Source organism: Choloepus didactylus, chromosome 2 (genome assembly GCF_015220235.1).
Source record: "Choloepus didactylus isolate mChoDid1 chromosome 2, mChoDid1.pri, whole genome shotgun sequence".
Classification (NCBI taxonomy): domain Eukaryota; kingdom Metazoa; phylum Chordata; class Mammalia; order Pilosa; family Megalonychidae; genus Choloepus; species Choloepus didactylus.
In genome coordinates this window covers 95,338,117-95,482,295 of record NC_051308.1, presented here as the reverse complement: position 1 = coordinate 95,482,295, position 144,179 = coordinate 95,338,117, and the positions used below count along the sequence as shown (strand labels likewise).

General features: G+C 40.7%; 1 protein-coding gene and 1 long non-coding RNA gene across 3 annotated transcripts; one reads left to right on the top strand and one right to left on the bottom strand.

Annotated features, from left to right (window-relative positions):
- Positions 1-48,497: 48,497 nt before the first annotated feature.
- LOC119526378 lies at positions 48,498-115,543 on the bottom strand. Of its 2 annotated transcripts, none has more exons than XR_005215170.1 (4): positions 113,137-115,543; positions 65,190-65,293; positions 50,846-50,955; positions 48,498-48,591 (listed from the first exon to the last, which is right to left on the bottom strand). It is a non-coding gene; the product is annotated as an uncharacterized LOC119526378 (long non-coding RNA). The 2 variants fall into 2 exon arrangements; XR_005215169.1 differs by lacking the exon at positions 48,498-48,591 and adding an exon at positions 48,875-49,598.
- Positions 115,544-117,466: 1,923 nt separating this feature from the next.
- Positions 117,467-143,260, top strand: ATP1B1 (ATPase Na+/K+ transporting subunit beta 1). Its single transcript, XM_037825408.1, has 6 exons — positions 117,467-118,048; positions 122,513-122,641; positions 136,073-136,228; positions 137,946-138,130; positions 140,720-140,800; positions 141,829-143,260. The coding sequence occupies exons 1-6, from the start codon at positions 117,952-117,954 to the stop codon at positions 142,090-142,092; spliced, it is 912 nt and encodes a 303-aa protein (XP_037681336.1). The 5' UTR covers positions 117,467-117,951; the 3' UTR covers positions 142,093-143,260.
- The last annotated feature ends 919 nt before the right edge of the window (positions 143,261-144,179 follow it).

Here is a 144,179-nt window from a genome sequence, read left to right as displayed (position 1 = left end):
TCTGGCAGCATTGCAAAAAAAAAAAAAAGAAAGAAAATAATAGACATCAGAGTTCTTAAAAGTTCTGGCTAATCCTCTCCCAGGAATTTCTCACTGGTCTCCACAGTCATGTTGCTTTGCCTCTATCTAAGCCTCTTTAAACTCTTTCAATCTCCCTGATTGCATTGACCATGAATTGTGTTAACTTCTTACACACAGATGTTTAGCTATCCTCCCTAATGTAGTCTAGGAGGTTATTTTACAAGACAAAAGTCTATCTGCTCCAGAGAAGTATTTCACTGCTCAGCCAGGAGGCAAGAGTGGCTACCATCAGTTATGATTTCTAACAACATTGTTTATATTCTGTTGCACCAGATTTGAGAACTCAATATTTTCACTGAGAAAATTTCTTTCATTGAGTTCTAATTCCAGTAAAATCTGACATCCAACAACTGTACCTTCAGAAATTTGTATCAGTTGCTATTCTATACCTTGAAACTTCTTTGATAACTGATTTTCAAAAGAATGACTCCAAAAGACTGCTACATCCTGAGGTGACTCATTTTGGCAGGTTTATAGAGTCAATTCTTAGTACATTTTGACAGGAGAAAGGTATGGGAGGGTGTCTTTTGGGGAAGGATACATCAATAGCCTTCCAAACACTCTCCCCTTTACCCCTTTCCCCCTTGCAATCCATTTTCCAAAGAGCAGCTGAAATGATCATTTAAAAATGCAAATCAGATCATGTCATTCACTTACTTAAAATCCCTCTACGGTTTACCAGTTACTATGAGTCAGTCTCCCAGTTACTACTCTCCAGCTACAAAGGCTTCTCAGTTCCTCAAACATGCCACACCTGTCCCACATCATCACATTTGCCATCACCTACCCCCATCTCCAATGGCTGGAATAGAATTGCCCCTGTTCTTGGCATAGCTCTATCCTCACCCTTTGATCTTGGCTTGAGTGTCACCTCCACAGGAAGACATTCTCTGACCACCCTATCCACAGTAACTGCTCCTTGCATTCTCTATCCTGGCCCCATTTCCCCCCTTATCACCTGCCACAGTCTGTGATTATTTTATTTATTGTGTGCTTACTTGTTTCTTTTCTGCCTATTCCACTAAATCAGGGGTTGGCAAACATCTTTTTTAAAGGGCCAGATAGTAAATATTTTAAGTTTGCAGCCGTGAAGTCTCTGTGGTAACTATTCCAGTCTGTCCCTATCGCATGAAAGCAGCCATAGACAAAACATAAACAAATTAGTGTGGCTGTGTTTCAATAAACCTTTACTTATGGACATTAAAATTTGTTTCATATAAATTTCACATCATGAAATATTATTCTTCTGATTTTTATTACATTTTAAATTATAAAAATTATTCTTAGCTTGCAGGTCACAGAAAAAACACAAGGAGGGCTGGGTTTGACCAGTGAGCCATAGTTTGCCAAATTCTGCATTAGATTGTAAACTCCATGACAGCAAGAATAAGGACTACTTTGTTCATCATTGAACCTCTAATGCATAGCACAATACTTGGCACATAATAGGTGTTCAAGAAATATATATTAAATGAAAGAGGCAATGATGTCAAATTCGAAGCAAAAGACTTGTGAATTTATAGGAAGGCCAAGGGAAAACAAAGATAATAGTAAACATCTGATACAAAAAAAAAAATCCTTTGGGCAAAAATTGAATATAGAAAAAAACAAAACAAAACTTATGTCTTTCAACAGGTTTAACTGTGGTACGTCCATGTCATGGAATACTATGCAGTAATAAAAGCTATAGATACATGCAAAAAATATTGAATATAGGACACTAAATATTGTGCCAAACTACCCATGCCTAAATGCCTGCTCTCCTAGGAAACAACCCATGCCTCCTTCAATAATACATGAATCCAACAGATTCTAAAGAGAATTCAGCATACATCAGGCCCTATGAAGTTTAGGTACATATGATAGAATGTGGTGGGGTTTATTATGTTTATGGTTTGGAGACTTGGAAATATTTAATTAGTGATGGGAGGAGCTGTTGGTATATATAATCCATTGGGTTCTCTAAGATTTAGGTAGCCTGGATTATATGAGGAAAAAACTTGGAATCCAGCCATTAAATGACAACAATTTAAGTTGATTTAGAAAGTTAAATTATTGATTCAAAGATGTGAATAATTTAAGATCTGTTTTCCAAAGATGACTGTACCAATTTTTAATTTAAACAACAGTGAGTATAGTCTTATCAGTGCTACTCGGCAGCATATATATGTGTTAGTAGGGGTGCATGTTTCATCTGACTAATTTAATAGGCTAAAAAATATTAATTTCTGATACTTAGACTGCCTGTGGTTGAAGTTTTCTTCAAATTTTTATCATTGTCTATCTTTTCATTGTGCATTGACCTATCCTTTTATTGTGGCTTCTCCTGTTAATTTGCATTGGGATTTTACATTTGTCATATTTTTTAAGAACTTTTAATTTTCCAACCTCATGCTATGATGGAGGGATTTCTCTTAAAGGATTTTTCAACTTGAAGCCCATTGGATCTGGGGATAAAAATGAGGGGGAGTAGATTGGTGTCTGAAATTGCCCAGAAAAAAAAAATTATGTATTTTTTCAATCGTCTTTACCTGAAACTGGGATCCCCTTCAATTATAAATGTAGGTAATTAACCATATTAATACTAGCAGTCCCTGTGACTTTGCCAGCAATAGAAATCAAAGATGCTTGCATATCACATTACATATCTTGATATATGACTTATGCACATAATTACCTAGAAATTAGAGTAGTTATTAGACCTGATGTTGGATCACAATGTTTAGTGAGCAAGTCAATAAGGACATATTTTACTATACCACAAAATTTCAAAATTATTTGTATAACTGAATTTCAGTATAATTGGTTTCTTTTGTAATTCTGGGCATTTTATTGAATGAAATTTAAATCATTAGTCTGAGAAAGTATCCACAGTTTTCACCAGACTGCCAGCATGGTCCATGGCATAAAAATCAATTAATTAACTTAATTATTCCCAAATTAAATTGCTCCTAAACTGGTGCAAACTTGAAAGTTAAGAGAAGCATGTTAATTATGATTCCCCTAAAACCTAAACAATATTTTTGTAAAGATTATCCCAATTTACCTTTTCTTTTCTTTCTTTTTGAATTCAGAAGCTTTTAATTTTGAATTAGTCAAATCAATTAATCTTTTCCTTTGTAATTCCAGCCACTGCATTTAAGTTAAGAAAATCCTTCTTCATGTCAAATAAACAATCCCCTATATTTTCTTAAAATGTAATTTTTAACTTAAAACTTTAATCTGAAATTTATGTTATTATATGCTATGAGATGATTTTCTCAATAGATATTTTTTTCAAATTTCAAAACATGAAAAATTTATCAAATGATTATTTGTGATAATTTTTCTCTCTGGATTCAACTTTATTCTCTAAAATATCATTTAGCAAAAGCTTACAGAGGTTTCAAAAAGAGATGCTAGCAAACATCGTGATGATAAAGCCCGCAATGATAAATTTGAATGTGGTTTAAGGATAAATGTTAGGTTGTATCTATGTTACTAGAATAAAAATAAAAAAAAAAAAAAACCTAAGGAATTGTACAACAGTGAACCCCAAGTTAAACCATAGACTATAGCTAATAGTACAATTATAAAAATGTGCTCTCATCAAATTGTAACAACTGTACAACACCAATGCAAGGTGTTGATAATAGGGTGGTATATGAGAATTCTGTATTTTATGCATAATTTTTCTGTTAACGCTCAACTTCTCTAATAAAAAATAAACTAAAAATAAATATTGCAAAAAAAATGAATCAATGACTCAGATGTAAAAGATAAAACTATAAAACTCTTAGAAGAAAAAATAAGGGAAAATCTTCAGGACCTTGTATTAGACAATAGATTCTTGGATTTTACTCTAAGAGCACAAACAGCAAAAGAATGAAAATTGATAAGATGGACTTCAGTTTTAGAGTATTTGGCAAGGGTTTAATAGCCAAAATATATAAGACTCATATAAATCCACAACAAAAGAGAAACAACCCAAATAAGCAATGTGCAAGGGACTTGAATAGACATTTCCCTAAAGAAGATACACAGATGGCTAATAAACACAGGAAAAAATGCTCAACATCATTAGCCATTAGGGAAATGCAAATCAAAACCACAATGAGATACCACTTCACACCTATGATGATGACTATTATTTAAAAAACAGAAAAGAGCAGTACTGGCAAGGATATGGCAACAGAGGAACCCCTATATATTATAGGTGGGAATGTAAAATGGTACAGCCACTGTGGAAAACAGTTGGTACTTCCTCAGAAAGTTAAATATAGAATTACCATATGAATCAGCAATCCCACCTTTGGGTATATACCCAAAAGAATTGAAAGCAGGAATTCAAAGAGATACTTGTACACCAATGTTAATACAAGCATTATTCACAATAGCCAAAAAGTGGAAGCAACCCAAACACCCATCAACAGATGAATGGATAAACAAAATGTTGTATATACATATAATGTAATATTATTAAGCCATAAAAATGAATGAATTTCTGATAAATGTTACAATATGAATGAACCTTAATAGCCAGGTGCAAAAGGACAAATATTTTATGATTCCATTTATATGAAATACCTAGAATATGCAAATTCATAGAGACAGAAAATTAATCACAAGTTACCAGGGACCAGGATGCAGGAGTAATGGGGAGTTATTACTTAATGAGTATAGAGATTTGGTTTGGGGTGTTGAAAAACTTTGGTTCTGGATGGTGGAGATGGTAGCACAGCACTGTGAATGTAATTAATACAAATGAACTGTATACTTGGAAGTGGTTAAAATGAGAAATTTTATGTTTTGAATATGTTACCAAAATAAAACTTAAGAAAAAATATCTATAGATAGTGTTCTCAAAAGAATACCACTAGCATTTTGGGGAGTGTTCCGGTTTGCTAATGCTGCCATTATGCAAAATACCAGAAACAGATTGGCTTTTATAAAAGGGATTTATTTGGTTACAGATTTACAGTTCTAAGGCCATAGAGTGTCCACACTAAGGCATCAACAAGAGGATACCTTCAATGAAGAATGGCTGCTGGTGTCCGGAATACCTCTGTCAGCTGGGAAGGCACGTGGCTGGCATCTGCTGGTCCTTTGCTCCTGGGTTGTGTTTCAAAATGGCTTTCTCAAAATCTCTCTGGGCATCTGTCTTAGCTCCTTCATCTCAACTCCTCTGCATCCTTATTTCTTTCTTTCAGGGCATTTCTCTCTCAGCATCTGGGGGTCCTCTCTTTGCTTCTCTAGGGCAAACTCTGGGCTTCATCTCTTAGCTTAGCATCTCCAAACCTCCTTCTATCTGTATCTCCAAGCATCTCCAAGCATCAGCAAGCCTCTGTGTAAGCTGTTGAGTTCTCTTAAGTACTCCAGTGAACCAATCAAGACCCACCCTGAATTGGTGGGGTCCACACTTCCATGGAAATAATTCAGAGTTATCACTCACAGTTGGGTGAGTCACATTTCCATGGAAACACTCAATCAAAAGGCTCCACCCTAAGATTGGGTTAAAAGATCATGGCTCTTCTGGGATCCATAATAGCTTCAAACCAGCATGGGGAGACTCTAATAAACATATAATTTAATTTGGGGAAAAATGAAAACTTCACAGCATTGGCTTCTCAGAAGCATAATATGTATCCTCATTTAATCAAGTCTTCTTTTATTCCTTTGCAATTTTACTTACATGTTTCCCTAATCTTTCTAGCTATGGTTGTTCTTATGTATGTTGCATTGGTCTTGCTACTTCCAGTATTCTTCTCAATTACGACCTCAGGTATAATTTCAAATATATGACATAATAGAAAGAAAGAGAAATAAATAAACATACAACCAACCGCCTCTTAATATGTCAATGGCTGCCTTGTGGAGTGGAACAATCTCTGTGGTAGGCAGACTGGTAAGACCATGACCTTGGCAAAGGGGTCCATAAACCAAAGGTGATTCAGACCAGATGCCTTTGATGGACAATTTAGTTAATCTCTTCCCTCCTCAACTGCAGTGACTAAGGCTTGGTGTAACTGCCCTGGGCAGGGAAGCAGTAATTAAGAGGAATGGTCAGATCGCATTAGTTAGGGTCCACAAATATCACTGATACCGAAGGAAAGAAAGAAAACTGAGGTTTCCACATCAGATGAACTTGACTCCAGGTACCGTCAAGGTGAGTGTGCTGAAGTGAGAGAGTTATAGGTAATACTAGAGCTAAGTTCGTCGGGGACACACTTCACAAACCATTAATACTTGTTCATGGTATAACAGGTGGGAAGGCAAAGAATCATCCAGTCAGAATTGGAGAGAGGGGAGAGGAATAAACGTGGACTCAGGTCTTCAGGCAGAATCTGGCGTTCTTTGAGAGGCTCTTTACCAACAGGAGTCTGCAGCTCACACTGGCCTTTCATCAGATTGCCTCCACAGAACCCATATTGGAGGACAAACAGTGGAGGCAGTTACTGATACTTTGCTTTGGCCCTTCATGCCTCATGGGACCTACATGTGAGGAGCTTACTGTGATGGCCAGCAAGTTGGCCCTGAACTGGCCAACTTATCCTTGTACCATCTGTCAAGTATCTGAAAAGAAACCAGAGTCAGGGTCTCCCATTGCTTATCCAGCACCACAACCCTGGAATTCCTAGCACCATACCTCTCCCTGCAGGCACAGGCCTGCTCAGAACCCCACACAGGCCCTGTGGCATGGGCCTCTGTCTTCAAGAGATTCATAAACTGAGAATGACCAAAATATCTGCTGCCACAACTTCTGTCAGAGTCCCAGCTTGGCTTTTCCCCATCGTCTTTCTCTATTTCTGTCCTCTAGCCCCTGGCTTGCTTGTCTCTGGGAACAAGGCCAGACCCAGTCACTGAAATTCATGACTACTTTGTACTCTGTGTTAATCAAATGACCTCCTTTCACCACCTTCGGCTTCTTTTCATCTACTTATTTTTTCTGTTTGCATTTTGTTTCTGTCATCCCATTTTTTCTTTATTTTTTTAGAGTTCTCCTTGTGCATGTCTCCAAGCTGAGAATGACCTCTGAGTCTGGGAAATGCACTGCTAGAATGCATTAAAGAATGCAGAACATTCCTTAAAGTAAATTCAGGGCAGTAACCCAAGATCTTTGCAAAAGGGACCCCCAAAGAAGAGCAAATGTTGCCCTCTTTGGGTTTCCCCAGTTACCAATTATGTATATCCCACCAGGAGGTGGGGAAAGATGGAAGGTCTTTCTGAATGGATTTCCTGATTGAGTTAGCTTTTGTCTGGAGGATGCAACTCTTGGAGTGTTTGTGCTTCTGCTATGGATGTTATGGTGGTTGCTGATGTCCCACTCTTCTCCCACTCATCTCTCAATGCTTAAATGCTGGTGCCTACTGTAGACTGTTTGCATGCCTCCTCCAACCCATCCCACCCTTGCAAATGGAAAGACCACAACAGAGTACACTCAGTGGTACATACAATTTGAATTATTTTTCCCAAAGTGGAACTCCCATCCCCATGTCAGCACTCCCAACAAGTCTCAGACTCAACACAATGGTGTGCTAACTTCTCTCACTAGTCCTGGGATCCTCTGGCTTTGACACCCAGCCCTGATCCCTCACACACATAGCTTTCCTCAGTCCCTGCCAGTAATTGTTGAACCTCAGATGTTGCTATCGACCTCTCCATTCAACCATTAAGCAGCCTTATTCATTCCAGCTCACCTCAGTTAAGTAAGGCTAATAGGAAATCAACTCTCCTCCATCCAAGCTAGGATTTTGAAGAAGGCATCTAGTCCTTTAGTAACATCCACAGGTGACAGGGTCTTGTAACAGAGCATCAACATGAAGACATGTCTTTTCCCTCAGGGGCTTGTTGAGGGCAGGGCCCTGCCATCTCTGAATGCTTGACCCCAGCACACCCTGGCATTCGAAGGCTGAAAGATGTGAACAGAGATCATCCCTAGCATTTTGACCTTATTGGTATCATAGTGCCTTTGCTGAGTACCACCTTCTAGAAGCCACATTGACTAAGTGGAAGACAAAAGAGAAAGACCAGGACAAAGAATGACCTAGAAACCATGTGACATGAGAAAGTGTTGAAGTCTGAGTTTGTGTAGAATAGCGTGATTTACTAAAAGAGAATATTAAGTGGGACATGATGGTTGTTTTCAAATACTTGAGGTTGGCCATATGAAGGGGGATCAGATTTATCTTGGATAGTTCTCATTGCATGGATAGGGTTGGGGAACAGAAATAGGACCAATAGGCAAAAGTTACAGAGAAGCAATTTTCAGCTCAATATAAAAGAACATTTTGCTAACTATAATGATCAAAATGGATCATGTTGTATTATGAGGAAGTGAGCCACTGGAGATGTTCAAATAGACAATAAAGCCCACTCTGCAGAGGATTTCTCTATTAAGTAGTACAATGGAGCAGGTGATCTCTGAAGTTCCCACTACCTCTGGTATATATTGTCTCCTATCAAGGAGAAGAGGAGAAAATGGAAGGTGAAGTTCAGTTCAGTTGAACATTTATCAAACCTCCTCTATGTGCTGTGATACTGTGGTTTTGTCCCAGTCACAGTGCAAGTTCTGGAGCCACCAAGAAGACTAAGATAAGATTTCTTGACCCATTCATTCATTTATTTAGTAATACTTGGAATTTTGTGCAAAAACATAGTTAGCAAAGGAGACAGTCTCATTTAATTCTTCCTGAGAAGGTTGGTAAGGACTTCCGAGTTGAGATGACCCGATAGCAGGGCTTTAAAAAAGAATGTCTTCACCAGGAAAAGCTATTCTAGACAGAGGGATTCCCCATGGAAGGCACCAGAAGAGACTAGAAAGGTCTTGTTCTAAATGTCGATATATCCTCCCACATATACAGAAAACTGCCAGTGTGACAAACACACATTCATGACTGGAAAGCTAGATCAAGCAACAAAACTAGATCCAAGCAGCAAAAATATGCTATAGCAAATGAAGGAATGTGACCCTGTAATTAGCAAAGAAAAAGATCTCTCAAATGGGGTACTACGAAGGAGAGCCCTAGGACTTCTGAAAAACTCTCACCTCCCCTCTCTTTAAGAAACCTTGTTCTAAGTTCTCTAAGGACTACATTTTCTATCTTCACTAGTATCACACAGCTTTCCTACATGAGACTGAAGAGCAGAAACCTTTGGCTTTTTCCATGTGAATTACCATATAGTGGATGGAAGGAGAGGACTGGGAAGGGAGCATCAGAAAAAGAATTCTATTCTGGAAACAGAACTTAAAATCCTCCACCAGATATTTCAGGCCAGTGTCATGAGGTCAAGCGTGGCTGGCTTTCAGCAACTCTTTTTTTATTTGTTCAGGTTTTTCTTTCTTCATGTTTATTCTATTTCCTGCCTTAGTGAGGCTCCTTTTCCATTCAACTTCCGAAGTAATGATTGATTAATATGCACATTTTCCAACATACTTTACCTGTACTTCTCCCCTGTCACTTTTTCACTCATTCAACAAATCTTCATTGACCCCACACTAGGTGCCAAACACTGTTTAAGAACTGGTGATATAACAGTGAACAAACAAGACAAAAATCCTATGCTTGTGGGACTTCTCTTACATTCTCCCTTCCCGTCTTCTCCCTGCCCCCAGTGCTGAGTGCAGTAGAACACACCCAGAGAGGAATAATCCTTCTTTAAAAACACCATCCTCTAAGTGGATCTGCTTCTTGATTTGCCTACTCTGGATAAGACCTTGACTATAATTCTCAGAGCCCAACAGACCCAGATAGCTATTTATAACTATATCTGGAGGGTACTTTGAGGAGTTTATGGAAATAAAAATTGAGAATGGTTGAACTTCCTGGTATTGACTTGCTGTAATAAATAGAAAATTCTGAATCTCTGCTTCTATAATTGTTGTAATTCTTGATGTTAAGTATCCTCATCAACAGATTTTTAAAGATACTTCTCTTCCCTCAATTCTATTGAAGGCCACTGTCCACTTAAGGACCAGATGAAAATGGCTTTAACCTACTTTTGTTTGAGTGGATAGCTTCTTGTGTCTTTCTGGGACTCTGAGTACTCTCTTAACCACTTGGTACCTGTTTTTTCACCTGCAAAAGAATATTATAATAGAAACGAACTCATAAGATTATAGTGATGATCAAATTAATCAAACATGCAAAGTTCTTTAAAAAGTAAATGAGTTCAGTATTTGCTAGCTAATTATTGCAGTTGCTGTTGTTTTCTTTTTTGTTCCATGGTTTTACTCTTTCAAACCCAAAGGCCACAAAATAGAGGGTCTTGAACATGGTATATACCAAAAATACAGCATGTAGGATGAATTAATAAACCAGCACATGAGATATGAACCCTACTCTTGAGAAGTTCACCATCTGTGAGAGAGGCCTGTGAGAGAGGTAGATTCAGACAATATTTTATACATATATATGAGATATAGATATAGATACATAGACATATAGATATATAGATACATAGATATAGATATAGATATATAGGTATACAGATATAATCTTCCTGGAAAGATTAAAGAAGGTGTCACAGAGAAGAGTTGGCAGTTGAGATCAGTTCTAAAATCTGTATTGTCTGACTACCCAACAAGATCTCCCCCCTGGAAGACCATATCTGTTCAATATCTGTTCATGAGATGATGAATTCTGGGTGGGGAAAGACAGAGAAGGAGTTACGGACACCAAGCCTCAAATCTGAAGATCCCTTCTATACAGCAGTTTTCTTTTCCAAACCCTGCAATTAACCAAACTTGCCTCACTCCTCCAGAAGACAACTGATGACTAGCTGTTGTTGCTGGAGCATGATTTTCAAGAGTGTCACCCTTCTCCCCAAAGTAACCCTTCAAACCACACTTTGCGCTATCCTTGAGTTAATGCTGGTAAATACAACTTCCCCAGTCTTGTTCCAACCAAGCCATGTTTTAGGGTCCCCTATCAATTGGTGCCTCCCACAGTTGCCCCCTTGCATGCCCCTTAATCTCACTATTGTGGAGAAGGAGTACCCATGCCTAGGAATCATGTCAGGCAGGTATTTGATGACAGTGGACACTGCCTGGTAAATGCATAGTGCATGCCTGAGGGATGGAGATATCCAGTTCCCAGATTTCAGGAACTAGGAGACAGCACCACCTCCATCTTGGTATACACGGCTCATGTAGGACAACATTATTTGTGGCCAGGGTTTAGCTTAGAGGCCAATATTAAAGGAGAGTGAATAGAGCAGTGGCTTTCAAATGCCAGTCATCAGTGGGCTGTAGAAAAATCACCTGAGGATTTTTTTAACAAATATAGATGTTCTGAACCTTCCAACTCCAGAGATTCAGATTCAGAATATCCAGAAACAAGTATGATAAAAAGGCCCTAAAATATTTCTTCTGTGTGGGCAGATTTGAAAACCACCAGGCCAGAGACATCTATGTACAGATGTCAAGGCAACCCCTGCCAGGCATATTCATCAGCCTCTTCTGAGCCTGCCCTGGGAAGGACAGTCTAGAATTTTCCCTGGACCTCAGCAGTGACTGGGACTGGGACCTTGTGTGTTTATTTGAAAGCAGCGTGCTGCACCATTTGATTGTTTTCAGCAGCACTGCTCCCAGGTGCGGGGAGGTCATGCCTAATTTTCCTCAATCTGAAGCTTAGGAGATTTTTCACTGCTTTTAGTAGAGCTGAGCAAAAGCTGCAAAGGAACAAAGGAAATATGTCTTATCAGGGGTGTGAATGTTAAAATGGTTTCTAGCAGAAGTGTGAAGGGTACCCAGAGTTCAAAGACCATTTGACAGTCACAGCTTTTATGTAAGGGTTCACTATTCATATCCTTCTCCTAAAAATCCTTGTGTGTTGAAATTTTTTATCATCCTCCCAGATGTTAGCATAAGTAAGCTAAACATGGGGGAGGGATGTAGGGAATTGCTGTATTGATGGATCTGGCTAGAGGGAAAATGTGGAGTCTCTCCCCCTCCCTCTTCTGGCCTGCCTCCCTCCCATCTTAAGGCCCGTTCCCACCAGGGGCCCAAAGTAATAAGTGGGTGTGAGGGTGGGGGAGCAGAGCAGTGTAATGAGGGGAAGGGAATTTGAAGTCAAGTGGGATAGGGTGTATTTTAAATGGATTGGTCTTACTAATAAAGTGACATTTGAGCAAAGACCCCAAAGAGAAGAGAGTGTGACTCTTGCATATATTAAGAGAAAAAGTGTTTCAAGCAGCAGGAACCACAAGTGCAGAGACCATGAGACCTGAGATGTCAAATCTGAGGAACAAGGAGGCCAGGGTGGCTAGAACGGAATGAGTGAAGGAGAGGGTAGCAGGAGATGATGTCAGAGAAATAATGGACTGGGCAGGATGCAGATGGTAGAGGGCCTCACAGGACACTGCAAGGCCTCTGGCCTTTATTTGGACACCTTTGTTTGCTGGGAGGACACATGGCTGGAGTCTGCTGGTCCTTTGCTCCCAGATTGTGTTGCTTTCAGCTTCTGATTCCAGCAACTTTCTGTTTAAGTGTCTGTGGGTTCTCAGTTCACTTCTCCAAGCAAACTCTGGGCTTCATCTCCTAGCTTAACATCTCCAAACAACCTTCTGTCTGCATCTCCAAGCATCTAAGGTCTGTAACAGTTCTGGGCGCTCTCTCTCTCTCTCTCTCTCTCTCTCTCTCTCTCTCTCTCCCTGAGCTCTCTTAAGGACTTCAGTAGACTAATTAGGACTCACCTTGAATGGGCAGGGTCATCTCTCCATGGAAACAACCGAAATCAAAAGATCCCGCCCACAATAGGTCGTCCCCTATAAGAGTGGATTTAAAAAAAAGTCTTTCATGGGATACATAACAGATTTTAACCAGCACAACTTCTTAAGCTATTGTCTTTGAACTGGTTTCCATATCTGTCCTTCTCCCACTCACCCTCTCATTTCTTTCAAGAATTTCAAAGCACTGCTCTAATGTTTTCTCTCTCTTGCCCATGAGGCTTTGAAGGTACCCCACTGTTTAAAAATTAAAGGGAAAAATGCATTCAGCTGAGAATTCAAATCCTCCATGATTTGGTGGTAACCTTCCCTGCAAACATGATTTACTTTCCTATAAACACCCTAGGATGCAGTCCAAACCAAGCTTCTCTGTGTTCCTTCTAACATGCTTTGTATTTTCTGCCATGAAGCATTTGATCACATGGTTCCTATATCCCAAAATCACCCTCCTCACACACTCCCAAGCTAATTCATTTCCGAATTCACTATCACATAAGCCACCTCTTTCACCAAGTCTTCCTGTATTCCCCCAATCAGAAGCAAAGCCCCATTATGAGGAGAATCAACCATATGCTGCCTATACCTTTGCGACATTTAATACTTTTCTCCTTGTATTGCTATGTTTGTATATATATTGACTACAAAATATCTTCAAGGACAGGGATAGAGATTTATTTTTCTTTGTATTACACATAGCATAATGCATTATAAAAAGTAGTAATGTTTATTGAATTAAATTCATTTATTAAAAATATTCTTAACAAATGATCATGTCACATCATTAAAATAAATCAGTATAAATGTCATTATTCTTGCTTCTTAGGCCAAAAATTCATAGCCAAAACATAAAAACTTGCAAAAAAAAAAAAAGTTTCTTTAAGACAATATCTCCCCAAATGTGCTCCATGGAAATTGTTAAAAATTATTCTGTGAAAAAAAAGTGGGGGTGGGGTGAGGTGGGCAGATTCTGTAATCAAATAAGTTTGGAAAATGATGCATACTATGCCCTTCATTTTAGGAATTCCAAATGCACGTTAACATTTTAAATATTTGGGAAGTCCTACAGTCAAGGAACCTCTTTAACAGTCTTTAACTTGAGAATCCCCAAGCTTTAAATGTGTGGCAGTGGTGGGACAGAAGTCAATAGATCACAGAAAAAAATAAGTAAACACTTTACAATGATTAGCCATGACCCATTTGTCCATGACAAAGTACATGGGGAAGAGGAATAAAGGCTGAGGGGAGACATGAAGCTAAGCAAGTCCTTCAGATCTAATTTCTGGGTTACAGGAAATACAGGAGATCAAGCACCTAGTTAAATTACACCAAGAAGAAACAATCAAAAAAGTCCAGATTGTAGGACATTTTACAGAACTGACGTGCTTTCTTCAACAAGTAAATAGCGCGACAGAAAAAAAAAAGTTGGAGAGCTGTTTCTGATTAGGTGAAAACATGTAAATTTTGTATCCTATTTTAAACAAACTGATTATTCAAAAACATTTTTGAAATAATAATGGAACTTTCTTTAAAATGCTCCTACAAAAAAGATAAAAAGTAAAAAAATGGTGATAAAGTAAAGGTGGCAAAATAGTTATAAATTTTGAATCTGGGTATATGGGAAATGATTATTCTAGTCTCTCTACTTTTGTATGTGTTTAAAAACTGCTGTGATAAAAGTTCAAAAGAAAAGTATGAGGAAGTATTAAATTACTGAGGAACTACAATCCCAGAGAAGAAGCACAAAGAACAAATGGCTTTCAGACACAGGCAAGGGTTTTGTCTTTTGAAACAGGAGAAAAAAATCAATCAATAAAGGATATCTGAAAAGACCTTGTGTTGAGGAACAGAGAAGGGAAGGGAGAGAAAATAAGGAAGGCCTTGTTTGGTGAGCTGAAAATTCTCAGCAAAGGAAGGGGCAAAGTTTTCTCCCCACAATGGAAGAAACATGAAGTTGTGGTTGGGTGCTGTAGAGGGAGAGAAGATTTGACACAACCATTATAGGTGACGCCCAAGGTAATAAATAATGGAGGAAAACCAGCACTCTCAAAACACACCAATGACCTGGTTGAAGCTGGACTGCATGGTTTTATAGAAGTCTTCCTCAGAAATCTCTGAAACCCATACTGTTACTGGGGATTTCCATACTGCCACTCAAAGAGGTAAATTAAATGAGGACTCCGGAATTCTGTCAGGACCAGTTAAAAGTAATTCGTTATTTGTTTATTCATACAATTGTTTTTACAGTAAGGAGATTTGTAGTCTCCCTTGGACCAAACCAGAGAGATGGCTTTCCCTTTTATCAGCATTCAAGACAAATTCTGCCCATAGTACTTGCTTAATCTCCAAAGATTACACCACCCCTCCCGACCAAGAGTGTGCTATAATAGTAAGTACCCAGCCTCCTTATCATCTAAATAGGTCAGACTCTCTTCAGCACAGATCCTGGTAGATATAATGTTACTGTATATATTTTGTGCTCTATAACTCTGAGTAAAATTGATAACAATATTAACTTCTAGGCTCTCAGTTCTTGCCTTCTGGTCTAGATTGGTCTCCAAAGCAAAGAAACAGCTGCCAGTGAACTTTCTTTACATTGTTCCATGAAAGCTGAACCTCCTCTGCCCAAGAGATGACTTTTTCTGGCCCTATTTCTACCAGGGCTCTTTAGGTTCCTTTCTTCCCAGCCAGACTCTACCTATAAACCCTCCCCTGTCACAAGCCCGAGGAATTCAGAGAGGTGATGCCCCAAACACTCAGTGTAAATTTTGTAAGAACCTTGAGTGATTACAGTGGTCTAAGAAATTTTCAACCCACAGTCGCCTTCACTATTCATAGAAATTAGCAAGTTTCAATCATGCTGGTCCTAAAGGAGGGCTTTGCGCTGAGGGGATTAGGGAAAGACATACAGGCTGACTATTTTCTCCTTGGAGAAGGAGGAGATGCAGAAAAGCAAGTCAAGTAATCCTGGCACCCGTTTGCTGAAGGGCCTGGCACACAGCCATCCAGAGGAACTGCCATTTCCCTGCTTCTGCTTAGGGGCTCTAAGGCCTCTGGCATCATGGAAATTTCCTGCACTTGTGGGAAATCTCCAGGAATGCAGAATTGTGAGAACTGTATCCATGCTGGGCTGAAGGATTCTTTTCTGGCTGTCTCAAAGAAAGGGTTTGCTAATTAAATAACTATTCAACTAGTTTCCCAAAGAATAATTTAACCCAGGTGAGAGAGAAAAAAAAATCTGCTTTAAACATAATACATGTAGAAGACTTTGCATTGAGCCAAAGATGCAGCAAGTGCTCAAAAGTACTGGTCCTCTTTTTTTATCTAAATTTTCTAAATGGTACAACTCTACAGTCGATTTGTTCAAACACCACAACTGCATGTAACTTTGAATAGGAAGTGAGATACGGTAGGTTAGTATAGGCTAGACTGAAATAGTGACACATCCCAGAGTAATTTGGGCAGATAATAAAAAATATATTTACAGCCTCCCCCTCTCCAGTCCCAAGGATCTGGGGGAAGGTGTGGATGTGTTGGACATCCTCACCTGGACTGGTGTTGATGTTGTCACAAACATTGGGACTTGTGGTTTGATGTGCTGAGTCCTCGATCATGGGACTTGCCCTTATGAAGCTCATTATCGCAATGGAGAATCTAAACTTGCATGTAATGGTGCCTTAGAGTCTCCCCCTGAGTACCTCTTTGTTGCTCAGATGTGGCCCTCTCTCTCTCTAACTGAGCCGTCTCGACAGGTGAACTCGCTGCCCTCCCCCCTACGTGGGACCCCACTCCCAGGGCTGTAAATTTCCCTGGCAATGCAGAATATGACTCCCGGGGATGAATGTGGACCCGGCATCGTGGGACTGAGAGTATCTTCTTGACCAAAAGGGGGATGCAAAATGAGACAAAATAGTTTCAGTGGCTCAGAGATTTCAAATGGAGTCGAGAGGTCACTCTGGTGGACATTCTTATGCACTATATAGATAACACCTCTTAGGTTTTAATGTATTGATACAGCTAGAAGTAAATACCTGAAACTACCAAACTCCAACCCAGCAGTCTGGACTCCTGAAGACAATTATATAATAATGTAGATTACAAGGGGTGACAGTGTGATTGTGAAGACCTTGTGGATCACACCCCCTTTATCTAGTGTATGGATGAGTAGAAAAATGGGGATAAAAACTAAAGGACAAATGGGGTGGGATGGGGGGATGATTTGGGTGTTCTTTTTTCACTTTTATTTTTTATTCTTGTTCTGGTTCTTTCTGATGTAAGGAAAATGTTCAGAGATAGATTGTGGTGATGAACGCATAACTATGTTATCATACTGTGGACAGTGGATTGTATACCATGGATGATTGTATGGTGTGTGAGTGTATTTCAATAAAACTGAATTTAATTAAAAAAATTTAAAAAAAAAGTACTGGTTCTCTTTTAATCTGAATTTAGCAAATGAAAGGGGCAATGAGCAGAGTTTCTGGAATTCTGGTAATGTTCTGTTTCTTGATTTAGGTGCTAGTTATACAGATGTGTTAATTTTGTGATCTCTTGACACATAATCAAGTTTGACACTTATGATCTCTGCACTTTTCCCTGTATGAGTTATGTTTGAGTTAAAATTTACTAAAATTTTTAAAATATATATTTCTGAAAGCCTGGCCAACATTTTTAGGGGCTTTCTTAGCAAGTTAGGGTAGGAATAGAGACAAGAAAAAAGTGGCTCTATTACATAAGAACACCCTACATTTCTCCTCTATAACACTTATAGCAGTAATTATATAATCAATTATGAAATGAGTGGGTATTATTTGCTTAACAGCTGTCTCTCCTGCTAAAGTGTAAGTTTCCGAAGAGCCAGGAGCACACCCTTAGGTTCATCACTACATTCCCAGAGCTTAGCAAGATGCCTGGTCATAGTAGATGATCAATAAATATTTGTTGAATGAGTGAGTAAATGAATGAATAATTGAATGGATGAATGCATTTTAAACTTAACATTACTTTTAGTTGGGTAAAAAGTTAGAGGATACATTGGCCAAAGTCTGGGTAAGACACAAAGCCGGGCCCCTAAAGTGATAAAGAATACATGCAAATACAGAAAAAAATAATCTTTCAAGGAGGTGGTCAAGTTTTAATTGCATAAATTGTTCAAAATAAATAGATGTCAGCTTCCTTTGTCCATATATTTATTGTACAGAAATTTTCATCTCAGAAGCATTTGCTATACTGGTTTCCCTCATTTTAAGTGTATTAGTGAATCTTCATATTTAAACATAATAAACCTTTATGATAAAGTCACAAAAGACCCAAGGGAAGAATAAATAAAATCTCAAAGTCCAAAGCTGACTTTTTCATAATAATAAAAGAAAAATAAATAGCCTATTGCAAAAAGATAGAAAGTACACTGGTAAGCACAAAATGAAAAGAGGAGAAACACATGTCAAAAGATGTAGAAGCCAGGATAGAGGGCAACTAACGAGATGAAAGACCTGAAAGAAAAATTAGGCCATTAGCTGCCTGGATATAGGTGTGGAGAGTGTGGGAAGGAGAGGACATCCATTTAGAAAGACATACCCATGTGTAAAACTGGCCAAAGGCAAGAAGCAGCAGGAGGCTGCCTCGGGGTCTCCCCAGTGCTCTCAACCAATGCTTCTTTTCCATATCAGGACATCCCTATCCCACGCTCAACCACCAACAAATGCCCACAGTCCTCCTGCTGCCTGCCATCTACCCTGACCTCCCCAAAGAGCTGTATTCCAATCAACCCCTCCTCCCTGGGAAAGACCTCTTACTCCTGATCTTTTTCTCTTTTCCGCCCTCTGGCAAAACCGAACAGTGCTATATCTCATTTTGCCAAGGCCCAAACTCTATTCTCCTCTCAAAAGTTCTTTCACAGTGTTCTTTTTTTGGGGGAACAGTTTTGAGATATAAATCACATACCATATAATTCACCCATTTAAAGTGTATGTACAATTCAATGGTTTTTAGTATAATCACAGAACTGTGCAACCATCGCCACTATCAACTTCAGAACGTATTCATTGCACCAGAAAAAAAAAAACCCTTAGCAACCTATTAGCAGAGTCGCTCCCGCATTTCCTCCTAGAGTCCCACCCCTCAACTGTAGGCAACCACTAATCTACTTTCTGCCCCAAAGATTTGCCATTTCTGAACATTTCATATGAATGGAATTATGCAGTATCTTTTGTGACAGGCTTCTTTCAAGGTTTCATCCATTTTGAAGCATGTACTGATCCTTCATTTCTTTTTATTGCTGAATAATATTCCATTGTATGGATAGACCACATTTTATTTATCCATTCACCAGCTGATGGACTTTCAGATCAATCATACTGTAGTTTTGGCCATTATGAATAATGCTGCTTTGAATGCAATCTAACATAGGATGTTAGAGCTGGAGGGAAGTTTAGTAGTCATCTGATCCAATTGTCATTAAACTCAGGAATATTCATCTACAATATCCATAAAACAAAGTTTAGCTTCATTTGAATAATTCCCCAAGGAGGAAACTTGTTATTTCCTAAAGACTTCTATTCCAGTATTGGACAGCTATAATAAAATAAATATTTCTCCTTAAGTTCTGTCTGCCTCCAACTTCCTAGCTTTGGTTCTAGCTCTGCCTTCTGGGGTAAGAGTAGAGTTTAATTCCTTTCCAACACAACAGCACTTAAATATTTTAATCTAATTATTATGTTCCCCCTGAGTTTTTATCAGGCTCTATATTAAGAGGACTAGTCTGGATTTGAGGTCTGTTTCAACTTTAAAATTCTGTGAAGGTAAACATCCCAATATGTCTTGACTTCTTTCCACATAACATATCAGACGTGTACTGGTTTCCTCCCCAGTATGCCATCAGCACCCAGACTTTCCTTTGACCTACAGTTAAACAGTTTGGTTGACACGGAATTCACTTTCAGCTCCAGGAGTAAACCCCAATGGACTTAAGTGAATTAGTAACTCTTACTCCCTCTTGCCCCAGTGACAGTTTTGGGGGGAAGGGGATATGACCCAAGTCAGTCCAATCAGAGAGAACTTCAGCACCTTTGTGGCAAATGTCAGGACACAGATTTTCCTCTTCTTCCCTGTGCTTGATAGTAGAAGGATATGAAACTTGGAATACCTACCCAGGAACCACAACATGAAACCTGAACTTGATGGTGGGCTCATAAGAGAGGAAGCAGAGTTGAGAACCGTATCCTGCCAACAATATTTCAGTTCTCAATCACGACAACTGCAGCTCTATTTACTCCCCTGAATTCTTCAGTTCCATGAATCAATAATCCCTCTTACGTTTTCCTTCAGTCAGCTTGGGTCAGGTTTTGCCACAAGCAACTCAAAGAATCCTGATATATATCTTGGTTGATAACTTATTCTACTCATTCTACTACATATTACGTGTAGGACCAAAACTGAATGCAATTCTCCAGGGGGTTACTTGAGCAAGTCTTCTTTCTCTAAGAGTCTACAGCACACTGTTCACTGAATTACACCTTTAGACAATGCAAATGCCCTGAACACAGTAGATGCTAAATAATAGTAGATGTCATTATTCTCCACACACTCCCCCAAAAAACTGATAGTTTCTGGTTACCTGTTCTGAAAGAGTAACTAAGATATTGGGCTGTCTCTGAGGCATTGCTTATTTATGTATTTTTTAAACACAAAATCACTATGATATTTAGATCCAGATTTATATATTGAAAATAATGATGCAATAATTTGTTTTATATATTTTTATTAAGGTATTGATGTACAATAAAACTTACCAATGTCAAGTATACAGTTTAATGAATTTTTTAATAATTATACACAATTGAGTAACCACCATCACAATCAAGATAAAGAACAGTTCCCTAACCCTAAAATGTGTCCTGGGTGTCCCCTCTCCCCAACCCAAGAAACCACTGGTTTACTTTCTGTCCCAATGGTTTTGCCTTTTCTGGAGTGTCATATAAATGAAATCACACAGTACGTGGTCTTTTGTATTTGGCTTCTTTCACTTGGCATATTGTTTTTGAGATTCATCCGAGTTTTTATGTATGGATATACTACAATTTGTTTATTCATTCACCAGTTGATGGAGATATAGGTTGCTTCCCTTTGGGGAGCTCTTTTGAATAAGGTTGTTATGAATATTTGCATGCACTCTTTAATGAAGCATATGTTTTCATTTCTTTTCAGTATTTACCTATGAGTCTGACTGCACAAAGTAAATGTATGCTTAATTTTATAAATTACTGCCATACTATTTTCCAAAGTGACTGTACCATTTATATTCTGTCAATAATGTATGAGAGTTCTAGGTTGTCCATATCCTCAATTTTTAACTTTAGCCATTCTAGTATGTGTGTATTGGTATCTTGTGGTCTTAATTTGCATTTCTCTAATGACTATGCTAAATAATTTTTCATACATTCTTTATCTTCTTTTATGAAGTATCTGTTCAAATTTTTGTCCTTTTTGCCTTTTTTTCTCACCTATGCATTTGAAGGGCAAATGTTTTAAACTTGATAAATTTCATTTTATCAAATTTTCCTTTTATATTTTGTGTTTTCCATATCCTGTTCAAGAAAACTTTACCTAACCCAATGTTACAAAGATTATTTTCTCTTGTGTTTTCTGCCACAAGTGTAATAGTTTTAGCTTCTGCATTCAGGTCTAAGATCCACTTGAGTTAATTTTCATTTATGGTTTGATGTAAGATTTGAGATTCATTTTTTCTTTAATTAAAAAATGCAGTTGTTCCAGCATCATTTTTTGAAAAGACTGTCTTTTCTCATTTAGTCACTTAGGCAACTATGTTGAATATCATTTAACCTTATAAGTATGTGTCAGTTTCTGGATTCTCTAGTCTGTTCCACTGTTCTAAAATGTGTATGCATAAACCATTCTTGATTACTATAGTTTTCTACAGATTTTAAAATCAGGTAATGTAAATGCTCCAACTTTGCTCTACTTTTTCAAATTTTTTTTTTATTAGAGAAGTTGTAGGTTATCAGAAAAACCATGAAAAAAATGGAGTTCCCATATACCATCCTATTGTTAACACCTTGCATTAATGTGGTACATTTGTTACACCTGACAAAAGAACATTTTTATAATTGTACTATTAACTACAGTTCGTGGCCTACATTAGGGTTTACTGTTTGTGTTGTGCAGTCCAATTTTTTTTAAATTTTTTTCTAGAAACTTAAAATGTCCCCCTTTTAATCTCAATCAAATATACAATTCAATGCTGTTTCAAAATTGTCTTAACTACCTTAGATCCTTTTCCTTTCCATATAAATATTTTAATCAGCTAGTCAAATTCTTCAAAAGAGCCTGTCAGGTTTTGATTGTGATTGCTGTGAATCCATACATGAATTTGGGGGGATCACCATCTTAACAATATTGAGTCTTCCAAATCATGAATATGGCATATTTCTCCATTTATTTAAGTCTTTATTTCCCTTTCCAATGTTTATACTTTTTCTCAATATATTTATTCCTATTTTATTTTTATTTTATTGTGAAGGAGTTGGGTTTTTTAATTTTCAAAGTGCAACTATAAAGATATAGAACTGATTTTTGCATATTGTCCTTATATCCTACAACCTTGCTAACTTGATCTTTTGTTCTAGTAGCTTTTTATGGATTCCTTAAGTTTTTCTATGTACATGACTGATTATCTGAAAATAAGGATATGTTACTTCTTTCTTTCTAATCTTGCTTTGGTTTGCTAAAGCTGCTGGAATGCAAACCAGAAATGGGCTGGCTTTTAACAATGGAAATTTATTAAGTTACAAGTCACAATTCAAAGGCCATGAAAATGTCCCAATTAAGGCATCAACAGGACAATACCTTCTCTGAAGAAAGGGTGATGGCATCTGGGGTTCCTCTGTCACATGAGAAGGCAAATGGCTGGAGTCTGCTGGTCCTTTGCTCCCAGGATCTGGTTTCAATATGGCTGTCTCTCTCCAAAATGTCTCTCTTAGCTTTCTGAGCTCTCTAAGTTTCATCTTCTCAGAGAGGACTTCAGCAAGACCCACCTTGAATGGGCTGGATCACATCTCCATGGAAACAACCTAATCAAAAGGTCCCACCCAACAATAGGTATGCACCCATAGGGAGAACATGGCCTTCTATGGGGTACATAACAGCTTCACACAAGCACAGATCTGTATGCCTTGTTTTGTCTGGATTAATTACACTCCAGTACTTTATTAAAGTGGTGAGAACAGACATTCTTTCTTCTTGATGTTAGGTAGAAAGTATTGAGTATGATGTTAGCTGTAAGTTTTTCACAGATGCCCTTAATAAGGATGAGCAAGTTCCCTTCTCCTTTTAGCTTACAGAGAGTTTTTATCTTGAAAGGGTGTTGAATTTTGTTAAATGCTTTTCCTGAAACTATTGAACTAATTATATTATTTTTATCCTTGCTTTCAATAATATGGTGAATTACATGGTTTGACTTAAGGATGTTAACCTCAATCATATCATATTATCTCTTTATGAATTGATGTATTTGATGTGGTAAAATGTTGCTAATATTTTTGTGTCTATATTTATGTGAAGTATTACTTGGTAGCTTTCCTTCTTTTCTAATGTCTTTGTTTGCTTTTGGAATCAAGATAATACTGGACTCACAAAGTGAATTAGCAAGTACTCTCTCCTCTATTTTTTCTGAGTTTATATTTCATAATAAGACTGGTATTATTTCTTCCTTAAATATTGATAGAATTCAACTGTGAAGCTATCTGAGGCTGGAGTTGTCTTCATAGTAAGGTTTTTAACTAAAAATTCAATATCTATAATTGATATAGGGTTATTACAGTTTTCTACTTTTTTTGGCTCAGTTTTGGTAGTTTGTGTTTTTCAAGGAATTTGTCCATATGTCATCAAATATATTAGCATAAAATTGTTCGTACTATTCTCTTATTATCCTTTTTATTTTTTATTTTTATTAAACTACTTTATTTAATAACCGATGTTTGCATGTGATTCAAAATAAAAGGTGCAGAGTATCCAGTAAAAAGCTGTCTTCCTCCTACACCTCTCCCCTTGCCAGCACATTCCCCTCCCCAAAGGTAACCACTGTTATTAGTTTCTAGTGAATTCTTTCAGAGATAGTCCATACAAGATTCATTTTTAAACACATAGTAGCACACCACAAACTCTCTCTCTTGTGTGTGTGTTTAAATTTAACAATATCTCTTGGAGATTGTTCTTTACTAGTGCATAGAGAGCTGCCTCATACTTTTGAAAGGCTGGATAGAAGTCTAGTGATTGGCTATATCATTATTTACTTAACCAGTAACTGTATTTTAAATGGATGGGCCTTAGAACCCATTTTGATTAAAACCTATAGGAGTGGGTCATGAAGAATCCAGCACCAGGGCTGGAACAGGGTGAGGGGAATTTTCACTTATGCATCATCCAGGAACATTTTGCCTCAATGTGGCTCCCAAAGGACCTCCTACCTGCCCATCCGAAAAGGATCTGAGCCTAAAAAAGAAATGCTTGTGTAAATGTATCTTTTACTCTTCCTAAAGAGAAATGCTTTGGTATATATATCAATTTATTTTCCCTTTCTCAGAATATGAGCTCTTTGAAGACAGAGACCATCTTTTAGATTTACTCAGCAAAACCTCATGCAATTCCTAAGCCCATAAACATTTTAGATAGTACAAGTGACATCACTCAGAGAGGCAGTAGAGCCAGAAAGGAATGAAAACTCATTATGCTGGCTTTCCGAGATACATGAAAATCTTATACAGAGTTCAGAAGAGATGCAGGAATTTTGCTTTTAATCAATGGGCTCCCAGCACAGTGTTTTGAAAGAAGTGTTTCCCTCTTTCCCCTGGGTGTCCTCAGCTAGGAGTCTTTCCTCACCCTTCCAGGGGGGCTCCATGTTCTTCATCATCATCTTCATCAGAATCCATTTCAGATGAGTCGTCATCATCATTTTCACTAAAGCCCTGCTGAGGCGTCACTGCGAGGTCTTCTCCTTGTTATTTTCCTCCTCATACTCATCACTGCTATCAGCCATAGTCTTCTTAGGGAGACCAGCTGAACGAGGAAGTCCTGGGTGTCTTGGGGTTCGAGTATAATTACCAGCAACCTCTTCAGCGTCACTAATCCCTAGATGCTCATCAGATGTCTGGTTTTCAACAATCTTGGTCCATGTGTCACACGTCTTCCAACAAAGGATCTCTATGCGCAGGAAATAGGACCTAGAGGGGCTCAAATAAAGTCTCTCTCTTATTATCCTTCTAATGTCTGAAGGGTCTATAGTGATGTCCACTCTTTTATTCCAGATGTTAGTAATTTTTGTCCTTTTCTTCTTTTTCTCAATCAGTCTAGCTAGAAGTTTATTAATTTTTAAAATTTTTTTTCAACAAACCAGGTCTTGTTTCATTGACTTTCTCTTTTGTTTTTCGGTTTTCTATTCCTTTGAATTCTGCCCTTCATTATTTTCTTCCTTTCATTTGCTTTGGCTTTAATTTCCTCTTTTTTTTTTACTTTCTGAAAACTTAGCACATTATCTTGGGACCCTTTATCCTCCCTAATATAGGCATGAAATCCTTTAAGTTTCCATCTAAGCCCTGCTTTACCTGCATCCTGCAGATTTTGATATGTTGTATTTTCCTTGTCAATCAGTTCAAAATAATTTCTAATTTGTTTTGTGATTTTTCTGAACTCAATAATTACTTAGAAGAATGTTATTAATTTCCAAATATTTTGGGTTTTCTTATCTTATTGTTATCAATTTTAGTGTAATCTCATTATAATCAGAGAACATACCTTATATGATACTAATCCTTTAAAAACATTGAGACTTGTTTTATGACCCAAAATACGATCTATTTTAGTAAGTATACCACATGTTCTTGAAAAGAATATGTCTTCTGCCACTATAGTAGTCTACAAATTTAAATTAAGTCAAGGATGCTGATAGAGTTGTTTAGAACTTCTATGTCTTACAGAATTTTTTCTAATTATTCTATCAATTGCTGAAAGAAATAGGTTAAAGTTTCCAACTATGAAGAATTGTCTATTTCTCCCTTTAGTCCATCAATTTTTGCTTCATGTATTTTGATTGTTTTGTCTTCCTGTAGAGTTGACTTTTTATCATTATTAAGTATCCCTCTTTACTCTGGTAATGCATTTTGTTTTGAAATCTATTTTATGTGATATTAATATAGCAACTCTACCTTTCAAATACATACCGTTTCATACCGCTTATTTTCAATCTACTTGTGTCTTTATATTTAAAGTACACCTGTCATTCTCTGCCTTTTAAGGGGAGTGTTTTGTCCATTAATGCTTAATGTAATTATTAATATGTTTGTATTGGGGGTCTATCAAATTATTTGTTTTCAAATTGTCTTATCTATTTCTTATTCCTCTGTTCCTCCTTTCCTGCTTATTTGTCTGTTGTCTGTTTGGTGATTTGAAGTGATATGCACTCCATAAAAACATGCTCTTAAACCTGATCCATTCTTGTGGGTGTGAACCTATTGTAAGCAGGTCTTTGATGATGTTACTACAGTTAAGGTGTAGCCCACCTCAATCAGTATGGGTCTTAATCCTATCACTGGAGTTCTTTATAAGCAGAATGAAATTTGGACAGAGAGAGAAAGAGCCACAGAAGGAGCAGCCAGAAGCTGAACATCAACAGAATTTGAAGACAAGGGAGAGACCAGGAGATGCTGCCATGAGCCTCCCCATGTGAAAAGTAAGGACCAAGGCTCACCAGCAGCCAGCCCTAGAAATGTCATAGTCTTCAGGAAGAAAGCAACACCTTAATTATGCCTTGATTTGGACTTTCCTTTAGCTTCAAAACCATGAGCTGACAAATCTCCATTGTCTAACTAGATCCATTTCATGGTATTTGCTTGAGCAACCAAGGAAATTAAAAGCTAAAACAGTCTGTTTTCTGGTTTTGTTTTCTGTGTTTTACTATTTGAATAAGTTTTAGAATTCCCCTTAAATTTCCTGTTGGCTTTTTATCAATTTTTTTTTTTTGCATTTTTTCATAATAGTTGCCTTAGGGACTACAGCATATATTCATAAATTTTCACAATCCACTTATGGTTAATATTGCCCATTTCATATAAAGTACAGAGATCTTGCAAAATTATTGCCCTGTATTCCTCTGCCCTTGATATTATAGTCATTATATGCAATACATTTACAAAATTTATCAATCAAGACAATTTTATAATTTTAATTTAAACAATTATGCAATTTATAAAAAATAAAGACAAAAGGGGCAAAAATATAATATTTTGCATTTATCCAGATGTTTACTATTTCCAATGCTCTTCATTCTTTTCCCAATCCACATTTTCATTTGTATATCATTTTTCTTCAGCCTGATAAACTTCCTTTAACATTTCTTGTAATAGAGAACAAGGAATTCTCTTTTATCTGAAATTGTCTTTCTTATTTTCATTAATAAATGAATTTTAACTGGTTATAGAATCCTGAATAGGGTGTATTTTCTCTCTCTCTCTCTGTACTTTAGAAGTTGTACAGAAGAGAGTAAGTTGTCTTACTCTCTTCTGACCTCCCATGGTTTCTAATAGGAAATCAGTCATCAATTGGTTTGTTGCTCCCCTGTATGTAATATGTCCTTTTTCTCTTGCTGTTTTCAAGATACACTCTTTAGTTTTCAACAGTTTGATTATAAAAAGACTTGCAGTGGGTTTCTTTGTTTACTCTGTTTAGTATTCATTTAGCAACTTGTATCTGCAAATGTCTGTCTTTCATCAAATTTAGGAAATTTCAGGCCATTATTTCTTCAGACTTTTTTTGTCCCATTTCCTCTTTCCTCTCCTCCTTGTATTTTTAATTCCACATATAGTGGACTGTTTGATATTATTAATGCATCCCTGAGGGTCTCTTCTTTTTTATCTTTTTCTTTCAGTTCCTTACCTTGGATAATTTCTGTTGACCTATCTTTGAATTTACTTACCTTTTTCTCTGTTCTGTTCATTTAGTCGTTAAGGCCATGCATTCAAGATTTTATTTCAGAAGTTGTTTTATTTTAGGTCTAGAAATTCCATTTGTTTGTTTGTTTGTTTGTTTGTTTATATTTCTTTGCTGAGACTTTCTGTTTCTCTGCTGGGATTTTCCTGCATTAAAAACATGTTATGTTTTACTTCATGGAGGATAGCTATAATAGCCACTTTAAAAGCATTGCCACTTCCAACATCTGGTTAATCTAAGGGTCAGTCCTGATTAATGTTCATTTCTCTTGAGAGTGTGCTTCATCTTCTTGTGCCTTCATGTGCCAGGTAACTTTGGGTTCTATGTTGGATGTTAGGAATGTTATATTATGGAAATTCTGGATTCTGTTATTTTTCTCTGAAGAATATTGTTTCCTTTGCTTTAGCAGGTACTTTTCTTGGCTGGGCTTTAACTGTAAACTCTGTTTCCTGTGTGACATCCTCAGTCACTGCTTAGATCTTTTGTCTTTAGCTGGCTGCTTTGGTCCATTCTGTCCATGCATAACCACAGTCAGAGATGTGGGTAGACACAGTTTGAGGACCCCCTCTCTTACTCTTTTCCTTCTGGAAACTCTCTACCTTCTTCAGTATTTGTGGTATCCTGTCTTAACTTTTCTTTTTCCCCCTGCTGCAAAGATTGCAGGTTTTGTCATACATGCCACTGCTACAACTATATGCTTCCATGCATACTGGATTTAGCCCCAGGCTTAAAATCCCAGAAACAGGAACTTCTTGAATAGATCCCAATCTTCTTTCTCCAAACAAGTGTGGACTTCTCATTATAGTCTGTTGCTTCTGTTTACTTTCCAGCACCTCGGGTAGCTGCTGTTTGTATTATGTCCAGATGTTACAGCTGTTTTCTGCAGGGATGATAGGACATGGGAGGAAAGTGGTCTTCCAGTAGGCTCTTAGTTCATCATACCTGGACACATTCCTTAATAAAATGTCAACATATGTGATAGGCTTTGCCATTATTTAAACTGATGATAAAAAAGTTTTAGACATCAACTTTAAGATATGCAAGGGGTATATATTTTTTTCAAAATTATTTTAGGAGTGTATCAGACACCCCTTATGTGTCACTTCAGATGCTCTCAGCCACACCTAACTCTTGCTCTAGCCACCACTGTGGCTACCAACTCTGCCTGATTCTGACCAATTTCATGCAGGTAAAACCTGATAGCACCTCACATTATGCCTATACCAAGCGCCTCTTTCCTCTCATCCTATTGACAACAGGCATGGGATATTATGGGACTCAACTTGGAACCCACATATGAGTGATCCAGAAGTTTGTGTAGTTAATACTCTCTGGGGTGAAACATTGACTAATGGGAGATGGAAGAATGTGGATAAATTCTTCCCTCTTTCTATCCCCAGAAGATATGTCCGAAGATGCAGTTTTCTGACTTCACAAGGAGGTCTGGTAGAATCAAGCAAGCAAGTAGTCATACATAGCAGAAGACAACTCAATAATGCATTCTGTGTAGTAACACAGAAACCCTTTGCCTCAGGCTCTGCTTTCTGGGGTACCCAGGTTAAGAGGGAAGTACATGATCCTATGGACACAGAGACACTAGCCTCCTTCTCATCCATTCTTCCTGCTCTAAGAAACTCTCCCGGCCACTTTGACCTATGACAACTATAAGCATCCTAGTTTTGCCTGTTGTTAAAACTTGGCCAAGTTTCAATGATCCACTTTGCTCAACAGGAGAGATTTTATATTCAACCTATGACTTCGGAGGAAGCAGAATTATCTTCTTGGCCAGGGCTACTAGAAGGACTAATCCCTAAAGAAATAGTAGACCCTTAAATCCGGAGTCTTTCTTTGTTCTTTTCAAAACTATTTCCCTTGTATATTACTCATGGGGCAAAGGATAAAATATCTGTGGTAAATGTACAAAAAAGATAACTGGCATTGAAACTACACATGTTCTATCAGAAAAGTTCTTTTTAATACTTTAGCAATTTCCTGTTGTTGATCATGTGAATTTTAACAACTATATTCAGCTATCACATTGATGGGACACAGGGCAGACACAATTAGTGAACAACATAGAGAATCAAATTGTACTCCAATATAAGGAAGAACTTTCTAACAATTAGTGGAGTAACTAGCAGAACAGAGAGAATGACTGCTCCGTCTCTGGAAGTTTCAGCACAGAGGCTGTATAACCACCTGTTTGGAATGGTTCAGGATGGTGCTACTCAAACAGAGCCCCTAGAGTTTCAGATTCAATAATTTGGGGTAGCCTGAGAATCTGCATTTCAAACAAATTTCAAGGTGATGCCAATAATGCTGGTTCAAGAACCACACTTTGAGAACCACTGTAAGGATGTTCTGATAAGAGAACTTCTGAATTGAGAGGGAGGAGAGTATAGTGGTTAGGAGCACAAACTTTAGAGCCAGATTAGACCTGGGTTTGATCTCAGTTCCACCATATATTAGTTGGTGCAAATTAGTCAAGCTACTAAACCTCCCTAAGCCTGCTTCCTCATTTGGATAATTGGAATATTGGTAGGACTTACCTCATAGGGTTTTTGTGGGGAATAAGTACACAAAAGGAAAGTTGACATTAATATTATCCTCCATTATCTGTGAAGAGTTATGATATTATGCAACTCCTGTTGGAATAAAGTCCCTTTCCTTTCCAGGGTAAGAACACCTGTTTCCTTGATCCCTGAAAAAGCCAGAGCAGAAGAAGTGCCACCCATCCACAGCAATAGTCCAAATACTGCGTATGTCAGCAAACAACATTGGGCACCATTTCTGTTCCCAGGAGCAATAATATATCAGCATATAAACATCCACCTCAATTAAACTAACTTTCTGGAGGAAAAAAAAATGGCTTCCCCTGTATTAGCAAATACCATAATCAAAATAATCACATCTCTGCTCAGGAAAGTCAACATTGACCACTAAAGGGGAATCACTGTAATCCAAATGAGGCTTTCTAAAAATAAAAGCACAAGCACTATTTTAGGATACCACACAGAAACCAGATATTTCTTTGAAGGGAAGAATTCAATGAAATCATCCTCCTTTTGACATCACTGGACATTCCAGGCAGTCCTGGGAGCCTGAAAGCATCTCCGCTGACTGGAGAGGAAACCTCCACAAATGGGATTTTTCAATCACATCCTTTAAATGTCTTTGCCCACTGAATCTCTGCAGCAGCCTTTCCAAGCAGGAGAAGAGAATTCGTAATTCGTTTCTCACGCAAATTTCTCATCAACAGAGTGCAAGCAATCCCCTGCAGCCACAAAACAGCCATTTGATGCACATCCTGGGCTTTGAAAACAAGAGCATTTGGATGGGTATGGTCTCAAGGGAGAAAGAAAACAAAAATAGAAATAAAAAACCGGCTCTGTAAGAAGTAAGATCACCAGGCAACTACAGCCCAACTCTTGCCCCCACAGTTTCTTACTACAGCACACAAATTGGAATTCTCTTTGTCTGTGGAACCTTCCCCATTCCCATAGGATCCTGGCAGATAAGGAAAGCCCTTTACAAGACAATATCACTATGGAGATGGAGAAGGTTCCGGAAACTGAGTGCCTGAGCGACAGATGCCCATTACTTTAGAAGGCACTTCAGCCAGGTACAGGGAAATCTGCACTCCATTTAATAAACAATGAGTGAGCACTAAGCATTTGTCAGGCATGATGATAGGCAGCTGTGATATGAAGAGGATATAACACTTGGCTCTGCCTTCAAGAAGGCTCCATCACCCATGGAGCTTCCAAAGCACACATAGTTCCTAGAGGCATTTATCAGGGAAATAGAGAATTCTCTGTCTTAGGAAAAGACACAGGGAAGCCTGAGAGGAGGTGCCCAGGACTTTGCACAGCACCAAGGACAGCCGCTCCAGGTTCTCCACAGGCCTTGGAGAACAGCAGCTACTTGGAGCCTCCTCCTCGGGGGGCACAGACATGGAGCCTCCCCAGCCCTCCACGCCCAGGGAGCTCATCACTTAAGAAATATGTGTGAGAGACAAGCTCATCTGGCTCTTTTATAACAGGTGCTTCCACTCTCACAAAGTGGGACTTGGAGGTCAGACTAGCAGGAGACCATGAAAGTATCTCACTTTTTTTAAGACACTTTGCATTTCCCCAAAAACCTCCATACCCAATCAAAGAAATATTTATGAAGCACCTAACAGATGTTGAGTAGTTACTAGGCACTTTTGATCTATTAACTTTGTTATAATTTTGATATCCACCCAGTTAGCTAGTTATTATTGTCAGGAATTGAATCAGAGAAATTACAAATTTTGTCCAAGTTCAAACATCTAGGAAGTGACAGTGGAACTAAATCTTCTGGCTCTATTAAATCTCCTACATTCATTGTGGTTCCTCCAAGCCATTTGCCCACAGGCAGTCTCGGAGAGGAACATTTCTTAGAGTAGATGTTGTTGGTAGTTTGAATCTCTCATAGCAGCCTAAAGAAAGAATGAGGGGAACTAACATTGATCGAGTGCCTATTATACACTGGGTCCTTTAACATACTACCTCATGTTATTTTTAAAATTTCCCTGTAAAAGTTGGTAATGATGTCCACTTTCAAGTTGAGAAATGAGAGGCTTAGAAAGGTAAAATAAATATATTAAAGTGATACAGCCAGTAAGCGGCAGTGCCAAAGTGTCTGATTCTAAATTCTCTTCCAATGCTCCCATCTGGCCTCTCAGGTCACACTTAGTTGTAACCTTGAAATGCCACTCTTTGTGCTCTATTCCAAAATCACAGGCTTAGGAATTCCTTTGAAGATAGAAACATTAACAGGGAGCATTCCACAGGAACCTGTTTCTGAGAATTTCCAAGGCAGGTCTTATCAGGGCTATTTGAGTCAATAAAGTCTAAGTAATAACTGCAGTATTTGTCAGAAAGCAATGGGGAGACCAACTTCCCAACCTTCTCTTTGAACCACAAATCTTTTAAGTCGAAGGCACTTCACACTTTTTTCTTCAGAAGAGAATCTACCACATTTTCTGGTTTTAGAGGACACAAAGACTGAAAATGCATCTTTAGCTGGAAAAATCCTCAGGAGAACTCTTTGCCTAACTACATGCTTTCTAGTCAACATTGGTGTAGCTTAGTTTGCAAACTACATGACTCAAAAGTGCAAGAAAATTGCAACTTTATTCCTCTGTAACTCATCTATTTCATGCATCAATTCTTCCCAGTGGCAAAAAATTTATTCTAGTCCCTTGAGGTAAAACAGTAGTCACTTCAAATTTAAACTTGGCAATTTCCATATTCCCCTCACCCAGCCCCCTCTCGTCAAGTTAGCAACTCTACTCTGGGGGTGTACTAGGCATGATGGCCCGGGTGAAAATCACCCTTGGTTGTTGGCAGCTGTCCATGCCGTCCTCATTTGATCATGGCCCGTCCCACTGGCTCTTGCTGGTAATTCTGAGATCCCACGTGGTTTCTTGCCCTTGGTCCACATTCAGATCTCAAGGTATAGAGGCCATCACTTCACTAATCCTGCACTACTCTTAACCACCCAGGAGGATATTTGGCCCTTGGCTCCTGATAAGCCATCCTGGTAGGAAGAGTTCCTGCAGCCAGCAGTGACCCATGAAGCACTCTCCACTCCATCTTCAGAGGCTTAGTTGTCATGTCCCAGAGCAAAAGGTGATTCCCAAAACCCCAGCCCTCACCTCTCCCCCACGTCAGAAACACCTCAGACCAGAGAGGGGTGGCAGTACTCAGAGCCCTTTTCCAGGGATGCTCAACTTGCCTACAGTGGCTCTTGCTCCCATCTAGCTCCTCTCTCTCCTCAGCCCGGCCGCCCTTAACTAGTCTCTGGAGGGTCAGGGCCACTGGTGGCTTGAGTCTTCTCTAAACAATCTACTGCTTTTGAACAGATTATAAAAAGGGATTAGACTCTTGCAATTCAAAACCTTGGCTTTAAGACCACTCTTTCTGCTCTGGGTTTCGAGAGTTACTAAGCTTCAGATTCCTCACCTCAAAAACAATGCCTACTTTATAGGGAAATTATAAGAATGAAATGAGCCTATTTTGGAACACAAAAGCCCAGAATTTGACTGTTTGCTATCGGTATTTTGTGAAATCCCTGCTGACACAATCATGCTACTGAATGAGTCGAAGGCAAATCCTGGGCTAACAAGTCATCGCAAAGGTTAAAAAGCGCTCAGTTATCGTTCTATATCAGATTTCTCTGTCACTCATAGAACAGAAGCTTGTGTTTCAGCCAAGTCCCGCCTCCTTGAAGCACAGCACCCTCATTTTACAGAGTGAGACACTTCACGCAGAGATTCCCAGGTTCATTCCCTTGCTACACTCAGGTCTCTGTTAAAAGGTCTCCTCTTCAGTGACGCCACCCTCTCTCAGACTGCTCGAGCCCTTTTTCTCCTTACCCTGCTGTATTTTCCTTCATTGTTCTTATCACTACCTGACCTTCATTATATGGCTATTTTTTGTTATGCATTGTCCACCACACACACACCCCTAAAGTATAAGCTCTATGGGAGCATGGGGTCTGACTGCTTTAGGCTCAATATCATATCCCCAGTGGCTAGAACGAGGACCTGCACATAACAGAGCCCTCCATAAGTCTTTGCTAAAGGAAATAAGAAGGAAGGAAGAAAAGGATGGGACAAAATGAGCTGGCTCTCACCCTCCCTCCCTAGCATCTCAAACAGGACTGCCAAGGCTGTAGCTCAAGGGTGGGGTGCTTCCTGAGGCTTGTCCTCTGCCTTCTTTCAGGAACGAAAGGCTATGTTCCTCTTCTCCTTTTCTCCTACTCCGGAGGCTGTTGCTGACAGCACAGTTCTCAAAACACCCACCATCACCCTCCCTGGAAGTGGCTTCCTCGGAGGGCTGCACCCTTCAGGGGAGCCCAGGGCTGCCATTGCTCCCTGCCTCAGAGCACACCAGGCAGGACCACCCCAGAGCCTTTCCCTTCTCTATCCCCAGAGTAGTTCAGAAGAAAGGGCTAGGTGGGGCCAGGAACTGGTGTCTCTGGGGCATGCAGCGTTCACTCTCTTCAGGCAGGACTACCTCACCTTGAAGTCGGTGTGCTGGCCCAGAGCCTAAAGAAGAAGTCAAGTCACTAACCACACAGGACAGCCCACTGCCCTGCCAATTCTCTCCCTCTTTGACTTTGGACACGTGGTATAATCTTCCTGGAATGCTCTTCCCAACCCGCCTTGCCAGGCAAATGTTTCCTCGCCTTCAGGACTCAACTCAAATGTCAAACTTCCCTAACACCCACCTCCTCTTAATCTGGGTTAGTTCTCTGTCCTCCCAGGACCCCCTGGTGTTTTGATCTCAGTGTTTTTCACTCCGCATTGTACTTGTTATCTGCATCTCCTGCTTGAGAGGGAGCCTACTGAGAACAGAAGCCATGTTTTATCTCTTTTGTACCTCCTGTCTGTAACCCAGAGTAGGACATGCAGAGATATGCTGAAATGTACATTTGGTCATCCATTGATTCATTCAACAACTGTTGGACCATGCACTGCATTAGGAGCTGGAGGTACTAAAGCAAAGCAGACAGACAAGATCCCTATACTCAAGGAGTCTGTACTTTAATGGAGAAGACAGACAAGTAGACAAATAATTGTAGATCACTATTAGGGCCATGAATAAAATAAACAGTACTTTGATAATTGGCAGGGACATCCTATTTTAGGAAGAATAATTGGGGGGGGGGGGGCAGGGATTGGAAAATGATTGAGATTACAAACATAAGGAAGCTGGGTCCAGAACACAGCCTCATCACTAGAGGCTCCTCTATTTTGGGAGACGGTCTGTCATCTCCAGCTGGCAGTAGAGGCTTAAGCCTGACGGGTCTGCAAGTGACAGTACAGATAAATTCACTCCCAAATCCCTTTCTGGTTGCTTTCCTTTGGGGTTAGAAAGAGGGTGAGGTTTGGGACTGTGGACACCACTCTCAGAATAAAATGCAATCATTCCCTCCATTTGGGTGTTGCAGAGATGGGCTTTTCCAGAAGACCAAAACAATTGACCTGCAAGGTTTTCTGAGAAAATGGAACATACCCTACAGGGTTGCTGATAAGCAACATATAGTGATAAACCAGTTTCAGTCCAGCAGAGACAGCATATCAGAATGTTCGAGCATATCATACCAATCAATGTATATCTCCACCCCATTTTGTAAGACACCCCACCCCTGCTATGTAAAATGGAAACAATGTCAGCCAACCAGAATATTTCCTCCCATGCTTCCACGTTTGCCCTATGTAAGCGTCCCCTTCCCGCCTCCTCAGTGGAGCTCCCTTCTACTTCCTGATGGGGATACTGATTGATTCATAAATCACTCGATAAAGCTGTGAGACCCTGAATTGCATGGGAAAAAAAAATGCAGTCATTCCTAAGAGCCCATTGTGTTGAAGCCCTGCAGCTGGCCTTGGGGACACCATTAAAAGATCTGTGGTGCTCCCATTGGAGCCTCCAGGGAGGCACAGGTGTAACCATCTAATGATGACACAATAGAAGTACAATAACAGCAGTGTATGCATAGAGCAGTGGAAGCCTAGAGAAAAGACACGTTATTTTCACAGGGTTGGAAGCATAGATAGCAAAATAGGCATAGAAAGCTTCCGAAGTTTATTTTGAGATGGGCCTTGATTGGAAGATTAACACAAGGGGAAATGAGCAAGATCATTTCCAGCAGAGAAGAAAGCATGAAAAAAGGTGGGCAAGGGTAGAAGTGCAAGGGGAGTCCAGGTGTGAGGAGGGCTGCCCTGTGGTGGTGGAAGAGACCAGAGAGAAGAGGTTGCCAAATAATTCTAGGCCAGACCGGAATGTGTGGGGCTCACCCTGTAATTCTAGAAGGCAATTAGCAAATGATCAGGAAACTCAGATATAGTTTCTGGAAGAAATGCTCAGTAAAATTCCCTTCTCTGGAGGCATGGAGTAGAGGCAGTGTAGCAGGGCAGGGGTGCCCTGGTTAAGGAATGCGACTCTCAGAGGGGAGACACCTGAGAAGTCAAAGAAAGGCAGCAAAGAACCACAGGAAAGATGAGAGTCATCCAAGTTCCTGCCTACCCAGACTGCATTGTTGGGGGGTTCTTTCCTGAGAAAGGAGGGTTCCTGGGTGAGGGTCCTTCTGCACCTCCTCCTGAGGGGCTGTCCTGCTCCATGGAGATGATGGATGCCCACCATACCTCCAGCAACAGGTGCAGGGGACAGCCAAGTGGAACCCCGTCACTAGCAACAGCACTTCCTGGGCCTCCCAAGAACCGAGGCCACACCCGAGTGAGGCTGCATCTGTGCTCCCCAGAGGAGGGAGGTATCACCTCCAATTGTCTTGCCACATGTCCCAACAAGAAGGCCTCTTTGTGAAAATTCCCCAAAGGCCTACTCTGAGTGGGAAATGATGATACATGAGGACATACAACAGATACAAGACTACCATTTCCGAATACCAAAATGTGGTGATAGCCAACATGCACTGATGCTTACTCTGCACCAGCCTCTAGTATAAGAGCTCAAAACTTGCTTGTCAGGTTAAATTAGACACACAAGACAAACTTTGATTCTCAATTTTGCCCAAGGCACAGTGCATAGGACTTGCAACAAGAATCTTGACTTCTGTGCTTCTGTGTGTAAGGGACAGTCTGGGAGAAAACCCTCTTACAGTTCCTCATCTATAAGCTGTGTTCACTTTCTTAAAAAGTCTTGAGTCTGACACACTGAGGATGCAACCCCCTTCTGGAATGTCTGAAGAAGTGTCTATCCAAGAGTGTTTCAACAGTGCACACCTGATACTCAGTTGCTCTTATCTCACCCACATACAGGGCTCTCTGCCTGCCCTGCAGCCACCTTGGGCTTCATGGAATTTCCTGTGTCATGAATTGACACTCCCCCCCACCAATCCCTCGCAGCTATATGTGTTTTCTGGTCCCAGCTTTAGAGTCTATGACCTCCGCAAACACATCCTGAACTATGTTCTATGTTCAGAACTCTGCTCTCTGCGACCTTGATCTCAACTCACTTCCTATTTTGCCTTTGGATCCCCCTCAATGTCCCCACTACTTCGGAGTGGGCTGAGTTGGGCAGGCAGCCGAGTGGGTAAGAAACAAGGGAGAGAGGAAATAAAAAGTAGAGGAAGAAGAAAGAGGAGACAAAAATAAGAGCATAAAAGAGCAACAAAGAGAAGGGAAGAGAAGAGGAAGAGAAAAATGCTCAGGCAGCCGACGGATGAAGAGGAAAGTGAGGGGTAGAAAGGAAAGCTGTATGAGCTGAGGAAGCCCAGACAGCACTAGGCTGAAGAGGGTGAGTCTGGGAACCGAAAGGAACATATGGATGGGAGAAAGCTGATTGGGAGTAAGAGGGCATTACAGAAATCTGTGCTTGTCCTTGGCTAATAGTTCTCAAATTTTAGTGTGAATAAAAATTGTGTAGGATGCTTGTTAAAATACCAACTCCCAGTCTCTCTACCAGGCTTCTGATTCCTAGAGCTTGGGTGGGATCCTGGAAACCTGTATTTTTTTTTTTTTTCAAACAAGCCTCTCAGGAGCTGCTGATAGAGGTGTTAAGAAAACCATACTCTGAGCAATACTGTCCTGGCTTGTCAGAAGGACACATTGTGGCACATCAAACTCTGAGGTCATTTCTCTCTGAACTTGAAATTTTAAATGCCCAACACTGGGACTCAACTGCATTGGACAATGCTTGTGAAGCTAGGCTCCAGTGATGGCCTGATTGCACTCTCCAGGGACCTGCCTGAACCTGGGAGGGTGACAGAAACTCTTGCTGTGTGCAAGGTTAGGTTAGCTGATCCCCAAGAACGTTTTCATCTAAAAGAATCCCTCTATTCTCCTGAAATTTAATGCCCATCTTGGTCTCTAGCTAGATAGATGCTTGTATACAGAACCCAAAAACTTGGAAAAAATATTCATCTCTAGCCACAGATGTCATAAAATAGAGAGGTTTTACTCTTTTAAGAAGAGGTTTGAAGAACAGATTCTGTGCTTAATGACCTACTTTAAATTGCATTAATGAATATGCTTAATTACACGCATGGGATTTTATTCACATCTTTCTATTTGAGCATTTCTAATTCCTTGGAGGGAAGATTTTGTGTTTCAAAGTATTTTGGAAAAGACGATAAACAAATTTATGTCACAGCTTGGTTATCTTAACTGATTGGTAAGTGTGGTATGTTTGGTATAAATGAGTTAACTGAGAGTGACAAAACTCTCAGGTGGAATTCATGATGCTCACATTTCTGCCTTGGAAAATAGAATTTGCTAAATTAACTCCTCTGCCTGACTTGTAAAACCTAGCATTAATGTAGCTCATCCCACTTCTGCATCTTCACTCCCAGCTGCCTCTAGGAATGTGTCTTCCACCACACGTCATGAGATATCTTCACTCTTCTCCATTATGCTTCCCTCTGTACCTTCAGACCTTCTGCCTTCCAAAATGCTCCTCCTCCCTTTCTGCCTACCTAAAATTTCCTGTCCCCCAAAAATCTGAAAGGTGAAGAATACCTTTCTTGTTATTTTACCCCATATCTGGCCTTTAGAAAGCATTCAACAAATATTTATTGAATGAATGGAAAATTCTGCTTTCCCACAGAGAATGGATTTTCTTCCTCATAATTAGAAACTCCTTTGCAATAATGTTAATTTTTTTCTTTCCTATAATTATATCTGGTGAATGATTATACTCATGTTACCCTGTAGTTTAAAAAAAAATGTTGCTGGAAAATCCTGGGATGCTTGTGCCAGCAGATGAGCCCTAAGAACCAAAAAAAGTCCTTGGCCTGATTTTCAAGGTCCTTCATAATCTCCTTCTTCTCTACCAGGCTATTCCTGTCTTCTGTTAGTGCTCCACACGTCTGGTCTGCCCTACTCAGGACTGCTTCCTCACTGCCCTTTGCGTGTCAATCTCATCCCTACCTCTTTGCTTTTGTTCTCACTGATCACCCATATCCAGAGTGCTCTTTTCCCTCTGACCTGCCTCTTAAAGTCCCACCCAACTTAAAAGGTGCCATACGCATTCCACTATTTTCAGAAGGCCCATCTTCACTGCTATAATGTATATTAAGTTCCTTCTCTTTCTTATAGTGTGAACACTGTATCATACAATTTTCTGTGCCATATAGCTTGGCACTTAACTATAGCTAATTTTCATATATTGGTTTTCATATAAATTAGTCTCTTTTTTTTCTACAAATGGATTATAAAGCTTGAAAGAACAATCTGGGTGTAAGACAAGCTATGTGTCTGCCTCAGTCAGAATTTATACTGAGAATTATGAGAAGGAATTTATACAGTCAGTAGCCCCAAGTGAGCAGCCACGTTGGATTCCAATCACCTCTAGCACAGAAGCTTAGAGGAGGAGCAGATGCCTGATCCAAGGGTAGACACTCGCTAGGCTAGTCAACATCCCATCAAGTGGCTTGGTATGAAAACTGTCCAGTGACGGATGATGGTAATTACCTAAAAAAATCAGATTCTTTCTTAAGAACTTCAGATGTAAAATATAAAGAAAAGCACCAATTGGCCATGGGAGGGTATGATGCTTAGGTTTATGTGTCAACTTGGCCAGGTGATGGTACCTAGGTGTCTGGTCAAGCAAGCACCGGCCTAACCGTTACTGCAAAGACATTTATGGCTGGTTAATAAACCAGAAGGCTGGTTTACTAAATCATCAGTCAATTGGCTGCAACTCTGACTGATTACCTCAATGAAGGGCGTGTCTTCCACAATGAGAGAATGCAATCAGCTAGATTTGATCCAATTAGTTGAAGACTTTTAAGTGAGACAGACAGAGGACCTTCACTTCTTTTGCTAGCCAGCAAAGTGTTTCCTGAGGAAACACCTTCATCAGAGTTGCCAGTTCACTGCCTGCCCTATGGAATTTGGACTCATCCCCACAGTTGTGAGACACTTTTATAATCTTATGTTTACAGATATCTCTTGATGATTCTGGTTCCCTAGAGAACCCAAACTAATACAGGAGGAGAAGCTGGAAGGTCCACGTTATATATTTTCAGACTCTTCCCTCCGATTTGTACCACACCCTGGTGCTTAGTACACTGCTCATGGAGGGTGGATTTAGAATAAGATTGGGTCTCCCAGCAGTGTTACATTTCCAAGCACATTTTTTTCCTTCAGGCAGTGTCTGTTACCCTGCTTAGTTTCCTGAACACCAAGTTCCTTCCTTCTAGTTTACTAAAAGTGAAAGTGTATCTCCAAGCCCATCTTCAAAACTGGCTTCTATTTGCAGGCAATGGGAATAAAAATACAACTGTAGCAACAACGTTCACTCATTCCTCTGGTGAGAGGCAAACTCGATTCAATGTTCCCATTACTGTTGCTGTGATATAAATATATCCCACACTTATGACAAAAACAAAACAAAACAAAAAGAACAAAATAAAAAAAACATTTTTTTTTCCTTACCAATTCTCTGGGTCGGGAATTCAGAAAAAGTACAGAATGGACAGCTTGTCTCTGCACAATTTGTGCTGCCTCAGCTGGGAAGACTTGAAGACCAGGGGTTACATACTGGCTGCAGATTGGAGTTACCCAAAGGTTCACTCTGCTACACATCTGGTGGCTGGTGCTGGCTGGTGGCTTGGACCTCACCTGAGGCCATGGCTGGAACACAAACACATGGCCTCTCCATGCTGCTGCTTGGTCTTCTTCAGAGAAAAATGCTTGGGTTTTAAAAGCCAGAATTCCAAGAGAACTCAACAAGAAGCTTTATGACCATTTCTGATTGAGCCTCCCTTCTGCTGTAGTCATAAGTTTGCCCAAATTCAAAGAAAGGGAACATAGACCCTGTACCTCAGTGGGAGAGGTGTCAAAGTCATATTGTAAAAGATGGACATTTTGTTGTTGTCATCTGTGAAAAATACAATCTGCCAGAGTCCACCCTCTGACCACAGTAATACCTAGCCCTCCTTCCTGCAAAATATACTCATCCTCCAAGTCCCATCACATCGTGTGTTCAGTTTGAGTCATCTGAATCAGCTCTAAGAGTGTAAGAGTTCCTCAGGCACAGTTCTTTGAGTTTCTCCCAAGCTAAGCACCACTCAGCTGAAGTTATCAGTTCCCACACAGCACTCAGTATTCACTGTTTGGGCATAACCACTGTGGACACTTCTTTTCAAGAAGGAGGAAAGCAATAGGTACATAGCTATCACAGGTTCATAAACAATTTTGAAATCCAGCTGGGCACATGTTGCCAGTTTTCAGTTAGGGCTCAGGCCTTCTGCTTGTTCTCAGGGTTCTTGGTTCTGCCCGCTGAGTCATCATTCCTTTTCAATAAGAATGGCCTGGGCATGCAGATGAGTAGTTTTCCCAGCCAGCTTCCTCTTTTTAGTAATAGAGGGGTCCAAAGGCTTCTTTTCATTTTGTATTGTCTCTGTCCCTTTCAATCCTCGCTGATACAATTCTTTTAAAAGCTAGTGCCCTTTTGGTGTATCAATTTATAATTTGCTCCAATAGACTAAAAGCACAGCCAGAAATCTCTTTGAGATTTGCCTTACTCTACCCCCGGCTCCCTGTGAAGCTACTGTGGAATCACACCCCTAAGATTTTTATAAGTGTTATTGTTTAACGGACAGGGAGGTGAGATTCTAATAGCCTCTTTGCAGTGAGGCTAGTGAATCTTGGAGAGCAGGGATGTGGGGAAGCCAGCCTGGTATTTCCACTCAGAGTCAAAAGCCGTAAGGTGGGTTGGAGATAGTACTTCTACTGACTGAAATCAAAGTCCAATGTTCTCTGGAGAAAAACTTTGCCAACTTAGACCTTTAGGACTGTCAGAGATTAAATTCAACTAATGAACTAACAAAGAAGACAAAACACACAAGTAGCCAAACCACTAGTAACAATGGATTCAGCCCTCCAAATACTGCAGATGTTGGTATTGTCAGATAAAGGAAATTGAATTTTATGAATGAAGCATTGAAAGAAATTTTGGCTGCAATAACAAAGGTGGCCATACAAGAAACTACCAGTGGTGAACAATTTAAATAATCACTGCACAAATTACCTATTAACTAAAAACAGAAAAAAAAAAAAAGGAACCTTTAAATGGAGACATTCTGGTGGACACCAACTTAACTAAATGATCAACATAAGAGGATCAATAATGGGTCTATCTGCCATCTCATATCTCTTGATGCCACACACTGAGAAGGACACAACATTATATATGCAGTATGACAGCCAAAAATGTCTATTCTGAGTCTAATCATGAGGAAACAATGAGATGAATCCTAATTGAGGGACACTGTACAAAACAACAGTCTTGAGCTTTTCAAAAATATTAAAGTGGCCGCCCCAGCAGGAGCCACAGTTCCCTGGCCGGGTCCAGAATTCCGCTGGGCAAAAGTACTGAAACAAACTTCACATTTAAAGGGTCTGGATCCGGTATGGATTCTATTATGATATTTTAATTATTCTTTAGACGCAATACTTTCGCCACGTCTCACACATAAAACCTCTTTCACCTGTGTGACACCTTTTCTGATAAATCAGCATGTGCTTCTGAGTGAATCTTGCACCACGTTCATCACACACAAAAGGCTTCTCCCCTGTCTGAATTCACCAGCCTTCTGACCTCCCCAAACCTCTGCCGACAGGGCACCGCGAGCAGACCCAGCGTGACAGTCGACTAAGTGGTTTCGGAGTCGGATTTCCCATCCTGCCGGGTCCTGCCACCGCCAAGCCCACGCCTCGGGCTGACTGACGCCGGCGGCCGCGGGGACCCGTCTCCTGCCTCTCCGTCGCGGGCATCCACCTCGGCCCGCCGGACCCGGGCAGCGCAGACCCCACTCCTCCGGGGAGGCCCCGCGCTCCAGGAAGGGCCTGCGCCTCCGGGGAGGCCTCCGGAGAGCACCGCGGGACCGCTCACCGCTTCCCAATGAACTGCTGTCCTTTGCAGAAAACGGCCCTTTCCACCACCTGCCCCTAGTCCGAGGCAGCATTACCGGCCTTGCAAGAGAACAGTTCTCACCTTGGCCTGCACGTCGGGCGCCTCCGCGGTGCCCCAGGACCCTTGGCTTGCCAGCACCATCGGCGACCTTAGTGAACCGACGCCACAGATTCAGCCCCCTCCCCCGACACACCTTCACTCTGACCAACATGCAGTGAGAGGTTGGAGTTACGTGCCAACCAGTCCCGTCCTGCAGTCTTTGAGTGTGTTACAGCCATACTCAAGGTGATGCCAGTGACTGTGAAAAGGAATTGTCCGTGGGAAAAGAAGATGCGGGCGAGAATGGTTTCCACGGTTTTCCCTGAATGTCTGCTAACTTACGCATCTTCATCAAAGCATTTTTAAAGCGTTCCCTTTAAAAATCCTGATAAAAGCTTCCCTTTTATCAACAAACGAGGCAGTTACTGTAACCTCACCCAATTCTGAGATGGGTTGTATTCATTTATCATTCGAATGCTTATCTCGATGTCTGTGAAGGTTGGACAACTGCTTGAGTTAATTGTAGAGTACAAAGCAATGGTCTGCTCGTGAACTTGCTGTTAACTGTGTCCCTGGTCTCTCACCCTGCCTTATCCTTCTGTGTATGTTTATTTCTCTGATACTTTGAAGGTATTTTTCTACTATGTCTGAGTCAAGGCTGAAATGAGACTAGGGCCATGTATTTCCAGGATTTTCCCTGTCAAGCTGACGCAAATCAGATGTGCTCTGAGGAACCTCAAATGTGACTGGAGAAATGGGTTACTGCATTCCTTTTTTCTACTAGCTTTAGGCACTAAAAAAGGAATGCAAATTGAAGACCTGTAGAACAGCTCAGGATAGTCTACTCCTAGTACATATGCAGCTAGTTTGTCATCAAGTCAACCTTTGAAATAAGATGTGGCCATCTGGTTTCAGTCCTAAAAATCTGATTAGGTACAGGCAGTCCTACCAAAGACTGTAACAGCAGAAGTGTATTTTTTTTTGCAAAGAGGTGTGAAAAATTAAGCAAGAGGCTTTAGGAATGCGTGCAAGCTGTGTAGTTATATCAAAATGAGGTGATTATGGCAGATCTTAGAGCAGAGTATTAGTATTTTTGCCAGATTTTTCTGATTTAATTTCTGTAATTTTCAGAGATCTAGACTTTCTCATTTCCATGTTTAAAGACTGAGACAGGTCAATAATTGCCACATATTTGTTTCCTCGGGGGCATGTGTGAATATGACAAAAGGGACTGCTCGTCTTTGTGCCTTAAGAGTATGTTATGTGACTATATCTCAATAAAATTGCATTTAAATTAAAAAAAAAGTTACTGTGAAGAATCAGTAATTTTTGTCTCAAATGTTCCTTTGGTTGTCTCCTACTAAAATGAATTTTGCTCAAAATGAATTCCTATTGAAAAGATAATTCTGCTATATTTGCTAAGCCTAATTCTTGGTTCTGTAATTTTGGTATTTTGTCACATGCTTGTGAAGCATCTCCATTCACTTATAACCCTTAAACATATAATTTAAAAAAAGAGAACCTTAAAAGACTAGAGTTCTTTTGCTCACTAGTTGCTTTTGTTTCCTATGTTCTAATTTATTAAACTTGCTATGAAAATAGTTTTATTTTTTAAGAGGAAGGTCCTTTATCCATTCAGGATGAAGACACACCAGCACTATGCCAGAAACCAATGGGAGGACACATTTTTCCTAAGAGCACATTTTGTTTTAACTTTCAACATGTTAAAGTAAATATTAAAGCCAACATAAACTGTTTCAGGGGCTGATAACATGCTTTACACTTGCTCTGGAAGACAGTAGCCCCAAAAGTAATAAGGTAAGTAATAGTCCCAAATTACTTACAAATTCAATTATTATAATGTCATTATACCCTATAGTTGTATTAGTTAGGGTTCTCTAGGGAAACGGAATCAACAAGAGATATCTATGAATATAAGATTTTATAAAAGTGTCTCACGTAACTGTGGGTATGCACGAGTCCAAATTCCGTAGGGCAGGCAGCAAACTGGCAACTCCAATGAAAGTGTCTGAAGAACTCCTCAAGCAGCGAACTGGCAACTCCAATGTGGGTATTCAATGAACTCCTCAGGAAACGTTTCGCTGGTCAGCCAAAGTAAACATCCTCTTTCTGTCACGCTTCAAGTCTTCAACTGATTGAATCAAATCTAGCTGATTCCATTCTCTCATTGTGGAAGACACACCCTTCATTGATGTAATCAGACACAGTTGCAGTCAACTGACTGATGATTTAATAAACCAGCCTTCTGGTTTATTAACCAGCACAGACGTCCTTGCAGTAACAGTTAGGCCAGTGCTTGCTTGACCAGACACCTGGGTACCATCACCTGGCCCAGTTGACACGTGAACCTAACCATCACAGTAGTGTTTACAGAACAAAAAATAGTACCTAAAACTGTCACACAACTATTTTGCTCTTGGTAAGAGAAGAATGAACCTGTCCCCAGCTGATGCACTATTTCATGAAATAAAGTCATCTTGATGAGAAGGAATTTAAATAATAGATTATTTTTTGTTACCTACTGAGAGAATTTTGTCTTGAATTCATTTCTTTAGAAGCTCTACAAAAAACTGTTTAATGTGTTAGTAAATGTTTGCTTTGTAAAAATAAAAAAACAAAAAATATTAAAGTAATAAGGAACTTATAAAAATGGCTAAGAAACTGTTCTAGATTGAAAGAGACTAAATAAACAGTACAGCTAATGTAATAAATGATTCTTGATTGAATCCTGGATTGAAAATACAATGAAAACATAAAAAAATTATTGGGGCAATTGAGGACATTTGAAGTTGGACTACATATTAGATAATAGCATAATTTCAATGTTGGGTTTCATGAATACTTGGATTGTGATTTTGTAAGAGAATGTTTCTATTCTTAGAAGGTGCATTAAGATACTTAGGGTAACATTAATTGAACTCTTTGTGAAACTAACTCTCAAATGGCTCAACAAAAAATATTTGTGCAAATGTACATGTGTCTGGAGAGACACTGCAAACGTGGCAAAATATTAACAACTGGTAAATCTAGATAAAGAGTAAATCATGTTTATTGTGCTATTCTTGCAACTTTTCTGTAGATTTGAATTTTTTTAAAAAAATAAAAGATTGGGGAAAATTATTAACTACAAATAAAAAATACAGTGTACCATGTTAATTGTGAGTATCAACACTCCCACATATATCTTGGGGCCATTCATTTCTGTATGCCAAGCAAAGTGTTTTCTTACCCACTTTAGGCAAGACACAGGGCAATGAGGCAACTTTCCCAAGATCATAAGGTGCTAAATATGACAATAAACAGAACCAGAAAGCCAGAGCTTCAGACACACATCACCAAATTTCCAGAGCTTTCCTACCCATGCAAAAAAGAAAAAAAAAAAAAAAAAAAAAAAAAAAATCCCCTTCACCTGACCCAATAGGGAAATTAAAATAAAGATTCCTATTCCTTTTTTCTATCAAGTTAACTATCTAAACTGTTGTATAATAAGGAGTTCAGGAAGAGAATATACAAAAATAAAATGAAATCAGTTGCACTAGAGTGGTGGAATTAATATTGTTCTTCCCTGGCATTTTTCTTTCATTCCTTTGAAGTTGTTTGAAAACTATTTGGCCAGGGAGAGAGTGAGAAAGAGATTATCACTGCTATGAATAACTGCCATTAGACACCAACTGAGGGAGTCACTGGAGCAGAACCCTTTCCAGACTTCACTGTCTCATAGGTACATGTTTTCCTTTCCTTCATATAACACTGTTTGTCACCATCTCCTGCAAATTCCAGTTATATGTCATCTCTGGGCCACTGGTCAGCTCAGGTCCTTTGGACTCGAGCTCATAGCTGCTCCAAGTCACACTGTGATTTAAAAGCGTGAGTTGCTTGGACTGAGGGGTAGCCTTAGCCAGACACCTATGGAGCCAAAAGAGCACTTAGGGCTCTCTAGTTCTGTTGGCTTAAAAAATAATCCTCTGTACTTGCATGGCCTTGAGGAGAAGCCAGACTATTAGAAACAGATAGGATGACTTTCTTCAGCCTTCTCTGGTAAACCAAACACAATCCCCATTTTGGCTTCCTAGACTGAGAGATCAAGTTTGAACTTTTCTCCCTTCTTTTGATCAGAGGTGATCATCTTCAGGTTCTGCTTTGGCAGCTCATGAGGTATGTGTGATTGTGTGTGTAATACCTTACATATCACTTGTAGATAATCTGTTGTTTTCTAATCACCTTAAAATGGCTTGTTCTGGAAGAGATGTGGACTGTCCTAGGAAAGAGCATCTAATAAATGGTGAGATTTTCTTTTTTAACTACAAGTTCTGGTCATAAGCAAGTTGTGGATTCCAAAGGGTTACCTGGAATGTTCACAGGATTTCCTGATAAGGAAAACTACTCTGCAGGGAGGACAGTGGTAGAGTGGGTATTGATACATGACCTAGAAAGTTGAATTGATTGGATTGATAGAGAAATCCCTGAATGAGAGCATGGGGTTTCATGTGGCTGATACAGACATACACAGTGTGGAAGTGGTACTTCCTTTTCTGTCTCTGTCTCAGGGAGGAAAGTTTGACACAAGAATGACAGAAAAGAGTTTCCTGGACTACCCACCTCTTCCTGCTCCTGCCAGGCACAGTTATCCCTCCTCTAGCAGAGGAGCTAAAATGCAAGTCCTGAAAGTACTTGAGCACTCAGTGAATCAGTAGCCAAGCTATGGGTAAGGTTAGTGTCTCTTCACCAATCAGCAAGGTCCACAACTTTTGAATTTCTGAATTTGTGATAGAACCAGTCTGAAAAATCCATGCTGTATTTTTCCAGCATGGTCTCAGAAAGTTCCTTAATGAGTGGCTTCCTTTAAGGAAATAGAGAGACAGAGAGAAAGAAGGAACTAAGAATAGTCAGATTAAGGATTTGTAGGGAAAGTACTTAATCATAGCTAGATGTTATTTCTTTAGGTAAGTCATCTTTTTTAAGTATATTCTTCTTACGCTGATGATTAATACCTCTGAAGTTAATATTTTTAATAAAAAATCCATTATTTTAAAAAACATAATCCATTATACATATAACAGTATAGGGCAATTAATTATTTAGATTATTCACAAGATACAAGCATAGAGATAAGACCTGAAGAATGAAAAAAAGAACTACAAACAATTAGGTCAAGTGTGTTCTCTCACTAGATTTACTAGTTTCACCACAGCTCAGTACATTTTCTCTTCTCCCAAGCCTGAGTTTTAAATTGAACCTAAAGCCAGTCCTAAAGTCAGAAGTCCTGCAAACCATAAGACATCAAGCTAGGATTGGCTTTGCCTTGAGTTTCACAAGCTGACTAGCTGGTTGCAGTTGCATCGGCTCTTTAGCAGCTTTCTGTCATTAGATTTAAGGTCCAGTAGGATCTGGAAATGTCAGTATTAGAAAAAGCTTCTCCATCATGGTTCAAGCTGTGGAGCCTGGAATCATGTGGGTACCTGCTCCCCTTCGTTGTCCCACCAAAGAGAAAGAGATTATCTGTGGTTACTCAGTGTACATCTTCGTTTTCTCTTCTTTGACTCCTTTCTCCTTTCCAGGTTGCTAATTAGTTTAGCAACTTCTAGTCCCTTCCAGGTATCTTAAAGTGTTTTTCCTCTTTTTTGTCTATTAATGTTTTAAAAATTCAATCTTTAAATCAGCCAATAGTCAACAAAAACCTTTAAAAAGTAGATTCCTCACTGAGATCTCATTCTTTCTTCTTCAGGTTCTCTGTGTATCAGGAAATCTTAAATAAAACGGCAGGTGTTCCATGGGTGATGATGACCAAGCAATTTCCATCTTTGGTACCCAACACAATATGCAGTTAGTGTCTAGTCAGGAGTTCCTCTATTAAGGAGAAAGTTGGATTTCAAAAGGCTGTTAATAAGTACATTTGTTCATACGTTTATAGTGACGCTCAGTAAATTAGCAATGTGCATAGGCTGTACATACTGATGTGTGGGTATGAATCCCAACTCTGCCACTTATTAACTGTGACCTGGCTGTAACCAGAGTCTCTATGCTTCAGTTTCCTCATCTCTAAGACTTGGGGGAGGGCAGAAATCATAATAATATCTACCCATTGTGAGAATTAAATTAGTTCATACATTTAGAACAATGCCTACCCCACAAAACGTGCTCAAAAATTGTCAACTTTATTAGATGTCCTTACAAACTTAAATTTCCCGAGAAAACTATAGATATTGATGGTATCAGTTGTAACTCTTCTTTTTTTTTCCACCTCTTTTAAAAAGAAAAAAAGATGCTCTGATTTTGGCTTCCTTATTTTCATTGTACATAAAATGTATAATAAGAGACTAGATCTTGGACAACTATGGAGAGTCCCATAAATCTCTCTAAGTTAGGATCCCATTATCTGTGCAATGGAATAAACAGCAATAGGTGCATAAGTTATCCATGAAAGTTAGTAAGTTGAAATGTCATAAGCACAGGATGTTCTATATGAAAATAAAGAGTTAAAAATTTCATATTCTCAAAAAATTTGTAGACTCCATGTACCCCCAGTGCCTGGAAGAGTCTGGGCATAAGTAGGAGTACAATGAATGGCTGTTGTTGCGTGGACAAATGAGCCAATGCCAAGTACTTTTGTCAACACCCTATGTATATTATCTCTAATACTTTACACTAGGCCTAGTGTAAAGTTTTGGCTGTCAGAGATCCACATAGGGCTTTATCTTTAGGCGTAGGGCCTTATACAGTAGGCAGTACATATCAGCTTAGTCTTTGGATAAATAAAAATAATAATTGTGATTTTTTGTTTAACTTTGTTCAAGTAAACATGGTTATCATTTTCCCCTGGCTGCTCAATCACAGTGTTTTTGTTTAGGTGGTGCTCATAAATGTAATAGCCTGCCCAGGGGAGAACAGTAAAGGCCTGACTGGGGAAGTGGGACCAGCCTTGGCAAGGTGGCTGTCCTACAGGAAGCATGTCAGCCTGAGGGAAACAAGTTCTGAGGCAGACTGCATAGGCTTACATCCTGGATCCAACGGTAACTAGCTTGTAAGTTGGCATAAAATAAGGACAATAGCACCACCACAGTGTGGTAGTGAGTGTTAAATGAACCAATACTTACAGAACTTAGAACAGTGGGCAATGTGGTTGACACTCAGCAGGTGTTAGGTACGATTATGAGGAACTCATTTTCCTCACCTTGTTTCCATTTTGTGCCATATCCACCCAGCACTGTGGGAAATCAAAGAGAAAGTTCCTGCCATTTATTGAGCATGGCCAAGCATTGGACTAGATCCTTTATCTACATTGTCTTATTTAATCCTTACAACAATTTTATGAGGTAGGTATTTTAACCCCATTTTTCAAATAAAAAAAACTGAGACTGAGAGATGAAACTTGTTCATTGTCACAACACCTAGAAAGTCCTTTCTCTAGAGGACTTTAGAAAAACACATATCGTTGTTGTGTCTCACTAGCTATATACTTACCTTTTAGTTGGGAAGAGAAATCTAACACATGCAAACAAAATAAATTCCATCTAAATATTTATGACTCCCAGTGTTGATGAGGTTATGCATAAACAGTCGTTTCCTACAATTGGATAATAGCTATCCAAAACATGTAATGTGCATGCCCTTTAACTGAGCAGCTTTAATAGTAGGAATTCACCCTACATTTCCATTGGAATCAATATGCCAAGGTAAAAGTAGCACAATATTCACTACAACATGGTTTGTACCACCAAAATATAATGCCAACATAAAGGTCCATCAATGAAGAATGAAACAAATTATGCTACTGATATACTATATAGCCTTTAAAGGAATGAGGTAGACAGATAAAAGTATCTAAGATATATTTCTTGAGTGTAATTCTAATAGCGTGTCAGCTTTCAGTTCAAAGAACAGAAAAATCTTTGGTAACAGGGGCAACCAAGTGTGGCTTCTGAAAGAAAGTGTGCCAGTTTGAATATATTCTGTCCCCCAAATGCCATTATCTTTGATGTAATCTTGTGTGGGCAGATGTTATCAGTGTTGATTAGATTATAATTCTTTGAGTGCCTCTTTGGAATGCGCTCCATTCAGTTGTGGGTGATGACTCTGATTGGATAAGTTCCATGGGGGTGTTGCTCCGCCCATTCGGGGTGGGTCTAGGTTGATCAGTGGAGCCATATAAATGAGCTGACATAGCAGAAGGAACACAGTGCAGCTGTGAGTGATGTTTTAAAGAGGAGCTACAGCCAAGAGGGACACTTTGAAGAAAGCACAGGAGCTGCAGATGAGAGACATATTGAAGAAGGCCGTTGAAAGCAGACTCTTGCTCCGGAGAAGCTGAGAGAGGACAAATATCCCAAGTGCAACTAAGAGTGACATTTTTGAGGAACTGCAGCCTAGAGAGGAATGTCCTGGGAGAAAGCCATTTTGAACCCAGAACTTTGGAGCAGACACCAGCCATGTGCCTTCCCAGCTAACAGAGGTTTTCCAGACACCATTGGCCATCCTCCAGTGAAGGTACCCTTTGTTGATGGACATTTCATGGCCTTAAGCCTGTAACTTTGTAACCAAATAAACCCCCTTTTATAAAAGCTAATCCATTTCTGGTGTTTTGCATTCTGGCAGCATTAGCAAACTAGAACAGAAAGTGAGACTTGACTTGGGTCTCACCTGAAAAAAAATGAATTTTTTCAATGAGGCTGAGGAGAAAAGGAAAGCCCTTATGATGGAGTAGCCATTGACCTAGGAATGATTTTGTTGTATAATGGAAAAACCCCTGGTTTTAGAGCCCAAACCCCTGGATGTAGACTGATTGGGATCAGGGCCTCTCAGAACTTTCACATGGAAGTATCCAAATTGGCAGAGAAGGATGCATTCCCCTTAATGGTACAAAGTGACCTATTGAAAGGGAGACATTTCTTCTGAAGTCTCAAATTCCCTACCCCTCACTCTGGCTAATGGACGCTATGTTGGTTCATTGAGACTGACAGATTAGGAATGTTGGACTGAATTGAAGAGAGCTGGTTCAGCATATCAGGTTCAATGCCCAGGCAATTTCTTTTTCCTTCTTACAGAATCAGTTTTTAAAGAACTCAGGCTCACATAATTATGTGGATATAACGGTGGAACATAGAAACTAAGAATCAGGGACAATTTTCACAGACAGTTGGATTTATTTGTGGAAACCAATGGTTTTTATTAATTTTTACTTGTTTGCTTATTTTACTTGCTTTCTGGGGAAGTGACTAATTTTTCCAAAAGTTAACTGTAATGGTAGGCCTGTATATATGTACCTCTCAGAAAGGGCCATCGTGTCTCTGATTTATCTGATCTATATTAGGGTTCTAGGTAAAACATCATTTGAAAAATAAATTCAAAGCTCAAAAAGAAAAAGATTAAAAACCACAGCTTGGGAGGCTAGTTGGCAAACCCTGGGCAAGATTTCTACACCTTAAGTAGCCAACAACACTAAATGGCAGTGTCTGGGGTCATTTAAGTCTCCCAAAGAGCTTTTACCCCCAGATTTAACTGTAAGTGTAAAAACATGATACCTACCTGCGACTAACCAATAAGCCATGTAACATCTGTTAGTTAAGAACTAAGAAAATATTCGTACTAAAATGAGTGAGACAAAATCTAAGTCATGGTATCTGTCCTCATTGAGCCCACATCTAGGAGAGCAGCATGCAAAATGGAATAAATAGAGACAGCACTGGAAAGAGAACAGTCTCTGGAATCAGATAGACTTGGGTGTGCAGGGCACATGATGTTAAACCAGTTATATAAGCACTCAGACACTGAGCTTTCTCAACTGTAAGACACAGAAGGACAAGACCTATTGCATGAGTCTGTTGCAACATTTGCTATAATATATTTATAGTGTCTAATACAAAGCAGGTGTAAAGAAATGATAGTTATTATTAGACAAGTTACTTAACTCTGAGTTCAGCTGCCTTTTTTGTGAAAAAGGAAGACAATGATTCCTATGAGAGAGTGATATGAAAGGATTGCTGCATTATAAAGGTCTCTAAAGAGTAAGATTATTATCAATAGTTGGTAAGTCAAGACATAAGACAGAAAACATTAATACATAGGTTACTTAAGAGTGTGTGACTTTCATTTCTGAAAATGGTGTACTAGGTAATACACAAACCTTCCAAACATAAGACACATGAAATCGTTGAATCAAATATAGCAATTCTCTCAAATGTATAGCTGACCCTATATGCAAATAAGGGAATTTTCCAAGAGTGTGCTCAACGATAACTGCCATTAGCTTTAATCATTAAAAACAAAAAACAAACAAAAAACAAAAACATAAAAACAGGAGATAATTCCTAGGACTGCACAAAGTGGAGAACTGAATCCAAGAACCCTGCATAAATCCTAGAACATTAAAATGCTATTTTCGGTAATGATAAAAAAGAAAAAAATCTGCCCACCAACAAAGGGAGACATTAAAAAAAAAAAAACTTGCACATATCATCCAGGACTCGGAAAAAAATTCTCCTCTGAGAATTTGTCACCCCAACCCACCTTTATGTGGATTTTGGGTTCATATTTACACTATCTATATAGTCTCAGAAACTCCAAGATAAGAAATTAACATAAAATGGCCCTAGATTGGTAACACACTCATACTTTCAGCACACATACAAATACAAATCATAACTGGAAGGACAGAACCTCAAAACAGGCTCCACAGAAATCCCATAGAAAAAGACTAGTTGAACATGAACTCAAAATGGAAAAATACTTAAAACCTAAATAAAAAGCCACCATGAGTGATGATCAGCAAAAACAAAAACAGCTAGATTAGACTCCCAAGAGCTGAGATAGTGTGATCATTGATTAAATTATAAAATGTATCTTAAATATATTTTTTATTAAAAATAAAATTTAAAACATCAGAAAATCAGGTAACTATTAAAAAAACAGGCTATTTTGGAGAAAAAATGAACTTCAAGTAGTGAAAAAATAGTGTGATTGAATTTAAAGGTACGTTAGAGAAGATTAAACACATCTAAGGGGCTAATTAGTGAACCAAGGTTGAGCTGAAGGAAGTATCCAGAATTCAGCAGAGAGAGATAAATATGCAAGAGAAGGAAAACGATTTAAGGATTAGAATGGGAAGGGTCAGCATACATTTAATAAGAGAGAGGATAGAGAGAATGGGGAAAGGCATTATCTAAAATAGATAATGGCCTAAAATTTTTCTGGAATTGATGTTTTTTAAAAACATGAATCTTCAGATTCAGGTTGTAGAGAGGATCCTAAACAGGAGATAAAGATTGCTTTACATATTTTATCCAGATATTATATGTGTTTTGGGCATGAAGTTTAGTCTAATACAGCTAAATCATAACCAGAAGCAGAAATCAGTTGATGTTCATTAAAAACAGAAGTTTAGGCATTAACAGGAGACAAAACGGGAAGATTGAGTGGGGAGAAAGGCCTTCTAGCCATCCTTCAAAACACCCGTATAAGCAGCTGCATATTCTGCTGTGTATTCATTTGTTCGTTCTCTCATTCATTCAGCATATAAGCCATTGATCCCCTAAAAAGTGCCAAACACTCTTAGAAACTGAGGACACAGCAGTGAAGAGGACAGGCAAAATCCCTGCTTTCACAAAGCTTCTATTCTAACGAAGAAACAGACAGTAAACAAATAAACACAGAAGATAAATACAGAGAGTAATAGTACAAAAAATAAAATGGGATAAAGCAGAGAGTGATGGGGTTGTGACTAGTAGTTGGTAGGAGGCTGTTCCAGGTTGTTGCTCCGGGGCAGGTTCTCTGAGGGAGGTAACCATTAGACTGAAGTCTGCACAGAAGAGGAGTCGGCGGTCAGTATTTCCACCAGAAGAGAGAAGAGCAAATGCAGAGGCTTAAGGCTGGAATAAACCTGATTCTATTTGAGAAAGAGAAAGAGACCAGAATCCCTGGAGCGCAGAGGGGCAGGGGTCCGTGGAGCGGGACGAGGTCGGGGCAGGGGCAGGGCAGTTCACGGTCCTTGCAGGCTACGCTCATCTGTTCCTATTCTCGGTACTCTGGGGCTACTGGAAGCCATCGGAGGACTTCTAAGCAGTGAATGCTGATATCTGATCCTTTGGCTGCTCTGTACAGGCTGAATTACAGATGAGGCCAGGCAGGGTGGGAAAGGAATGGGAAGTTAAGGCTTGGAATGTACAGGATTCCTATTTGGAACGATGGAAATGTTTTGGTAATGGATGGTGGTAATAATGGCATAACATTGTGAACTTAATTACCAGCACTGAACTATATATCTGAACATGGTTAAAAGGGGAAATGTTAGGTTGTATATATGGTAATATAATAAAAATTAAAATCCATGGAACAGATACTGTGTCTCAGCAACATTTATGCCCACATTTTAAAGTACAGCGGTGTAGAGGTCAGGAGAGTAATGCTAAAGCAGCCATGGCACGTAAATCTTTTGGGGGCTAATTCAGACTAACTGCCTCCCCCAGCAGCAGCAGGAGGGCCCTGTGTTGTTTATCTCTAAGGATCATTCATCAGTCCCCACCATGAATGTTTTTCTCCTTGCTCTTCAGAACTGTTACATCGTGCCACGTCTCATTTCCTTCTCAGCTGTTCTACTCCTCTGACTTGTTTGTTCGTCTTCCTCCGCCATTTTCCACCACACAGCAGATGGCTCCTCCTTGCCTGCCCTAAGCTGGGGGCTTCCCAGCCTTCTCCGGGCCTCGCCAGGGCACCCTGGGCCTCCGAGTCTGCTGGCCGAACTCTCCCACTTGCAGCCCTGCTCTGAAGCTTCACGCGAAACAGAACGCTGTTCCTCAGGAGCTGTGTGACACTGAGAGCCTTCCAGTAATTTACTTCACAGGCTGGTTTTGCCAGTTACTTACAATGAGCCAAGAGTGTTTTTAGTGATCTTCTAAGAACAAAGCGATCGTGAGTTGAAACCTAGAATATTGAGAGGCTTGTAGGACAGATGCAGGAAAATGCATGTTTACCCATTTTCTCAACCTCCTGCAGCATTGAGTGGGGCAGCCTCATGGTGCAGCGGAGATCATGGACTCTGGCATCACACATGTGCACATCTGAATCCTAGTTCCACATCTTCCTACTGTCATATGGAGTGTGTTTCTTAAGCTTTCTCAACCTTAGTTTCCTCATTTGTAAAACTGAGAAGATAATACCTCTCTTATAGATTTATTAGTTGATAATTGATAATATGTATTTGTTATCTATCAGTGTATAACAAATCACTCAAAATCTAGGGGCTTAATACATCATTAATCATTTATTTGCCCTCATGGTTTCCATGGGTCAGGAATTTAGCAGCGGCTCATTTGGGCTATTCTGACTCTAGGTCTTACATGAGATTGCACTCAGTTGATGGTGTTGTTTTGAAGGCTTCTTCATTCACAAGTCTGGTGCCTCAGCTGGGAAGACTCAAACAGAAGTGAGTTGGACCAGCCAGGACCCTTAGACATCTCCCTCCATCTCTGCTGGGCCCACCACATGATCCTCCAGCATGGCCCCTCATGGTCACTGGGTTTGTTACATGGTGGCCCCAGGCTCCAAAGTTGCATATCCTGACAGAGAGAAACAGGTGAAACTGCATCACCTTTTCCATCCTGGCCTAGGAGGTCACCCAGCATCACTTCTGCCGCCTTCTATCCGATAGAAGCAAGTTACTACTCCTCTTCAAGGGGAGCAGAATTAGACTCCATCCTTTCCTGAGGACATGCTTTAAAACCACTGCAGTATGTGAAATGCTGGTCCTCAATAAATAGTGGCAATTATTTTCTTTAATTGATCAAATAACTTAGCAAAAAATAAAACGGAAAATCTTTTCTGCCCCCTACCATTCTGTTCTAGTTTGCTAATGCTGCTGCAATGCAAAACACCAGAAATGGATTGGCTTTGATAAAGGGAGTTTATTTGGTTACAAAGTTACAGCCTTAAGGCCATGAAGTGTCCAAGGTAAGTCATCAGCAATTAGGTACCTTCACTGGAGGATGGCCAATGGCATCTGGAAAACCTTTGTTACCTGGGAAGGCACACGGCTAGCATCTGCTCCAAGTTCTGGTTTCAAAATGGCTTTCTCCCAGGATGTTCCTCTCTAAGCCACAGTTCCTCAAAAATGTCACTCTTAGTTGCTCTTGGGGTGTTTGTCCTCTCTTAGCTTCTCTGGAGCAAGAGTCTGCTTTCAATGGCTGTTTTCAAACTGTCTCTCATCTGCAGCTATTCTCTCAGCTTCTGTGCTTTCTTCAAAGTGCCCCTCTTAGCTGTAGCTCCTCTTCAAAATGTCACTCTCAGTTGCACTTCAAAATGTCACAAACACACTCAACCTGTAAGGAGGTGAAGATGTTTATCAATTTAGGCAAAAATAAAAATAGTTAATATTTATTGATCACTGATTACATGCCAGGCATGGCACTCAATGGCCTTATATACATAATCCATTGTAATCCTCGGAACAGCCCACGTGGTTCTATTATTAATCTCTTTTATAGAGGAAAACTCTGAAGTATGCAACTGTTAAGTGAATTATACAGAGTTAGGCTGCTAGTAAAAGCCATAACAAGGAGTCCAACCCAGGCAGGCTGACCCCAGAGCCTGTGTGTCCAACCACTGCACCTAATGCATTGATAATCTTGGTAAGGATAATTGGCTGAGAATCCTTTCACTTACTTTTTCCCTCTCTTGGTTACTCTAATTTGAGAGACTGGGAACATGAGGGAGCAGATGGACCAGAACCCGAAAACTCAAGAAGTATAACCACTCAGAAAGAGAGATGCCAGGTTGTTGCTGCTAAAGACAGAGCAGGAGAACTAACCACTCAGAAAGCCAGGTGACAGGGAGGCTGGGGTACCTGGTTCTGCCCAGCTACTTACATGGTTGTTTCCTCTTACCATGTGCTTGGACAAAGGGCCTTGTGAACAGTTTCTCAAATGAGCTTAGCTTTCACCACTGTGCCAGCTTAGCTGTCTCAAGCTTGTACAGTTCAGCCCTACCTCACACCTCCCCTCCAGCCAGGAATAATTAAGAACCTCCCACACCCTCTTCACCCGATGTGGACATTTCCTCCCCCCACCCAAGCCCCTTTGGAGTTGACAGGTGTCCTGAAATTTGCTGGGATTGGAAGGCAGATGAGGTCATTGAACAGGGACCATGCAAAGTAGTGTCACCAGGCTCTGGGTGAGGTGTTAAGGGGATGGAGCACAGTTCTCTCCAGCGCCCACAAGAACATCACCTAGGAGGTTTTATATGAGTAAAGATGACCTTGGCTTCCCACATGGCTCATGAGAGCTTGAGCAATGTCTCTTGCAATGGGCCATCCTTAAGTACACATGCCTACCTCCTTCCAACAGCGTCTTCCTTGGACAACTTCCTGATACCTGCTCCTGGTTTCCAGGGCCCCATCCTCATTGTTCCTCTCCATTCCTATCATCTGAACTCTTTTTACACTCTATTTGTCCTCAAAGTGCTTTCATTTCTCCTACTGTAGCATGGCCTTCAAAGTTACTCTAATTCAATATTTTCAAAGTGAATCATTAAAAAAATATGTATAAAGCACATACAATATCCAAACAGAGTTCTAGGTTCTGAAGATTCAGTGAGAAATAGGACAGGCAAAGTTCCTGGCTTCCTTGAGCTTATATTCTAGGGGGCTCTTATAAATGGAGAGTTCAGGCTTCAACAACAATAAAAAGCCCATGTAGGTGAGCACAGTAATACAAGAGGAACTTAACCAAAATAAGGTCACTAAATTACCCTCTTCCATCTAACTGAAACTACAGCTTGCCAGGATTAGTGAAGCACTGGTAGCAGGGAGATACTGTCCCTGGCACTGAGGAATGGCCTGGGGAATGATGACCTGACCCTTGCAAGAGTCACCTACAAAGCCTGGGAATTCACCTTTACAGACCTCACCTGTGGCAGGAATGTGGCCTGTGCTTGGCTTGTCACCATGCTTGCTTGAAATTTCCAGCCTGATGATTCAGAGGGCAAAGTTGCTACATCTACAGAAGTTGTTTCCTCTTGCTTTGAGTCCTTCCATGTTTGCAGCAATAATCTCTTGGGTCTTTGCAAGTTCTCTCTGCAAACTCCTTCTATAAGCAGATGTTTGGTTTGCTGGCTTCATATGGGGCACAAACATTGCCAGGGGTTGGCATAGCATCAATTTTAATTGAAAATTTGCAGGGTAAAAGTTAAATAATTTAACTATTAAAGAGGTAAAAGATAAGTTTTATTTTAAGAAAAAGATATTTTAGGAAATAGAATGAAAATTTTACTAGAATTGTTTAGTTAAAACATAAGAACTCAAATAAAATTTCAGCTTTTTGGTGACTCCTTTAGGCTTTGCCCCCAATCCTGTAGGGGATTTACTTTCACTTTTCTCTGCTCTACCTCGCAGACTGGTTAGAAAAGCTCCAGTAGGAGACATGCACTGTGAAGCTTCCCTTGCTTTTGTGATACCTTTGCAATACCTTCTCCCAATCCTCTCCAAGAAGGAAGGGAAATGTGTGAGCCAGATGTTTGCCCAAGAGCCAAATTCATTTAGCTGTCTGCATGCTTTAACAATGGCCAACCCATATAAAAGTGGCCTGAACAACAAGGGCAAATTATCATCTCATACAATAAGAGCTCCAGGATAGAGAAGTTCCAGAGTTACTTCAATGAGCTGCTTAAAAAATGTCATCAGGACCTAAATACTTTCCATTTTCTCTCTCTGCCATCCTCAGCTTGTAGGCATTTGTTCTTATGGTATCAAGACAAGCTGCTATAGTTTCAGACATCACATACTCACATAATGACATCCGGAGGGAAGAAAAAAGGGAACATTTCTACGCTGCATCTGTTTTAAATAGCAAGAAAAACTTTCCTAGTAGGTTCCTCCATCCCAGCAGATTTCCCTCCCAGCTCATTGGATGGAGTTACAGCACAAAATGACAGGCAAGAAGAATGAAAGTGCTGTGACTGGATTATCTAATCCACCTTGTAGGGCTAGGGTAGGGAGAGATCTGCCATCCCATGAGGAATATAACTCCTCAATACCTGAACCAAATCAGGGTTCTGTTAGCAAGGCAGAGCACAGCTAATGGCACCAGCTAGAAACCCACAGAGTCTGGTAACGCAGTACTTCCTTCTGCCTTCATCCACCATCTCAGATAGCCTCGTGGCAAAAGTGGGATGATTAATGCGGGAAAAATAAATATCAAGTGGGTTACGTTCCTCAGGTGAAAGTGCTTCATTGCTTTTTTTTTTGGTTTTTAATCATAATTTATGCAACACTTCATCGGGCAAATCCATCAGCTCACTTTCCAAAATTGAAAACAAAAGTTCCAACAACTTGTAAGAAAGGAACCAGCCAAGTTCAGTTTAAGCATGACCCCTTCTACTGAGGAAATTATGGATCTGCCTCCCTACTGCGTGGCTACGACATGTGTTTATATACCCAAGTCACTGGGACGTGCAATCAGAAGCACAGGATGTGAAAGCTGGATCTTATGGATCATCTACTCTCACAGATGCTACACATCTCATTACACAGATAAGCCAACTGAAGAGCAGAAAGGGAAAGGGCTTGAGCAGGGGCAGGCAGCCAAGTGGCAAAAGCAGGAAGGGAGCCCAGCTTGATCCCCACTTGTTTTCATGAAGCCTTGTGGCTCCAGCACGGGCTCACCTGACCAAACAGCCTCCTCACAATTTCATAAATACCCACAAATAACCAGAGCCCCATGGATACCACAGACCACAGAAACAGAGAGACAAGAGGCCGAGGAGTGGTGGGGTGAAGGGAACAGGAGGTGACCATCCTGAAGCATAAAAATTCCTCAAAACATAGTGAGTGTAGGCATATCTGATCTTGGAGTTGAGTAAAACTGGAGTCAGTTCATCCTCTTTAATGTAGATGGATAATTTGCAGGAAACCAGAGGAAGGAAAAGGAGCAAGAAAAAGAGCATTTCATGATCTAGTTAAAAATAGGTAAGCTGCTAGACTAAGAGATAGGCATGAGTATTGTGGGTTTAAAATATAAAACAAGAAAAGGCCTTTGTTCCTGGTTCACATTCCCCATATATACATAGACAGGGCTCCCCGAATATCTCACAGGTTCTAAGCAGTCCTTCTTTTGGAGGTCTTATCCTTCATCATGTCAAGTGTATTAAGATGCACCCACAGAGCACATTAAAAACAAATCGATAGCCAGTGGTAAGAGTTCAGTAATGCTTTAGCTAACTAATTGAAAAGAAACATTTTTGTTTACTAAAATGAACATTTACTAAAATATTCATTTCCTTTTTTTTTTTTTTGCAGGGTTTTTTCACGTTTCATGTTTACATTTTTTCCACATTTCAACTATCTTAACGGGCCCTTGTAAAGTTCTAAGCCCTAGGCCCTATGCCTATAACAATAAATCAGTAACACGAGAAACCATGGATCTTTAGACCTTGTACCTCCATTTAGAGGGAGTGGTGACAGCTGAGTTGAGGAAGGCGACCATGACATCTGTCCAAGAGGACGAATTCACATCTGTATCACCTCGTACCTAACACAGCCCTTTCACATATTTGATTCTCTTCAACAACCCATAAAGAGACACTAAATTAGTTTTATTGACAAGGAAACTGGTTCAAACAAGTTAACCTCTTTAACATCACACAACTAGTAAGTGAAGGAATGCAGATACAAAGATAAGTCTAACCCCTCATAAAACTTGGATCACAACAAACTGCCTTCAACTCCTTGGTGACAAGTGTCATCTGAGTGTTCTGCTCCATGACTGGGAGAGGGAAGAAGCCACGTGACAGCCTTTGGATGAAGCTGCACTGGAGCAGGAAGTCAGCGGAGAAGGCGTTGCACTGCCTGGGATAGCCAGTGGCCTGCTAAGGGATTGAGGGGAACCCCAATGTAAAGCAAAAGGTCCCCCTCTTTGGAATGGTGTTTGCAACATACTAAAAGGCAAATAGTTCAAAACACACCTCACAACACTGACTCAAACCCTGAACCCCAGGATGGATGAAGCTGATCTGAGACAGCATCTTAAGTAGTCATCCTGTCCTATCTATTGGCTATGTGGACCCCTAAGATCTCAAAGGCCAGTGTCTGAGGCAGCAGTAAGATGCATAATAACCATGCATGTGGAATGAAGAACCTAATCATGAGTGAATAAAACAGGGGCCTTCTCCTAGTCCATCAATCCCTCTCCTGATTCTGATGTTCCCTACAATATTGGCCATCCCAGTGCCCATTCTAATGAAAACCAGAACAAATTAAAATGTAAGAAACTATGTTTTGCTTGGCTGATGTAGGGAAAGAGTTTTGGGGATGACCATATTTTGAGACACACCACTGGACTTTCCTTTAATTGAGTGCATGACTGAACCATCAGTAGCCTTTAAACAGATCAGTGGGGATCTTCCCATGGGCCCTATTTTATTGTGCAAAATGGCACTCCACCAGGGGGAGCTAAGGCCCCTTGCTTCCAAGAAAATGGGGGTCAATTATTTGGGGTGGGACATCATTGGACGGAGTTCAAGTCTAGCCTATTCATTTGAATAAAATTAGATCAAGTGTCTTGCTCAAGATGACAAGAACAGACTCAGGACCTGGCCATGCCAACCTATGACACAATCTCAGGGCATTTAAATTCCAAGTCAGTAGACCTGAACACCTGAGTTTTCTCTACACAAACTCTTAGACAACTGTGCCCTTTCTCCTAATCCATGCTTGATATCAGAAAAGTGCAGTATGGCATTGGGGACAGGTGCTGGGCCACCAGTCCTACAAGAAAACTGAAGTGATTGCTCCCATGGGCTCTCAGTGTTTGGGGAAATTGCTTTGACAGGCAGGGCTCTCAATATTTGCACAAATTTGCTGCCACTGATAAAAGGATAGAGTGGGTAAGGAGTTGGCTATTTTATTCCAGGTGTCTGGAATTATTCTTTGGGAAGGAAAAACACCATGTGAGGGGAATCTCAGCATTCATTCTCACCTGTTTGCTTTCCCAAACTCTTCCTCCAAATCCTCATCCCTTGAGCAGTTTGAATTCTGCATGTGATATGTCAATTAGAAACCCCAAACAGAGGGAGTTATAAATTCCCCTTATACACATTTTGGCCCTTGATTTTTATGGGATTGTTCTGGCATACTCTTTCTACCATTCCTACTATATTTTCAAAGTCCTTGAGGTCAAGGGCCATTTGTATGTCTCTGCAGTCCCCACAGCATCTATCACAGTGTTGGCCATTGAATAAATGCTCAACAAATACTATTTATTTTGACAATGCTTTGGTCTGACTGAATCACTAGAGGAAGTTCAGTGGGGGATCAAGTCATATCCAAAGGTTTCACAATTACTCCTGTGCCAGTTTGGATCTATTATGTCCCCCAGAAAAGCCATGTTCTTTAATGCAATCTTGTGGGGGCAGACTTATTAGTATTTTAATTAGTGCTTTTTGATTAGGTTGTTTCCATGGAGATGTGACTCACCCAACTGTGGGTGAAGTCTTTTGATTGAATATTTCCACGGAGGTGTGGCCCCACCCATTTAGGATAGGTCTTAACTAGATCACTGGAATCCTTTAAGAGGCTCAGGAAGAGAGACAGGAGTGGGAGCCAACAGGGATGCACAGAGATGCTTGAAGATGTGGACAGAAGGATGTTTGGAGATGCTAAGCTAAGAAATGAAGCCCAAGTTTGCCCCAGAAAAGCTAAGAAAGGACCCCAGACACTCAGAGGGAAATTTCCTGCAAGAGAGAAGAAAGGATGCAGAGGAGCTGAGAGAGAGGAGCTAAGACAGATGCCCAGAGACATTTTGGAGAAAGCCATTTTGAAACACAACCTGGGAGCAAAGGACCAGCAGACGCCAGCCATATACCTTCCCAGCTGACAGAGGTTATCTGGATGCCATTGGCCTTTCTTCAGTGAAGGTATCCTCTTGTTGATGCCTTAGTTTGGATACTTTTATGCCTTTAGAAGTATAAATTTGTAGTCTAATAAATCCCCTTTATAAAATCCAACCCATTTCTGGTGTTTTGCATAACAGCAGCTTTGACAAATGGGAACACTCCAGTAAGAACTTCCCTTCAAAACACATTGGCAATTTCAAGTTCTCAGAAAACCATTTTATTACATTAATAGTGCTAATACTGAAATTATAAATTTCATGCTTGATACAATGTAATTTATAACCAGGCATTGATCTTTATAAGTCCAACGGTTTCCAAGAAAACTAAACACTCTTCCCTTATGCTCCCCATTCAAGAGTGTGTTTCTTAACTCTAGAAGTGATATTACGTAGTTTCAAGTAGAAGTCATTGCCTACCTGTGACTTCCTGCTACACTTGGAATAAAACCAAAAATCCTTCCTATGGCCCCTGCCCACCTCTCCAAACTTATTTCCCGTTAATCTCCTTCCTCTCAATATTCTAGCCACATGACCTTTTAATTCCTTGAATGTACAAATCTGTTCTTACCGCAAGTTCTCAAAGTGAAGTGTTTCTTCTGCCTGGAAAGATTTTCCATCTGTTCTTCTCATGATTCCTTGATCCTCAGGTGTTGCTTTAAATGTTATTTCCTTCTGTAAACACAAAAACATAGTAGGTTGGCCAACCCCCTCATTTGTCTCTTTCACATTACCCAGCTTTTATCCTTTGCAGAACTTATTTGAATTTATTATTCAGTGTTTTTGCCACTTTCTCTGTCTCCCTTCCTAGATGGTAAACCCCTAAAGAGTACAGTCTTCTTCTATGTTCATGACGGTGTCTCTAGTGACTCAAAGCCTAACACAAAGTAGGACCTCAATAAACATTTGTTGGATGAAAGAATGAACAAATGCTTTAAGAGAAATTTATCCCTTGCTTTCTGGTTCTCCTATTTGCTCATCTCAGCTCCTTCCTGGAGGCTCAGGAGCATTTTCTCCTAACTAGAAGATTCTAGAAATATCTAGGGATATTGTGATGGTTAATTTGATGTGTCAGCTTGGCTAGGATACGGTGTCCTGTTGTTTGGTCAAGCAAGCACTGGCCTGCTTGTTACTGTGAGAGTATTTCATGAATTTAAGTCATTAGTAAGTTGATTACTTCTGTGGTTGATCACATCTACAATCAACAGAGGAGACTGCTTTCAGCAATGAGAATAATCTCCTCATTCTATCAACTGAAGTCCTCAAAGGGAGAATTTCAGGAGTCAGAAAGAAGAATTTCTATCTTTATTGCAGCTAGCCAGCTTCTCCTAGGGAAATCACCTTCATCAGAGTTTCCAGCTTGCAGCCTGCTCTACAGAATTTGGATTTGCCAGTCCCCACAATCACATAAGCTAATACCCATAATAACTCTCTTAATATTACATGTGTGTGTGTGTGTGTGTGTGTGTGTATAATCTCCTGTTGGTTCTGTTTTTCTGGAGAACCCTAATAGAGATTTAGATGAGTTAGTTTGGTGAGGCTATTTGGTTCCTCTCAGTTGAATGAGGAATGAAATGTACCAGGAACAAAGAAAATGTAGAGAATGGGGGTTGGGAGATCATCTTGAGTTTAGGAGCCCAGTTCCCAGGGCAGAAATGTGTTCTTAAAATCTAAGGAAACCAGAGTTGCCCATAGCTTAGTGGGTGACAAATTGTAACTCCTATCAAATGTGTCATCTGCCACCCCAAGGTAAGACTGGTAGTGGATTGTGCCATCTTGAAAAGATGACTTAAGACCTGCCTACCAGAAGGGATGTTTAGGTCCCTTAGGAGGAGAAGATAATGCAGACAAGGAACCACCTTCTCCAAAACTTCCCAGTGTAACTGCAGGTCTCCAGGATACTGAGCAAAGAGTAGGATGCATAGCAGCCCTCCTGGTGTTCATTGGCTGTTGTTGATGGCCTTAATTAGATTGCATTATTAGGGAGATTTATCCCCTGTTTAGTTGTAATTTTCCATGGGATTCTCACTCTAGGTTTCCCAGAACCAAATGTCCTCAATAAACCTCAGCTCAGCTCAGTGCATGTGGACTGAAGAAAGCTGCTGCTCTGCCACAGTTCTCTTTCCTCCTAAGATCCCCTGTTTTCAGAAGTGTCAGTCACAACTGCCTGGGAGTGATGTCACTGGGGATCTGTGGTTCCAGGCAGTGCTGGGGAAATGCGTAGACAACTTAAGGCACTCACTGTTCTGTCAGTGTGCTAGCAATTCGTTTGTTACCACAACTCTTGCCTAAAAATCCTAGTTTTTTTCATATTTAGATTTATTTCAGGTGAGATCGATTAGATAGATAGATGAGAGAGAGAGATTCTGCATTCATCCTTACTTGTCATACTAACTGATTTTTGCAGTTACTTAACTGCTGGATGCCTCATCTATAAAATGAAGATCATATTAGTAGCTACCACAAAGGGCTAAGTTAAGGAGTAAGTGAACTATTACATAGAAAGCACATAGAAGTGTTTAATAATAATTAGTGCCTAATAAATGTTAGTTGATATTACTAATATTACTTCACAGTGAGCTCCTGAAGGGGAGGGAATTGATCTCATATTCATTCTTGTGTCCCAGGGACCAAATTCAGTGCTTAACACCTGGAATTGCTCAACATATATGTTGAATTGAATTAAACACTCCTAACACTGTCTATGCCATTCAAATATTGCTTGTCACCTAGTAGCTTGCTCTGATATTTAGTGTGCAAATTATATTGCCCCAACTGGGCTGTTGTTTCCTGGAAGTACAGGATATGTCATTCACCTTAGTATGTCCCACACCATCTGGCTCATACGAGGTGCCCAAGAACTATTCACAGATGTAAAATGAATACATTTCTTAATCCCAACAACAAGGAAATCACATGGGATTATGTGTAAGAGCAGTTGGCATGCATCATTTACACCCCCAGTGATGCTATAATTTAGGAGTGGGAGGAAATGTTCAAACCATCAAGGGCACCAAGATTGAGGCTGAGGGACAGGAGACAGGGGTTTGCTTATAGGCAGGACTGTACACTTGGCTGGATGTTCCTTGTGGGCAGAAAAACATGTTTCCTTCTTTCTCAAGCACCCTGCACAGTGCCTGACATATACCAGGTGCTCAATTAATGTTAGTCAAATTAATGAATTTATTCATGTTTGAAACCCCAACACGGGCAGCTCCCATTTTTCACTGGTGTCAGATATGTGCTTCTCAGCATGTCCCAACACCTGGCTACAGAGCTCCTGCACTGCACCTCCACCCCACTACCACACACTCTCCATCTCTGGCCAGATCCTCACCTTAATCTCAACTTGGCAAGACAAGTGTCACACCTTGAAATCAGGTTCACACAGACATAGCCACAAACAGTTAATGCACACTTGGCTTGAATCTCTTCTTTGTGCCCAGGAAAGTTCCAACAATGAGTCCAGCCTCTTGTTAGACAGGAGAAAACCCTTCCTTGCAACATCTTGAATGTATTCTTTGAACCTGCTCAAACTTTGGAAATAATTTTCTATCAATACCTAGTCTTGAAAGAGTATTAGCAGAGAAGGTTCCTTAGGAAAGAGAGAAACCAGAACTGTGAGTCAAACATGGCTGCCTCCTATCTCTTTTCCTATGTGATAGATGAAGGAGCTTTCTACCTTGGCTTTACAACAAACATCACCTTCTCCTCTCCAAAAGAATATGGTATAAGATGTTTGGATATTAAATATAAGGAGATCTAACTAGAAGTGGCTTAAAAAATAAAGATATTTATTTTGCATAACATTAAGTCTGCAGGTAGGACAGTTTCAGGGTTGGCTAATTTGTTGACACAGAATCATCATAGATCTAGCTCAGCTTCTCTGAGGCTTTGCCCCAAGGTCCAAAATCTGCTGTAGACCAGATTGTCACTTGCTGTCAACAATCTTCAGAGACAGGAAAAGTAATGTTCCCATCTTGTGATCCTCCATTGGACTTTCCCCGTGTCTCACTGGCCAGAATTGGCACAATCTACACAAGCTTAAACAATCACTGGGCCAGGGAGAATCATTGTCCTCAACCAATAAAGATTTACCTGCTGAGGCTGGTTTAAAGCCAAGTTCCTAAAAAAGGACATGATGCCTTGGAAGAGAGTAACCAACAATCAGGGTTTTGATAGCAAGGGAGAAAGGGGGAAGTAGCTCCTTGGCAGGCAGTCAACAGTGTCTGCTACAGAGAAGCTTGGCTCCATTGACCTCTCTAAGTAGGGGAATGAGAAAGATCATCCCAATTTTATGCTTTGGGAAACCAAACCATTTTAAGACAAGGATCCTGCTCACTCGGACCTGCAATGGGATTGCAGTGATGAGGCCCCCTCCAAACGTATTAATCCAGGAGGGCTTTGCAGTCATTATCCCAGTGGGCTGCAACAGAAGCAAGTCCCCAACAAAACTTCTAGCAAGCAAAACATTAAAGTAGGATCATCAATGCAAAGAAAACAAAATCTTCTTGTAACGTTCAGTCACCTGGTTCGATGGTACACACATCCTGGTTCCAGATAAATGTCAAGACTGAAATGATATTTGGCCTTGATTTCAATCCCTATTACTGAATTGGCCAATGCCTCCCTCTGGAGAACACAACACATTTTTCATGGACAAGAAACACAATTCACAACTTCACTGGAGACTCTGATTTATAAAGGTTCTTTTGAGGGGAAAAAAAAAACTTGAAAACTTTTAGTTCCTTGTGGAAAAAAAAAACAGTTCTTTTTAAAAAGAAAAATAGGTAAGGGAACTGTTTGATCCTGAAGGTAAGACTTTAAGTTCCCTTCTCCAAGATTTATATGAAGCTTAAAATTTAGTGATCAAGTTGCAGTTTCACTGATCACTCATTCATTCAGTTGGTCCATCCTGCCCAGATTCACACTCTCTGGGATCTGGCAGGACCACGGGTGCTGAAAGCTCAGGTCTCCACCTTGGAATGCTCAGAAGAGGCCAAAAGGGAGCAAAGGGCACTGCCTGAGGGAGCCTCCCCGATTTCCCTACCTCCTCCGGCCCGGGGCCGTCCTCCCTGCTCTGTCCTCCCTCTCCACAGCAGCTGGCCTAGCCCCAGCTGCTGGGTCCTCCACCCATGATGAACGCAATTCACGTTCAGATTCCTCAGCGATGAACACGGAGCCCTGGTCACATTACGAAATCTCTTCCTTCTCTGACTCTGCCTCTCTCCAAATCGATCTGGTGTGTGTTCTGGGTTTGGGCCACAGAAGCAAATTTCCTTGGAAGAGTCTGGGAAAAAAGAAGTGCATCATGGAGCTGCAGAGTTGAGTTACACCGAAATCTCACCTGAGAAAACAGCCAGGAGTTTTCAAAAGTCTAGGTGGTGTGCTAAAGCACAGTCCCTTCTCCTATGCATTATCTGTGAGAATGTGGCTCCTGCCTGGCAGAGGAGTTGGCTGGCAGCAGAGGGATCCAGAAAGTGAACTTTCAGCAGAACTGAGTTTCAAATGCGGGCCCCTGCCAAACAGGGATCGAATGTCCTCAAGCAGACATCCTTTACCTGGGATCCATGGTATCGACTGCATGTGGCCCTTTTCCAGACAGAAATAGAAATACCAATCCAGGGTTAAAAACTGGAGGTTAAGATGAGAGTAGAGAGGCAGGATCACACAGTGTTTAAAATTTAAGCAAACTGCCGGGGTTATATTCCCTGCCCCCTGTCCACTACCACCACCACTTACTAATGATACGGCTCAGACATTATTTAATATCTGCAACTACCATTCACTCATCTCTGTAATGGGAATAATAGTCACTATCTCACCAAACAGTTGGGTGGAATTAAATAAGGTAATGTAGTAAAGCCAGCATAGAATCAGGTACATAAGGGGGTAGGTAGCAGCAGTAACTGTGTTGGCAGTTATTAACTAAAATGGACAACTAAGCAGAAGAATACAGGCTCACAGGGGCTACCACACAGGACTTAGGTCTGCATTTCTGCATGGTAGAGAGGAGGAAGTAGAAATGCGGGTGAGGAAGCTGGAGGCCAGGTCAGAGGTCCCTCTGGGAAGGAGGAATATTGGGTGGAGTCAGGGTTAGATGAGACCTTGAGACGGAGGCGGAGGTTGTGGGGAAACAAGCTGTGGAACTAGAGTTTCCTTCCTTGTCTAGCTGAGCTAAGTACGTTAATAAAAGTGAACCAATGCTTTTCCCATTAGAAGCCCTCAAGTTGCTTCCTCTCAAGAAGCAATCTTCCCCAGGAACTATTACAATTAGAATTACAACAATGAAACCACCCAGACACACCCCAGAGCAGCAGCCCAAGACACACAGCTCTACAGCAGCAGAAGAGCCTACTATTTTGAAAAGGAAATTGAAAAATAGGAGACCCTCTGATTTAGGTCAATAATGAGGCCCAGATTCTCAGAGCCCTTCCAGCCAGGAGAGACTCATCCAGAAAGCAAGTCACTCAGATGATTGCTGGTAAACCCAGGCCAGCATGGTGGGTGCTTCTCAAAGTCAGTCTTCTAAACTAAGCCAAGTCCAACTTTCATCCTAAGGAGGAGAGTGCTAATAAAGTCAGGAGAAATGTGAAGGGTGTTTTTCCTCTGTTAACAAAACCATCACACAGGACCTAGTTATCTGTAAAAGTTAGTAACCATCAGTAACAAATAACAAAATGTTATCTTGAAATCAGCTACTGGGAGGAAAATATGCAAATTTAACCTCATTCTAAGACTGTATAAAACTATGTTCTAAATGGGTTAAGGATTTAATGTTTAAAAAGAAGCAGCATAAGCAAACTAGAAGAAAATGCAACTGTACACATAACTGATCTTCAGGTAGTTTTAAAACACGACCACACCACGTGTGACCACAAGTTCTTTGCCATGGCTCCCACGAAGTCCACTTGAATTTGGGGGGACTTGAGACTGCTCTGACCAATAGAGTATGTGACTTCCAAGGCTGTGTCATTAAAGGCCTTGTGGCTCCTGCTTTGCTTGCTGGAACACTCACTTTTGGAGCACTGAGCATCCACATAAGAATTCCATCTACCCTGAGGCTGCCATGCTGGTCAGACCACATGTAAGCCCTCGGTGGACACTCCCTGCTGGGTCCCCATGAAGGATCCAGACATGTGGACCCCCTAAGCCAGCCCATCCACCAGCTGAATGACTTCTGTCAGCACCATGTGGAACAGGAAAATCACCCAGCTGAGCCCTGCCCCAATCCCTAACTTACAAAAATCATAAGATATAATAAAATGGTTATTGTTTTAAGCCAATAAGTTTTTGGGGTCATTTGTCATGCAGCAATAAATAAATGGACAGGTAAGGAAGGAGCTTCTAAGCACAAAAGCTTGGTAGGAAACAAAAGAATAGTAAATTTGACATTGTAAACTGTTCTGTGTCAATTTTCATCATATATGAAATTAAAAGGCACAAAAAACTAGAAAATTGTAACATCTTGTAATATCTAACAGACAATTAAGAATATATTATTATATTACAATAGGAAAATGAGCAAATAGCAAAAAGCAGTTATCAGAAGAATAGAAAAGGCAAAAAAGAAAAATATGTTCAATGCTATTAGTAATAAAATAAATGCAAATTAGTTAACAATTAAATATCTTTTATTTTTGCCTTCAAATTTTCAAAGATTTTGAAAATGATGATACTCAATACCTACAAGACTGCAGTGAGGCAGGAATTTTCCAACATTGCTGGTGAGAATGTAAATGATAGTCTTTCTTGAGAATAATTTGATGATATAAATCAAGAGCCCTAAATACCCTTTGTTAAAGTAATCCTGCTTCTAGGAATTTATCCTCAGGAAATAATAAGACATGTGGTCAAACATGTCTTACAAACTCATCACAGCACGATTTATGTTAGTGAGAAATTATAAACAACAAAATATTCAACAATAGAAGAATTTTTGCTAACTTTCCAATAATAGACTACAATGGAGCTTAATAAAAAAAATGTTTTCCCAAATATTCAACAGGGAAATTCAATTATAGCACAATTAAAGTGAGAAAAGATAGTTAAAACTGTACATAAAGAAAAGCCACAATTTTTTTGGCACAGACGAACAGACTGAATGGAAACATACCATATCCAACTTATCCTAATTTTCCAACATGAAACTGTATTAATTTTATAATCAGAAACACATTCTTCTTGTAAGTAGGTAATTTAAAAGACATTTCCAAAGCAGTACCTCCAGCAAACTTCAACACGAGGAGTTTCCAAGTACTAACAGGTCTGCAGGGAACCAGGGGCACCCACTCTGGAGACCGGCTGTGGCCTGTGTTTTGGAAGTGCCTGACTACCAGGCACTGCCCCACAGAGCCCCAAGTTCCCAAGCTCTCTATCGCCCCTCCCCTCCTTTCCCACCAGGCGTCCCACATGCAGCCGTCCCCCTACACAAGTCAGTGTCTCCTTTCCCTCCGTGTCCTTCTGTTAGTATAGAAATCACAAACCGTCAGTCAGCCCTCGGGTCAAATAAGGCATACAGATTTCTTTTCTTTGATACCCCATCCCAAAATGTTTTTTCCTTTTTCATTAGCTGCCAACATTAAAAAATTGTGGAGAGATTTCCACTTCCAGGACATGTTTTTCCCTATCCCTCCTGCTACGTACCACTAAAAAACCTGCACCTTATATGTAAAACAAACCTAAGACTCTGAAAAGTGGAGAGAAGAAACGGATTCAATAGGGATCTAAGAACCTGAGCAACTACACAGGAGGGAGTTCTGCGGGTTTTCCTTTTGCCTCATTTATCTCAGACTTTGAACTAAAGAAGCCAACACCCCAGAACCACCAGTAGGCACAGGCCAAAAAAAAAGCCCCAACAAAAACTGCTCTCCCTAGCCAAAAGAAGAGGAAAGGAGAAGTCTAGCCAGACAAAAAAACTTTTAGAAAATATCTGTTCTATTCCAGCCAAAGAGAAAAGAGCTGTGGACCTCCGCACCCATGGAAGCAAAGGTCACGTGGAGAACTGACACCCTCATGCAGCAAGGGATCACGACCACACTTCCGGGGTGGTTTCAGGAAGTAGAGAAGTCAGGACCTTCACGCACTATGGCTGCTATGGAGCCCCTCCTTTTCCCAACATGTGAAGCCCAGAATTCCGCACCCCCCCTCCAGCAGTAACAGGCACAGAAATTTTAAAACTGAAAGATACAATAATCAAAATAAACTCAGTGTATGAACTTGAGGTAGTTTCCCGTTGCTACTGTGACAACATACCACAAACTCAGTGGCTTAAAACAACACAAATATATTATTTTATAGTTCTTGATGTCAGAAATCTGAAATGACTCTCACTAAGCTAAAATCAAGGTGTGTCAGGTCTGCATTACTTTATGGAAGTTCTAGTTGTGAAACTTGCTTCCTTTCTTTTCTAGCTTCTTGAGGCTGCCTGTTCCAGTTTTCTAATGTTGCCATTATGCAAAATATCTGAAATGGATTGGCTTTTATAAAGGGAGTTTATTATGTTACAAATTTACACTTCTAAAGGCATAAAAGTGTCCAAACTAAGGCATCAACAAGAGGATAGCTTCACTGAAGAAAGACCAATGGTGTCTGGATATCCTCTGTCAGCTTTGGGAAGGCACATGGCTGGCGTCTGCTGGTCCTTTGCTCCCAGGTTCTGGTTTCAGAATAACTTTCTCCAAAATGTCTCTGGGCTTCTGTCTCTCTTAGCTTCTCTCTGTCAGCTCCTGTGCATCCTTGCTTGTTCTCTCAGGGCATTTCTCTCTAAGCATCTGGGGATCCTCTCTTAGCTTCTCTGGGTTAAACTCTGGGCTTCAGCTCTTAACTCAGTAACTCCAAATGTCTTTCTGTCTGCATCTCCAAGCATCTGGATCTGTGTCAGCCCCTGAGCTCTCTTAAAGACTCCAGTAAACTAATCAAGACCCACCCTGAACAGGCAGGGTCACACCTCCAGGGAAATAATCTAATCAAAAGGTCTAACCCACAATTGGGTAGGTCACATCTCCATGGAAACAACCTAATCAAAAGATCCCACCCACAATAAGTCTGCCCCCACAAGATTGCATTAAAGAACATGGCTTTTGTGGAGGGTAATAGATTCAAACCAGCACACTGCCCATGTTCGTTGACTTTTAGCTCTCTTCCATCTTCAAAGCCAGCAATGGTCAGTTGAGTATTGCTCACGTGGCATCACTCTGACACTAATTGTCCTGCATCTCTCTTTCACTCATGATTACTTTGGGCCCACTAGGATAATCCAGGATAATCTCTCCCTCTCAATATCCTTAAGTTAATCACACCTGCAAAGTCCCTTCTGCCATGGAAGGTAACATTCACAGGTTCTAGAGATTAAGATGTGGGTGTGTTTGGGGAGCCATTATTCTGCCTATGATAGTCTCTCCAAAGATTCACGTCCATCCCACATGTAAAATACAATCACCCAATTCCAAGAGCCCCAAAAATCTCAATGACAGCATCCATTCAAAGTCCAAACTCTCATCTAAATCCCGTCAGCTCAATGTTCCACATCTTATCACCTAATCATCTAAACCAGGTGTCAGTCAGTCTCTGGGTATGATCCAGCCTGGGGCAAAATTCCTCACCATCTATGGACCTCTGAAACTAGAAAACGAGTTATCTGCTCCCAAAATACAACGGTGGGACAGGCATAGGATACCAGTTACAGACATTCCTGTTCAAAAGGGGAAATGAAAGAAAAAAAGAGTGATCAATCTCAAGCAATTTTGAAATCCAGTGGCCAAATTTCTCTAGGTTTCAATAATCCTCTGTTGTTTGAGGCTCTCCGTTCTGGGCTTACAGCTCTGCCCTCTGGACACAGCTACCACCTTGGTGTGATCCTTTCTTTTTCATGAAAGGTAGCATGTGCTTGCCACTGAATAGTTGTATCAGCCTGTTTCTTGCCTGTAGAATTTGGGGAGGCCAAAAGAAATTGAAATGGTAATTAAAAAACACAAAAACAAAACAAGAAATTTTCAAGCCAAAGTATATCACTGGAGAATTGTTCCATATGTTTAAAGAAGAATGAAAACAATCTCTATTCTAAACAATCTCTTCCAAAAAACAGAAGAGCAGGAATCATTTCCCAATTCGGTTTATGAAATCAGTATTACCGCAATACCAGATAAAGACAGTACATAAAAAGACAACAACATCCTTATGAATATAGATGGAAATCTCCTTAACAAAATGTTATCAAACAGAATTCAGCAATATATAAAGAGAAGTATACACTATGATCAAAGGGATTTTATTCTAGTGATGCAAACCTGGTTCAATATTCAAAAATCAACCAACATGATCCACCACATCAACAGACTAAAAAGGAAAATCACATGATCATATCATTTGATGCAAAAAAAAATTATTTGAGAGAATTCAACTCTCAGAAAAACAGCAACAGAGGAAGACTTCCTCAAACTGATAAAGAACGTTTACAAAAACTACAGCTAACATTATGGCTAATGGTGAAAGACCAAATGCTAAAATGGGGAACAAGGCAGCCTGTATACTCTCATCACACTTATTCACTGAAGTACAGAACATTTTATACATATTTACCACTGACTGGGAATTTACATGCCACTTCGCTAAGCATCTTCCCAACACTACCTCATAATTCTCACAACAATCCTAAAAAGCAGGCATGCACTTGAATTGTTCCCATCTGACAAATGAGTAAGCTGAAGCATAGAGTTATTTGGTTATTTAGGCTTCATCCAGTAAGTCTGACTCTAGGAACCGCACATTTTACCTACTTTTTCTTTGCTTCGGCATAACCTGGTTGAGACTTTCTTTCCAGACACTCCCCAGGGACCAGCCTATACCGTTTGCGTGTTTTGCCTATGACAAAGATAAGACTAAGAACGATACTTACAGTAAGCAAAGACTTCCTGCTCAGCCTAGTTTTTTGACCTTGGGGAGACTTCGGGAATTCCCTTTTGTTCTCACCTTCTCTCGATATTTGCGATTCCTTTGGGGTGAGTGTGTAACCCAGGCTCCTGAAGCCTGCGTTGTGTTTGAGGATTTTCAGATACCATGTGCCACCCACAGAGTATCCTTTTCAAGGATTATTTCCTTATAGAAGCTTTATTGGCATTTCTTTCAGAGCCGATGATCTTTCACTGGCACTAACTTATGTTGGCAAAGAAGGGGACAGAAAACGAGGAAACTGGCCGAGTGAAATACCAGCTCTCCCCCGAGGATTGGCTGCTGGTGGAGCTGCTCAGGGCTCGTCACTGACCAGGGACGAAGGTATTTAGGAACAACAGACACTCCCTGACTTTTGCCAGAGTGTCCAGGGACTTCCCAGGAAATGAGACCAAAGAAATATCTTAGGCTTGTTTCTCGGTGGTTAGGAGCTTGGAGTATACAACAGGATAAAGCTGGATTTCATTCCTGGTTCCACCATTTCTTAACTATGTAAACTTGGGCAAGGTTTGTAACCTCTCCAGGTAAACCTCAGTTTTCTCATTTTTTTAAATGGAGATAATAATCATAATAATGCTTCCTTACAGGGTCCTTGAAAGAAATGAATAGGGCGATACAGGAAACATGCTTATTACAGTGCTTGGCAAGCAGTAAGCACTCAATGAATGCTAGCCATTAGTATTATTATAAGTGGTGGGATTTGTAAGAAGCCAGGAATAAAAGGGGAGTGTTGGTGGGATTTTAGCCATTATCAGCAAAAAGGGCAAAGAGAATAAAAGATCAGACTCCAAAGAGTACTCCAGGGGAAGCTTACTTCCCGCAAAAGTTGTATTCCTAAGAGAATCTCTGTATTTGAGTATTTAAAAATTAAATCATGTTTTCTTTAGAGTAGTTTGTAATTCCAGAAATGTTTTCTGTTTAATTTTGATTAAACTTAATGGAAAAGAAACCCCCAATTTGCTCTTTTAAATCTGAATTTTCAATAATATATGTTCTTAAAATAAGGCAAAACTGTGGAGAAAATGGTGCTAATGATGAACAAACATTTAATGTGAAGAAAAATATTTGAAAAGCTTCATTAGCATCTTAGAAAGGTAATAAAATTCTCTGTGTCCCAGAAAAACAACTGATGGTTGAAGAACAGAAAAAATTTCTTTGAGGTTATCATAAAGTCAATCTCTCCTGCTTCTCAGAAAGTCTGCAAAATATTATCAAATTAATGTCACAAACCACTGGTTTTCATCTTTTTGCTCCCTGCTCAAGAATTCCTGGGTGTCTACTACCTACATGAAAAGTCCTAATGCCCCAGCCTGGCTTTTAACTAACTTATTCTATAATATAAGGAAGCCCCTTCTCCAGCCTGGCCCCTGCCTCTGTCTAACTCGTGTCTCTAACTCCATCCAGTCTTCTTCTCCTGGATGATATATGCTTCTCTCCTACTCCAAATATTTGTTCATGTTGCTCCTTACCTGTATGTTTTTCCTTTATTCTTTTATTGACTTGAATCCTACTGACCAGGTTTATTTTTTCTTTTTTACCATCTGTATTTTCTTGGTTTTTCGTTATCCTTATTTAAATCATAGTTGCACCTAGGGCCAGTTTCCAAGCAGCCTTCCCCAGAAGTCCTGGCTCACTTTTCTAGGAAATTCTGGAACTTAGAGTGATAGATATCAGATCAGTGGTTGCTTCTGGGGGTGGGGAGTTGATTGAAAGGGGTACAAGGAAACGTTCTGCAACGATTGAAATGTTCTGTGCCTTGATATGTATTCATCAAAACTGATTGACCAGCCTGCCCAGGCCAAGATGGCAGAGTGAGGCACTTCAGGTCTCCATCCCCCCACCCAGACCTTTGAACAACCAGCAAGAACTGGCAGAAACATCTTTCTCAAAGCTCCAGAAAACAACCAAAGGACTACAGTAACAAAGCGAGCACTGAATCAAGGAAAAGGCTACTTAAAGGTGGTAGAATCTCATGGCACCCTGGCTGTCCCCTGCCCCCCAACCTGCTCACTGTGGAGCTGGCCCACATTCCTAATATGGATCCCTGGTCTTGGTGTCAGAGGGAGTAGAGTAACCCATCTGCAAATTTGGGAGCATGTATATCCAACCCAATCTGTCTGGTGGTATCCTGAGGGACTAGCCATCCCAGAAATTGCTCTGTGTGTAGAGCTCATTGAGCTCTCCTACAGAATGCTATGGTAGAGCAGTCAGGTAGTGGCCTGAGGCAAGGGATTGCTAGCTGTAGGATTTAAACAGCAGTGCCCAGGACAATGAGGAAACTGTTTCCTAGGGGAGAGGGGATATTTGTATCTGTGTAAATGGAATTTTCAGGGTCATACATGATGCATGGCCAAGACAAGATGCAAGAGAAGACACAGGCACAGAAGGGACCAGGGTGGCGCCTATGCTTTGGTCTGAAGCTATTCTCTACACTCATTGTATAAATAAGCCCTGAAGGACAGTACTCACACAGGTCAGTCTGCAGAGACTGGGAAAGGTGTTTTCTCTTTTTTCCCTTTTTTTTTTTTTTTTTGGTTAGTTCCTGGCATTCAAGCTGGATAATTGTCATATCATAACACTAGCTGGATACAAGGTTTAGGAACAGATGCTTAAGAGTCTAAATTCCAGTGATAATACATTAAATATCAAAATGACCAAGTTTAAACCAAAGACTACAAAACATACAAAGAAACAGGAAGTGATGGTCCAAGCAAAGGAGAAAGTTAAAGCATTAAAAACCATCAATGTGTATTCTTAGTTTAACTTCTGTTACTTAATTAAATCTGCATTTTCTTTTATTGAAATTTTATAGAATTAGAACTCCTAAGAGCATGTTTCAGAATATAGATGGTTGCAGTTTAATTCATAAGAATACATTATTTCTATTTTAATGGACTCCCCTGGAATTAGATCATATAAGTATTATATTTTAAATGAATAAATTGTTCCACTATTACTTTCACCAGAATTGAAGTTCGACATGACCAAGTGGAGATATTTGAAATATTAAAGTATATATATATACTTACTTTATATATATATGTGTGTGTGTGTGTGTGTGTGTGTGTGTGTGTGTGTGTGTGTATTAGGAAAAGCCCTTCAATGAGGAGGACCAGATCTGAGATATACCAGATAAAAATTTTTAAAAAATGGTCTCATATATGCTCAAAGAGCAAAAGGAAAACATGGACAAAGACTAAAGGAAATCAGGGAAATGATAGATGAAAACAAACAGAATATTGATAGAGAGATGGAAAATGAAAAGGAACCAAATAGAGCTGAAAACTACAGTAAAAGAAATTAAAAATTCCCTAGAGGTTTAACAGCACATTGGAGTTGGCAGAAGAAAGAATCAGTGAGCTTGAAGAAAAGACAATTGAAATTGTCTAGTCTGAGGAGAAGGAAGAAAGAATGCAGAAAACTTAACAGAGACAGGAACCTGTGGGGCACCATCAAGCTTGCCAGTATAGGCACTGTAGGAGTTCCCAAAGAAGAAGAGAGAATGGGGCAGAAGAGAATATTTTTTACAATAAGGGCTCAAAACTTCCCAGATTTAACAAGAATTATGAATATATACACCCAAGATACTCAACAAACTCTAAACAGGGTAAACCCAAATAGATGCCGCAGCATAATATATTCAAACTGTCAAATGCCGAAGATAAGGAGAGAATTCTAAAGCCACAAGAGAGAAACAGTATGTCAGCACAAGAGAGCCTCAGTAAGATTAAGTGCCAGTGTCTCATTGGAAGCCATGGAGGCAAGAAGTCAGTGGGGTGACATATTTAGTTGAAGTGCTGAAAGAAAAATAAACTGCCAACCAAGAATTCTATATCTGACAAAACTGTCTTTCAAAACAGAAAGTGAGATTGAGATATTCCCAGATAAACAAAATCTGAGAGATTCCTCACCACTAGATCTGCCCTACAAGAGATGCTAAAAAGAGTTCTGTAAGTTGAATAGACAATAAATCAAGCCAATAAGGGTAGAAGAAATAAGATTTCTGATGAGGGTGATGACATGCGTATATATAAATGCCAGTACTATTGTATTTTTAGTTTGTAACTGCACTTTCTATTTTCTACAGGACTTAAAAGGAGAATGCATAAAATGAATAAGAAATCAGTGGTTTGGGACTCATAATGTATAAACATGCAGTTTGTGACACAAACTACCTGAAGGTGGGGGGCGGCAGGGTCTAGGAACATAGCATGTGTATACTATTGAAGTTAAGTTGGTTTCAAAGCAAACAAGATTGTTACAGATTTAGGATGTTAAATTTAAATTTAAGCCCCCTGGTAGCTATAAAGAAAATATCAGAGAATACGCAAGCTCAAAGAGACAGAAATTAGGGTACAGGTTGCTAGGGGCAGAGGACAGGTGATATTGGTAGTTAATGCAAAATGAGTGTAAGGTTTCTGTTTGGGGAGATGGGAAACTTTTAATAACAGAAGGAGGCCACACCAATGCAAGGTGTTAATAATGGAGTGGGGTGGGGCGGTATACAGGAATTCTGTATTTTGTACATGGTTGTAAACCCACAACTGCTCTAATTTTTTTAAAAGTTTGTAAAAAATAATGACAATGGAAGGTGGTGAAGGTAGCAAAACACAGTGAATGTGATTAATCCCACTGAATGGTATACTTGGAAGTGGTTGGGATGGGAAAGTTTATTCTGTGTTTATGTCCCCAGATTAAAAAAAAAAAAAAGTAACTGAAGAGAATGACAAAAGCAATAGATTATTATTTACCTTTTTGCATATATGTTACATTTCACAATAAGGAAATAACTGAAACAGTGGAGCTGTAACCCATAGCATTCTTTGAAATTTTCTCTCTGCTTGTTAACTTGCACTTGGAAAGTTATCACTTCTATGTATATATGTGATATTTCACTTTTAAAAATTTGATTTAAAAAAAGAGATAAAGGCAATACTTGATCTTGAATGGGATCTTACAAGGGAAAAGGCTCAAAAGGACATTGGGACAATTTATGAAAAAATTGGAATATAGACTGTAAGCTTTATATCAATGTTAAATTTCTTGAATTTGATAATTGCACTTGAGGTGGATACAGAAGTGAATATCCTTATTCTTAGAAAATGTTCATGGCAGTATGAAGTGTTCAAGGAGCATGATGTATATGACCTACACTCAGATGTTCAGAGAACAGACAAATGAATAGATGGATTGAGAAATTTATGGATAGATAGAATGATATGACAAATATGGCAATATATTGCAATTGGTGGATCTGGGTATCTGCAAGGATAGGTTGTGCTGTTTTGAATATATTATGTCTCCCAGAAAAAGCCAGATGCTTTGATGCAATCTTGTGGAGCAGACATATTAGTGGGGATTAAGTTGGAACCTTTGGATTAGGTTGTTTACATGGAAATGTGCCCCACCCAATTGTAGGTGATAACTGATGAGATATTTCCACCGAGGCGTGGCCCCACCCATTCAGGGTGGGCCTTGATCAGTGGAGCCATTTAAATGACCTGACAAACAGAAGGAACTCAGTGCAGCTGTGAGTGACATTTTGAAGAGGAGCTACAGCCAAGAGGGACACTTTGAAGAATGCACTGAAACCAAGAGAGGAGCTTCAGCTTATAGAGACATTTTGGAGAAGGCCATTGAAAACAAACTCTTGCTCTGGAGAAGCAAAGAGAGGACAAATGCCCCAAGAGCAACTAAAAGTGACATTTTTGAGGAGCTGAAGCCTAGAGAGGAACATCCTGGGAGAAAGCCATTTTGAAACCAGAACTTCGAGCAGACACCGGCCACATGCCTTCCCAGCTAACAGAGGTTTTCCAGACACCATTGGCCATCTTGCAGTGAAGATACCTGATTGTTGATGCGTTACCTTGGATACTTTATGGCCTTAAGACTGTAACTGTGTAACCAAATAAACCCCCTTTTATAAAAGCCAGTCCCTTTCTGGTGTTTTGCATTCTGGCAGCATTAGCAAACTAGAACATAGGTATATATTGGAGTTCTCTGTGTGGGTTTTATTAATTTTGTAATTTTATTTCAAAATAAAAAATTTTTAATTAAAAAAATAGATTTAACAATAGTTACACTTAAGTCTTGACTATTTAACTATATTCAGTTATGTCTCAGTAAATAAACAAGCAAACTTTAAAAGACTATGCTGAGGGAAATTTGACAGTGATGGAGGTGTTCTAAAACTGGAATATGGTGATGGTTGCAAAACTGTAAAAATTTATTAGAAATCATTGAATGAGTCCCTAACAATGGGTTAATTTTATGATAGGTTAATTTTATGAGAGGTCAATTATACCTCAATAAACTTTCAAGTTAAAGGATAATGCAGAGACATATAATCACCACTCACAGATTTCTGGGTGCAACTTTTCTTGAGAGTTGTTTGATGATGTGTATCAAAAGCCTTAAAGTAAGCATTCCCTCAAGCCAAGCAATACCACAGTAAGATACCATTTCCCACCCATTAGAATGCTGTTTAAAATAAATAAATAAATAAATAAATAAGTGTTGGAGAAGATGCAGAGATAAGGGAACACTCATTCATTGCTGATGGGAATGTAAAATGGTGCAGCTGCTGTGGAAGACAGTTTGGCAGTTTCTCCAAAAGTTAAGTGTAGAATTACCATATGACCTGGCAATCCCATTACTAGGTATATATTATACCTAAAAGAACTGAAAGCAGGGACTCAAACATATTTCCACACCAATGCTCATAACAGCATTGTTCAATTGTCAAAAGATGAAAGCAACACAAATATCCATCAACCAATGAATGGATAAGTAAAATGTGGCATATACATACAATGGAATATTATTCAGCCATAAAAAGGAATAATGTCCTGATACATGGATGAACCTTGGAGACATCATATTGGGTGAAATAAGTCATACACAAAAGGACAAACATTGTATGAGCTCACTGATTGAAATGATTAGAATAAGCAAACTCATAGAATCAAAATCTAGAATACAGGTTACCAGAGGACAGGGAGGGGATAGGGAATGGGCAGTTAAGGCTTAAATGTACAGGATTCCTATTTGGAATATGAAAATATTTAGGTAATGAATGGTGGTGATTGTGGCACAACATTGTGAGCACAATTAGCACTGAAATATGTATCTGAATATGATTAAAAGGGGAAATGCTATATTGTATATATGGTAACAGAATAAAATTTTTTTAAAAAATCCATGGAACTACACTACACAAACAGGGAACTTTCAGTCAAACCATGGACTTTAATTAATAGTATAATTATAAAAGTGTCCCATCAACAATTGTAACAAATGCTATACACCAATGCAAGGTGTTGGATGTGGGGTGATGTATGGGAATCCTGTATTTTTTGCATCATTGTTCTGTAAACCCACAAATTCATTAATAAAAAAATTAAAAATAAATAAAAATACCACTTTAGGAATTGACTATAAGAAAATAGCAGGGGACTTGCACAAAAATGTAGTTTTAAAGATGTACATTTAAGTGTTGCTTTTAATAGATTAATAATTGGAAGGAATCTAACTTTCTATCAATAGCACATTGGTGAAATAAATGTACATGAATGTGTATACAAACTGTAGCTCTTATAATAATGTAAATTAATATTTATCAACATAGAAAGCTATCTACAACATATAATATTTAAAAAAAGCAGGTTGGAGAAAATACACAGGAAAACAGCATGATTATTATATATTATATAGTACTTATAGTATTACATACTATTATTATTATGTGTATATGGACCTTAAGGATATACACCAAGGTAATGAGAGTAGTAATCTCTGGTTGGGAGGATTTTCTATGATTTCATAACAATTATATGTGCCTTTTATAAAAAATATATTATTTTTAATTTTTCCAAATAATCTTTAAAACAAGTAATAATAGAATGCAGAGTTAGTTAGGTTTGTGGTAAATATTGGGAAAGGAGTTCACACTTTATGAATGACCCTAATGAGTTCTGGAAGTTTGGTGCAGTCTATTATATGCAATAGATGTGTATAAATTGAATTGCATTTTCCATTATGCTAACACATTATGCTAACATATGCCTCATGTTTCTCCTTTGGAAGTTCACATGATTTCAGCTTTCAGGTTTCCCTGAAGCAAAAAACACCCAAATCATTTTTCTTTTGTAATATCCTGATAAAATTATTAACCTCTATCATTTTAAGAAATCCCAGTTCTCTCCTGAGTTTTAACTTCCCCAATGGAGAACAGTTACCTTCTCAGAAATTCTGGGAACAACCTGAAAGGGAAGAATTCAGGGGCTTAGATAATTTGGTTAATTTCTGGAATTACTGACACTTGTATAAAGCTGCCTCTTACAGACTCCGATCAAGAAACAGAAGTTCCATGTCTAAGAAAAACAAAGCCATCTCGTTTGGTGAGATCAACCACTCAGAGCATTCCTTGGGCTCAGGTCACCTTGGCCCAGCACTTGAGATGGCACCGTCCCCATCTGAAGAGAGTGAAACTGAAGCTCAGAAAGGGCAGTTTGCCCAACATCATGCCAAAAATCAGTAGTGAAGCTATTATTAGAATCCCTTGTCTCTCAAAAGTGTCAGAAGAGCTGGTAAGTAAAGGAGACGGTATGGAGTAATAGAAAGACTGCTGACTGATTGCAAGTAGGAGTCAGGAAGCCCAGGTCTCGGTTGGTTTTGTCTCTTAACTGGCATGGTAGGTTGAATTACCTACCCCAACCAACACATGATCTTAATCTTAGTCTGCGTCCCCATCCCCGTGGGTGTGAACCCTTTGTCAATAGGAGCTTTTGAAGATGTCTATTTTTAGTTAAGGTGTGGCCAACTGAAGCAGGATGGGCTTTAATCCAGATAACTGGAGGCTTTAAAAAGAGGACCTGGAAGTCACAGAGATAAGAAAGGAAAGGACCTCACTATGTGTCAAGGAGCCCCAAGGATTTCCGGCAGCCAGCACCAGAACACTTCAGACTCCAGGAAAAAGGAAGCTTTGCCGTATCTTGATTTTAACTTCTTTTAGCCTCAAAAGCACAAACCAATAAATTCCCATTTGAAGCCCACCCACTGTGAGGTATTTGTGATATCATCTCAGGTGAACTAATACAACCAGCCCTGTGTCCTTGGGCAGGCACCAACCCTTTCAGAGACTATGCCTCCTTACCTGTGACACAAGGAGGTTCTACCAGAGGACATTTAAGGGTCCCTCCAAGTCAAACAGCCTAGGGTTCTTGGCAGCAAACACCCACCCCCACACTCCCCTCCTCTCACATTAGGTCCTGGTGGGCATTCTTGCCCCTCCACCTTTCCTCCTTCCAGGGTGCCCCTGGGAACACCTGTCCTAGGCCACCAAGCTGTGCAGATCAAACGGATGTCCTATGAGCCGCCCAAGCAGGTGCAAAAAGCATTTCCCTATTGCTGCTACTATTTAGCAAGAGCTAAGTAATTTTTTTTTCTTTCTGAACAACCGGATTAACTAGGCACACATGTCTGTGAACAGAACACTATTGAATACACTTTGCAGTGTAAATAGAAATGTAATTTTCCTTAAACAGAAATCAAGTCCCTGTGGATGTGTGAAGCTGGCAAGAATGATTTCCTCATGCCACAACCTTCTGGTGGGCAGCCTGCCTGTCCCAAGGGATGGGGCTGCCCAACTCCTGGTCCCAGAGGGGAGTAAGAGCTTGGGTGCAGTGAGACAGTTTCCGGCCACATTCAGCCAAACCAAATCGCCATCGAAGTGAAAGGAGAGACAGAACTGGGTTGGGTTATTGATTCAATTTTCAACTTCAGTTTACTTTATTGGCCTGATGAGGTAGAAACATTGCCAAAGTCAATATATTAGGTCTGTGTGCCTAAGGCAGGATTTGGTGCTAATGGAGGTTTTTATGCCAGACATTGTGTCCTCTGAGTGTTTCCTAATGTCCTTCTTGGTCTCCGGCTGCCACATGTTGTGATTATGATTCTGCTATTGAAGGTCATAAGATTAAACTTTGAGCCAGCAAACCAAACTTTTGGTAATAGTCTCATTTTCTCTCCTGAATCCCTTTTACTCTATCTTAAAAAACCTTGTGAACTTTTATATTTTTATTTTCTTAACATAATGCACAATAATAAAAATAAACAATATTTTCAGATGCTCAACATATTGGCAAATAGTTCATTTCCTATACATGTTTTTAAAGTAAAAGAGATTGCTAAGGAAACTCCCTAAAATTTTCTTATTAAAAAATCTTGCTATAATGTTAACATTTCTAGTAAACACCTATTTAAGCTGTTAATAACCTGGATCTTTCTGCAAAATGCCTTCACCAATAGGAGATATGGGGAAATGATTCTTTCCTGGTTGAACAAGGTTTTATTTCATGATTTTAGTGGCACAGAGATGTATCACAGCTATGGCATAAGCCTATCATTAGGAGTACATGACATATGAACGAGGAATCACCCTCACCTGGTGACAACATGCACTAATTTAAGAATTAGCATTTTTCTGTGAGTTCCTGCATTAAATTATTGAATGAATGCATTTGCACCTACAAATTTAGAATATTTGAGCTGTAAGGAATCTACTAGATCATCTAGTAAGTATAATTCTCCTCATTTTACAAAAACTGAGACCCAGATATTTTTGTTTTCTTGTTTTGCTCAAAGTTAGCATTTAACAAGTAAGGTGAGACTAGAATTCAGATCTCTTGATGTTCTAGTTTGCTAATGCTGCCAGAACGCAAAACACCAGAGATGGACTGGCTTTTATAAAGGGGGTTTATTTGGTTACACAGTTACAGTCTTAAGGCCATAAAGTGTCCAAGGTAACACATCAGCAATTGAGTACCTTCACTGGAGGACGGCCAATGGTGTCCGGGAAACCTCTGTTAGCTGGGAAGGCACGTGGCTGGCATCTGCTCCAAAGTCCTGGTTTCAAAATGGCTTTCTCCCAGGATGTTCCTCTCTAGGCTGCAGTTCCTCAAAAATGTCACTCTTAGTTGCACTTGGGGTATTTGTCCTCCCTCAGCTTCTCTGAAGCAAGAGTCTGCTTTCAACAGCTATCTTCAAACTGTCTCTCATCTGCAGCTCCTATACTTTCTTGAAAGTGTCCCTCTTGGCTATAGCTTCTCTTCAAAAGTTCACTCTCAGCTGCACTGAGTTCCTTCTGTTGTGTCAGCTCATTTATATGGCTCCACTGATCAAAGCCCACCCAATGGGCGGGCCAATACTCCATGAAAATTATCCAATCAGAGTCATCACCCACGGCTGGGTGGGGCACATTCCAAAGAAACACTCAAAGAAATCTAATCAACACTGATAACATCTGCCCGCACAAGATAATGGCATTTGGGGGACACAATATATTCAAACTGGCACACTTGACTCTTAGAATAATTCACTTCCATCATTCCAGAATTGTATTGCACACTTGGATTCTTTTAACATCCATATCAATGTCAAAACTGAAATCTATAAAGAGACTATATCTGCCAGCAATGAATTAACCAATAACAACCTACCTATTTTTCCACTTCTCCTTAGCAATTTGTTTGTTCATTCCAACAGTCCTTCTAAGGAAAAATTTTGGTTGTTGTTGTTTTTAATTATCTGTTGCAAAGAGACGTGTATTATGTGCAAAATCTATATTTATTTGTAGCACACTATATAATTTAACTTGTATGGTCAGTTTATTCAAACACCATAATTACATGGAACTTTGAACAGGGAGTGAAATCTGGTTGGTTTGTATAAGTTAGTATTAAGCCCTGATACATCCCAGAGTAATTTGGGCAGAGAATAAAAATGTATTTGCAAAGCCCCCTTGAGGGACTGGGGGAAAATGTGGAAATATTAACTTCCCCACCCGGGGAATTACTGATATTCTCCCAAGCACTGGGAACTACCAATTTAGAAGGCTGAGCCCTTGATCTTGGGGTTTGGCTTTATGAAGTTTGTTACTGCAAAGGAGGCTAAGCCTGCTTAAAATTGTGCTTTATAGTCAACCCCCAGAGAACCTCTTCTATTACTCAGATGTGGCCTCTCTCTAAGCCAACGCTGTAGGTAAACTCACTGCCCTTCACTCTACATAGGACATGACTCCCAGGGCCGTAAATTTCCCTGGAAACATGGGACAGGACTTGTGGGGATGAGCTTGGCCCTGGCATCGTGGGATTGAGAAAGCCTTCTTGGACCAAACGGGGGAAAAGTAATGAAACAAAATACAGTTTCAGTGGCTGAGAGATTTCAAACGGTTTCAAGAGGTCCTTTTGGAGGTTATTCTTATGCATTATATAGATATCCCTTTGTAGTTTTTAGTGTATTGGAATAGCTAGAAGGAAATACCTAAAACTGTTGCACTTCAATCCAATAGCCTTGATTCTTGAAGATGATTGTATAACCATGTAGCTTACATGGTGTGACCATGTGATTGTGAAAACCTTTTGGCTCCCACTCCCTTTATCCAGTGTATGGACAGATGAGTAGAAAAATGAGGACAAAAAGTAAATGAATAATAGGAAGGGTTGGGGGGTATGGGATGTTTGGGATGTTTTGGGTGTTCTTCTTTACTTTAAGTATTCTTATTCTTTTTTTGTGGTAATGAAAATGTTCAAAAATTGATTGTGGTAATGAATGCACAACTGTATAATGGTACTGTGAACAACTGATTATACACTGTGGATGATTGTATGGTATGTGAATATATCGCAATAAAATTGAATTAAGATAAGATCCATTGCAATTTAAATTTAAGAACTAAAGGATAATCAAGCCTTCATTATTATTCTGTAGACTTAATAAGCATTCCCAAGGAAGGGTCATCATTATTACTGATGTGAATTCAATATCACATATATGAGACAGAAGATATATATACAACCCTTCTTGCCTTCTAAAGGTTTGAGTAGTTTTTCAAAAAGTTACATTTTTCAAAGTGACTCTTTGACTTATGAGAGTGGAAATGGAGGACAGAATTCTCAGAGAGTGAATAAGACACAATTGTTCCATTTCTGGACCCTCCCTCCCCGCCACCCCACCACCATCCCCAATAGAAGACTTTGGGGAAGAAAGAACAAGTTCCTGAGTCAGGATGTCAAGTATTTCTGCACATTTCAAGTGTTATTATGCTTTAGAGTATTTTGTAGTTTTAAAGATATGCAAATTAAGGGACTGGGATGGAATCAAGGATTAATCAGTTTGGATCTCTGTTTCCTAAAGTATTGGGAGCTGTTGCCTAGAAGAATAGTTACACCATACTTTGATCAGGGGAATTAAAATGTTCCTCCAAGAAACTCTATTCATACAACATTTTCCAAATTGTATTCCAGTTGTAGAAATATTTTTGGCAAGTAAACAGCAGGGGGCTGAGAGCTTGGTCTGTGCCAGCCTTGCTGACTCCAGCAAGCAGGGGGTGGAGAATCTGGGCTAGAGAAGGATAAGCAAGAGCTGGCAGTGCTGAGCCCATGGAGAGGAGGGATAAATGCTTGCTAGGCAGTAGCTATTTAACCACTGGGCACCCCAGTCTGCTCCCCAGACTCCAAGACATAGAATGCTGCTGCATTGAAAGATGCATGTTAAAGATGGCAGGGGAGGAGGGAGAAAGAGGTTCTAGTGCTGAGGTCCTGTTTGAGCTATTCCCTTAAGGTCCAGTGAGTCTGAAGGGGATATAATGGGACAACAAACCTGCTGTCCTAAGGTCCACACTGAGCCAGTCTTCAGAGGAATCTTCTGTCAGAGCCAATGAGAACCTTTGTTGAGAGAAGCTGTGGAGCATCTGAAACTCACCAGTATCCCTTAGTACAGGGCTTGGCCCCAGCCCAGAAGAACCTTCCCTTTACCCTCCTTCCAGCTGCCAACACTCTTGGTTGCCTCTGGTCTGTGTCTGGATCTGTAGAACACCTCCAGCAGCTCCTAGACTTTGCTAGGTATGCTGCTTTTGATGTATTATGTCCCTCAAAATGCCATTATCTTTGATGCAATCTTGTGTGGGCAGATGTATTAGTATTAGTTTTGATTAGATTGTAGTTCTTTGATTGAGTGTTTCCATGGAGATGCGACCCATCCAACTGTAGGTGATAACTCTGATTAGATAATTTCCATGGAGGCATGGCCCCACCCATTCAGAATAGGCCTTGATTAGTTTACTAGAGCACTAGATAGGATAGACAGGAGTGAGCTTGCTACAGCCAAGAGAGACACTTTGAAGAACACACAGGAGCTGAGAGAGGAGCTTTAGCTTACAGAGACATTTTGGAGATGGCCTCTGAAGCAGACTTTTGCTCCGGAGAAGCTAAGAGAGACAAACACCGCAACAGCAACTAAGAGTGACATTTTTGAGGAGCTGCAGCCTAGAGAGGAACATCCAGGGAGAAAGCCATTCTGAAACCAGAATCTGGAGCAGATGCCAGCCGTGTGCCTTCACAGCTAACAGAGGTTTTCCGGACGCCATTGGCCATCCTCCAGTGAAGGTACCTGATTGTTGATGTATTACCTTGGACACTTTATGGCCTTAAGACTGTAACTTTGTAACCAAATAAACCCCCTTTATAAAAGCTGATCCATTTCTGGTATTTTGCATTCCAGCAGCATTAGCAAACTAGAACACTGGGTCAGGAGTGTGCCTGAGAGTCCTTATAGCCATGCCATTTCAAATGTCAATCAAAATGGGAGTTCGGTGGTCAGACATGCCTCTGCACTAATCTTCTGTCCCCTGGCAGCCCTGGAGTAAATGGTGATACATCAAGGAAACGAGATAAATACAGAAGCATCCAGCCCTGACATCAAGAACCTTTATCCTTTGGGTTCTGTTCTTTTAAGTAATCATAATACTGTCATTTATTAAATCTCCACTAAATGTGAGGTATTGCATGTGCAATCTTTCAATCCTACAACAAAGCTTTTGTAACCACATCTGTTGTAGGTTGAATTATATACCCCAGAAAAAAATGTGTTCTCAATCTCAATTTCTGTGGGTGTAAACCCAGTGTAAATAGGACCTTTTGATGATATTATTTTTTGTTAAGATGTGACCCATCTGAATGAGGTTGGGCATTAATCCTATTACTGATAGTATTATGAAGAGAACGTTACATGGAGGAGAAGAAGCTGGAAGACCAGAGAACCCAGAAGAGAAAGGGGAGTTACCTCACCATATGCATTGCCATGTGACAGAAAACCCAAGGACCCAATGATCTCTGGCAGCCAACTCCAGAATGGCACAGACTTTGGGGAAAAAGGCTTGCTTTGCTGACTCCTCAATTTTGGACTTCTAGCCCCCAAACCATGAGCCAGTGAAGTCCCATTGTTTAAGCCAACCCACTGTATGGTATTTGTTTTAGCAGCCAGGAAATTAAGACAACATCATTGTGAATTTCCAAATTTTTATTCCATTAAAAAATATTTGAGTGCCTGTTACATGCCAAGCACGCTTCTAGGGACTGGGAATTCATCAGTGAATGAAACAAATATCCCTGTTCTCATAGCATTTGCATTCCAGATGTGTTGCTAGATGATAAACACATAAAAAGATGGCATATTATTGGGAAAATAATCAGTGGAAGGGATAGGGAAGTAGTGATAAGGGTGTTACAAGTTTAAATAGGGTGATCAGGGTAGACCTCCCTAAGAAAGTGACTCTTGAGTAAAGGCCTGAAGGTGGTGAGGCACTGAACCATGCAGATGTCCAAGGGAAGAGCAGAGAAAGCAGTGAGTTGCCTCTGGCCTGAGCCAAGGAGGCAAGGATGAACATAGTGGAGTGGGGAAGAGTCAGGTAGCAGAAGAATCACTCACAAGGGTGGAGGGGAGGCTACTGGAGGGAAGTGGGGGGGCTGGTTGCTCTCAACCTGGCAACATTTTTTTCAAGTGAGTTTAAAAGAAAACCCATGATAATTGCAACAAGAATGAATCTCGAAACAAATATGCTGATGGAAAGAAACCAGATAAAAATGAGTGCATACTATATGAATACATTGATATAAACCCAAAAAATTCAAGCAAATCTATGGTGACAGAAAATGGACTACTGATTCCGCGGGAAGAGGGGAGGAGGACAGGAGAGAGAAAAGGGTTACAAATGGGCACAAATAAACTTTGAGGGTGACTGGTATGTTCACTGTCTTAATGGTGGTGATGGTTTCAGGGATGTTTACATATGTCAAATTTATCAAATTATACATTTTAAATATGTGCAATTTAGAGTATGTCAGTTATACTTCAATTAAAACAATATCCATGCCCAGACGACATTTCCAAAGATTGGTCCAGGCTGGTACCTGGGCATCAACATTTTTAAAAATCTCCCCAAATGATGGGGAATGTGCAGCCAGGGTTAAATTGTAGGGCCTTCGGGTTAAGTTGTAGGACCTTGCAGGCCACGATAAGAACTTTTCCTATTACCTGCAGTAGATTGGAAGCTTTTGAATACTGAATATTGCAAGAAATTCAAGTCAAGAAACTCTCCTTCCAGCCCAAACCTCAAAACCTTTTGAGAATATGGTCTCATTATAGGTGAACAATTACAAATACAGCTTTTATTAACTATGCTCAAAAGAGTCAGCAAGGCCATTTCTGCTCTGAAGTGTATCATATAATTTCAAAATAAGTTGGAGTTCATGTCATTCCACATGTTTCAATTTCCTTATTGTGTCTATTAATGACATTTGCAGTAGGTGGTTTCTTTTATGTTCTGGAATTGCCTATCACATTTGGATGTTGGTCAGTTTGTTTGCTGCCAGGTAGGAAACTAGCTTCCAGTAATCAATCCAGTCAAGGTAGCCACTGAAACATTAGATCACAAATTGCTCACCAACATCTATCATCCTCTGGCTCTCCTCTGACTTCTTTAGATACCCTCCTCAGTCAATAGTCTTTCTCCTAGAGGGTATACCCTCAGTTCCAGGGCAACCTGAGTTACAAGATTCGTGAGGATCCTTGGGAGGGATAAATGACTCCTAATCTTAATATGCATTAATTTAGGATGAGTCAGCAGAGGGCAGAGCTGTTTTAGGTCTGCATGACTGTACCCTCACTGGGAGGCTTTGGCTTTGCAGTTGGATGGATCTGAATTAAAATCCAAGTTCCACTATCTATTTACCTATTATTTGTCTGTCATTGAGCAAGTTACTGAACTTCTCTGAGCCTCAGTTTCCTTACTGATAACATAGAAATGCATCTACCTGACAGAATTGCAGTAAGAATTAAATGTGTCATCCTTCATTTACTGAAATTCAAGTATGTATAGTAAGTCAGACACGCATGAGCTGACTTTGATACTATCTCTAGACATTGGTGTTGCTATAAGCTAACCCAGCACTCATGGCTGGGTCTTAGTGCTCTGTTGAGCAAAAACAATTTCACACATCACATCTGAAAAGACCCCTCTGTGACCCTGATGGACCAAGACAAAATCGAGAGCACTCTGTGATCATGTCTGAACAGATGAAAACATGAACATTGCCCAAACTTCCAAAATGAGTAAACATCCCCAACCTTGACTAATATGAGTGACTGCTACTTCTTTACCAATTATGGCTTTACCCTTGCTTTTATCTGCCCTCTCCATAGAATTACCCCTGCTCCCTAATAGCATCCAATTCAGAGCAAAGCCCTACTTCTTTAAACTCTATCCCAAAGCACCCAAGACAAGCTCAAGTCCTTTACTGTTGCTGACAGGGTGACGCTGAAATGAAACACAGACACAAAGTTATGATTTAAGGGAGCAGGGGACCCACAGCATCTCGTGCCAAGTGGGTGCTGATGCACCTGTGCTCCAGTTATTTATTCGTTTGTTACACAAAGCAAGACTATGCTACGTGATCAAAAGCATTCAGGGTCTCTCAGGTATTAATCTTCACATCCTGCTGCAGATAAGAAGGAACAATCTGGGGTCAATGGTTAACGCTGCTGTCATAGTCACAAGACACACATCTTTATAAGGCATGCCTACATGGCATTCCATGCAGGCTTGTGGCCCAGCATTCCAGGCCACCACCCCGGACATGGTCTAAGTGACATGAAAAGCTTGGTTCCCCACAATTTACTAAGTCCTTTCTAATACTTTCTTACTGTGACACCCCATGGTTTCCCACGGAACATATTCTCTCTCTCTGCAACAAGTATTAAACCCAACTTGTTCAATCTCAGGTATGTTCAGGGTGGTCTTTCATTAGAAGGTCAAATGACAATAGTGTTTGTTCTATGCCAATCATTGTGCTAGACTGTGAGCAGACAACTCAACAAAACAGCTTTGCCCCTGCCTTCCTCCTTTAAAGGAGGAGTCAAAGGAGCACCAGGCAGAAGGACCTCAAGAGTCCTGACAAGTCAGACACAAGCCAACAGTATATCATGTTACATGCCCCTAAGAGTGGGGGTGATGTCATCAACATGGCGACATAAGAAATCCCCTGAAAAGAACTTTGCCAGAGATTCAGCAAATAAAAGGATACATCCCATTAACTTAGAACTCTGGAGGATGGTAGAACTGGAGGAGAACCCCACAAATGCTGAATAAAGGAGAAAGAAAACTATCAGGTAGGAAACTTCCACCCTGGACTTGCTGGTTCTCTCCCATCCCCCTCACTTGGTCCTGTGCAGCTCGGGAGTTACTCAGAGGGAGTGGGTGGGATCCCTGTAACCTCCCACCAGAGACACAGACTACAGAGCACTCATAGCAGTGAATCAGAACCCCATGCATATCTAAGCACAGGGACCCAACTTCCAGGGCAGAACACAAGCTAGCTGAGGAACGCTGAATGCAAAAAGGCCCCTGGTGGTAGGGGTGGGATGTGGGGACATAGAGACCACAGTAGAACTGTGGCTGGCAAGTGGTGAATTCACTCAATTTTGTTTCTGCGGACTGGACTACCTAAACACAAAACAGATTTTTCTGGGGTGACCCACCTTTCTGGATTGGCCCCATCTGACTCACCAGTGCAGGATACTCTAATGGGAAAGAAACCAGAGGCAGAAAAGCCTCACAAAAGAAATAAAAACAGGGGGAGGGGTGATTTAAACTGAACTGTTGTAAGACAGGAGGGTCCCAGAATGGAAAAGAGTATGGAAGATAGGAAATTGAGTGAGAGAGAGAATTTAAACAAATCATAGGAGCTGGGGAGAAAATTATGCACAAAAGCAAACAAAACAGATCAAGATTCCCACAGAAGCAAGAGGCGAGAAGAAGCTTTCTCTTGGAGGTGAAACAATTATACAAGAAAAGGCAATCTTAAAAATTGTACTGCATACTCAGGGCAAGAATCAGATGAAGAAGAGCTGAGAATATCTGATCAGTTAAACTCTGGCTATTCTAAAGGTCAAGACTAAGTTGGATCAAGCATCAAAGAAGAGCCTTAACACAAAGCCAATCAGCAATAAGACCCTAGACAAGAGGGAGAAACTGACCCTCAGAGTTAACTCATCAAAATAATCAATGCTTAGACATCAACAAAAAATTACAAGCCATATTAAGAAACAGCAAGATATGGCTCCATTAAGGGAACAAATTGAAAGTCCAGAGGAGACATAGACTTTGGAACAACTAATCAAAGAAGTTCAAACAAACCTCCTAAATCAATTCAAGGAGATAAAGGGAAATATGCATAAGGAGATAAAAGATATTAAGAAGACAATGTGTAAGCATAAAGAATTTGAAAGTCAAAAATGTAACATAACAGAAATTATGAGGATGAAAGGCACAATGGTAGAGGTTAAAAATACACTAGATGCATACAGCAGCAGATTTGAACAGGCAGAAGAAAGAATTAGCAAACTAGAGGGCAGGACAATCAAAATCATACAGTCAGCAGAACACAGAGAGAAAAGAATAGAAAAATATTGGATAGTGTCTCAGGGATTTGAGTGAAAGCATGAAGCATGTCAACGATGTCCCAGAGTGAGAAGAGAAGGAAAAGGGGACAGAATAAATACTTGTAGATATAATGACTGAAAATTTCCCAACTTTTATGAAAGACGTAACTACACATGTCCAGGAAGTGCAACATACTCCAAACAGAATAAATCCTAATAGACCTTCTCCAAGACACATACTAATCAGAATGTCAAACGTCAAAGATAAATTCAGAATTCTGAAAGCAGCGAGGGAATAGCAATTCATCACATACAAGAGATCCTCAATAAACTAACCACCAATTTCTCATCAGAAATCATGGAAGTGAAGGGGTAGTGGAATGATATAATTAAAGTACTAAAAGATAAGATCTGCTGGCCCCAAATTTCTTTCTCTGGCAAACTGTCCTTCAAAAATGAGGGAGAATTTAAACTATTCACAGATAAACAGGAACCAAGAGAATTTGTCAATGAAAGACCTATCCTACAAGAACTACTAAAGGGAGTTCCGCAGCTTGAAAGAAAAAGACAGGAGAGAGTGGCTTGGAGTAGTATGAGGAAATGAAGATTATCAGTAAGGGTAACAAAAGGGGTACATGCAAAACCAATAGTACTGTATCCTCAATATACAATTCTACTCTTTACTTCTTATCAGAGTCAGAATACAATTGGACAAGAAAAAGGCATATTTCCTGATAATGGACATGCAAAACATAAAGTGGTAAAGTGGAACAAAACAACATAGAGAAACAGAGGAATATGGGCACAGAGAATGTGTATACTATTGAAGATAAGTTTTATCTTTTCAAATTTGTAGGTTATAGATGTAGGTTGTGTAACATACATCCCAGGGTAACAACAAAGAATGTATTTTAAAAATATACTTAAACAGAAATGAGAAAAGGATCATCAGATACATCACAAAATATCAACTATACAGAAAAGGAGGTTGCAATAAAAGAAAAGAAAGACCGAAAAAAGATATGACATGTAAAAACCAAAGGGCAAACTGGCCAGAGTAAGGTCTGCTTTTACAGTAATTACACTGAATATTAATGCAGCAAACTCCCTAGTCAAAAGACACATATTTGCAGAATGGTTAAAAAAAAAAAGAACAGTCCAACTGTATGTTGTTTATAAAAGACTCAGCTTAGAGCCAAAGACACAAATAGGCTGAAAGTGAGTATCTTTTGTAAAAACATATTCCATGCAAATAGTAACCAAAAAGAGCTGGGGTAGCTATATTAATATTGGACAAAATAGACTTTAGGTCAAAAGTTGTTATAAGAGACAAAGAAGGACACTGTATATTAATAAAAGGTGCAATTGACCAAGAAGAAAGAACAATAATACATGTTTATGCCCTTAACCATTGTGACTCAAAATACATGAGGCAAACCATGGCAAAACTAAAGGGAGAAATAGACATCTCTACAATAACAGTTGGAGACTTCAATACACCACTGTCATCAGTAGATAGAACATCTAGACAGAAGATCAATAAGGAAACAGAAAACTTGAATAATATGATAAATGAACTAGATCTAACAGACATATACAGAACATTTCACTCCAATAACAGCATGATATACATACTTCTCAAGTGCACATGGATCATTCTCCAGTATAGACTAGATGTTGGGTCACAATACAAGTCTCAGTAAATTTAAAAAGATTGAAATTACACAAAGCACTTTCTCTGACCATAATTGAATGAAGCCAGGAAACAATAACAATAGAGAACTGGAAAATCCACAAATATATGGAAGTTAAATAACACACTCTTCCACAATCAGTGGGTCAAAGAAGAAATTGCAATGGAAATCAGTAAATATCTTGAGATGAATGAAAACAAGCACACAACATATCAAAACTCACTGGATGGAGTGAAGGCAGTGCTGAGGGAGAAGTTTATAGCCCTAATGGCTTATGTCAAAAAAGGTGAAAGAGCTAAAATCAAAAACCTAACTGCACACCTGGAGGAACTAGAAAAGGAAAAGCAAACTAATCCCAAAGCAAGCAGAAGGAAAGAAATAACAAAGATTATAGCAGAAATAAATGAAATTGAGAATAAAAACATGATAGAGAAAATTAACAAAAGCAAAAATCTGTTCTTCGAAAAGATCAATAAAATTGACAAACCCTTAGCTAGACTGACAAAGAAAAAAGAGAGGATGCAAATAAATAAAATCGGAAATGAAGTGTGTGTGTGTGGGGGACATTACTAATGACCCCAGAAATAAAAAGGATTATGAGAGGACACTATGAACAACTGCATGCCAACTGATTGTATAACACAGTGAACCCTATTGTATATTTGGGCTATAATTAATAGTTCAAGTATAAGAATGTTGTTTCATGAATTATAACAAATGTACGATACTAATAAAAGGTGTTCATATAGGGTGGTAGATGGGGAAAAATACATCCAATATAAACTATGGATTATAGTTAATAATACTATTTTAATAATTTTTCATCAATTATGACAAAGGTAACTCCTTGTAAAAAAAATAGTGCAATTACCAAAAAAGTGGTACCATCAATTGTAACAAATGTTCACACCAATGTTGTTGCTGGGGTGGTGTATGGGAATCCCATATTTTATTCATGATTGTTCCGTGAGCCAACAACTTCTATAACAAAAAAATTTTTTTTAAATCCCTAAGAGTGGTATGGTTCTAAGAATATGAAAGAATGGAAAATCCCATCAAGGTCAAGAGTATTTTTTTAGCTAGAAGATATGTTTACAAATATTAGGGTTTCCTCAAGTTTAAGTTATTTATAAATATATATATATATATCTTAAAGGGTCAAAGAAATGCAAAATCCAGTCAAAAGTGAGTACAAAGAATGGGAGCTGCATATTTCCTTGAATAAATAGAAGAATTAGATGAAAGGATAAGGGACCTAAGAGACTTTTAGCATGAAAGCCTAAAGCTTTATAACCATTAAAAAGTCTCAGTAAGTCCCATCCTGGTCATTAACAATCTTGCATCCCGGTCAAAATTACTGGTCAGAAGTAACTTCATTTAATTGCAATGGCAAATGTCTTCCCTTAGGTTGGTATGTATTTTTTAGCACAAGGAAAATTGAGAATTAAATATGGAAAGGTTTGAGATGACCAAACCATCCTATTATAATTTTTTTTATTAAGCAGAAAAATGTGCATATTTACTGTTTTGTCTGTTTGTAACTTTTAAGAAAATTGGATGTATTAGAGTAATAACTTTGTAATACCAATTTAAAATATAATTCAGTAATTGATTTGGATTTTTATGGTTTTGAGTTGAATTCTTACTAAGTATATTGGGGGCATACAGGAGGACTTTGGGATCCCATATCTATAAATTTTAAATGTTTAAATGTGTATGAACATTGAAGTACTCCAAAAGTTTTGTTTATTGAGACATATAAACACTATATATAATAATATGCAATTTATAATCACACCTTACATGTTTGAAGGTAATTAACTAACTTTGTAAATTGGTCCAAACCTTATTCAAAGGCCCTTTAGAAGTGATTGCTAGAATAAACATTAAAATAATTAGATTTATAAGCTGAACTAAGATAAACTAAGTTTTTCTAATTTTGACTTTACTAAATTGAATAGTAATTTTTAATCCAAAGTAAGCCTCTGAATAGTGTTTTCCACTTACAAAAGCCACCTTCAATAGCATCTAGAAACTCATGTGAGTTTGTGGTAAGTGCTGTGACAGGATAAAGATAGAACACTACATAGGAACACTCAGGAGGGGCCAGATTTGAAGTTTCTAAGAGGGACCTTAAGAATGAGGAACCAGTAAGCCAGGAAAAAGTTGTAAGGATTTAGGGGAAGGAAGGGAGATCCACAGGAAGCATTGGGTCCATGGGTTCATTCATTTATTTACAGAGTATGTACCAGGCATGAAACCAGGAAATGGGACAGAGTGGAAAACCAAATAGGATTCCTTTCCTCACGGAGTCCAAGGCCAGGAGGTAAGTGGGAACATAGCCTCTGTGGAAACGGGAAGAATTTCAGTGTGGTTGGAGCCCATCCTGAGAGGGTGAGAGGGACACCGGATGGGGAGCCTCAGGGCCCTGCAGGATACAGGCCTAGCATGGTGCCCCGAACAGAAGGCCTTCTGCAAACTGTTCCTTTCTTCTTAAGAGTGTTCCTTTTCCATACCCTTTTTGTTTGGGGGCACAAGCTTATTTGTAAACCAAACATTTAAATTTTTCTGGGGCTTACCCTGTCAACCAAACCACTAAAACCTACTGACCCTTTAGCCAAGTGCCCGAAGCCTAGAACAGGCTGAAGGTAAGTGAGAAGCTCGCCCTTTGCTGGAGCCTACGGACATGGGAAGCAGCATGTGGAAGTTGGCGTGATGTACTCATGCAGACCACCGAGGGCCAGCAGGTGACTGGACCATGTGTCTCTCAGGGTTGCCATGGGGACTGCTGGCTGCATTAGCTGAATCCTCTGTCAATAATGGCTCCTTTTTAAAGAGGAAATAGATTACATTTTCCAAGGTCTAAACTGGGAGTGAAGTGGTGGTGAAAGGGGAGAAATAGAAGGTCTGTGTGGGTAAGCAGCAGGGACCAAAGTTGGAAAGAATGAAGACAGAAATCCCTCTCACTTTAGGAAGCTTGAGAGCCATTCTAAACCACAGCCAGATCTTAGACCTTCACCAGAGGATGCTGGCTTCCCTCATACAAAGTATTTTATACAGAGAATGGTAGATCTGGGATTTGCAAAACTCATTTTCAATTTTACAGGCTACAGCCTTCAAATGACTAAGCCATATCACACGTTTAGCAGATCAGCATGAGTCTCAGGGACAAGCACCCAGGAATCATTCCCTGGAAGGGTCCTGGGGATATTAGCATATGGGCTCCATTTAAAGAACTATTTCCAACAGCGTGGGCAGACCCTCTGTTCTTCTGCTGTCCTTTTTGTCTAAAGTTATCAGGACATCGAAACCTTTCATCCCTGGGAATACAGTCTGAGTGTCTGGCAGCTATGAGGCTTATGAGGACTTTGGACATTTTCCCCAAGTCTCCATGGAATAATGGTCCCAGTGTTTCACATCAACAATAGCTAAGCCAAACTGCCTTTGACATCTCCAGAGTTATCTGATCACCCAGGTGACATTGAACAGAGCTAGACGGCTGGGAAATGCCAGCTCAGCCCTGACATCTGCTCAAGGCCAGCCATGAGGGTTCCAGGAGTTATATGAGCCACTAGGTCCATCCAATCTGCCATCTGTCACTGTCTGATCATGCCACCTTGGGTCACTGGCTTCCCCCACTCTGTGCCATCTGTGAAATGTGCAGGATGGCACACCATGTCCTTCTGTCCCTCCTCCTCTCCTATTTCTCTCCCTCCCCACCCCCTTTCTCTCTACCTCCTCCTTTGTAGAACATAGATAATGTGTCTATAAAGTGCTTTGAGCTCCTTGGAGATAGAAGGTCTATAAATATAAGCTGCTATTACCGTTACCATGGAAACACTCACAGAGAACTGTGTTTCACTCCTGCATTTGCTGAGTGTAATTCTGGCCTTCTCATCCTCCTAGCTTCTTCAGCCTGTTAAACAATCAATTATTTTGCATAGCTTTGCAGCCAGGTAGGGGGTGGGGACCCAGGGCAGAATTAGCTTGTTAACTCAACTCTTCCTCACATCAATTTTCAGAAGTTGTGTTTCTGTGCGCTAAGGTACAGGACGGTGTAAGGTTGGCTAGAGTCAGCTGTTAACCTGAGGATGCAAACAATGAAAGTTGTAGGTGTGCCACCCAACCCAGGACCCTGATCTATATCAAGATTTGGGCAAGGGAGAATTCAGAAATATTACTCAGATATTATATTCCACTCATTTCCTAAATTTGCCGGGACTCCTGACTCCGAAGCTACAGAAGCAGGGCTGGTAAAAATATCGGGGTAAAGAAGGTAAAGAGTCTGCACCTTTCTGCCAGATGTGACCTTCCAGAAGGCAGAGGTCATGTCTTTTTCATTATTGTCTTTACCAGGCCTAGTGCAGTGCCTGGTACATGGTAGATATTATTCAGAGGTTTATGAAAAGAAAATGAATAAATGGCTGTCATTTTCTATTGCAGAGCTAGAAGTATTGCTGAGGAAGCCATACGGCATCAAATGTTGGCTTGGACTCAAGATCCCAGAGTCCCCATGAAGCTGCTTGTCCCCCTGTACTCCCATCATAATGAAGGCTTTGATGCCACTTCATTTCCGGTTTCATGGGTGGTCCTCGGGCAAGCTGCTTCTATACTATGTTTGGGGGAGTCTAGAATAGTTAACCAAAAATCTGTGAAAAGTCCTGTGCAAGAGATAAGGGTGTGAAAACTCTGGGAAAAGCCATTAATCCTTTCAGGTGAGGCTCTTATCTCAGAGGCAAGTTTTCCAGGCCTTGGATTAGCATAGGTGGCGTAGGGAATGAAATGGGAATGGGCTTTGGAGTCAGACAAATCAGAAGTCCGTGTCCGAGCCCTGCCACTTCCAACTTCCCTGGGCCTCAGTTCTCCCATCTGTAAAATGAGAACCTTAGCACTTATCTCAAAGGTATCAATTAAACAAAATAAGCTATATAAACCAGAAGCTCAGGGGCTAGCACTGGCCAATGATTAATACATGCTCGTTCCATTTCATTAGTCTGGTTATACGCAAGAGGAGGGCCGTATATTTTGCATAAGGCACTTACTAACTGGTTTATTCAAAAGGCCTGGTAGACGTTTCAGATCCCACCAAAATAGGAGTATGTGATATCCCTGCCTTTGCGGAGGGAGGTTGGGGGACTAAAGGAGAGAGAGAAAATGCTCAAGCACACACAGGGAGGTAGGCAAGACTGGACCCATAATTTTGGGGGCCCTGTACAAAATGAAAATGTGGGGCTGCTTGTTAAAAAATTACAAATGGAAGATAGTGACAGCAGAGCATGAAACCAAGTACAGGGCCCCTCCAAGCTGGTGGGGGGAGGAGGGTGGTTGTCCGGAGCACACTGTGCAACTGCGCAGGTCACACACCTAAGAAGTCAGCTCCAGAGCCAGGGGCCAAGGTGAACTTGCCTTATATGGTTCCCAGTATGAGGAAATAAGTTAGAGCTGTACAGTTTCACAGTGTTATCCAAATATTATTTTTGTCATAGCTATAGGTCTAATACAATTAGAAAGGGTACTGGAATGTTTTCTAAGAAATGCTTGAATACCACCAAATTCATGTTCTAAGCTAAACTGAAATTTAGTAAAGTTCATTTCAGAAGGAAAAAGCTCATAAAAATAACTAAGGTCATATAGTGGAGATTAATGATTACATAAAATATGTTCACAGTTTCAGATTGCTCCTATATCCTTATTCACAGGATTATGGGGGTGAAGCCAAATTAGAAAACATGTAAAGGACATTCAATCATTTATTCAACTACTATTTATTAAACCTCTACTCTGTAAAAGGCACAACATGAGGCCATGTAAGGAAACAAAGAAACAAACAAAAAAGACATCTTTGGGTATAAAATGAGACAGTTAGACCAGATGATATCCAAAGTCCCTTTCAGTTCTAACATTTTAGGATTCGTTGACTAAGACACAGAGCCTACCTTTGAGAAACTTAAGTCTAGTACAATAACAGAAAGTAAAATGAAAGTTGCTCCATATAGAATAATTTTTATGAAGTGACCGTAATCTATGTATCGTTTATATTCATATATATGTATTCCTACATGCCAGGATTTTTATATGGTCTTCCATCGGGATATTTACTGAACCCTTCAAAGCCCTGGGCATATTGTCTTTTTTTTTTTTCCTCCTTAATTTGGTAGACAATGGATTCTGCTTCATTCACAACAAACAAACAAAAAAAAGATAGGGACAGAACATAACCCCCTCTTTATGAAATACTGAATTCATTCACAGCAGTCCCTATTCCCCTTTCACACAGACACACCCCTTTAATAAAGAATACCATTAAAATGGACCATACTCCTTTCTTTTTTTTCAAGGTATAATTATTATTGGGAGACTCTACTTAAATGTGTTGAAGCCAATTTTTGAGCACAAGCTTTAAAACTAGACAAACTTTTTTCAGATTCTAACTCCACCACTTATTAGTTATCAGTGACCTGGGCAAATGACTTAACCTTTCTGAGCCTCAGTTTTTTCATAAGTTGAAATATTAATTCCTCTCCAGGTTATGTGAGGATTAAAAGCATCTGGCAGTACCAGGTACACACTGACAACTCATCTGATGTTATGCCTACCCCTCCTTCTTCCTTTCCTTCTGTAAAGTCTACCATGAACAGTAGGTCATGGGACTGTAATTTTCCCACTATTTCACTGAAAATTGTGGGGTATTAAGACATGACACATGGAAGGGAAAACTACCCAAAGATTGAGCCTAGAAAACCAGAATAGATGAGACCAAGGACATATATTGAGCTGAGTAAGTCTAAACATTGACTTTATTTTCAACTTCAAATGTATAAAATCCTGTAGAGTGTTTCTTCTTATTTGCCTTACATTTTTTTATAACTCCTCACTGAACATGCCACTGTGCAATCCTGGCACTTTATTTGACTTAGGCATTTGTCCAATAAGGTCAAAATAGTCAACTTCAAGAGGAGGAGAAGATGTAAACAAGGATGGAGAGAGAGACCCAAGAGTTCTACCCATTTCTTCCAGGAAATAGAACCCTGAACTTATCTAAGTATTTCTGTGTTGTTATAGGATGGACACGTGAGCCATTCTAAATGATAGCTTAAAACTAAAAGGTAAAGAAAGATGCTATTTCCCTCCTCGGAATCCTACCCTGGAATGAAGACAAAGATGCTGCCATGACAAGGTCAGAATTACCCTCCTTGGGTGTTATTTGCAGGGCACCAAAAGCCCCTAATAAGCCAAGACTAACACCCAAACTGGCCTAAAATCCCCCATCACTGGAGATTCACAACTAACAAAAAGGCACAGAGTCCCCAGGAATCCCTAGTACATATGCCCACAACAGAACACAGAAATCTGAGGGAATAGACACAGGACGTGGGAGCTGTGATGGCAGAAAATGCAGAAAGAGGATGAGTACTGCCAGAGAGAAGCTAATACACTTCATAGTTTTGCCTGGGCTTGGCCCTCAGGGGAGGTATTTGCCGCACATGGCTGCCAAGTTGCAGACTACAGTTCCCAGCCTGCCTAGCAGCTAGGTATGACTGTGTCAGTAATGGGATACAAATAGAAGTGAGATATGCAAATCTGCCATCATCTTCTTAAAGGCAAAGCCACTTGTCCTGAATTTTCCTCTACCTGTGAACTGGAATGCAGATGTGGTGCTGGCCCCGTCTCCATCCAGGGAAGGAGGACAGCCCTCCAGGGGACAGCAAGGTTAACAAGATAGAAAAAGGGTCCCTAAATAACTTCAGGCAGCAGAGCTACCTTGCCAGCCTGGACCTTCCCCCTCCAGACTTCCATGCAAGAAAGAAGTAACTGCTATTTTCTTTGAGCCACTGTATTTTGGGTCTCTATTATAGCAGTTTGGGCTTGAATATAAGAATCAAGGGCTAGCCCACAGCTGGAGCGTCCCTAGAGTCAGGTGGCCACTCCAGTTCACTCTGCGTTAGCTGGGTGGAAGGAGCACCATGGGAAAACAGGCCAGCTCAGGCAAACCTTGCAGCTCCCAACCACGGGCCACGTGGTAGGGCCAGTAAGCGGAAGAAGTATTTGAATGCACAAGCTGTCACTCAGTTTAATTTCCTGAAACTTCTCTACTGGAAGGGTATTAATTCTGTAAGCATCATATTCTAAACTCTCCAATGGATTGTGCTGTCTAGGTGCAAGTCACCCATTCTCACAAATTGAGTACTCAGGTCCTTTAAACTACAGCACAGGAGAGTTTTATATATACCACTGGTTCTCGCCTTTATCATGCATGGAATCACCTTGAGAGCATCTTAAAATAGATTACTGGACCCAGAATTTTTGTTTCAGTAGGTCCCTGCTGGGGCCTGAGAATCTATATTTCTGACAAGTTCCCAGGTGATGCTGATGCTGCCGGTCAGGGGACACACTCTGAGACCTACTATCCCACATAAGCACACAACTGTCGCTGGCATACTCTGCAAAGTCTTAAAGCCAGATGCTAATCGAAACAGTGAACACCATACTATTTTAGTATATTCAAAATGCAAGGATGCATTTCCTGTTGATGGCTCAGTAAGTAAACAAATACATAATTTATTTAACAAATATTCCTAAGTGCTTATTCTGTGTCAGGTACTGGGCAAGCTGCAGTTAGAAAGCAGACAAAAATACCAGCCCTTATAGAGCTTAAATTTGAGTGGGAACAGCCATCATTATTGGATTTCATTATGTTCTGACATTTACATTAATTATCTCAGGTGTCCACAATATAAGCATTATCTCCAATTTCAAAATGAGAAAGTTGAACCTCATATAGTTAAGTAACTTTCTCAGAATCACATGGCCGTACCTCAAAACCAATGTACTTTCCCTAACACCAGAGTGAAATGTATTTGGCTAACTTGACAAAGGGACTTTCAGCAGAAATTCCCTGTATTTTTTCACTACCACAGTTTTTCACAATTTTTTTCACTACCATGACCCTAAAAGATCCCTGAAGCCTTGGGGACAAGAGCCTTCAAGTGTAAGACCCTAAGACAAGGTCTGGGAGGGGAGGAGCATGAAATGCAAGGAGGGAACAATTTCCATAATTCTGACCACAACCCATTTTCTGAACCATCTGGAAGGTAAATTTGCTGTTGGGTCAACATGAGCTGCTTGGATTCAAAAGAAATTTGCTTTGAACATCAACCTTTCGTTAAAACTAACAGGTCCCTGGTTAAAATTGGAGCTCCTTCCTTCCTCCAATCATTTATTCGACAAAGATTTCTTGAACCCCTGTGTGCCAGGCCCTGTTCTGGGAACCGTGGAGAATTGAGGTGAATAAGACTTTGTCCCTGCTTGCAAGGAGCTCACAATTTAAGAGTAGCTTCTTCTTCCTAGTTTTCTAAGGTTTCTTTCGGTTTGTCTTTGGGACAGAAATTTTTTTTCTTATTTTTTTAAAAACATTTTGAATGTTTAATGGTTTGAACCTTTATTCACAATCCCAATTCATACATCAGTTCATGCTCTTTTTAAATAAAGCTATTAATAAATAGGAGTTGGGTATTTGGTGTAATAATATGATGCTTTATTTTTTTAAAGAGTAATGACAGTGACAATATTTTCTTGGGAAAATATTTTTTAGAAAAGAAAAGAAAAAAAAGAAAAGAGAAAAAGAGGTGGTTCCTGGGGCAACGGGACAAAAAAAATGAAAAAAAAAATCCTGGAAGATAAAGAATCTATGATCCTAAAAATAAAGGATAGAAAGCTGCCCTCAAGGAAGGAGAGTGAAGAACAGACTCTTAGAAGAGAAAAAGAAGATATTTGGAGAGGGGTAAAAAGGGGGAGGGAGGCAGGCAGGCCCCTCATTGTAACACGTACTTTACATAGCCTAATGTCCTTTGTGGAATGGTGTTTAAACCTCATTAAGGGTGGTTTACATGTACACTTTCAACTTCAGGACATAATACAGTTCATTTTCTTTTAAGAAAGTGAGGATTAAAGTTTGCCGGCTCGCAGGATTGTCTATCTTTAATAGGTAAACCTACATATTCTTAAGTTTGGAGCCTTAAAATTAGACTGACCTTCCAGCGGTGGACTCCCGTCTTGATTGAGAAGGCCTGTCAGAAAGAATGTTGTGCATCCACGCACCTGAGGGGTGAGCTAGCAAGTTACTGGTAACAACCAAGCCTTTGTTTGCTTCTTTAAAATGCTGCGTGCAGAGGTGACCACGCATTGTTTTCATTTCCATGTGACCTTGACTCCCTCAACTCGACTGACAGCGCTCTCCAAATTTTCTCCGGCGTTTTCAAATCTCAAAGAGCAAAGTTGTCTTCGAGGTTTCTTCTCTTGAACTCCAAGCATACTGAGATAGTTTTTGACCACAATGGTCTCTTCTGGAGAGTCATTCCTGTGCCCAGCGCGGGGGTCTAAAGAACTCCCAGGCAGTGCTTAAGAACAGCTGGAACGCAGACCACAGGCCTCCCACACCTGACAGTGGGGGCTCTCCGACTTTATTTAGCATAATAATTTCCAGGGAAGCTTGTTCCCATGCAGATTCTTGGGTCCAGCCAGATAATCTGAATTGGTAGGACTGGGATAAAGCCCAAATTCTGCGTTTTAAAGGTGCTAACCAAGTAAGTCTGATGCAGAGAGTTCCTGGTCAACATATTGAGAAACTCTGGACAATCTGCATTAGAGTTAGAAACAAAAGTGTAAAGGGAGCCACTTCACTCGCTCAGCTAAATTTATTGAGTGACTACAATGTGCCTCTCTTGGTGCTAGGCACAGGGAATACCGTGGTAAACAAAACCTGTTCTCATCAAGTTCACATGTAAGCAAGTAATCACACAAATGAATGTAGAATTACATCTTTGACAAATGCCACAAAGAAGAGTTTTACAATACCATGAACACCTGTGACTGGGGCATTATCCAAAAGTCAGGGAAGTCTTTCCCTGAAGGCCCAGTAGGTGTTATCCAGTCAAGTGAGAATATATAAACATTCCGGACACAGAGAGAAAAGCATGTGCAGATGATTCCCTCTGCCTGCCATGGCCTTGCCCTCATCTCCTCACACAGACTCACTCTTCACTGTCCAGGTATCACCTCCTTCAGGAATCCTTCCCAACTCCTCAGGCAGGGTTAAGACCCTCTTCTGAGCTCTCCTAGCACCCCTGCAAATATCGGGCTGTCCCCCTCTTGAGAAAATAAACTGCTTGACTATCTCTGCTCTCCAGTGGTGGGCAAACTGACCCAGCACACTGTAAGGTTCATCAGTATTCAATGAGCGAGTAATTGAATGTTCTTCCTTCTCTGTTCCTCATGTGCCTGTCAAAGTCCTTTTAGGTCCCACCTCACCAACAAGGGATCTCTCCTGTGCATGTTTGGATATATTATGTCCCCCAGAAAAGCCATATTCTTTAATGTAATCTTGTGGGGGCAAACTGATAAGTCTGTTGATTAAGGTGGAAATGTTTGATTAAATTATCTTCATGGAGATGTGGTCCCTGCCCACTCAGGGTGGGTCAAATCACCGGAGTCCTACAAGAGAGCTCACATACAGAAGGAACTCAGAGCATCTGAGAGAGACTTTTGAAGAGATGCTTGGGAGCTAACAGAGATGCTCAGAGATGCTTGGAGATGCAGACAGAAGGACGTTTGGAGATGCTAAGCTAAGAACCGAAGCCCAGAGTTTGCCCCGGAGAAGCTAAGAGAGGACCCCCGGACACTTAGAGAAAAACTCCCTGGGCAAAAGAAGCAAGGACACATAGGAATTGAGAGAGAGGAGCAAAAACAGAAGCCCAGAGACATTTTGGAGAAAGCGATTTTGAAACACAACCCGGGAGCATGGACCAGCAAACACCAGCCATGTGCCTTCCCAGCTGACAGAGGTGTTCCGGACGCCATCAGCCTTTCTTCAGTGAAGGTATCCTCTTGATGCCTTAGTTTGGACACTTTTATGACCTTAGAACTTTAAATTTGTAACTGAATAAATCCCCTTTACAAAAGCCAATCCATTTCTGGTATTTTGCATTCCAGCAGCATTAGCAAACCAGAACATCTCCCTTCTCTAAATTACTATTGTACCTGTTATTTGTGATATTCTTTGTTGAACTCAATCATTTACCACCTTGCATTGTAGTTTGCTTATTCCATATATATCTTGCCTCACCCACCAGACTGCGTTCTGCTAAAAAGTCTGTACCACAATTTATATGTCTTTTGTGATTCCCTTAGTCTCTTAGCCAATTCTGTACATTCAGAAGGCACTCAAAAAATAATTATTGAAAGAGTGCATGGATTCAAGAAAGGCTTCTTTAAATAGTGACCCAGAGAAGATTTAAATTATCTTGGAGAACTCTTAACACTAACAACAAAGAGTCTTTACATGAGCCAACCCCCCCCCCACACACACACACACATTTTGGTGCCATGAGCTATGCCCGCACTCACCTTCAGTCTGTCTTGTGAAGAGGCAATGAGGCCTCATGACCAAGAGCATGGGCTCTGGAGCCAGACTGCCTGGGTTTGAATGCTGCCTCCCTGCTTGCTGATCTTAGGTTAATCTATCAGAAACCCAGTTGCCTCCTGGGACCTATTATGGGGGCTTACCTCACTGAGTTTTAAAAAAGGACATACAAAATAGAAAAACCAGAAAAAGAAATAGAAAAGATAATCCATATTGACTACTGGGCATTGTGTCTGGCTTATAGTTAGTATTTGATAAATGCAGTTATTATTCTTGAATGTAGCTTCTAATATGATGACAAGGTTTAAATGGAGTGAGACTTCTTGAGGAAACCAGGTGTACAGTGATACTGGTCCCCTCATCATTCCACTCATTTATATGAGCAGTGGTCTTGATGGTGTCACTGGAGAGAAAGGCACAGTGACAACTTTTAGAACCAGGAAGTCATGTACTCTGGTGGGTAGACTCTTACTAAGCGACTGGACGGGAGGTCATCTGCAGCTCAGGATGCATTTCAGTAAAGGGGGTTTACCGTCCAGTGGGATCATTGGATACAAGGCCATACATGGTAGGTAGGAAAGACCGAATGTTATCATTTATTAATGCCAAATATGCTGTTAACTAGGCTACAGATACTGTAAATAGCCAGTTTGCCTAAGGGATTTGCTTTTTTGAGAGCATAAAACCCTTCTCATTACTCAGTATAGAGATAAGTATAAATTAAATCATAATCCAGTTTATGCAAATTTTTTTTTTGCATTTAAAAACTTCCTGTCTCCCAGCAGCTCTTCCCCAAAGTAAAATAAATGTAAAACAGTCTTTTTTCATTTCTTCCCTTTGGTCTGACTCTACAAACTAGCCACATTAAAATGCAATATTATTAGAATGATTTGGAAATGCATATTACCTCAGAAAGAAAAAAAGCTGGCATAATAAGGTTCTTCGTTCTATGCATTTTGTCTGCCTACTGTCTGCCTGCTTTCCTGTCTATCTGTCCTGTGCGGTCCAATAGCCAGGCAGCCATTTTATACTGCATGGTCCCTTCTCACGATCTGGGCACATGGGAGGGAGGAACCTAGGCTAAGGCAGTCAATGCTTAGGCTTCCCAGCAACCCATGACCTGATAGGAAAATGTGAACCGTGCCAATCTGATTTCCTCTACCTGGAATGCAGACCAAAAGCAAAGCAGGCCCAACTAGCAATGGAAGCTGCAGCTGAAAGATCATGAAATAGACTTGTGAATAGTGGCCTTACCCAGCTGAGGTTGCATGTAAGTTAAGTCGGACATTGGAGGGAGCTGAGGAAGGAGAGGAAGCCAGGTGGTGGTTAGAAGGAAGAAGGCAAATGTGGAGTGCAGCTGAATCACATCCATGGGTGAACGCTGGGATAAAGACCTCCAGACCCTGGGACAGCACCACACCAGGCCAGTCTGTGCAAGGCCCATGTGCCAGAACACCTTGTCCTAGAGTCTGGGGATTGGTTTGTTTTATGCAACTGCAAGAAATTTTTCTAAGACATTCATCTGACTTTGGTATTACAGAGAGGCCTTGGTTCAGGGAAGTCATGAAGGCAATTCATTGGCTCATACACAGCTTTGGGAGGATAGTGATCGATAAAAATGATAGTGTCCAGATCACAGTGAAAAAAATAGCTCCTCTGGACATTGCACTCCTCAGAACCAGGGTGCCTGCTTAAAAGAGAATGCTAACAATTGAGAATATGTGCAGAGGAAGGCAGCAAGCCTCTTGAGGGGGTAGGAACCATCTCATACAGGCCCTGAAGAAACTGGGGAGTTTTCACTTGCAGAGTGAAGATTAAGGAGGCAGGAGAGTCATTTTCAGTGTATGTAGAGTGGCCACATTTAAGCCCAGTGTAATACCCAGAGTTGCCCAACAATGGAATGTTCCACTGTAAGGTAGGGAGCACACTGCCCTGCACTTATTCATATAGAGGCCAGCTGACTACCCAACTTGTCTCAGGAGATGGAGGTTAAACTAGAGGATCTCTGACATTATCTTCAATACTATCCACAAGTTTATCCACAATGACTACCCATCACCTCCAGGTCCTCACTAAGGCCTCATAAAGAAGATGAAGATAAAGCAGACCATAAAATAGGCATTCCCTTCACCTCTAGAAGACTTCAAGTGGTCCAGTGAGAAAGGAGTCAGAAAATGTCCTAGATCCATGTCTCATCTTCATCTGTCCCTAGGACTGATGAGACAAGATCATGCTTATCTGTCAGCAGACTGATGTAACAGGACCACCCCCACTGAGAAGACAGAAAATTCTAAAAAGGGACTTTTTCTTTAAAGTCTAGAGGATGATGGTTGGTGCTAGGCATGTTTTCAGGGACTAAACAAATTCAATCAACTAAATCCCCACTGGGGAAGTACAAAGGAAGTAAGCTGGTCCTGAAAGCTCTGACAATGGTCAGCACTACTTCCCCACTCACCTTCAATCCTACCACCCAGGCGGTTGTGACTATTTGTAGAGACTATGCACCTCCACAGTCTGGCCAGAGCAAACAAAATGGAAATCATTCGGTGTGTCCCCTTTTCTCTACTATGGTTGGGTTGCCTCCATTCTCCACACACTTAATAACACATTGGCAAAGGACAGGGTGCGTGGAAAGAAGTCCCAGCATGTCTCAACAAACAACGAATGCATTCTGGACTCACCAGCTTCCTGACACATGTTAGGAAACAGTGCAGCAGAAGGCAACTTCAGGAAGCTTCCCAGCTGGGACCTGGTGACCAAAGTGACGTGCAGGTAACCTGTTATTCTCATTGATGGCAGGAATAGTCCAATTTACCAACTGGGCCTTGCTGAAAAGGCTCTTTTCTGCTATTTTCACGCTTTGTCCTCACTCATGGCAAGGACTCAATTCCAGACCCAATGAAACAGGAAATGGCCAGGATAATATTAAATGACAGTAGTAAAGAGGTATTTCTACTTGTCCCTATTTCAGGGTCACTGGTTTGTTTTTTTGTTTTGTTTTGTTTTGTGTTTTGTTTTTTGTTTTTTACCTTTCTGGAGAATGAATGTTTTTCTGTCAAACATCCAGGATCCATTGTGCAACACAGAATGATGCCTGTGGAGCAACCGTACATCCATGATGGATGATTAGGACATTCAGGCCAGCCTAGGGTTAGGTGTTACTCAGGATCCATTCACACCTCGAGCCAGGGTGACCAGTCTGGTGGCATTTCCAATGACTAGCCCTCACCCAGTCCTTTTTGCCCTCCATTGCAGAGCTGTGCATTCTGGCTGCTTTCTGCTGCAAACAGTCTGCCATTGAGCCGTTTTCCCCAGCACTGCACAGTTTCTGCTGCCAGGATGAGTCACCATGTAACACGCACCCTCACCCCCTCCGCTCTGTACTTAAAATACTCTAGGGCAGGCCGAACAGAACCCCACTGTGCGTGAGCACGTGTGTGAACGTGGGATTGGCAGCTCAGGTTCCTGAGTCCTCTGCAAAGCAAACTGTACTGTTTGGCCAAGGAGTTGAGAGAGCCAGTAGCTCTGGGGGTTCTGTTTCTCAGATCTGGACCTTCCTCATGCAGCCTGCCAAGTTGCATTCTCTTTTTCCCAAGCAGGTGAATCTCCATTTTAGCCTCTCTGATCTCAGACAGAAGCACGTCTGCTGGAGGTTGATTTGTTCTGCCTCTTCTCTCAGCCTGGCTGCTGACTGGCCACTGTGCTACAAACAAGACAGCCCCGTCCTGCTTTCACCTGTGGGTTCCTGTCCCTCAAGCACAGCAGCATCTGGCTGTTTCCTGAGTTGGAACCCATCATCCTCACTTGGACAGAGGTCCCTAATCCCCTCTACTCCGCACTGCCTTTTGCTCTCTGCCTCTCCTCCGTCCACCCACACACAGAGCACTGACCGTGGGCAGAACCAATCACAGATCTGTAGAACAATCCCTCTCCCCTAGCCTGCATAGAAAAATGGATTAAAAATTGTCCCCTTTGTCCTGAGCCTTTGAGCTGAAGAATTCCCTCCTCCTCCTTTCTGCTGAGAAACGCTGAACTTCCATAGGCACGCACTAAACAGCTTCCTTCGTTCCGCATGGTCTACGCCCAGCCACACACTCCACCTGCCAGAGTCACCCCTCCTGCTGAAGAAACACACAGTTCCAGCTTTCAACCTGCTGTAACAGCACCCGTCATAGAAGGGGCCTCAGAACAAAAGCCCAGCCCAGCACAGCCTAAAGGGACATCCTGTGCCCAAGTTATTCATTATTCAAGTTAGAGGAGGTCACAGAGCAGGAAGCAGGTTGGAAACCAAGGGGAAAGGTAACCTGAAGTGTGGGGAATTAGTCAGGGTGACCTTCTAGGGCTGATGGGAATGCCAAGTCCTGGCAGAGGTGAGTACCATGGTGAGAAGGTGGCAAAGTCATAGCCACAGCCCCAAGGTGGGACAAGGTCAAGTGGAAACAGCTAATTATCAATAAGCTAGCTACTTAATAGCTTTTGCTATGCACCAGGCACTGTGCTTAGCACTTTCCCACATTGCTCATTTAATCCTTGCAAGACGTATCGTTCCAATTTTACAACTGAGGGAACAGAGCTGGAGAGAACAAAGGACTTGCTCAAGGTCACACGGCTAGTAAGTGGTGAAGCTGGGAGTCTGAATGCAGATCCGTCATCCTCGTAACCACTTAACTCTGAGCAGTGAAGGCTGAAAAAATTCTAGGTGGTCTAGAGTGACTGGGAAGGTGGAGTTTGAGGGGAGCCATGAGAGAAATCTGGTTCCCATAAGGTCTGAGAACATGTTTTCCAGTAGCAATACCAGGTTTGTGTGGAAACAGAGGTTTCTAGGAGCCCTAGGGGAAGCTGGTTTAAAATGAGATGCTGCGTTGGCTATGCAGGCATGACTCTCAGGACTTCCTCAGAACCTGAGAAAAGTTTACATGCACCGGAGGGGGAATGAGCAAAGCCAGGGAACTAAAACTTGACGGGCAGTATCCCCTAGAGGAAGACAATAGCTCAAGGACAAGAGAGAAAAAGGATCACTCTACTTGGCATTTATGACAGCCCTGGAGAACTAAGATAGGGCACTTCTTTTTAAGAAAATAAAAGGGGGGGTTTCTAATTAAAAATCTGTCACTGTGAGCCTCTCTCCACATAGAAGAGAGAAAGGGAGAAAGAGAGAAGAAAATCAAGGGTGGGGGGTGCGATGGGAAGGGTGGGATGGGTGTGGGAGCAGGAAGGGCCCCCCCTCCACCTCCTTATCCCTCCCCATGCCACCTTTCCTTCTGCCCATCCTTTCTTGCTGATTCTGCCCACAGGCTTTCCTCCCTCTTAAGCAGTGGGCACCCAACAAACAACATGCCCTTCCCAGAGACCTGTCCTGCTGGAAATTCCTTCATGAAGTAACTTCTGTTAGGAGGGGACTAGGGCATCAAATCTGTAGGTGCAGCCTCTTCTAGCAGCCCTCCTACAACGACTTGGGGCTTTTCCAACATAAACACTGCAGGGGCAAAGCAGGGGGTGGCTTCCTTTCCCAACACACTGTTCTCATGGTTGTCCTTGACAGAGCCCTGCAGGAGCCTCTCTGGGGCTAGATGGATAGGTGGCTGCCTCTCTCCTGAATTTCAGGAATTTTCAGGTTTGCCCAGGTCTTGAAGCAGGCCTTGAGAAGGGTTGGTGGGGGAAAAAGTCATTCTATTGAAGTCCAAGGTTGTCCTTAGGGCTGCATATTGACCTTGGGAACAGAAGGGTGGTCTAGACAAACATTCCTGTTTCGGATAATTCCTTTATAGAAGTCTGGGAAATCCTCCTTTCTAGGATGGGACATGTTGCCCCCTGGGGATAGGTTTTTCTGCAGTGACTGCGGTGGCACCCCAGCATTTTCTGCCCTGTCACGGGCCTTGAGAGGAACGTGTGAAGTTGCTCAGGGGCTCAGTTGACCGGGATGCAACCAAGAGGTTTGACTTTTCAGCAATAGCGGATAAAGAATGGGAAGGGGGACTGCATACCCAGGACTGCTCTCCAACGTCTTGCCACAAGAGCTCGGTCTGCCTAAAGGCGCCTTTGGACCCAGGAATTTTTACAGGAGGAAGTGGTCGGTATCCCCAAGGTGGCATATAAAAGCAAGCCAATGAGAATACCAGCCGCTGACCCAGCACGAAGAGTCGTGGGTGGCTGGGTCACGTGCAGATACTGTCGCCCGGGTTTAGACTGGCTTGAGCCGCCATGCAGTGCGACCGGTTTCCGATGCGAGGACTCAGTGGGAGCTGGTCGGCTTCCTACACCTCCTACCCTTCCCAAGCCCCGGCTCCGGGCTGCCGCGCTGGGTGGGAGGCGAGTCTCAGGGTTTGGCAACTGTCCTGCTCAAGGTGGTTCAAGCCGCCCACAGGGGCACACCCGGGCAGTCAGGAGCCGGGACAGCCCGCTGAGCTGGCCTGGAAGGAGGGGGACGGGCCGGAACTGCAACCGCAGTGGTGGGGAGGGCGGAGGGGGCGGCAGGTGCAGGAACGGAGAGGCGGGGCGGAGTCGGGCAGAGTCCCCGACTCTCAGGCGTCCTGAAGTGACCTTCCCTCACCCTGCTAGGGCGTAGGAGGGGTGACCTGCAGCAGAGGGAGGCCGGGAGCGTGCGGGTGAGCGCAGGCTGGCGGGAGGAACTGGATCGGGACAGCCGGGCCGGGGTCCCCGGGCATCCGCGCGTGGTAGCGAGCTACGGCGCCATGGCCGGCTGGGCGACTCAGGTGCAGGCCAGGAAAGCGCGCCCAGCCGGCAGCCGGGAGGGGGCTGCGCGCTCCTCTCAGCGCGCTCGTCGCCGTCCCCTCCGCCCTTCTCGGTGTCCGGGTTCTTCAGTTCGCCCCTCTAGCCGCGGCGGCCCCTTTGTGCCAGCCCGGCTCCCGCCCCTTCGGGCTCTAGACCCCGCCCCTCCGCGCCGGCGATTGGCCGGCACGGCCGCTAGTGGGCGGGATCCCGGGCCGCCGCGGCGCGGTATATAGTAAAGGTAGGGCGTGCGCCCTCAGCCAATTTCTTGGGTTGTGGTGGGCCTCTGCGTGCAGCAGGGCTCGGATTGTCAGCCTTTCCCTCTGACTTTCTCTTGCCCCTTGCCTCTCTCTTTGCGGAAGTCACAGGAGGCGGGGGCCAAGCACACCTCCCCAGGGGCGGCCGGAGCGGCAGCTGCGGGTTTGTGGAGCCCGGGAGTCCCCGAGGGCTCGAGCAGCGCGTGGCCGACCAAAGAGCCAGCGAGCGGCCGTGAGCCCACCAATAGGTGCGGGGCCCGGAGCCGCCCAGTGCGCGCAGTAGCACCCTCCTCCCTCCGCCCCCGCAGCCGCCGCCTCCCCTCCTCCCGTTCCAGCCTCAGCTCCTCCACCGCGCGTCTCGCACTCTAAGAGCCGCAGCGGCAGCGGCGGGTCGAGCCTGCGGAGAGTCAGGCGGGGGACGCCGAGCCGCAGCTGGGGAGGACCGGAGGGCGCACGCCGCAGTCACCCATCCTCAGTCCCAGCCCCGGCGGCAGCTACTGACCCGCCACCATGGCCAGGGGAAAAGCCAAGGAGGAGGGGAGCTGGAAGAAATTCATCTGGAACTCAGAGAAGAAGGAGTTTTTGGGCAGGACCGGTGGCAGTTGGTGTAAGTACCGGAGCCGATCCTCTCGCTCCCCCGCCATGCCTTTTCCGGGCGGCTCAGGCTCTGCGAACCGCTCCGCACCCATCGCGCGGGCAAAGGTGGAGAGGGATCGGGTGGTGGGCGCTGCTCGGATCGCGCCGGCCTGTGCTTGTCATCCTGGGCCGAATGCAGAGTCCTCAGGATGGGGCGGGAGCCTGCCAGGCAGAGGGTATATGTATTGTAGAAGTCTTGTCTTGGTAATCTGCAGTCTGTCCTACCTAGCATCGCTTGAGCCCTTACCTCCTGGGAATGGTTAGGTTCTGGGAGTCTAGATATTTCTCACCCTGCAGTCATGTCCCCGATCCTTCAAAAAATGAGTTTGGGGGCTATGAGAGAACCTCATGAGGTAAGCGAATCTTATGCAAGCGAGGTTGTGTGTTATGCATCTCTCTTCTAGTTTAAATATGTATCTCAGGAGAGGCAGAGGAAAGGGATGGGGGGAGGGTAGGAACCCATCCACACTGCAGTATTTCATAGCGATGGCCAGAGTCTCCTACGGTGACCTCCCCTGGAGTAATCACAGCCCAGAAATTGTCCAGCAAGCTCCATGTCAGGACTCAGTTTCTGGACTTTGGCCCGGAAATATGGCAAAGACTGATTGTTTTCAAGGTCTCCAAAGACAGATGCAGACTCACTAGCTTGGGTTGGTTACTGTGAGTCTAAGAAATAAATGGCACAAAGGCAGAAGCAGTTCATCTTATACGATTTTGTGCAGCCTGTTGCTTGGTTGGATGGACCTTTTTTTCCCCCATTGAAAATTAGCTACCTTACTTGTTTTCCTCCTCCCTACACAGGAAGGGGTGACATGTTTTTTGAAAAAGGTCATTTTGAAGGGCAGAGTTGTAGGCAAACCTATAAGAGTCGTGACTGCAGAAGGGAGGGCTGGAGGGAACTCCCCATCCTGCATCACTGCCCACCCCCCACCCCCACCCCCAGTACCACCCTCATCACCACCAGCATCAGCACTGCAACTCCTAAGCCAGCCCTATATAGGGGCTGATGCTTGATTGGGAGGATCTGTGGGTATTGGCAGGAGAATGAGTCAGGGAAATAAGTGCTTGGCTGACATTTTGAAATGGAAGATGCTGAAATATATGTTTTTGTTTTTGTTTTTTTTTAAGAAAAAAATGCAGCCCATCTTGGGTCTTTCTTGACTGAAAAGTAAAGGGTTAATAATGCATCACACTTCAAGGTTAGTCAAGGTGAAGCCTCATTCCAAGATATTGCTAGGAAGCATGGGTCTTCCCTAGACAGGGAAAATGTGGGTCTTTAAGGCCATGGCTTTTAGCTTTTATTATATTTTATTTTATTTTAATTTCAGGGAGACTGATATTCAGTTTGATCACTGCCACAGTTTCTGAGGCACAAGGATAGCTCCCTGTGTTTTCTTAAGGGAAAACCTAAAGAATGGCAGGGATAAAGCAAGAGTGTAGGGTGAATAGCTCCCAGTCAGAGCTATCTCCTAGCAACTCCTTGTAACTTGAGTGGGGCTTGAGAGGTGCACTGCGGATCTGGCGCCCTTGTCCCTGGGCGAGCTGGGGCTTCCTTCCCTGGTGGTCTGACCCCAGCAGCGTCACAGGGGGCCTGGACTACATTTACTGCAGCACAGTTTGAGATTTGCCCTCTAGTGTTTTTTCCCCTCATAAAATACATTTCTTTCTTCATTCCAATTCCATGTTTCTTTTTGGAATAATATTTGCTTTAGAGGGAAAGGCAGTATGGAACGACTTGTTCTTTAAGCCGACATATAATGTAGCTGTACTACATATGAGAGAGAGTGTATGCATGCATTAGTATTAGCCTGTGTATGTTAGTATTTGCGTGTGTATTGATATTTGTGTCTTGATAGTATATCCCGCAAGGTGTTGATACACCAACTTATGAATTGAAACACCAGGATGATATGCTGGTCTCATCTTTCCTTCCATTTTCCATGGTGCAGGTGCTGGGGTAAAAATCCAGTTTTTATTTTGCGCCAATATGTCTGTTCCCTTCTGGCAATGTAAGAAATGACAGAGCCTGTCTTAGGCAGAGAAAGCGGCAGCAATGGCTGCCTCCGATGGAGAAAACGCACCTTTTCCAGCACTGGGCCTAGCTTGGATGCCCTTGGGACGAGGGCAGAATGCCCTTGGCTCAGTTTTGCTGATAGGTAGATTTTCACAAAGATGGATGCAGGAGACTCGTCTGTCACCTGCTGGAGAAATCACATCACACCATTCCCTTTCTGCTTTCCATCTTTTTATTAAGTTAATGCTGGCATTGGTGGGCTTTTTATGTTTACAGCTGGGCCTAAGTGCCAGTTTTTCCATCTGCCTGTGACCCTTTGAAGGGTGCTAATTTTTTTTTTTCTCACTGAAAAACCTCTGCATTACATATGCATATATATATATATTTACTTAAGGAAAATTGCTTAAGAGGGAAAATACCTCTAAAGCTTACCCCCAGGATGTTGGGGGTTAACACTGGACTGGTGGTGCCACCTGTTCAGCTGCTTTTTGGAGCAGGCCCGGGTGAGTCTACTGCATCGACTCCCACATACTCCACTCCAACCAAGTGACTTCACAGCAGTAACTGGGGAGATTTTGCCAAGTAGTATCTCAGAGCAGAAGAGGAAAATTCCTCCCTTCTTTTGGGGTATCATATCAGGCAGAACAGAAAGGCTCTAATGTTCTTGAGGTTAATCACTGTGCTTGCAACATGAGTTATTTTTCCATTCCTGTACTTGTATTTTTAAATCATAGCCTCGATGATATACCTTGTTACATTATTAGTAGTAGGTATCTGGAGTTCAGGGAATGAATATAAAAATGCTCCAGCTGTTAGAGGAAGCAAATGTGGTTAAGCCAAGAGCATCAAGAAGAGACAGGGACAAACACGAAAATGTGACTGGAGGCTACAACAGCTCTCTTGCTGGCCATTTTATACCAACTCTTTTACCCTTTAGGAGCATTCACTGGAAAAAATTTCCAAATCTCTTGACGTCACAGCCTTGCCATTTGCCTACTGCTGCTTGGATACAGAACGCAGCATTTAACCCTTGTCCTGCTGGGAGGGAGTGGGAGTGTCTGTGTTGGGCATCTGTGGTTCTGGGTCAAAGGGATCATAGAATCTTTTCGTTCTTTCTTATCTTTGTTTCTTTGCCTTTTTCAGTTCTTTTCTTTTGATAGAGGAGAAAAAGAATTCTGATTAAGCAGTTTGGTATGGTTTTAAGTGTGTTCTGCTTGTTTTAACAGCTCTATCACATGATTTCCCTGAGCTATTTATTGCCTGACAGGAACATTGGGTTTTTTAATTCCTGCAATTGTGCACTCACTCCCCCCAACTCCCTACTCTCCTGCCACATACATGTACACTCCTTTTCAATAATACTTTTGTTCTGTGGCTTTCCCCAAGGACCCCAGAATTTAATGCATGGGATTGGACCTTTTAGAGGTAATCTGAGGCTCCTTTGTGCAGTCATACTTCTGGCTTGATAACCTTACGGTTCACTTGTTCCCACTTTTGCATTCTCATAGAGTTGTTTGGCCGGTACTGGGCTGCTGGGCAATGCCTGGTATAGCCTGTTACTGTGTGGCTAATCTGGGAGATAATCCTTGTAAACCTGTAACTGATAGCCCATTCCAGTCTCTGCTTTGTGGGGGGTGTGTGTGTGTGTGTGTGTGTGTGTGTGTGTGTGTGTGTGTTTTGCTATTTCAGCCTCCATCCTGTTATCCATGGGAAAAAAGAAACTGCACCTCATCAAGTCAGTTTTTACTCTGGTTCCAGTCTGAAGATGTAGTGAAAAAGTACTTGCCATTTTTACTATAAGATTTCCTTTCTTTCCCCCCCCTTGTCTTATTCCCTTGAAGGGAAAGACAATGTACTCAGTGTAAAATACAAATCGCAGTTAGGATGATAGTAAAAAGCAGGCAAGTGGATTTCTTGGCATCCATTGCTCTGTTATATCATGAAAACTTGCAGGCAGTTGAGCATTTGGAGCAGCAGCAGAGCCTGGATTGTATATCAAGGGATAAACAAGCAAAGAAAATATATGTCTCTAAGGGAGCATATCGTCATATTTGAAATGCATTGCATAAGCACACAAAAACACAGTTTTAGATATTATTGACGAGCGTCATGAATTTTTTTCTTTTATATTTAGAGAATAAAATTATTTTCCATGGAGACTCTTAGTTCTAGCTGCATATTTCCTCCTACCCTTATGCACACACACTATAATGGAGAGCTGCCCATCTGCCCACTTTCATCCCACTCTCAGCAGGTGTGAGGTTCACTCTCTTGATGAATGTTGGAAAAGGAAGCTGTGGGGGAAACATGTTGGAGGGAAAGTTAAGGAAGGAAGTCCATTCATCTCTGGGCAGATCAGGACTTTCGTTCTGAGCATGTGACTACATCACAGCCTCTTATTTCTGTCTGTTCTCCTTGCAGTTAAGATCCTTCTATTCTACGTAATATTTTATGGCTGCTTGGCTGGGATCTTCATCGGAACCATCCAAGTGATGCTGCTCACCATCAGTGAATTTAAGCCCACATATCAAGACCGAGTAGCCCCACCAGGTAAAATGAATGTGATAAGTTCAGTTCTTCCGGAGGTAAAATGGGTGATTTCTTTTTCAGTTGAGAAAATCTCTTTTGAAAATTGTTCTGTAATTTAGATTTAAACGAATCCTGAAAAGGGAAAATAGGCACTTCTGCCTGCTGCAGCCAGCTTTGCTACCCGCATTGCAGGCATGGCTCCGTGGGGCTGCAGACATCTCCTTTTTGTAGCTCTGGATTGAGGGTGAAGCACCTGGTCTGTCCCTGAGCCTCACGCTCGCCAGCTCTGTGACTAGGCGCAAATCACCTGGAGAAGAGGGTTTCAGTTCCTTATCCCTTAGGCTGGAACAGGTTTGTCTGTGTATCATTAAAGGGACTTTCCAGCTCAAATGCACATTTTTCACTTTCTTAAGAGGAATATGACTCAGGTAAATCCTTTAGAAAATCATTTGGCTCCTATTTGAAAAGGTTGACTCCCAGGGAGAGGAGCCATGACTTCAGGGCTCCATTCTCCCACCTACTATTGATTTGCAGTTTGACCTTGACCAAAGTCACTCTTTTCACTCCTTAATATTTATATCTGCTTGTTTAATAGGAGTCTCATTTACCTTCTGGCTGTACCTGCCTCGTAGTTTCACTGTCTACTTTAGCTTAGATGACTTGGGTTAACAAAAAGGTTATCAAGGGAAAATACAAAACCCCACCTACATCCCTTGCAGGGATTTGGTGCTGAGTGACTTGCTTGTGCACACAATTGCTGCACCTGCACACTGCCTGTCCACACTGCTCACTAACTCCAGGGAAGGCTATGACCATTTAGCCAGGGGCTGACAGAAAGAAAAGACAGTGGAGCAAAGCAAACACAATTTTACTGTCTGTCTCTTGTAAAAATCATTGTCGGGAGGTCCTGGAGAAAGGGGAAGTGCTGTGTAACTTCCGGGTTCTCTGCTTACAGGTGACCTTGAGGCTGCCGCTGGGAGTGTGGTAATGATTTGTCGCCTCTCGGCTTTCCCTGGGCAAAGGTTTAGTTACAGCTCTATTTAGGTGGTGACACTGAGGCTGTCTGAGTGGCACTGATCAGCTTAGGTCAAGTGCCGCCCCCTGGGGTAGACCTGTCCTGCCCACCTCCCTCATGGGTGTGGGAAAGACTCGCAGATGGAAATCATCAAAATATGAAGGTGGCAAATACGGGCTTATGCCTGAGTCAAATAGTCCTCTACTGTACGAGAAAAACCCAAAGTATTTCCAGATAAAGTTAAATTTAGATTTGGGAGACTTGGAAAGTGGAAAAAGAAAATGAGTAAGTATGTGAAGTGACTTAAAGCTGCTTAATAATACAGAGTTTCAAGCAACTATTTCCCAAAAGAAGTGGGTCAATGGAAAGGTTGATGTGCTCAAAAGACTCAGAATCTTAAATAAAAATGTTTTACACTGGTTTTTGTGACACTAAAGAATGGTGGATCTTTTTGTGTTCTTATCTGTCAGAATTTTTATGGTAATAATATTAGTAATAATTTAAATGTGTATAGATTTTTTGTTTGCCTTTTAAAAGCTATTTTTCAATCATGGTGCTATTTTACAATAATTCTTACACTTAAAGCCAAAGATGACTATACAGTCAAGTGTTTAATTTCCTAGATTAAAAATGATCATTTGGAGTCTTTGGGGGGAGTAAACCTTTCTTAAAATCAAATTTTTTCTTCATATTCTTTGCAAAAATGGAAATTTCACTTTGAAAAAAAAAATAGCCCAAATCCTGGACTTTTAAAATAAGGACTTGCAAATGACCTTGCCTATAAAGTCTACTGGCAGAGGAGGTGCAGTCCAGTCCAGTACCCTCCCTCCCCGTCCTCTAGTCCTTTCCTAAAAGACAAGTTCTTAGTATCTATATTTAGTGTCCTCACAACAGTTGGACTGACCTGACAAACCCTCACTTCTCTAAAGGAATGCTGGTGGCTCATCCTGGAAATATGCATTCCTGTCCTTTGGTCTGACTCACAGGGGTCCTTGTCTTTCTAATTTCCTCATAGCCTCACCCCTCACCTTGCCAGGAGATTCTGGGGTAAGTCCTTCCCCTTGTTCTGTGGGGCTCTCCTGTGCCTTTACCAGGATTCGTAGACATGACGTTCATTTGAAAATGGTGGTGACATTCCATCAGGGTTCAGCACATCAGAGGTTGCTCCTGAGAGACCCAAGTCCCCGTAAGCAGACCCTCCTCTCTTGGTGTCTTTCAGAGCAAATATTAAGAATTTGTATTTTTCATAGGCAATGATTATTCCTTAAGTACACAGATTAAACAAATATGTAGAATACCCTAACAATTTTTGGCTTTAACCTACTGTCTCTAAGCATCCATTTTCATGATGGTAGAAGAGGGAAGACAGTATATTTAAGTTAAATGAGTGTGGTGAGTCTGAAAGACTTTGTACATCACTTAAAGATTTCACGTTTAAGGACTTAAAGCCATTATTGACTGAATCTGAGGCATGAAGGCCAACCCAGCCTGACTTGGTTTCTATTGCCCTTTACTGGTGAGGACTTTGGAGGACTTTGTAATTTGATCTCTTCTAAACAACTCCTGTGAAAGTGGCCACATTAAGCAATGGCCGTCGTGCCTTTGGGTCTGTGTATCTATAATAATGGATAAGCTGGTAGGCCAAACATTAAAGTCCCAGAGAAAGGCCTCAACTACAAAATGGAAGTGAAATTTAAGAGGAAAATGGATAATGCATACAAGTTCTTGGCCCTGAGTGGTGGTGGCTGTTCGTGCATATGATATTCCTTACATGATCTGATTGCTGTGGGAGACTGGAATAGATCTGCCTACTCTGCCTGGGAGGCTCGGGGCCAGAGCCTCAGCTGAAATCTTAGGTGGAGTCTTTGTAAACTGCTATTTTTTCAGGTCAGAAATGATTGATTACTGGCAATTTCATGTTGTCTAACCTAAATATCAAAGCAGCCTCTGAGTTCCTTAGTGTCACAGTAAGGTTCCCCTGAGAAGGAAAAGCAGGGACTTCGGAGTTGGACACAATCCTTCCACTCCACTCACTACTTAACCTCACTAAGCCTCAGTTTTCTCATCTGTAAAATGGGATTCATACCTTGTGAGGGTGAAATGAGACCATAAATGTATGACAAGCAAATAGTTCTTTGTAGGGGAAAAACTAATGACACTAAATAAAGGATAGCTATTAAAACCCACCTCTATTTTTATCACCCTGCCCTTCTAGTAGAAGCAGCATTTTCTTACTTTTTGGATATTAAATTCAGTATTTCCATGCTGTGAGTTTTGGATGATATGGCAGAGATATTTGATGGAGTCAGAATTGTAGCTTTCTATGGAAAATGTTTGGAAGAAGCTGGATTAGAGAAAAAAGTTTTTAAAAAAATTGAAGTAAATTTAAGTGTTGGGGAATTCCAAGTTTTTATTCCCAACTATGCGCAGCTTCACTGTTTGGCTTCAAAACTCATCTAGCCATGTTGCTATCTTTTCATTATCTCCCATTAAAAATACTTGCACTTGTTGGGTGAGCCCCTGACAAGCTCTGTGTCACCAAGGACTTCTTATGGAAGCCCGTCAAGGTGGTCAGCAGGCATCTCTTCTGTTCATTCTCTTAATGCTTTTGGATCTGGAGAGAGATGCTGGTACCAGCTGTCCTGGAGAGGGCTAAGGAGACAGACAGACACACACACACACACACACACACACACACACACACACACACACACACTCCCATTCATCAGGCCCTGTCCCTGATTTGACCCTGCCTTGCTGCCTGCTCGGTGGTGTAATGGAAAAGCCTACTCTTCTTCACACCCTCTGCTGCCTACCCCCACCCCATGGCCAATTTAGGAACAGAGGAATGAAATGAAGGTCACTGTGTGTCAATCTGCAGGTCCAGGGGAGATTCCCAGCTGGTTTGCTTCCTGATAAGCAGGTACAAATGTACACTCCTGTTCTTCCTCTCAAGGTGGTTGTGTGTGACTTATCGTTTTGCTTTGCAGTAAAGATGGCTCAGTGCTGGCAGAACTCATCTTGGCATAATGCACATTCATAAGCAGAATCGGGGTGCATGAGTCGGGTGCCTGAAGATCAGCAGGCCACACTGGCACCACTAGCAGTCTCAATTTCATCCTGACTGTGAAAGGGAAATAGTATCCTGTCTTAAAAATCATTAGGTTAAAAGCCATTACAATTCAAATCCCGGGCTGTTTTAAGTAAAATTCTTGAGAAGTCATTACGTCAATCTCAGAATAGCTTATTCTTTCAAACTGTTTCACACTTGTGTTACTCTTTTTCACTTATAGACACATTTTGCTTTTATATACTTTGGAGGAATTGTTATCTCAGCATATGGTGTTTTTCTGCCCTTTCCAATTAGAATTTGTTGATTTGTAATGTAGCCTCTGATGTGAGACATACAGAGATGCTCTCCAGACCTGACTGCCTCTTACTCTACCTCTCTTCCTTCTTCTCCCACCCCCAGATGGATCATGTCAACCTGATCCCCAAGTTTGGGGCTGTGGATGAGCTAGCCTCGGTGGCAATTACTATTTCCAGAAGCTACTGCTCAGCCTCATGGTTTGATAAAGGGCTTAGGGCAGGGAACTCCAAGTTTTTATTCCTGACTATGCCCAACTTCACTCTTTGGCTTCAAAACTCATCTAGCCATGTTGCTATCTTTTCTCTTATAAATATGAGGATACTAGTATTAACTCATCTCTTGGGAACACTGGAAGTCTAACAATCAGCTTAAAAATGTTGGGCCCATAGAAAAAAGGATCCTGTATGCTTATTTTAGATGTGCAGGTACAGCAGAGACATGATAAGTAGGACCAGGTAATAAATCAGTGTGAGTGATGGTGAAACAAAAATGCTGGATCTCAGAACTTCATTTCAGCCTTCTCCGCTGTGTTCACCCAAGGGAAGGACTCCATCATGGAGGATGGCAGTGGAAAGCACATCAGTTCAAGGCCTCCATTTCTGTTGCTGGAAAATACAGTGTGGCTGGACTGGTTGATCTTTGTGGTTGTTCTGAGCTCTGATTCTCCTACTCTCACAACCTGTGGGTCTGTCTGCCATAGACAACACTAGAGAGGAAGGTAGGGAGATGAAAGGGAACAGGGATGTATTATCCAGTGGCTTCCAATCAGAAAGCTACATATTTTTACCCAAATATATGTATGAATAGACCTCTTCAAATATCATGTATAATATGGTATCTTAATTTAGGATGTTGGTCACTTAGCAAATGTTTGTTTTGTCTCTAGACAAGTAAAATTTTGTTCTTCACTAAAACCGTGAACAAAAAAGGATGACTAATGAAAAATATTAGGATTTGGCTATTTGTTTATATTTTCCATTTATTAAAAATAGTAACTTTCAATTTTTGGGGAAACAAGCACAATTACAAGCTATACAAAAGATCAAAGACTTAAGATTCTGTGAATTAAATAATTCTCCCTCTGCTCACCTGAAAATAAGTATCAACTACAGGGAAAAGTCTGCTATATTGGGTAATTCCAAAAACAGAAAAGGGCTTTCAACTAGAGCTTGATGCACTTAACTTAGGAGGAGAGATGTCCTTATACTGAGGGTTGTTAAACAGCTATGTTGTAGAGAAAGACCAGCAAGTCATCTTTCAAAGACTTTTCAAAGGGAGCAGATGCTCTGGTGTCTGGGAGGGTATAGACATAAGCCTGTCTTCAGCCAGGGGGATTGACTCCTTTGCTAAGCCAGCATCTGAGTCAAGGCTGAGTCAAAGGCAGCTAGTTTCCAGAAAGCACAGAAGCACCTTTTTTCCTGTATCCTCCCTGTATAGTCTAAGTAAATTGATCCTAATCCTGCAGATGCTGAAAAACAAAAGAAAACAAAACCCAGAAATATCTTAGGTTTTACGAGGGGGTACTTGAAAGGGGAAAAATTTAAATAAGCAGCATGTATATATATAACACATATATAGGTGTGTATATAGATATATGTATGTGTGTATATTCATATAGGAGGATATTTATATATACATATTATATGTATATATAATCATATCCCCCAGTTTTTTAAATTGAAAATTACTTTCAGCTTATATGGAATGTATGAGACCCATGACACAGATGTATCGTGTGCTTATTATTATTATTATTATTATTATTATTATTATTTTTAACTTCCTGTGCCCTTCTTACTCATATGGGAACCCTCTTGGGGGGTTCAATAGAAAATGATGTCTATTTAGAGTATTTGGTCTAATGATTCATCAGATATGTTAAATGATAAGTATAAGCAGCTATGCTCTGGGGGTTATTTGAGTAACGGTTACAAGGTTAAGATGGCTGCATTCTAGATCAAGTACTTCAAAACCGAAAGTAGATTGAAAAATTGTAAACTTGCTACAATATAAACCTAATTGGAAGCAAACTACTTCTTTCTTCATGAAAAGCCTCTCTTCTCTTTTCTTTCCCTTCCTCCTTTTCTTGCTTTTTCTCCTTCCTGCTCTGCATACCTACTAAAGCCAAAGATGGACTGTTTTCCATCTTCATTTCTCAAGAGATGGGGTCTGAGGAGAGGCAAATGTATTTCTAAAAAGCAATTAATTGTGAAGCCAAAGGTATATATATATTTTTTTTTAAATCCCAAGTTTTATGTTGAAATACTCATGGGAAATCAAATATGTATCCAAATTATTATTCCAGTCCTTTTAGGTAGCTTTTTAAATAATTTGTAGTTTAAGGTAAATGGTCTTATTGGCAAAGCTGTATGGAGTTCAGAATTGTTAATGTTAATTCAGGATCAGAAGATTGGGGAGGCAATAGGTTAAATAGGTTTCTGGAGTATAATTTTAAACCACAAGGCAGCGGTTGGGTGTTCTGCTATCTTTTGCCCCTGGAAGTTACCACTGCCAACAAAGCTCATTCTTGTCCAGAGTTACAACTAGTAACTTTAAGGAGTGGACAGTGTAGAAAGAGACAAATTCAAAGTATCCAATCTTGTGTTGAAAACAACTAATGAGAACCCCAGTCACCAAGGTAGAATTTGTATAGTGCTTGGAGAGTGTCATAGTTGAGGAATTTGTATGGACTCAAAAGAATAAAGAAGTTGGCAAATCCATTCCCATTCCTTTCTATTTCTTTCTATTAGTCTGATAAATGTAAAGTAAATGATTTCAAAGATTTGATCACTAGTTCAAGGGTCTTTCATCTGCCTCTCATGAGTATCTAATAACTTTAGAGAAATTACTTTTAAGAAGAGGAATTTTCCTTATGGTTTGGATACAATCTCATCGGTGAACTCTCCTAATTAAGACTATCCAGAACAGAATAGGCCAGGGGGATGATCTCTGGTAGCTTCCAGGAGAAGAAATTCTGAGGACATCAGGCTCCAGATGGAGAAAGGAGAGGAGGCAGAGATGGTGGGTGATAGAGTGAGAGACCTTCAGAAATGTGAGGAAGGAGAGCAGGAGAGCATCCAAGGAGGTCCTGGCCACTTGGCTATGGAGTGGATCCTGGTTAGTTATCTCTATATGTGTGTAAGTATGTATGTGCTCCATAGGTAAGGGTTTAGAGGAAGAAGCTGATTGCATGACATAAACCCCGACCATTTATGCTTCTTTTCTAGAAACACTTGGGATCAGAAGTTGGGGATTGTCTTGAAAGGTTGGCCACTAAGGCTTGTGTTGGTTGCCACCTTCTAAGACCCCTAAGATCTTACCTCTAAGATAAGGTAAATGTTAGCCTACTGAAGAGACATGGCTGAACTTCCCGAGGTTTATCTGTCTCCCTTTGCCAAGGTACTATCACTTAAAATGGAAAGGGCAGGGTGGAAACTTTGGCCCAAGGTCAAGTCGTGGGGTTAGAGACCCAATATTAACTGTTTCACCCTTTGAATTCTCGGTTTCATCATTTTCTGATGCTTCTCGGGACAGAACAAAGTCGAGATTCTTCAAACATCCTCAATCTGCTTTTCCCTAACGTGGTAACAGACTTGGCTGGGCTTAGACCCTGAACTGTGCTTACTGAAGGAGTTGGGTTCTCAGGTGGAAGCAGGTGTGATTCCATCACTTGTTTTTTGTTATTACTTATTTGCCCTGTCTAGAGAGACAGGAAACCAATTGTGTAAAACTCTTCTCTGTGCCAGTGGTGCCATTGCCTACATAACAGAAATATCTATTTGCACCTAGTTACAGAACTCAGATCTTAGATATCAACAGAGGTGCCTGCTAAAAAGGAATGCTGGTATAAGTTTTGGGGTAAACATGAATTGAGTTTTTTTTGTTTGTTTGTTTGTTTGTTTTCCATTCAATTTATTTTATTAGAGAAGTTGTAGGTTTATAGAATATTAATGTATAAAATACAGGACTCCAATACATTATTAACGTCTTGCATTGGTGTGGTACATTTGTTACAATTGATGACAGTACATTTTTATGATTGTCGTATTAACTATAGTCCATGGTTTAATTTCGGGTTGTGTTGTGCAGTTCCATGGACTTTTTTTTTTTAAGTTTTTATTCTAGAAACATATATATGACCTAAAATTTCCCTCTTAACCACATTCAGATATATATTTGTGTGCTGTTAATTATGTTCACAATGTTGTGCTATCATCACCACTATCCATTACCTAAACATTTCCACTGTCCCCAGTACAAACTACATTTTAAGCCTTAACTCCTTATTCCGTACCCCTATCCCATCCCTGGTAACGTATATTATAGATTCTGACTCAAGGAGTTTGCTTATTCAAAGTATTGCATATCAGTGAGAGATCATACAGTATTTATCCTTTTGTGTCAGGTTTATTTCACTTAACATATCTTCCAGGCTCATCTGTGTTGTCATATGTAACAAAACCTCATTCCTTTTTATGGCTGGCTATTATTCCACTGTGTGTATATACCACATTTTGTTTATCCTTCATCAGTTGATGGATACTTAGGTTGCTTCCATCTTTTAGCAATTGTGACTAATGCTATGAACATCAGTGTGCAAATATCTGTTCAAGTCCCTGCTTTCACTTCTTTTGGGTATATTCTTAGAAGTGGGATTGCCAGCTCATATGGTAATTCTATACTTTACTTTTTGAGGAACTGCCAAAGTGTCTTCCACAGTGACTGCACTATTTTACCTGCTTGGTAGAATGGTAGAATGGTAGAATTCTACTGTGACACCATCTTGTCCTGGGATTTTCTTTGTTGGGAGGCTTTTGATGACTGATTCAGTCTCTTTACTAGTAATTGGTTTGTTGAGATTTTCTGTTTCTTCTTGAGTCAGTGAAGGTAGTTCATGTGAGTCTGGGAATTTGTCTGTTTCATCTAGGTTATCTAGTTTGTTAGCATACAGTTGTTCATAGTATTACCTTATAGTCCTTTTCATTTCAGTGGGGTTGTAGTAATGTCCTTCTTTTCATTTTTAATTTTAGTTATTTGCATCCACCTCTCTTCTCTCTCTCTCTCTCTCTCTCTCTCTCTCTCTCTCTCTCTCTCTGTCTTTCTCTCTCTGTGTGTGTGTGTTTTCGTCAGGCTAAAGGTTCTTTTCAAAGAACCAACTCTTTTGGTTTTGTTAATTATCTCTATTTTTTTTTATTCTCTATTTCATTTACCTCTGTACTAATCTATGTTATGTCCTTCATTCTGCTCTTCTTTTTCTAGTTCTTCCAGTTTTGAAGTCTCTGATTTGAAATCTTTCTTGTTTAATATAAACATTTAGAGCTATAAATTACCCTCTCAGCACTGCCTTTGCTGCATCCCTTAATTTTTGGTATGTTTTATTTTCATTTTCATTCACCTCAAGATATTTCCTAATTCTCCTTGTGACTTCTTTTTTAACCCAGAGGTTATTTAAGAGTATGTTGTTTAATTTCTACATGTTTGTGAATATTCCATTTCTCCCTCTGTTACTGATTTGTAGTTTCATTCCATTGCAGTTAGAGAAGATATATTGTATGATTTCAGTATTTTTGAATTTATTGAGACTTATTTTGTGACTTAAGATATGGGCTATACTGGAGAATGATCCGTGGGCATGCAAGAATGTGTATTCTGTTGTTGCTGTTGGGTGAAGTATTCTATATATGTCTGTTAAGTCTATTTCGTTTAGAGGATCGTTCAAGTCTTGTATTTCCCTCTCAGGCACCATTAAATTACGTGAGGGTCCTGACTCCACTGCTGGATGTTGCTCGAGTGGGGTATGAGTAACTGCTGCTTGGAGAGAGCAATTTACTGGTATTACCATAATTTATCAGCCTCTTCCTCCTGCTCTTCCCTGGATGCAGTACAGTGTTCTGTTGGACTCCGGAGTTTTGAAATAGTTGACTCAGACATTTCGTGCCTGTTTAATAGTGGTTCTTTGGGGGATCTGATTCCTGGAGCATCCTACTCTACCATCATCCTAGAATCCTCCCTGTGAACTTAGCTTTGACCATAGCGCCCGGGCTCCTGAAAAATGCACTAGCAGTAGCATTTTGTTAGTAGAGTCCGGAGGACTGAGAAGATTTGATGCTTTGGTATCTAAGCACATTACCTGCTCTTTTTACCATTTAGGATTATACTGGGGGCCCTGAACTTGGCATCTTGAAGGATTGAAAAATGCTGTGTGACCCTCATCCTCTCCTTCTCTTGCCCTCCTTTTTCTCTGGGGAAATCAGAGAAGTAGCCTCACTTTTCCTCATGCACAAATCAAGGGAATGGAGCCTTGAGGGACATGCATGCCTGAAGAGGCACTGGAAGGGCAAGTACACAGGCAGCCAGATCGGACATTGACACATGCGTTTTCTTGTCATACTCACCTTGCAGTTTTAGGTCCTGCCATGTTTTTTCTTAACATTATCTTCTAGATTCACTTTTCTCTCTTTAAGTTGTTGGGTGAGGCTCTCCAAATCTTGCACCAGGCTTGTTTGCATTTTGTTGACATTTTGTCTTTTGCTATGTCAATCCGCTCTGCTGATGGGCCAGGCAGTGTGAGATTGTTACTCATCATGCTGATGCCCACTGGCAGCAGCTCTTCCCACCTTCTCCTGAAGGTTAGGTGACATCTCTCCTTGGTTAATCTCCTTGCCTTCTTCACCATTTACCGTGTCTCCTACCCTCTGGCCTTCCGTTTCTCTGGCTTAGTTAACACTGTTTCACCATGTGTACAGAGATCTTTTCTGAGTTCATTTCTGTCCCTCCACCAACATCATTGCACAAAATGACCTGAAAACGGTTCCAACAAACCTCCTACGTGACAAATTCAAAGGGATTTGGGCCTTGTTACCTTCCTTCTCCTCTCCACAACACACGAGTCAGCATCCCCTCTGACCTGGCTTTTGCTGGCTTCTCCTAGCAGTCTGCTTCTGACTTGCAAACCGCTTTTGCTATCTTTCTTCTAGTGGTACTTCAGATGCGAATGTCCCTCAAGGCTCCCTTTTCTCCTGACTCCTGTGTTATTCCAGGAAAATGCCCTCTCTTCCTGAGTTTCACTGAGCTTCTGGCTCTGGGCCTGCTACTGTACTTCTCCCAGGCCTGGGCAGGTCACCTTGACTTAAATATCTTGTTTACAGCTCAAACCAGGAGTGACCCTCCCTAGCTATTTCCCTACTTCCCATTGCTCCCTCAAGCATGAAGTCTCAGTAAAAGCTTCTATTTACCCTTGTTTATTTTTAACTGAAGTTTTTAATGAGCAAATTCTGCTACTTCTCATTTGATTCATTTTCATCACTGTTGATAGCTCTTTTCCTCTTGATTCCTCAGGTTCCACATCATCCTTTTTTAGGTGGTTCTTAATGTCACTCCTAGAGTGGTTTCTCAAGCAACCGCTCGGCTTGCCCCCAGACACCCACTTTCCCTTGCTTTCGTCTTCATCCCTTCCATTCCTCTAGGGAACTGCACGCTAGGAAGAAGCTGTCCGTAACAGCCCCTCCAAGTTGGGCCCCCTCATTATTTAACCCCTCATTATTTAGCCCTCGTCAATCACTAGAAAAAAATAATAGCTATTTAGTCCAGCCTCTACTGAGGCCTGGTTCTAAGGCCACACAAACAGTGCTGCTAAATAATTAGTATTCTCAAGTAATCACTTCTTTTTCATCACTATTGCCACACTCGGATTCTAATTCTGGACCAGTGATTCTCAGATCGGAAGTGCTTAAGGATATTTTCATGTTTGCTAAACAGAGATTGCTAAATCCTATCCTTAGAGGTTACGATTTGGCAGGTCTGGGGTAGAGTCTGTGAGGCTGCAGGTGTAACAAGCCCTCTAGGTGAGTGTGACGCAGGGGCTGGTGGAGGGAGACCAGGGCATAGCTATTCATCAAGGATTGTTAATGATGAGTCACCTTCTGGGCCCACCACAACAAGGGCACCTCTGGGGGTGAGGATTAGAATAGGGGTGCCAGATTCGGCAAATAGAAATACAGAACACCAGTTAAATTTGTATTTCAGAAAAACAATGACTATTTCAGATAAACTATATACACACACACACACACACTCACATACATATATATAATATGTATCACTATACATACATACACACATACATATATAATATAATCACAATATTTGGGGCATAGTTATACTAAAAATTTTTTTGTTGTTTTCCTGAAATTAAAATTTAACTTGATGCCTTGTATTTTATCTGACAGTCCTCAATTAGAATGCAGGTGTGATTGACTCTCCAACCGTTGACCCCTGGATAGAGCTATATAGTGTTCTTCAAATATCTATCTAGGAAGTCTTGTGATGGCAGAGGCTTTTGGAAATTAAAGAATCTAACAAACTGGTTAGAGAGTATGAACCCAAGGCACACATCCATTGACTGCTTCCCTGGGGTGGCACTTGGCATGCTCAGAATAATCACTTTCTTTTGTATTGGAAAGCAAAATGGTAACTGCACATGTATCCCAAATTCCTCCAACTTTGGTTTAAATATCCAACTGAGGTCAAAAGATCCAGCCAAGGTTAAAAGATTCAAAGAAATAGCTCCCTTGAGCAGTCTTGAATCCATAGAGTTTGGAAAGGTCATGCAATTCATTGACAAGAAGTCCTCTGCCCTGAAGGCTTACATGCAATTAGGAGAGGAAAACCACCTGCACAAAATGCTAGCTAGTGGGGGTACTGGAAAGATAAGAGGCTTTTGGAGTACGGCCCACCTGGTTTGGAATTCTGGTTCTACCATTTTCTCTGCCATCTCGGGCCAGGTTCTTAACCTGAGTGTGCAATCAGTATTCTCATAAAATGGAGATAATGCCTGTGGTGAAGTGCTGCTATGGAATATTCAAGCATAGGCATTGGTACTTAAGTACTTAATCTAAATGCCAGAGGAGGGATTTCATAAAGGAGGCAAGAATTTAACCTGTTCTTTTTAATGAGGTGGGATTGGCGGGCATATTCTGTATGGAGTGTCTGCTTTTGAATTGTCTTGGTTGACTGCCTTCCCACTAATGATTTTCTCTGTGTTTTTCTAACTCTCTATCTGGTATAGGACTAACACAGGTTCCTCAGATCCAAAAGACTGAAATTTCCTTTCGTCCTAATGAACCCAAGAGCTATGAGGCATATGTGCTGAACATAGTTAGGTTCCTGGAGAAATACAAAGATTCAGTCCAGAAGGATGAAATGACTTTTGAAGATTGTGGCAGTAAGTAGACTCATTATGGATGTTTGTGGTTGGTTTCTTTAATTCTTATATCACTTTTCTATTTGTTATTCAGTGATTGAGGGAGAGCCCTGAAATAGAAAGATTGAATTCTGACCTTATTGGGAAGATACTTTTTTTTTTAATCAACTGGGTTTTCTATGATTGAGGCTCATTTGAGATGAAAGAAACAATGTAGCCTCAAGGATTACTATTACTGCATCTGAAAGTTGTCTTATTTTAGAATCCTCCCAGACACTTCTGATTTTTATCTCTCAGACACATAGACCACAATTGCAGTTTTGGTTCTCTTATCCCCATTGATTTTGAGAAGCACAACTGATTAATTGATTATATTTCTAGATTCCCGCCTCCCATATCACCCCACTTCAAGTTCTCCTTACAGAGGAGTACACAGGGGCTTCTCTCAACAGAATGGCTCTTTGGTGTAATAACTGTAACCACACTAATATTGATTTAGGAGGATTTAAGGTCAGGGTGTACTTAATAGATCCTGATTGGGATGGGTAATTAAATATGTATTAGGCAGTTGAGCATTTTGAATGTGGAAATGACTGATGAAAGGTCAGTGATGAAGTCATTGACCTGAGTCCAGATCTTCCTTCTCATTACCGGGAGTGGGACTATCCCAGCCCATGTTCTCACACCTGCCAAAGCAAGGTAGCTCTCCAAGTTGCTAGGTGATATCAGACCTCCTGATATAGTTCAAGCATTTGCAACTCCAGTTCTTTATCCGGCATACTGATAAATTGCCACTTTCAAGTCATTTAGAAAAAATTTAGTAATTTAAATGAAATAGGAACATTTTCACTGTGAATTTCTTTCATTAGTGTTTCAAGGAGGTTTCCTCTTACTTGGTAGTAATTAAAAGGCCTGTTTGAGAACTAGACTGAATCACTTCACAGGAAATGGATTAATTGAAGTACTTTATTATATGAAGGGAATATAATTCATTTTTTGAATTAAAAATATGAATTATGGTATTTGCATCAACTTTCTGCAGGATCCTTTGTATTTAACTTTAATTTCTACATTTATTATCTTTCTGGCTTTGTTATGAATTAAAAATGCTAGGCTAACATTTCTCAACAAATGCTTTTAAGAACTCAAAGCTTTAGAAGACAAAACTGAAGTTAACAAATTAGTAAACAAACCCAAATGGTGGTTGAACAGGGGAAAATTGTTTCCTGTTCCTTCTTTACTATCTACCAAGCTAATGAGGGGCACCCCACGTGTAGGCAGATTCTAACCAAGAAAGTTCCAGTTTTAAAAATTATTGACAATCCTTTTAATTTGTGTTCTAATTCATCACAATGTCTGTTATGGAGCTGAGCACATGCTGACCTGTGTAAATGATACTGGTCATGAACAGTGATCCGCTTTCCTTTCAGTTTTCTAAATAGCTGAGTAATCCATTATTTAAAGGAAGAGGAATCTTACCAGAGGCCAAGACATGTGCTGTTATACTGTGAAGCTGTCAGTGTGGGGTCGTGTACCAACTATTGCTTTTGGTAAAACATCTTTTTTCAGTGTCAGTGAAGAGACTAGAAATTGTTGCTTCATCCAGCAGATACATTAAAGGCAGAATAGCACTGTTTTAGAATAGGTAATTATGACAAGGAACAAAGTTCTTTTTCCTTCTTTCAGTGGTGCTAAGGGAATTGTTGGTACAATGTAAAAATGGTGTTTGCATTTTTAGATGTGCCCAGTGAACCCAAAGAACGAGGAGAATATAACAATGAACGAGGAGAGCGAAAAGTCTGCAGGTTCAAGCTTGAGTGGTTGGGAAATTGCTCTGGATTAAATGATGATACTTTTGGTTACAAAGAGGGCAAACCATGCATTATTATAAAGCTCAATCGAGTTCTGGGCTTCAAACCTAAGGCAAGTATTTTAAATCGTAAAATGTAAATAAGCCATTCACATTTTGGATGTACTTAATGGGTATGAGAAGAGAATGTCAGGGAGTTTTGAGGTACACCCAGTGCCGATTCAAGGCCCACTCAGCAGAGTAACTCCAAACTTTGTTGTATCCACCATGAAATTCCTGTAATTAGGTCATTCATCTCATTTTCTAAAAAGTTAGAGAAATTCTGAATGGCAAAGCCAAATTCTGAAGTAAGTCCTGTGGTCCTGTTCTTAATACTTCTCCTCAGTATCCAGATAACAGTTTCTATAACAAACTCTTTAAACAGGAAAAGATATTTTTAAATTTAAAATCCACTTACACGTGTAGTCATCCTGCCGTTTTGGTTCTCTTGGAGCCATAAGAGTATTTCAAATGGTATTTGTTTGATAATCTGGAAAACCAAAATTTTTTTGAAGAAAGATTTCATTGCAAAATTGGTTGGACACCATCTAGGTTGAACTTTGATCATGCTGTTAGCTTTGGGTATTATTGCAACTTATAATGGACAAGGAGTACTGAGATACTGGAACATGGGAAATTGCCATTGCTCACCGTGATTAAACTAATTCTTTAAAAGGAGGGAAATTCATAGGTGATACCTGCTTGGATGAGACTCAGTTCTTCAGACCATGAATGAATAATGCTGGCCTTTTTCCAGAAGCATGGCTTCTTTCAGCAGTTTCCCCCTAAGTGCCCAAGTGGGCATTGTTGTTATCAGTGTAGTTTTCAATTCTGATAGGAGAATGCCATGGTGGATTGCCAATATATTGGTTTATGAGCAAACCCACTTCAGTTCTGAACTTGGGCTCTTTTGTGCATTAATTTTCTGTTGAATGTTATTAATTTGTTTTCACAATGCTTGTAACCTATGACTAATATTTTCAAAAGAAAATCAACTTAGAGATGAAAATTTTTGGAAAAATATTCCTTGTTTGTTAACTAAAGGATCCATCAAAGCTCCTTTACTGCCACCAAGAGGCAAAAAAAAAAAAAAAAAAAAAAAAAAAAATTAGATGGATGGGTGGATGGTTGCCTGGCTGGGGGGCTTGATATATGTCCTACAAAAATTAATGTACTGCCCAACAAAATGTTATTCTTCTTTTCATTTAGACTAGAATATAATGGAAGAAAAATGATAAGAACTATTATGTCATACTTGTATTTGATATTCATATTCCTGGGGAGTACTTCACCAAGATAAATCAGCCATACATTTAGAATAATAAAATAATGGTTTAATGCTGTGGTGTGGCTGAGAATAGACTAATCTGAATCTCTTCCTCTCTGCCCTCTGAATCCCTCATTTTTTACATTCTTCTGAGTAAGAGTGAGAGACCGTCAGTCCAGTCCAATGTGATTCCCATTTCTCATATCTATTTAGATGCTCTGTTAAGTGAATTCAGCTACTCTTTCAGTTCCTTTTTAATATTATTATTATTTTGATCTCCTTCATTGCTGCTTTCTAATTTATCTTTTCAATCCAAATCCCCAAGGACTTCATCATTAGAAATATTTTTGTCATATATTTAGTAACCCCAGTGTCTTACTTACTTGTTGTGTCTATTTTCTCACCCTCTGAGGATAGATTCTGCAACTTTTTTTTTATCAATGTTTATCAATAAACATTTTCTTATATTTTCAAAGGTGAATATATTGCTAGCAATAAGTTCCAAAAAAGTCACATTTGGATACTTATTTTCTTGCATTCTAAAACAAAGACCTGTACCAAACCATTAGTCCCTTATTGATACAGAGAACTGTCCATTATATCTGACTTCGATTAGACCATATATGTGTTACATCTCCTTTCAGGACTCACATGCTATCCTGATGTGAGTGAGCAAGTGGCTGTCTTCCAGTGATGTATGTTCATACACTTCTGAGATGAATTCAAGCCCGGGGTGTAGGAGGGAAGACTGTATATTTCACAGCAGCAGTAATTTCAAGCTATATGCTATTGGTCCCTTTAGTGGATTCATCCCTTCACCAAATCTGTTCATTTAGGGCAATGCCACCCTTACCTGTTTTACATACTGACCTTTCCTGTTAGAACTGGAAATTCTTCTTAAATAGCAGTGCCCCTTCTGGAGATTAGTAAAAGGAACGTCTACTAGAAGAAGGCATGCTTGAAGGGAAAAGATGGTATTGTTTATTCATGGTTTAGGAGGAAAGCCTGTTTTATAAAAACAGAAATGTCAATTTACTTTCCCATCTAATTATTAAAATCTCAGCAAATAAGCATTATTTTTGGTTTGGCTCTTATTTTTCGGGGTCCTTGAGTCAAGTTATGAGTCACTGTTAGAAGTTCCATTTAGTACTGTGTTGCATTATAGCTTAATTGTGGGAGCTACAAAACTTGAGCATTTATTTTCATTGCAAGAAAGTCACAAACATAACCTTTCTTAGATTGGTTAAGGGGATTCATTCGTTTTGCTACCCTGAAGTGTTTTGTAATTTCAGTTGACTTATCATGACCAGTGCATTTGGGCTACAAATTAGGTTTATTTTTCAGAAATTTTACAAATTATTTACAATCTTACTGACGAATGTGGATTTTCTTTTAGCCTCCGAAGAATGAGTCCTTGGAAGCTTACACAGTGATGAAGTATAATCCATATGTCCTGCCTGTTCAGTGCACTGGAAGGGTAAGGAGATATTCCAGGGGCCTGAGGGTGGGTGGGAGGGTAAGGCGGGGGCGGGGGGGGGCGGGGATTGAGTGAGATTGTTTAAAGTTAGAGGTAAAATTTGAATACATGAAATAAGAAATATTACTTATAGATATTAGTCTCAGTTGAGTTATAGCTATACTGGGTACCACTTCTTAAAAGGATAGGCAGATGTAAAGAGAAAAAAACTGTTTATCAGGCTTTCTCTTATGTTTGTGAAGAAGTAAAAGTTTTCCCACTGGAATAAGAAATGGAAATATATGAATTCAGTCAGTTGATTCATATAACTAGAGGTGAATTAGCCCACAGAAGTGCTTCCTTGGTTGGTGCACATGGTGTATGAAAAAATTGGGGGCCAACTTTTTTTAATTGGCAGTTTTACATAAAAAATTGTTTTTGGCTCCTCTTTTTAAAATATATGAAAAATTAAGGTAACAGCACATGGTTCCCTTTAGATCTAAAAATGTTGCCTGATTATTTAGAGAGAGATGGCAGAGTAATGAAAGGGAATCCCCCAACAGTCCCATTTTATGCTGACATCAAGAAAGGAAATGGACACACAAGAAAATGAGAGGCAAATAGCAAAATCTTTGGAGATAATATTGTGGGAAATATCATCCACTGGGACAACACTGAGGAAGAAAACATAAAACTGATTTTCAGTGTTGGCCGTGTATCTGGGAGGCTGTGTTGGAGAAGTATGTCTTTGGTCCTTGCCTCAGTTTCCTCATTTATTCAGTGAGAGTAGTCTCCTATTATGAGCATTTCTCAAGGCTGCTATGGATAGGACTGAGTACATACTGCTTCCTGTCGTGTCACTACCAGTGCCCTCCAGTGACTGATGTTCACTTACTTCTGAGAGAGGTTTGAGCTAGGCATGTTGGAGGAGGACTGTGTTTCCCTGCAGTGATAGTGTATGAACTGCTTTGTGGACTTGAGTATATGATTACAAATAGTGATCCATGTTGTGTATCATTAAAAAAATTGCATTTCACTCTGGGTTTTAGCGAGATGAAGATAAGGAAAAAATTGGAAACATGGAATATTTTGGACTGGGCGGCTACCCTGGCTTTCCCCTGCAGTATTATCCCTACTATGGCAAACTCCTGCAGCCCAAGTACCTGCAGCCCCTGCTGGCCGTACAGTTCACCAACCTCACCATGGACACTGAAATTCGCATAGAGTGTAAGGCGTTTGGTGAGAACATTGGGTACAGTGAGAAAGACCGTTTTCAGGGACGTTTTGATGTGAAAATTGAAGTTAAGAGCTGATCACAAGCACAAATCTTTCCCACTAGCCATTTAAAAATTTAAAAAAAGATACAAAAACAAAAACCTACTTGTCTTGAACAAACTGTCATACGTATGGGACCTACACTTAATCTATATGCTTTACCCTAGCTTTCTGCATTTAATAGGTTAGAATGTAAATTTAAAGTGTAGCAATATAGCAACAAAATATTTATTCTACTGTAAATGACAAAAGAAAAATGAAAATTGAGCCTTGGGACGTGCCCATTTTTACTGTAAATTATGATTCCATAACTGACTTGTAGTAAGCAGTGTTTCTGGCCTCTAAGTATTGCTGCCTTGTGTATTTTATTTAGTGTACAGTACTATAGGTGCATACTCTGGTCATTTTTCAAGCCATGTTTTATCGTATCTGTTTTCTACTTTATGTAAGCAAGGTTTGCTGTCCAAGGTGTAAATACTCAATGGGAATAAAACTGGCATGGGTACCTTTTTTTTTTTTTTTTTTTTCTTTTGGTTTGGCTCTTTCAAAGATAATGGCCCATCAATGAGCATTTTTAACACACTCCATAGTCTTTTCCTGTGGTGTTAGGTCTTTATATTTTTTTTCCTGGGGCTGGGGGTGGGCTGTCATGGGGGGAACTGCCCTTTAAATTTTAAGTGACACTACAGAAAAACACAAAAAGGTGATGGGTTGTGTTGTGCTTTTTACTGAATGCTGTCTTGTCATCTCTTCCCTTGTCCTCCAGTATGTTCTGAAGCTGTGTATGAGATCTGGATCAGCCTATCACTTTGTAGTGATAAGGGCTAATTAATTTGCTATGTACATTTTCTTTTAACTCCTTGTTTCCTTTCTCTGGAGGCATCACATGCTGGTGCTGTGTCTTTATGAATGTTTTAACCATTTTCATGGTGGAAGAATTTTATATTTATGCAGTTGTACAATTTTATGTTTTTCTGCAAGAAAAAGTGTAATGTATGAAATAAACCAAAGTCACTTGTTTGAAAATAAATCTTTATTTTGAACTTTATAAAAAGCAATGCAGTACCCCATAGACTGGTGTTAAATGTTGTCTAAAGTGCAAACTCCATGTTCTAACATATGTAATAATTGCCAGGAGTACAGTGCTCTTGTTGATCTTGTATTCAGTCAGGTTAAAACAATGGACAATAAAAGAATGAACACATTCCTTGTGTGTGTGACTCACTCTTGTTTAAAAGCCCCAATCTGTGATTTCTTTATTTTCGAAACTGCTAATTATCCAGGATCTTGAAGAAATACTGAACCTGAAAGACAAGTGCATGGTTTCATTAGTTTTCCTGTACGTTCAGCCTTTTCCACACAATAGAGGCCAAGAGCTTGGTGAGGAATCCATGGCACCAAAGGCCAGCCCTTCCCAAAAGACACCTCAGTTGATCAGAGGCAGAGACTCTACCAATGAAGTTTTGGTTTACTTAAAGTTCAATTATAGAAATATTCTGAAGTTCTACTTCATTTTAGAAAACATGAAATTTGGGTTCCTGCTAGTGCTTCATTTTGTCTATTAAAAACAAAAAGTCAATGTTTTTAGCAGTCCAGTTTAAAAAATAAATGAGGTTAGGTTTGAGGTTCAGTAAATTAACAAGGTTCATACCTTACTTTTTGGTTCATGGTTTGGGCTAAGTCCTTATTTATCCATATTTAACAATTAGCCTTAGTGTGAAAGAAGACAAAAATCAGATGAAAAATATTTTCCAGGCATACTAAATTTATATGGTTGAGTTGAAGATTTAGTATCACTATCCAGCCTGGGAAATATCCAAACTAAATACATAGCATCATATTTCTGAAAATGGAAACCTTGGACATAGCCTGTGCAGCCACAGCTCAGGCAAATATTTCTTGCCTTTAGGCCAGTCCTGAGAAATCCATTGGTGTTAGGTTGAACTGTTTCTTCAGGAATGCTCCCCTTTTACAGAGACAGACCCAGAGGTCATGGACATTTGTATGACAGCACAACTAATTTGGAAGCACTAGATTCCCCCCTTATTGCTCCACATTTATAATCCTGCTGACCTGATTCTCTTGTTTATACTTAAAAAAAAAAATCACCTGAGACTTGCTATTT

Excerpts from the sequence above, each read along its gene's own strand:
- ATP1B1 (XM_037825408.1), top strand. The coding sequence starts at position 117,952 with ATGGCCAGGGGAAAAGCCAAGGAGGAGGGGAGCTGGAAGAAATTCATC. Across the intron at positions 138,131-140,719 it reads TTCTGGGCTTCAAACCTAAG|CCTCCGAAGAATGAGTCCTT; the intron begins GCAAGTATTTTA and ends ATTTTCTTTTAG. Across the intron at positions 140,801-141,828 it reads CTGTTCAGTGCACTGGAAGG|CGAGATGAAGATAAGGAAAA; the intron begins GTAAGGAGATAT and ends TCTGGGTTTTAG.